We start from the raw sequence: 144,179 nt of genomic DNA, 5'->3' as shown, positions 1-144,179 counted from the left end.
TGTAGTGAGTGAGTATGCAGTATGTGATGTCTAACAGCCCAACACTGTCTCAGCGAACTGGCGAGGAGCCAAGTGTTTCAACAATAACCACTAGTCCTCTTGACCCCTAACGAGCATGCAACCGGAATGGAGATTTACTGTTGGAGTGTTGTTGTGTTTTAATTGAGCAGTCTGTTTGGGGAGCAGTAGCAGGGCTGACACTGGACACACTGTAAACTCTGACTGAGTAATGCCTCCTGCCAAGGCTGCTGGCATGGGCTCAGGCTGAGTTTAATATGAGCTCATTGGCCATGCTGTTATCTGGCAGCGAGAGACGCCTTCTCCAGACACCTACAGTAGGCTGTGTCCAAAATGGCACCTTATTCCCTATATAGTGCGCTACCTTTGACCAAAGCCCTAAGGGCCCTGGTCAAAAGTAGTACACTATATAGAGAATAGGGTGCTATTTGGCACGCAGCAATAATTATCCTCCAAATGCTTCCTGAGGCAGCCTCCCCAGCGACCAGCGCGGCCCTACAGCGGCATGTACAGTGTCCCTTTTTTGAATGGACAAGCAACAGGGATGTCACATAATGACATAGTGTTGTGCCGCTGTCTCTATACCTTATAGCTGATGATACTCCGAGGCGGTTGGATTGGTCATATACAGTACATGCCAGATACTAGACACGTGGAGAGAGCAAGACCTAGCTGCACCTTCAAATACTCTGTTGCTTTCCAATGTAAATGTGGTGTTGTAGTACTGTAGTGCGCTAATCACTCTCTATATTGCCCAACAACAACAGAGCCCATAAAGACAGACTACAAAGGAAAACACCCAAACAGAATACTCAGCTCTTTCTGATGATACCCTGCTTGGCTTGCCTTTCCACACCTCCTCACACCCTTACTTAATCACTATGTCTACGTTGCAACTGGCACCTTATTCCCTACATAGTGCACTACTTTCGACCAGAGGCCTATGGGCTATATAGGGAATATGTTGCCATTTCTGATGCAGCCTATAGCTCCTGGTTCTCTGGTGGTGACAGTGACATATTAACAGCCTGATGAAAGATCTCTGCAGACCGAGGACACTGGTTCATCCCGTTCCTCATCCTCAGCCCCTCTGTGATCATTTGACTTCCCCTGTTGAGCATCCTGTCAGACCTCCCTGGGCATCAGGAAGAGCATCCTGTCAGACCTCCCTGGTCATCAGGAAGGCCTGGTGGGCCTGCCAAGAACACAAGCAGCGTGACTCGCTGTAAACTCTGGCACAACCCCCTCTCAGAGCAGAGGAAAGAATGGAGGAAAGAAAGACGTGTGGTGAAAAAATGCCCATACTGTATGTTAACAATTTTGGGTGAAGTGCTGAGGTTGCTTGTTAAGCTCTGTTTTAAATGAGCCCAGGGATGTGTATGTGCCATTACTGAGGGTTATAAACAGATGTACAGATGTACAATCTTAATTTGATCACTCTTTTGTTGCAGAGAATTTTCCTGCGCTGCAGGAAATGCTGATGAGCTTCGTGATATATATAAATTAACTGAAAAACTAAAACACGGTTATATTAACAGTATTGCACTTTTCGTGTAGCCTACTTCTATCCAGCTAATAGCCTAACCACCAATCAAGCAACACTATGGACTAAACGTTAAAATCCTGTTGCGGCAGGATTATTTTTGCTACAACAATACTGGTCAAATGAAGATCCGACATCTGTAGAATAGGAAGTAGAATAAAAGTACTAACCCTAACCTTAATCTTGGCATAACTCTAACCCTTACATTCAACTCTGGCTTAACCCTTACCCTAACCCCTGGTTATAATAAAGTACTTTGTGAGACTGTTATTGCAGTGTGGTGAGGTAAGTGTACTAATGTACTCTGTGTGGGCTACTATAGTGCACGTGCACGCACGCACGCACGCACACACACAGCCCAGACAGTACTGTAATCTACAAAGTGTTCCATGCTGTTGGATAATGAAGTAACCCTATCTGTGGGCTTTGATGGAACCAGTGCTTTATTCATGAGGAGATGACAACCCTCACCAGTGTTTTATTCATGAGGAGATGACAACCCTCACTAGTGTTTTATTCATGAGATGACAACCCTCACCAGTGTTTTATTTATGAGATGACAACCCTCACCAGTGTTTTATTCATGAGAAGATGACAACCCTCACTAGTGTTTTATTCATGAGGAGATGACAACCCTCACTAGTGTTTTATTCATGAGATGACAACCCTCACCAGTGTTTTATTCATGAGATGACAACCCTCACCAGTGTTTTATTCATGAGAAGATGACAATCCTCACCAGTGTTTTATGCCTGCCTGCGTCTGTGTATCAGTTCAAATGGAAGCTGTCTCCTTCTTGTACAAAACATGCCCCTTTAAATTATTAACAAACACTGCTAACTGATGACATTAGTATAGGAAAAGCATTTTGGAGAAAAAAATGCTGATGCCATGGCCTCCCATAGTTATGAGGCAGTTTGTTACGGATTGTAGTTTACCACTGTTGCATGACGGTTTGTAAAAACTTTCTCTCCTGTTTGTGGCTGGTTTTATTCCATAAAACCAGCCCAAAACTTTGCCCAATTGCATGTGAAGTGGTGCCCCATACGGTGAGGCAGTCGGTCATCCCAGAGTCCCCCTAATACCAACAGAGAGATGATCAAAGTACTCTCTTTCAGTCCATGAATCACTGATCATTCATTTAGACTGTAAGTCATTCAAAGAGTGCTGTGGGACCTGTTAGACAATGACTATATGGGTCAGAATGGGGGCTTAAAGACCAAACATACTGTGTCAACGAACAGTTTAAAGCTGCTGGTGGCCGTCCCTTCGCCTCTGACTAGAACATCGGCCATCATTTTCTGTTAATTTCCCGACGATTCTACATGTTGAATGGCCACCGTTCGTCGACACCCAGCAGGTGATCTCTAACACACCCTGGCGCTGTCACGTACGTTAAGAAACGGGTCGGACCAAGGTGCAGCGTGAAAGGCGTACATGTTTATTAACTAATAAACACACGACACAGTAAACAAAATAACAAACTTAACCGTGACGGTCCAAAGGGCTAACACACAAGCCTAAACAGGAACACAACAAAATCCCACAACACAGGCAGGAAATCTGGCTGCCTAAGTATGATCCCCAATCAGAGACAACAAGCGACAGCTGCCTCTGATTGGGAACCACACCCGGCCAAACATAGAAATACAAACCTAGAATATTCACACCCTGACCAAACTAGCTAGAGTTCTATAGGCCAGGGCGTGACAGGCGCACTGCTTAGTCCTTTATTGGCACGGTGTGTTTTGTCCTTTATTGGAAGCCTTATAGAGAAACCTGTTCAGTAGTTTTCCCAGAATTATTTGCGTGTATGAACCTGCTTTGTACAGCAGAGCCTCGATTACTGAGATCCCAGTGCATTCATTACAGGTGGGGATTAGATTATGATTCACAGTGGCATTATCTGCCTTCCCCATCCCATCCTCACAATGACAATGTTCAACATTTCACCTGCAGATTACAGGGACCCATTAGACATCATCCACTTGGATTTATTCATCAACATGCCGGGGCCAGAGGGGGTCAACTCACCCCTGTGACCATGGCTGCATCCCAAATGACACCCTATTCCCTATATAGTGCACTGCTTTTGGCCCCTGGTGACATTTGGGATGCAAGCCCATCGTTCTGCCATTACATAAATCTAATTCAACATCTGACAGATGTCGTAAATCTCTCAGAATAATCAATACTGTGTCCAGCCAGGCAGGTTCTGTGGGTGGGCGGGGGTTCAGCAACTTGCGACGAGCTGACGGCAGACGAAGACCGGTATTTCCTGTGTGATCTGGACACTTTGAAGACAGATGGCCGTTCTCCCAGTGTTCCTCATGTTGTCCAAACAGCAGTGGCAGTAGCAGGGGGAAGTGGGGGGAGAGTGGGTCGGGGGCAGGAGAGCATCCCAGGATGGAGGCGTCCTGCTGGGGTGAAAGGTTAGGGCACTGTCTGCCTGGTGGGAGGAAAGGGGTCTGTGTTGACGGAGAACTCTGTCCATCTGCAGGTTGAACTCAATCTGCCAACAGGCTGCAGGGCTGTATAGGGAGCTCACTTTACAGATGAGGGATGCATCCCAAATGGCACCCTTTTCCTTTTATAGTGCACTACTTTTGACCGAGGCCCATAGTGCACTATATAGGAAAAAGGGTGCCACTTGAAGCGCAGACAAGCTCCTCCTCTCCGGCTCCTGCAGTTCAAACATGGCCGCTTGTTTACTGTGCAAGCTTTGTGGGTGGTGAGAGAGAGGCCCTGTTTTTACAACGCTTTCCGCTCTGTCCCAGTTTACTGTGCAAGCTTTGTGGGTGGTGAGAGAGAGGCCCTGTTTATTCAACACTTTCTGCTCTGTCCCAGTTTACTGTGCAAGCTTTGTGGGTGGTGAGAGAGAGGCCCTGTTTATACAAAGCTTTCTGCTCTGTCCCAGTTTACTGTGCAAGCTTTGTGGGTGGTGAGAGAGAGGCCCTGTTTATACAAAGCTTTCTGCTCTGTCCCAGTTTACTGTGCAAGCTTTGTGGGTGGTGAGAGAGAGGCCCTGTTTATACAAAGCTTTCCGCTCTGTCCCAGTTTACTGTTTGTTGTTTTTGTCCAGTGGGGCTAAGACACAGAGAGATGTTGTAAAACTAGTGAAGGCCCTGTTGATACCTCTCCGATTGTATCTGTATGGGGGAGTAGTACCTGTCCTATTGTATCTGTGTGGGGGGAGTAGTACCTATCCTATTGTAGCTGTGTGGGGGAGTAGTACCTGTCCTATTGTATCTGTGTGGGGGGAGTAGTACCTGTCCTATTGTATCTGTGTGGGGGAGTAGTACCTGTCCTATTGTATCTGTGTGGGGGGAGTAGTACCTGTCCTATTGTATCTGTGTGGGGGAGTAGTACCTGTCCTATTGTATCTGTATGGGGGAGTAGTACCTGTCCTATTGTATCTGTGTGGGGGGAGTAGTACCTGTCCTATTGTATCTGTGTGGGGGAGTAGTACCTGTCCTATTGTATCTGTGTGGGGGGAGTAGTACCTGTCCTATTGTATCTGTGTGGGGGGAGTAGTACCTGTCCTATTGTATCTGTATGGGGGAGTAGTACCTATCCTATTGTATCTGTATGGGGGAGTAGTACATGTCCTATTGTATCTGTGTGGGGGAGTAGTACCTGTCCTATTGTATCTGTGTGGGGGAGTAGTACCTGTCCTATTGTATCTGTGTGGGGGGAGTAGTACCTGTCCTATTGTATCTGTGTGGGGGAGTAGTACCTGTCCTATTGTATCTGTGTGGGGGAGTAGTACCTATCCTATTGTATATGTGTGGGGGGAGTAGTACCTGTCCTATTGTATCTGTGTGGGGGAGTAGTACCTGTCCTATTGTATCTGTGTGGGGGAGTAGTACCTGTCCTATTGTATCTGTGTGGGGGAGTAGTGCCTGTCCTATTGTATCTGTGTGGGGGAGTACTACCTGTCCTATTGTATCTGAGTGGGGGGAGTAGTACCTGTCCTATTGTATCTGTGTGGGGGGAGTAGTACCTGTCCTATTGTAGCTGTGTGGGGGGAGTAGTACCTGTCCTATTGTATCTGAGTGGGGGGAGTAGTACCTGTCCTATTGTATCTGAGTGGGGGGAGTAGTACCTGTCCTATTGTATCTGAGTGGGGGGAGTAGTACCTGTCCTATTGTAGCTGTGTGGGGGGAGTAGTAGGGCCGCTGACAGAGCAGAGGATGGATAGGGGGAGGGGCAGAGGACGGAGCCACCTCCTTTAGCCTTCATCCATCTTTATTCCAGTTGTCACCAGCAGGTTCATAAAGACAGGTCACAACCTCCCCACCCCAGCTCCTTCATCCTCAGCTGTCTACAGAAGGCCTCGCTGCCTCAGATTTATGCCCACTCAAGGTCATTACACCTTTATTGCCCAATCTCTCACTGCCTCTTGACATATTACTTATTGAGTCGATCACCCAGCAGTAACTGAGCACATGGGGGCACTTCTTTCGAGGTTCCCTCTCTCTAACCTTGTTTGGAGATTCTCATTCTCCTTGTTTGACCACACAAGTCTATTTCCGCAACCAGCCACTTTCTCTCTCTCTTCTCTCTCTCTGTCTGTCTCTTTCTCTCTCGCTCTCACAAACTTCAGAACTTTGTCTCATCATCATGGAACTGCTTTAATCTGCAACGCCCCTGTCTGAGAGATTGGTGTATTTACATTCAACATTTTAGTCATTTAGCAGACGTTCTTATCTAGAGCGACTTACAGGAGCACATCGACAGATTTTTCACCTAGTTGGCTCAGTAACTGGCCCAACGCTCTTAACCACTAGGCTAACTGTATCATGATTACAGTGAGAACCGAGATTATCTCTGTGTGAAAAGAGACCGAGCAGGAAGTTGACATGAGAGAGAGAAAACACACTGAGAAATGAAAGGTCAAGGTATTGCATTTCCTCCCAGAGTAATAGGACAGGTACTACTCACCCACAAACATACAATAGGACAGGTACTACTCCCCCCTCACAGTTCTGGGTGACTTTAACCTCCCTACGTCTACCTTTGACTAATTTCTCTCTGCCTCCTTCTTTCCACTCCTCTTCTCTTTTGACCTCACCCTCTCACCGTCCCCCCCTACTCACAAGGCAGGCAATACGCTTGACCTCATCTTTACTAGATGCTGTTCTTCTACTAATCTCACTGCAACTCCCCTCCAAGTCTCCGACCACTACTTTGTATCCTTTTCTCTCTCGCTCTCCTCCAAAACTACTCACTCTGCCCCTACTCAGATGGTAATGCGCCGTCGCAACCTTGGCTCTCTCTCTCCCGCTACTCTCTCCACTTCCATCCTATCATCTCTTCCCTCTGCTCAATCCTTCTCCCTCCAATCTCCTGATTCTGCCTCCTCAACCCACCTCTCCTCCCTTTCTGCATCCTTTGACTCTCTATGTCCCCTATCCTCCCAGCCGGCTCGGTCCTCCCCTCCTGCTCCGTGGCTTGACGACTCATTGCGAGCTCACAGAACAGGGCTCCGGGCAGCCAAGCGGAAATGGAGGAAAACTAGACTCCCTGCGGACCTGGCATCTTTTCACTCCCTCCTCTCTACATTTTCTTCCTCTGTTTCTGCTGCTAAAGCCACTTTCTACCACTCTAAATACCAAGCATCTGCCTCTAACCCTAGGAATCTCTTTGCCACCTTCTCCTCCCTGCTGAACCCCCCCCCCCCCCTCCTCCTCCCTCTCTGTAGATGACTTCGTCAACCATTTTGAAAGAAGGTTGACGACATCCGATCCTCGTTTGTTAAGTCAAATGACACTGCTGGTCCTGCTCACACTGCCCTACCCTATGCTTTGACTTATTTCTCCCCTCTCTCTCCAGATGAAATCTTGCGACTTGTGACGGCCGGCCGCCCAACAACCTGCCCGCTTGACCCTATTCCCTCCTCTCTTCTCCAGACCATTTCCGGAGACCTTCTACCTTACCTCACCTCGCTCATCAACTCATCATTGACCGCTGGCTTCCGTCTTCAAGAGAGCGAGAGTTGCACCCCTTCTCAAAAAACCAACACTCGATCCCTCTGATGTCAACAACTACAGACCAGTATCCCTTCTTTCTTTTCTCTCCAAAACTATTGAGCGTGCAGTCTTTAGCCAACTCTCTTGCTATCTCTCTCAGAATGACCTTCTTGATCCAAACCAGTCAGGTTTCAAGACTGGTCATTCAACTGAGACTGCTCTTCTCTGTGTCACGGAGGCTCTCCGCACTGCTAAAGCTAACTCTCTCTCCTCTGCTCTTATCCTTCTAGACCTGTCTGCTGCCTTTGATACTGTGAACCATCAGATCCTCCTCTCCACCCTCTCCGAGTTGGGCATCTCCGGTGCGGCTCACTCTTGGATTGCGTCCTACCTGACAGGTCGCTCCTACGAAGTGGCGTGGCGAGAATCTGTCTCCGCACCACGTGCTCTCACCACTGGTGTCCCCCAGGGCTCAGTTCTAGGCCCTCTCCTATTCTCGCTATACACCAAGTCACTTGGCTCTGTCATATCCTCACATGGCCTCTCCTATCATTGCTACGCAGACAACACACAACTAATCTTCTCCTTTCCCCCTTCTGATAACCAGGTGGCGAATTGCATCTCTGCATGTCTGGCAGACATATCAGTGTGGATGACGGATCACCACCTCAAGCTGAACCTCGGCAAGACGGAGCTGCTCTTCCTCCCGGGGAAGGACTGCCTGTTCCATGATCTCGCCATCACGGTTGACAACTCCGTTGTGTCCTCCTCCCAGAGTGCAAAGAGCCTTGGCGTGACCCTGGACAACACCCTGTCGTTCTCCGCTAACATCAAGGCGGTGACCCGATCCTGTAGGTTCATGCTCTACAACATTCGGAGAGTACGACCCTGCCTTACACAGGAAGCGGCACAGGTCCTAATCCAGGCACTTGTCATCTCCCGTCTGGATTACTGCAACTCGCTGTTGGCTGGGCTCCCTGCCTGTGCCATTAAACCCCTACAACTCATCCAGAATGCCGCGGCCCGTCTGGTTTTCAACCTTCCCAAGTTCTCTCACGTCACCCCGCTCCTCCGCACACTCCACTGGCTTCCAGTTGAAGCTCGCATCTGCTACAAGACCATGGTGCTTGCCTATGGAGCTGTGAGGGAAACGGCACCTCCGTACCTTCAGGCTCTGATCAGTCCCTACACCCAAACGAGGGCATTGCGTTCATCCACCTCTGGCCTGCTGACCCCCATACCTCTGCGGAAGCACAGTTCCCGCTCAGCCCAGTCAAAACTGTTCGCTGCTCTGGCACCCCAATGGTGGAACAAGCTCCCTCACGACGGCAGGACAGCAGAGTCACTCACCACCTTCCGGAGACACTTGAAACCCCACCTCTTTAAGGAATACCTGGGATAGGATAACGTAATCCTTCTACCCCCCCTTACCCCCCCCCCCCCCCCCCACAAAAAAATATAAAAAAACATATTGTAAAGTGGTTATCCCACTGGCTATAAGGTGAATGCACCAATTTGTAAGTCTCTCTGGATAAGAGCGTCTGCTAAATGACGTAAATGTAAATGTAAATGTAATTGAAGCTTCCACAATAATAACGATCCTCCCTGACAGTTTATCCAGCCTTTTTATGAATTAATAAAAATGCAAATTAATTCAGCTGTGGGTTTGGTAGTAGGCAAAGCTGTAGCTATATTGAAAAGGGCTCAGAGACTGCAGCTGTTAATATAGCAGTACTTAACATGTTCCCTTCCTCTTTCTCTCATTCCCTCTCTACTTACACCAACCTTTTCTATTGAAATGCATATAAATGCATTGTCTGTTGTATGTTGATTGCTGAAATAGCACAGTTTCCAGACAATACTGCTTGTCAAATTGGCTTTGTGAATATGAATGTCTGAGTGAGGAATACAATTTAACTGTGGGACCTTTAAAATATACAGTGGCTTGCGAAAGTATTCAACCCCCTTGGCATTTTTCCTATTTTGTTGCCTTACAACCTGGAATTAGTCCCCATATCTCACATGGCAAACAAAAGTCCCACACAGACTTATTGTTGCAGAATAAAGTGTTAGAGAATGAGGAGAGATAGAAAATATGATGACCTCACCCACAGCTCTGCGTGTCAGACTAAAGAAAACATTGTCTGCGTCATTCAAGTCCTGATGTCCCACGCCAATCTTATTAGCTCTGTCCTCTTCCACACATACACTCCTTCACTATGACATAGGAGGAGACATTGTTAGGAGAAGGAAAGACCTAAAAAGGCAGCCTTACGAAACAGAACATGCGCACAATGATAGCCAGTCAGCCAGCCAGCGATGGGCGAAACCAACTGCAGCCTTCCTCTCCTCTCCTCACCCACGTTCCCCATAGGCACTGGCATCATTATGTATATTGTTGCTGAGGTGCCCATCACGACAGAGATTACACATCATTATCTATTTTGAGCGGGCTCTGCATAAGCAACCCTATGATTATGCATTTACAGCGGAGATGCGGAGGAGAGGAGAGAGGCAGGCAGGCAGGAGACGGAGAGAGAGACAGGGATCTGTCTAGGCGGGTGGAGGAAATGTCTCAGAGACACAGCTCTCTACTCCAGGGGGCAGAATAGCAGAAGTCTGCTCAGGTGAGATCAGATCACCACACTGTCTTCCTCTACCATGACAATGATTACAGCCAGGCAGGCAGCTAAACAGGAACAGTCTGACACTGACAGGTGCAGGATACTGATATAATTGCAGTACTTTATATCAGTCCCCCTTCTTCCACTTATGAATTCTGCCCTCCTCTCCTTTCTGTTAATGACAGCATGGCTTCATGGTGCTTTTTACACATTACTGGAGTAAAACTCTTTACAGCATTCATAAGATCGCTTCCTCCCTCCAATTAACTCCCAAGGCAGAGACGGGTTGTGTTCAGCTGCACACTGATTACAGCATGAAATTGGACACCTAGCGTTACACTGCAGGATTTGGGTTGGAACACAATGGCCTCTCTCTCTCACAGTCACATCCCTCCACCCCTACCCTCTCTCACTGCTGTAGACCAGGGGAACAGGTGCTACCTCCTGTCTCAACCACTTCATAATGCATTGCTAAAGTGAAAGGGCACCCTGCTGCTTTTTCAGCTACAGGTACAAGCTGATTTCCAAATGCCACCATATTCCCAATATAGTACACTACTTTTGACCAGAGCCAAGAATAGTGAGGTACCTGGGGTTCATGCCAAGCATTTGAATACAGAGGGAGAGGGCCACTGATGTTATGATGTGAGATAATAGGTGTGCATCAAGGTCAGGGTGACTGACAAGAGCAGAATAGTCCCTGATTTGCCCTGTTAAGTTGAACATGGTTTAATGTTTAACTGTTCTCCTGCTGATGAAGTGTGAGTCTATGCAGATGGAATGTGTGAATCAAGGTGAGTGTATACAACGAAGGACAGTGAAGTCATTAGCTAAAGAGGGAGAATGTTGGGAACAATCCAAGCTGATGGATGGATACACCTTCATACTTTTCCCTCCACTAATAAAAGCCTAAATCAATAAATGAGTAATGTACAGAGTAATTGAGTAGTGGACCACATGTTACAGCGCTTTACTCTCCTCCCTTGGCTTACTGATTGTGGCGACGGCAGCTTATTCAGGAAAAGGGGGAGGACATTGGAGAGTTATTCAATTACATTAGAGTCAAGGGATTCATCCCGAAAGTCACCCTATTCACTATATAGTGCACTACATGGAGCCAAGGAGAAGGAGCCTCAGTGCCTGTTGATACAATGAGATGAACATGGCTGTTATGCGACAGGAATCAGATGGGAAAACTGACAAGATAATGCAACCAGGGGTTTTGAGCTCTTCCCTTTTGTCCACAGCTGTGGTTTTGGTTGTGTTTTGACGTTTGGTGAGCCAAATGAACTGACCTCAGAATATCCATAACAACTGTACTCAATTAGAGATGTTTACTCCAAACGAAACAGTTTACCATCATTAACAAGTGTCTCCACATTCCAGTAACATTCCTCAACCTGTTAATTGATTTTTACAACACAGGTTTGAGCGGTAGTAAACCTGCCCTGTCCTGCAACAACAAGTGTTAAATCTACTCTGTGTTTGTAGAGAAAACAGAGAGGGACATCCTCACACACAGGGGGTTGTCAGACCAGGCGCTGGGAGGCCCAGGCTCAGGGCTCAGGGAGGGCAGGGTGTGTGTGGTGGACGCCCTGTTAGCAGCACACAGATAATGCACTCCATGTGCTTGAAACCTGACACACACAGACACGGAGGGAGGGAGGGAGGGAGCGCTGAGGCACAACAGGATGGGGAGCCATGTTAGTGATGGAGGGCTCCCTGGTGTCCCATCAGCCCTGAGAACCGCTGGCCGCTGCTTAACCGCCCTGTCCATGTATCTCACCCAGCCTGGTCTGATCCAGCCTCCAGAACGCACTACGCTACACTGGACTCATAACCACAGGGGTTGCTTCCCAAATGACACCTATTCCCTATATAGTGCACTACTATATAGTGAATAGGGTGCCATTTGGGACTTAGAAGGGGACTAGGTAGGGGGACAGCAGAGAGCCCAGATTCAGAGCCGTCTGTCTGGGCTGCACCACAGCCAAATTAACTGTCAAATGGGCTGTAAAAGACCAGACTCTTGGCTGGGGGGATAGAGGGCTGTGCATTCTCCCTCCTTGTGGCTTTCTCTTGTGTCTCCTCAATGTTCTTCCATTGGGACACTGACTGTCAGGGAGTGGGAGGGCTGGGAAACATGATTTGTGGTTCTGTAGAGGCTTTTGGGACACAGAGACACATCTCTCTGGCAGTTTTGTTGTTTCGTAGCACAGCATGCAATCTTCCCTCCTCTTTAGTTTCTAATGGCCTTCCAAATGAAATGCTGACAAACAAAGGCACAGACTGACATGGACACTAACATTTCAACTGACAAATATGTTTAATTTCCAAATGGCGTTGAGGATTACGGGAGGTGTCAGATTGAAAGCCATGAGCTGCAAGTGCCATAAAAAAGTACTATCAACTTCCAATGTATTCTCTTCAAAAGTGAAAATTCAGTCCATCTTTCCACAGGGCTAATTACAGAGTGATCTTCACCATGTATTATTTCTGTACAGCGAATTAACAGTAATCACAGCTCTGTGGAAAGGATGGAGGATTCAGTCAGTCAGTCCACCAGCACAATGGTGTTGGATCCCACAAGCCAAAGACTCTCCCACACCATATTCCCTACAGGCCATGGTCAAAAGTAGTGCAGTATAGGGAATAGGGTGCCATTTGGGATGCAGATCCTGTATCTACTACACCAGAGACACGTGGCTGCATCTTAATCTAAAACAGACATGTGGAACAGGAATGGTTTATAAAAGCTGTGAACAATTAACATGCATGTTGGTCTGTCTGGCCTAAAAGACATAGGAATAGTACTTCTCTTTATGTTTACATTGGCTTGTTTAGCTGAGGTTCATTTTAATCAGAGAAGCTTTTAGGGGTACTTCAGTGTATGTTTATGTGAAGCAAGTGAGTAAGTCAGTGCTTTATTGCCTTTTCAAGCCAAATGAAAACGGGTCCTCCTTGTGTGACCAAAAATAGAGTTCCAGACTGCTTTTTTCATGCATTATGAATAAAGTGGTGAATATAAAACCAAGAATCAATGGCTGTGTCCCAAATGGTACCATATACTGTATATCCCTGTATTCCCTACAAAAGTAGTGCACTACATGAGGAATAGGGTGCCATTTGGGACGCAATAATGTTTTGGATGGTAACCCAACCAGTGTCACCGCCATGTAGCATCAGTTACTTGTGGGTCGTGTGACTTGTGTATGGGCGTGCGTATGTATGTGGTGCTGGCTCCAAGCAGCGCTGAAAGGAGAAGGAGAATGGGAAAAATGAGGGAGGAGGAAGAGAGAGAGAGGTTGAACTCCTATGGGGAATTCATGGAGAGCTGTGACCTCTTGCTCCCCATGGTCCTCCACTCTCTCACTCTCTCCACCCAGTGTGACATATTACTCAGACATGTGAGCCAGTAAAACCTGGGAAGTTTGGATTAGCTCACTAAATCTTTCAAAATGGAGCCCATAATATCATCATGCTCCTTGAACATGTGGCGATGTATGTGGCAATCAGATCAAGTCCAACACAGATGATACCTGGAACTGGATAGGGCTCAGCCTGTCTCTCACACTAAACGCCAGTGAAAGGAAAGCTTCCCAGTCCTGCTTTACATGGATTAGAGTAGCCTGTCTATAGGACATTCATTTTCCCCCCTCGTTTAGGCCAAATGTTACTGATTTACATATGCAATTAGCACTTGTGAGGGGGCAGGTTTCAGCCTACCGATTGTTGTCACGGCCCAACAGAGTAATGCAACTAAAGCCCATTGTTTAAGTGTGCCCGCTCAATTCAATTACTCATGCGCAGCTGACAATTACCGTCGGACTATTTGAGATGCACAAATCAGGATGCACTGCCACCTCGTGTTAGATTAGGGTCGTTAGCTGATATATTCATTACAATAAAACTGCTCATTATCAGGAGGTCAATTACATGTAAGATAGTGTAATGTAGTTGGGTGTTGCCGTGTGTACTGAGGATCGTTATCAGAGAGAGAGAGAGAGAGCTCCCTTTGTTGTTGGTTGGCTTTGATGCTCTTTCTGCTAATGTCAGCTAGCATCGTGCTGTAATGAGAATGTGACATGGTTGTGGATTTGAACAGTGCTACAGTACAGCTACGGACGTTTGCACCCAGAAGTAAGCTACGTACAATAAACTCTCTCTAGAGTTTCTCACCACAAGAAGGAGATCAAAGTATTTTTCATTCACCTTTAATCTTTTTTGGGTGAGACAGCGAGGAATTTGTAGAAGCAAAACTGAAAAATGCTGATGGATACCAAGCTCAGAGAGGAACGTGCTAACTGTATTGTTTTTCACCTGCTTTGTACAAGTCACAATGTCACAGTGTACTGCAATTGGATTCACTCACTGACTAGATTAAGGGCTCTATTCAATCTGTATCGCTCTATTCAATCTGTATCGTGTTAGAAATGTAAAGGTAATTTCCGATTGAGCTGACATATGCATTATTTACCGTGAATGAAGTGTCCGCTAACGTGGGAACATTGCCTTTACATTTCAATCAGGCTGTAACGCTGAACTTCCGCGATATGGATTGAATAGAGCCCTAAGAAAAGTCCTGTGACTTCAAAAAGCAGAAAATCAAAGAGGGGGATATTGTTATCTAATTCTGTTTTAGACATGGAGAGAGAGGGGTCTGTCTGCGAAGTGGCTCTGATACAATTAAATATTTAAATAGAGCCAATCCACCTCTCCAAACCACAGCACACTTTGAGGTTGAAGGAGCTCCAGCTACATCCTTTTCACAAGCCCAATACTCAATTAGAATTTGATCAGGCTCTTGTTAAATCAGTAATAATATCCACAATCTCCTCTTTCTACTAACATTGGCTGCTGGCTGCTGGGAGGTTGTGAATGGTGCCCAGTCCAGTGTTGCGCTCTTGGGGTGTGTCCCAAATGGCACAAATTAACAATGTTAAGAGTTAAAAGATCATGTTGGTTCTAAGAAGATGACACAGGTAACTGTGCAGTTTCTGTGGAGAAAAGGTTGTCTGCTTCTCACAGAGTTAACTAATGAGCTGAATGACCAGTGTTGTTTTTGAAGTGTCACCTTTTCAAACCTGAATGCCAGCCCTGTTGCCAAGAAAAGTCAGCTTTGTGTCGGGACAGCTTGGCCCGGCAACAAAACATCAATTGTTTTCAATTGGCAGGATTTCTTTCCCTCAGTGGCATCTTTGGCCTATCAGAGGCCAACTTAGTGGAACAGAATATGCTCACCCTGGCAACCACTCACTCCACTCTACCTTTTCCCAGCTGATGTGTTCTCTTCTCACACAGTCAGTCAGTCCACTCCCTCTGTCAGATGGTCAAAATCAACACCCACCGGCCAACCGAAACTGGTCATTCCTCAGGTAAACCCACCTGACTTTCCCCCTGAAGGCAGAGCTGGCAGGGGAGGGAGCATGAGACTGATTCATATAGCATAGCGACCGGGCAGGTTATGTGGCAGAGTGTGTGTGTGTGTGTGTGTGTGGGGGGGTATTTTAACACATGGCAGTATACAGTATTTACCATTGAATTAACCCTTTTATAAAAACTGGCTTTTTTAAATTTTCACATTGTATGACTGTATATTTAAAGTTAAGATGGATATTTTTATAAAGATGGATATTTTTATATGTCATCCACCGGAAAACTACGTTATACATAACCCAGACTATTATTTTTGCTTTACTTTGTTTTTGGCTTCAGACTGATACTCTGGGATAGCGTGAGATTTGAGGCAGATTTAAACTGGGCTGGGTGGGTTCAGTGCCTGTAGCAGATGCTCGTGGGTGAAGATGTGACATTTGAGCCTCAGCACAGATGTAGGAAAACTGTTTAAGATAAGTATGGGTGGTGCTGCATGTTTCAATACATCAAAACATAAAATCACTATTTTCTGATGTACCACCTCCCTTACCATACACAAGCGCCCGCACGTACATACACACAACGATCTAAGCACTCCCACACATACGCCCGCACGTACATCCCACACATGGTTCCAAGCACACACACAGACAAACAAACATAACATGCACTGTGCCATCTCTTCATTGTTGGCAATGGTGGACTGGGCTGTTCCTCTACTGTATATCAACATAGTATTGCCTGTTCCTCTACTGATTACTCTAAATCAGGGATGGGCAACTGCCCCCCCTTTTGAAGGCGCTTGGAAAAAAACTCAGTCGGGGTCACAACGTACTGTTGCGAGTTAGAATAGTAGAATACACAAGGTGCAATTTAGAAATGTGGATATGGGTACGTAGACCCGTGAGAAACTGTGAGTTCAGATGTTTTGTGGCCCCCACCCCCATCAAAGTTGCCCATCCCTGCTCTAAATGACAGTATTCCCATTAGGGGCTCAGAGAGCCAGGCAGGCCATGTTCAGTGGATAATCTTCCTCTGACCATCTGCTCAAGATTTATTTTCTCGTATTTCTGGTTTCCTCCCTTTTTCCTAAATGAAAATAAAATGTTCCTTTTGTAATCACTGACAGCAATTTGAAACTATTTCAAGTGTCAGCGGAGATTGACCTCTTCTTTCTATCATTGCAGGAGAACAACTACAACATTTGGGACAAGTTAAATTGAAAGTGTAATTGAGGCAGGCAGGGTGGGAGAACAGGTTGGATAGCTCTCAGATCCACTGGTGGCATACTAAACATGTCACACCACTGGCTGGCTTGATTCCTGGCTTAAGGCGGAGAGTCCCAGACGTATACAGTACTATGATTTCATATCATATTAGTGTTTTAGGTTAGTTACAGATAGCTCCTCTCTAATATGTCACACAGAAAAGTGTTTGTGTGTGTGTGGTTTGGTTTTACTATCCTTGTGGGGACCAGAAGTCCATACAAGGATAGTAAAATAAGTTGGACAAGTTTGGACATTTCACCAGTCCCCACAAGGAAAAAGGCTTATTTAGGCTTAGGGTTTAGGGTTAGTGGGGAGAGTGCAGTGGGGAGAGACAGGGAAATCTACTGTAGATGTTATGGTTATGATGAAAGTGGCTGTAATAGTATTAACTTCCTCTTGACAGCAGGAGTGTAATAAATGTACTACAGCGCATCACTCAAAGAGCATGAACACTGGTAATTAGCATAGAACAGGCAAAACACTACATACCATGGATTGGCAGGGTTCTAGCCAATGTTTGTGTGCGTACGTGTGTGCGTGTGTGAGGTGTGCGTGCACATGAGTGTATGTCTGTGTGTGTCTGTGTGTATCTTGGTGATGGGTTGAACTCAATACCCCAAAAATAGCAAAATACAATTTCCCTGGAAAAGCAGTTATTATTGCTGCTGGCTATAAGTGAAACTTGGTTATATTGAGAACACAGACACCTGTGGAGCATTGACACTACTCCTATTTGTCTACTTGACCTGAATTCACTAATGAGACTAAAGCCTCTGTCTCCAGGATAAGAGGCTCAGGATTATATGAGAGAGAGAGAGAGAAAGTATGCTAGCTGTCATCGGTGGGGCAGAGTGCGCTGCACGCCCGTCCTCCCGTCAGGACGGATCTGACTCCACCTATCAGGATCCATAACTGTCAAGAAATGTCCAATAAGAAGCACATTTTTGTTTTCCATTGCAAAAAGGTTTTGCTACATGTGAACTAATGAATACGACCCAGCTCTCATCACTCAGAACAATAGGAATTGTCTTCCATTTGCCCTTCACATGTAATATGTAACTTTTTAGGTGACCTGACCAAATTCACAAAGAAATGTGAGTTATAGATCTGTCATTTTTATTGAACGCAATTTTTATGCTTCCCGTTCTTAAGTTTAATTTTTGCATCTTTTACTTTTGGTTTTGTACACCCGCTTCAAACAGCTTTTATTTTTTGGTTATTGAAAATATATTTCACAGCAGTTTAGATGGTACAATTATTTTTTTATCACATAAAGTTGAATTTTAGCAACCAGGAAATGGCGGAGCGATTTCTGTATATTGCACCTTTAACAAATAGGGCCTAAATAATGAATCCTTTAATTTTAGGCTTTTTGAAGGAGAACAATGAGACAAAACATTATCAGGAATAGAGACAGCTACAATAGAGGCCTTAGAACATCTCATAGAATGCATCCCAAATGGCACCACATTTCCCTATATAGCGCACTACTTTTGACCAGAGCACTATGGTCAAAAGTAATGCACTACGTAGGATATAGGGTGCCATTTGGGAAGTAGTTCTGTTTTGTCTGGAGTGAACACTATGCATCAATATTATGCTACTGCTAGCTGCTGTTTATCTTGAGTTGTAAAATATCTGCTGTGTGTCTTTGTTCTCTGTGGCCACATGCTGCTCTGTCTTCCCCAAAACGCCAGATTATGAGTTGTGAGGTCAGAACAGGGTGGTTCCAGGCATAAGCGGTAACTTAGGGCCCCCGACCCTCCCCCCCAAAAAAAGTTGAGACCCTGACTGAGTTTTTTAGGAACACAGTCAGGGTCTCAACTTACTATTGAGAGTATGAATAGTAGAAGACACCAGGTGCAATTTTGAAATTTGGTTGTGCATCAGCCGTTTTCCTCTTATTATGTCAGTCACTGACAGTCACTCAATTAGCAATTTTTTTGATTGATACTTAGTCAAGCCAGCTATCTAAACTTGTATTAATCATGGCTGAATACCGACCGGGCACGCAGGGCGTGTGTCCAGGGGCCCTGACCTCCAGAGGGCCACCATTGATCTTGTTAGTCATTTATTTTGCTCTTTTGCACCCCAGTATCTCTATTTGCACATAATCTCTTGCACATCTAGCATTCCAGTGTTAATACTATTGTAATTATTCTGCACTATAGCCTATTTATTGCCTTACCTCCATAACTTGCTACATTTGCACACACTGTATATATATTTTCTGTTGTATTTCTGACTTTATGTTTTTTACCCCATATGTAACTCTGTGTTGTTTTTATTGCACTACTTTGCTTTATCTTGGCCAGGTCGCAGTTGTAAATGAGAACCTGTTCTCAACTGGCTTACCTGGTTAAATAAAGGTGAAATAAAAAAATAAAATAAAAAATTCTCACTCAGATATCATATTAACATGGCATAAGTCATTACAAAATGTGTAGAATTGCAGGAAATTAACTTTTAAACTGCACATTTGTTCTCGCTGCCCCATTGCAAAATCAGTAGAATTGCATGAAATGTGTCATACAATTGCAACGTTTCCTCTCCACCCCATGGCAAAATGTGTAGAATTGCAGAAAACGTGCTTTAAAACTGAAACATTTTCTCTACACCCCATGGCAAAATGTGTAGAATTGCAGGAAATGAACTTTAAAACGTACATTTTCTCTCCACTGTCAAGAGGAGGGCCACTAAAAAATGTTGTCGCGATGTGGGGAGCCCCTTAACCAAATCTAGCTTAGAGCCGGCCCTGGGTCAGAACTACAGAGCAGTCACTTAAAGGCTAAAGGTCAGAGTCAAGATTAACCGACTCTAGAACGACTGACTTCCACCCAAAGAGATGTATCCTACACAGCAGGAACAACACTGCTGTTGTGGATTCTAGCGTAACAATGGTTAAACCCAAACACACAGATTACAGACACAAGAGCTAATGCGGGATGAGAAGCATTTCAAGGGTATCCCATGCAGTCATGCTGTAGCAGACCATATAGATAGATAGACAGTACAGTATTGAGTGTACAGTGGAGAATAATGTTACTGTCGTCAGTCATGACCTCAAAAACATAGGATTCTCACAGCCTATGCCTGTGTCCAAAAATGGTATCTTATTCCCTATACAGTGCACTACTTTTGACCAGAGCCATATGGGCCCTGGTCAAAAGTAGTGCACTCTATAGGGAATAGGGTGCCAATTGGGATGCTACCTATATCTCCATCAACCAACCCAGGTTTATTACAGAGTAACAGTTTAGTGTTAATGGTTAATGCTAGTGTTAATGGCATTACAGCCTATTTAAAGTGGTCCTCTGTAGCTCAGCTGGTAGAGCACAGCGCTTGTAATGCCAAGGTAGTGGGTTCGATCCCCGGGACCACCCATACACAAAAATGTATGCACGCATGACTGTAAGTCGCTTTGGATAAAAGCGTCTGCTAAATGGCATATTATATTATTATTAAACAAACAAAATATTCATTGCTGTTTCTGCCTTTCTTAGTAGAGTGAACAGAACAGGGACACAGTGGGAGGCATATCACTTTCAGACTACTTCACCTCAGGCACTGTCTCACGCTGTGAATTGATGTGTGCAGTCGAGTGGGGAATAGACATAACATTACTGAGTCATGTTATGATGCTGCTTGTACTGTACAACCATCAACTCCACCCTCCCCTTCTTCTCCCATCTCCCTGTCAAACAATAATGTATGAATCCTCATGGTGCACTGCACTGAAGGTCATTTCCCCCCTTTGACCTCACCTGTGTCCCAAATGGCACTCTATTCCATACATAGTGCACTACTTTTGACCTGGCCGCATGGACTTGGTCAAAAGTAGTGTACTATAGTGCCTTCAGAAAGTATTCCTACCCCTTAACTTATTCCACATTTTGTTGTGTTACAGCACGAATTCAAAATGGATTAAATATTTTTTTTCTTTCTCACCCATCTACACACAATACCCCATAATGACAAAGTGATTTTATTTTTTATGTATTGAAAATGAAATATCTAATTTACATAAGTATTCACACCCCGGAGTCAATACATGTTAGAATCACCTTTTGCAGCGATTACAGCTGTGAGTCTTTCTGGGTAAGTCTCTAAGAGCTTTGGACACCTGATTGTACAATATTTGCACATTATTATTTTCAAAATTCTTCAATCCTTCAAGTTGGTTGTTGATCATTGCTAGACAGCCATAGATTTTCAAGCCGATTTAAGTCAAAACTGTAATTAGGCCAATTAGGAATGTTCAATGTGGTCTTGGTAAGCAACTCCAGTGTATATTTTGCCTTGTGTTTAAGGTTATTGTTCTGCTGAAATGTGAATATGTCTCCCAGTGTCTGTTGGAAAGCAGACTGAACCAGGTTTTCCTTTAGGATTTTGCCTGTGCTTAGCTCTACTCCATTAATTTTTATCCCAAAAAGAACTCCCTAGTCCTTGCCGATGACAAGCATACCCATAACATGATGCAGCCACCACCATGCTTGAAAATATGAAAAGTGGTACTCAGTGATGTGTTGTGTTGGATTTGCCCCAAACATAATGTTTTATATTCAGGACATAAAGTACATTTCTTTGCCACATTTTTTTCTGTTTTACTTAAGTGCCTTATTGCAAACAGGATGCATGTTTTGGAGTATTTTTTATTCTGTACAGGCTTCCTTCTTTTCACTCTGTTGTTTAGGTTAGTATTGTGGAGTAACTCCAATGTTGATCCATCCTCAGTTTTCTCCTACCACAGCCAGTAAATTGTTTTAAAGTCACCATTGGCCTCATGGTGAAATCCCTGAGCGGTTTCCTTCCTCTCCGGCAACTGAGTTAGGAAGGACGCCTATATCTTTATAGTGACCGGGTGTATTGATACACCATCCAAAGTGTAATTAATAACTTCACCATGCTCAAAGGGATATTCAATTATTATTTTTTACTCAACTACCAATAGGTGCCCTTCTTTGCGAGGCATTGGAAAACCTCCCTGGTCTTTGTGGTTGAATGTGTGTTTGAAATTCACTGCTTGACTCAGGAACCTTGCAGATAATCGTATGTGTGGGGTACAGAGATGAGGTAGTCATTCAAAACTCATGTTAAACACTATCATTGCACACTGAGTCCATGCAACTTATTATGTGACTTGTTAAGCACATTTTTACACCTGAATTGATTTAGGCTTGCCATAACAAAGGAGTTGAATACTTAATGACTCAATACATTTCAGCAATTTAATTTTGTATTCATTTGTAAAAATGTCTAAAAACATAATTATGGAGTATTGTGTGTAGGCCAGTGACACAAAATCTCAATTTTATGAACGTTATATTCAGGCTGTAACACAACAAGGGGTGTGAATACTTTCTGAAGGCACTAGGGAATAGGGTGCCATTTGGGTCATACCCCTCATGTAGTCCCTGACCAAACATTTCCTGTCTCAGGAGGAATAGTTTTCTGTTTAACACGGAGAAAACATTAATCACCATGCTAGCCAGGTAGCACAGAGGCCCTGAGAGATTATATTCACCAGCTCCATTAGTTCCATCATACAGTGCACTTGGGGTGGGGGGATGGAACACACACACACACACACACACCACGAACCTTGCCAATCCATGGAGTAACAAGAAATTAAACTGGAATACAATCCAACAACAATCTAATAACCAACCAGGTTTTCCTATCTACTGTAAGTTCAAGATGCATACAAGTCTATGTTATATGTCCTGAAGCAATCCAACCTCCCGAGTGGCGCAGTGGTCTAAGGCACTGCATTGCAGTGCTAGCTGTGCCACTAGAGATCCTGGTTCGAATCCAGGCTCTGTCGTAGCCGGCCGTGACCGGGAGACCCATGGGGCGGCGCACAATTGGCCCAGGGTAGGGGAGGGAATGGCCGGCAGGGATGTAGCTCAGTTGGTAGAGCATGGTGTTTGCAACGCCAGGGTTGTGGGTTCGATTCCCACAGGCGGACAGTATAAAAAAAATTAAAATAATGTATGTACTCACTAACTGTAAGTCGCTCTGGATAAGAGCGTCTGCTAAAATTTAAATTATTCTGAGACGCATTTGGGAAAAACCTGTTCTGTTCTGCACTGTTAGACCACTGCGCCACTCGGGAGGTTGGATTGCTTCAGGACATATAACATAGACTTGTATGCATCTTGAACTTACAGTAGATAGGAAAACCTGGTTGGTTATTGGTTGGTTTCTCTCCTTTCAGTAGCTTCAGGGTGGAGCTTCATGGAGCTCCTGGTATGGTGGTCATGACAGGGAATGTTCTAACTGTATGCACTCATGCAGCTGCCTCTCTCTCAAGCTACTGTATATCCTCTGTGCCTGACACTAGTGCTGTTCTGTTCTGACCAGGCCCTGGTCAAAAGTAGTGCACTATACAGTATAGGGAATAGTGTGCCATTTGGGAAACAACCCCTCTCTGCTGATGAAGTGTTCTCTCTATGGAGTACAATGCAGTCAGTCCTCTCTGACTATGACAGCACAGGCCCTCTCCTCTGAAAGGGACACACACTCCCTCTGTAAGGATCTCTCAGAGCCTGCCTGTCATCTCTGCACACACGCACACCAGCCCCTCCGATTCACAGCCTTATGGTCTTCCACAGAGCGGTCCTTAATCACAACATTGTCAGTTTTGTATGTCTTTATGGGTCTTAGCTTCTGTGTTAATTACTGTGAGAGAATGTGCAGAGAATGTACTGTATGTAACTGTTCATTGTTTATGGTGTGAATAAAACATTATTCCCCAATAAACTAAACGGTATGAAATATGTAAGTAGCATGGATCTTGATGCAGCTGTAGTAGCATGTATCTTGATGCAGCTGTTGTAGCATGGATCTTGATGCAGCTGTAGTAGCATGGATCTTGATGCAGCTGTTGTAGCATGGATCTTGATGCAGCTGTAGTAGCATGGATCTTGATGAGAGAATGTGCAGAGAATGTACTGTATGTAACTGTTCATTGTTTATGGTGTGAATAAAACATTATTCCCCAATAAACTAAACGGTATGAAATATGTAAGTAGCATGGATCTTGATGCAGCTGTTGTAGCATGGATCTTGATGCAGCTGTAGTAGCATGGATCTTGATGCAGCTGTAGTAGCATGGATCTTGATGCAGCTGTAGTAGCATGGATCTTGATGCAGCTGTAGTAGCATGGATCTTGATGTATACCCAGTTGTTTTTCTGTTTGTTTTTTGTTATGCAATTATTTTGTTCCCTCACTCAAAGAGGCTCACTGTTAAATATGCATATCCAAAAACATTACGGATTAAATTGTTTAACTAACCAACAGGGCGTTATGGGGATATTACATAGTTTCCTAATGTATTCCCAGCCATATGCAGCATATATTTATCCACCCTGCTCTCTCCAGTCCTGTCTGTCTCTAAACATGATGGGCTGTATGGCTTTTCTCCAGTCAGACACCTCACTGCTTGTTTGCATCTGAGCCGTTGGGGAATCCTCATAGAGGTGTTAGATACGGGTTCTTCTGACCCCCATACAGGAGACAGAGAGCGAGCGCCTCTCACAGCCTTCAATCCACCAGACTGTCAGTGAGGCCTGGGAGGGAAGGCCTGAGCTGCGCGTCCTTTATCCTTAGTGTTTGCCATTGACCACCCAGTAGCCTGAGCAGACTAGGAGCAGGTGACCTAGGTCCTGACCTCTGTATGTATGCGTTGTCTTTGTACATTGTTTGTATAGAGGGCAAGTGAGAGGAGAGACACTTTAGTAATCTGTTTTAGTGTTTCCAACTGAGGTGAGAACAGAAGTTTCAAGTTTTAACAGTTTTGTGTGAGGTCGGGAGGACAAGTAACCCAGCGTTGCCCCTCACATCTTTTCCCTATGGCTGTTAATGCAGATATTTGCAAAATACAAGGGGAATTAGAATGAGCACAAAAAACATGTTCCACCCATGAATGAAGAATATCATTCACCGCTTTATGCACATAAAAACACAAACAAATGACAATGCTTTTTAAAATCATAACCACACACTGCACCCACCATGCATATTTATTTTCACAAATCCCTCGCCTAACCTGTCATGCAGACCCAAACCTCAGAACACAATTTGTAGTGTATTGATTGAGATCAGGAGGGAGTTTGAGGGAGGGAGTTGGAGGCCTCAGACCTCTCCCCTCCCTCTCACAGCCTCCTCTCCCAGCCCCATCTCCCAATGGGTAAAGCAGGTCAGTCATTGATCCAGGCAGGCATTGCTGAGAGGAGAGGCCGTCAGGGAGGCCCTGGGCTACGTCTCAAATGGCACCCTATTCCCTATTTAGTGCACTACTTTTGACAAAAGGATGCCATTTGGGATGCACACGTGGCCTCTGGTTCCAGGTCACTGCCTCTGGTCCTGCTCCGCTGGCTGTTGAGAGGTAGAAAACAGCAGGTCAACTACTCATTGGCTGGATGCATCACAATCTGCCTAGGGAGATCAATACATCAGATGTTACAGGCTACCGTTCCCAACTCCCACGTTCAGACAGAGGGCTTTAAACGATTTACCATCTACAGGCAGACTCCCATCTCCAGGCAACTACCCCCAAGCCAAACCTCAATGCACAGCGTCCTCGCGCACATGCACACGCACACACATACACACACAGACATACGTCATAGAAACACAGCTAGGAAAGTCTTCTGGAGAGTGGTGAGTTTCAGGTTTTAATGTCACGTGCACAAGTACACTGAAACACCTTTCTTGCTAAACCCAACAATGCAGTGATCAATATCAAAATGTCATCCTAAAATAACATAAGGTAGAGCAAAAACATGAGAAATAAAAACAAGAAATAAGAATAACACGAGAAAGTAAATAAGCATACTATATACAGGGTCAGTAAGTTCCAGTACCATATTTACAATGTGCAGGGATACTAGAGTAGTAGAGGTAGATATGTATAGGGGTAAGGTGACTAGGCATCAGGATATTTGATAAACAGAGTAGCAGCAGCATATATGATGATTGTCCTGTGAGTGGGCATAGAGACAGTGCAAAAATATAAAAAATGAAATACAAGGGTCAACTCAGATAGTCCATGTAGCAATCTTGTTAGCTATTTAGTTAGCTATTTAGCAGTCTTATGGCTTGGGGATCGAAGCTGTTCAGGAGCCTGTTATTGTCAGACGTGATGCAGTGGTACTGCTTGCCGTGCGGAAGCAGAGAGAACAGTCTATGGCTTGGATGGCTGGAGTCTTTAACGATTTTCCGGGCCTTCCTTTCACACTGCCTGATATAGAGGCCCCAGTTATGTACTGGGCTGTCCGCACAACCCTCTGTAGCGTCATGCGATCGAGGGCAGTGCTGTTGCCATACCTAGCAGTGATGCAGCCAGTCAAGATGCTCTCAATGGTGCAGCTGTATAACTTTTTGAGGATTTGAGGGCCCATGCCAAACCTTTTCAACCTACTGAGGGGGAAGAAGCGCTGTCATGCCTTCTTCACGACTGTGCGCGTGGACCATTTTAAGTCCTTACTGATTTGGACACCGAGGAATTTGAAGCTCTCTACCTGCTCCACTGCAGCCCCGTCGATGTGGATGGGGGCGTCCACGATCAGCTCCTTGGTCTTACTGACGTTGACAGAGAGGTTGTTGTCCCAGCACCACACTGCCAGGTCACTGACCTCCTCCCTATAGACTGTCTTGTCGTCGCTGGTGATCAGGCCTACCACCATCGGGTCATCAGCAAATTTGATGATGGTGTTGGAGTCATGCGTAGCCACACAGTGATGGGTGAACAGAGAGTACAGGAGGGGACTAAGCACACAACCCTGTGGGGCACCCGTGTTGAGGGCTAGCGTGGCAGAGGTGATGTTGCCTACCCTTACCACCTGGGGTTGGCTCGTCAGGAAGTCCAGGATCCAGTTGCAGAGGGAGGTGTTCAGTCCCAGGTTACTAAGCTTGGTGACAAGCTTGAAGGGGACAATGGTGTTGAACGCTGAGCTGTAGTCATCGGAAGTTTACATACACTTAGGTTGGAGTCATTAAAACTTGTTTTTCAACCACTCCACTAATTTCTTGTTAACAAACTATAATTTTGGCAAGTCGGTTAGCACATCTACTTTGTGCATGACACAAGTAATCTTTCCAACAATTGTTTACAGACAGATTATTTCACTTATAATTCACTGTATCACAATTCCAGTGGGTCAGAAGTTTACATACACTAAGTTGACGGTGCCTTTAAACAGCTTGGAAAATTCCAGAAAATGATGTCATGGCTTTAGAAGCTTCTGATAGGCTAATTGACATAATTTGACATGTATTTCAAGGCCTACCTTCAAACTCAGTGCCTCTTTGCTTGACATCATGGGAAAATCAAAAGAAATCAGCCAAGACCTCAGAAAAAGAATTGTAGACCTCAACAAGTCTGGTTCATCCTTGGGAGCAATTTCCAAACGCCTGAAGGTACCACGTTCATCTGTACAAACAATAGTACGCAAGTATAAACACCATAGGGACCACGCAGTCGTAATACCGCTCAGGAAGGAGACGCGTTCTGTCTCCTACAGATGAACGTACTTTGGTGCGAAAAGTGCAAAGCAATCCCAGAACAACAGCAAAGGACCTTGTGAAGATGCTGGAGGAAACGGGTACATAAGTATCTATATCCACAGTAAAACGAGTCCTATATCAACATAACCTGAAAGGCCGATCAGGAGGGAATAAGCCACTGCTCCAAAACCGCCATAAAAAAGCAAGAGTACGGTTTGCAACTGCACATGGGGACAAAGATCGTACTTTTTGGAGAAATGTCCTCTGGTCTGATGAAACAAAAATATAACTGTTTGGCCATAATGACCATCATTATGTTTGGAGGAAAAAGGGGGTAGCTTGCAAGCCCAAGAACACCATCCCAACCATGAAGCACGGGGGTGGCAGCATCATGCTGTGGGGGTGCTTTGCTGCAGGAGGGACTGGTGCACTTCACAAAATAGATGGCATCATGAGGAAGGACAATTATGTGGATATATTGAAGCAACATCTCAAGACATCAGTCAGGAAGTTAAAGCTTGGTCGCAAATGTGTCTTCCAAATGGACAATGACCCCAAGTATACTTCCAAAGTTGTGGCAAAATGGCTTAAGGACAACAAAGTCAAGATATTGGAGTGGCCATCACAAAGCCCTGACCTCAATCCTATAGAAGATTTGTGGGCAGAACTGAAAAAGCGGCCTACAAACCTGACTCAGTTACACCAGCTCTGTCAGGAATGGGCCAAAATTCACCCAACTTACTGTGGGAAGCTTGTGGAAGGGTACCCAAAACATTTGACCCAAGCTAAACAATTTAAAGGCAATGCTACCAAATACTAATTGAGTGTATGTAAACTTCTGACCCACTGGGAATGTGATGAAATAAATAAAAGCTGAAATAAATCATTCTCTCTACTATTATTCTGACATTTCACATTCTTAAAAGAAAGTGGTGATCCTAACTGACCTAAAACAGGGAATTCTTACTAGGATTAAATGTTAGGAGTTGTGAAAAACTGAGTTTAAATGTATTTGGCTAAGGTGTACAGTGAGGGAAAAAAGTATTTGATCCCCTGCTGATTTTGTACGTTTGCCCAATGACAAAGAAATTATCAGTCTATAATTTTAATGGTAGGTTTATTTGAACAGTGAGAGACAGAATAACAACAAAAAAATCCAGAAAAACGCATGTCAAAAATGTTATAAATTGATTTTGCATTTTAATGAGGCAAATAAGTATTTGACCCCCTCTCAATCAGAAAGATTTCTGGCTCCCAGGTGTCTTTCATACAGGTAACGAGCTGAGATTAGGAGCACACTCTTAAAGTGAGTGCTCCTTATCTCAGCTTGTTACCTGTATAAAAGACACCTGTCCACAGAAGCAATCAATCAATCAGATTCCAAACTCTCCACCATGGCCAAGACCAAAGAGCTCTCCAAGGATGTCAGGGACAAGATTGTAGACCTACACAAGGCTGGAATGTGCTACAAGACCATCGCCAAGCAGCTTGGTGAGAAGGTGACAACAGTTGGTGCGATTATTCGCAAATGGAAGAAACATAAAATAACTGTCAATCTCCCTCGGCCTGGGGCTCCATGCAAGATCTCACCTCGTGGAGTTGCAATGATCATGAGAACGGTGAGGAATCAGCCCAGAACTACACGGGAGGATCTTGTCAATGATCTCAAGGCAGCTGGGACCATAGTAACCAAGAAAACAATTGGTAACACACTACGCTGTGAAGGACTGAAATCCTGCAGTGCCCGCAAGGTCCCCCTGCTCAAGAAAGCACATATACAGGCCCGTCTGAAGTTTGCCAATGAACATCTGAATGATTCAGAGGAGAACTGGGTGAAAGTGTTGTGGTCAGATGAGACCAAAATCGAGCTCTTTGGCATCAACTCAACTCGCCGTGTTTGGAGGAGGAATGCTGCCTATGACCCCGAGAACACCATCCCCACCGTCAAACATGGAGGTGGAAACATTATGCTTTGGGGGTGTTTTTCTGCTATGGGGACAGGAGAACTTCACCGCATCAAAGGGACGATGGACGGGGTCATGTACCGTCAAATCTTGGGTGAGAACTTCCTTCCCTCAGCCAGGGCATTGAAAATGGGTTGTGGATGGGTATTCCAGCATGACAATGACCCAAAACACATGGCCAAGGCAACAAAGGAGTGGCTCAAGAAGAAGCACATTAAGGTCCTGGAGTGGCCTAGCCAGTCTCCAGACCTTAATCCCATAGAAAATCTGTGGAGGGAGCTGAAGGTTCGAGTTGCCAAACGTCAGCCTCGAAACCTTAATGACTTGGAGAAGATCTGCAAAGAGGAGTGGGACAAAATCCCTCCTGAGATGTGTGCAAACCTGGTGGCCAACTACAAGAAACGTCTGACCTCTGTGATTGCCAACAAGGGTTTTGCCACCAAGTACTAAGTCATGTTTTGCAGAGGGGTCAAATACTTATTTCCCTCATTAAAATGCAAATCAATTTATAACATTTTTGACATGCGTTTTTCTGGATTTTTTTGTTGTTATTCTGTCTCTCACTGTTCAAATAAACTTACCATTAAAATTATAGACTGATCATGTCTTTGTCAGTGGGCAAATGTACAAAATCAGCAGGGGATCAAATACTTTTTTCCCTCACTGTATGTGAACTTCCGACATAAACTGTATGTATTCCTCTTATCTAGGTGGGTGAGTGAAGTGTGGCTTGCACTTCATGATTACAGATACAGGGCGGTAGTCATTGTGGGATGAAGCCTTACAGTTCTTGGGAACAGAAATGATGGTGGTCATCTTAAAACACGTGGGGATTACAGATAAGGTGGAAAATTACTGTGAATATGCCTCCCAGCTGTTCTGTGCATGCTCTGAGGAATACCGTCAGGCCCTGCGACCTTGCGAGTGACCTAATTAAAGACCTTACTCATATCTGCCTCAGAGAGCGAGATCACCCAGTCCTCTGGGTCGGTGGGGGCCCTTATTGTTGAAGCGTGCATAAAATGAGAGGCATCGTTGGGCAGATCATGGCTGGGTCTTCCATTGTAATCCGTAATGGACTGTAGCCCCTGCCACATGTGGTTGGTGTCGGAGCCTGTGTAATATTATTCTACCTTATTACTATTTTGTCCCTTTTCTCGTTTGATGACTCTGCAGAGGTCATAACGAGACTTCTTATACTTGTTCCTGTCTTCAGCCGTAGCCTCTGGGTTGTCTGCTATAGCTCTGTGTGCAGTAGCCCTCTCCTTTAGCGTAATGCCAACCTTGGTGTTAATTCAGGACTTTTGATTGGGTAAGCAGCGAACCTTCACTGTGGGGACAACGTTGCTGATGCATTTCCCAATGAAGCCGGTGACGAAGGTGGTTAGCTCGGCGATGTTATCGGCGGAGACTCGGAACCTATTCAAATCAGCACTGGCAAAGCAGTCCTGTAGCACAGGGTCTCCCAAACTCGGTCCTGGGGCCTCCCCTGGGTGCCCGTTTTGGTTTTTGCCTCTGGATGTAAGGTTTCCTGCCTGTTTATAGTCTCGTACAGTTCGTTGAGTGCCAGCTTGTTATTTTTATTTTCCTGAGGTGGGAGGGTCGGCATTTGAGCATCAGGTATTCCAAGACGGGTGAACAATGGGTTGAGACTTCCACTGAGCTCAAGTCAGCACACCATTTGTTGTTAATGAAGAGGCAAACCCCTAACTCCTGTCCTGTCCGCTCGGTGAATGGGGAATCCATCTAGTTGGATAGCCATGGGGGGTATCTTATCCGATAGCCATGTTTCAGAAAATCAGAGAATATTGCAATTACAATAGTCCCGTTGGTAGCAAATCCGCAAATGGAGATCATCCATCTTATTATCAATAGAATGGAGGGCAGAGGTGGCCAGGTTTCCCTTTGCCTTAATCTCACCAGGATCCCCCATCTCCTGCCTCTGTTACACTGGCGTTTCCTCTTGAATACCCCGAACATTTGAGTCGAAGTTGAAGCCGTAATTGGGGTAACTGACTATCTGATGTTCAAAAGTTATTGTCGGTTATAAGAAATTATAATGGATACGTTTCGTGAAAATAAAGTAAAGATAAACGCCAGAAGAATCACAAAATACCAAAGTTGGGTCAGAGCTCGCAAAATGGCGGCCATCCAGTACAGAGCCATCATGATGAGGCATGACCATTGACCATGGTTGTTGTCAGTGTGGTTTGTAGCCCTTTACCGTGTCCATTATAGATAAAGATCATGTTGTCCGGGTTGTTTGGGATCAAGGGCAACATTGAGTGAAAGCACCTGGGTGGAAATCAATCTCCCCCATCTCTCCTCATAGTTTCACTATTTCACATTGAAGTTAGGATAACAGCAACAATTGCAGTTGTCTTGGAGAAACAAAACAACTATGATTGAGCAACAACAGTAGCGCTGTATGAAATAAGAAGATTATGCAGTTTCAATTGAATGACTCCCTGAATCAAAGAAGTATCTATCCCGAGGTCTCTGATCTTGGGAGCTCTGCTCAGCTACAGTATGTAGAGAGGGAGAGGGCTGCTCTCTGTGCTCCTGGGGCAGTTATCTGATCTATCTGAAAGCTGCCACTGAAAAAGAGCCAGTGTGCTAATGAGGACAGTCAGCCACAACACTGAACATCACAGCTTTTACATGTTGGACAGAGGAGGAGAGAATCAACTTAGGTCAAAGTGAATTAATTACTGTATGCATATTTTGAGTTAAGTGGCATGATATCCACAATCATATTATTTTAAATTACCAGCACCAGCACTTGACATTGTGGGTATAGTACAGTCCTGTATAGAAAAACAGTTGGAAAACCTCTGTTGGATCAGCTAGCTCTTCAACCATATTGCCTGTAGCCAAGGAGCAAAGCATCTGTCAGTTCTGAGGAGACCACTGCTGCGCTGGGCTGTTTCCTTAGCCTCTCAGCTCAGATGTTGATCACTCAGGGGATGTGTTTTTTCACCGCTGAAGGACACAGCCGGGCCGAGCCACACACCACTCCACTTAACCTCCCTCCCGCTCCACACCAGTCACTGTTTATCTTCAACATGAGGGAGACGACAGCATGACACTGCTACACAAACCCACACCACAACTCTTTGATGTGTTCTATGGCAGAGGAATGCCTTATGGGCGGTCCTCCCTCTTTACTCAGCCTCTTTCACCCAACCTGCTCTCACACATGTTCCTCACGTTGACCTAAAACCGGGTGAGCTAACCTTTAGGGAACAACACTTTAGTGTGAGAGCTTTGGTGTAGGCTACCCGAGGGCTCATTTACCAGGCGAAGCGTCACATGAGAGAGAGAGAAGCCAAAGGGCAGTCCTGTATAGTACGTTGAGCATTGGCTGCATGACACGTGACTACTCTGCTCCACTACTCTCGGCATGGGAAACACGAAGCTAACATGTAATTAGCCGTTTCTATTTTAATGTTGCTGTACAGCCCCAGAGCAACACGAGCTAGGCTGTTGTTTGAACTCCCAGTGCCAGGAAAGTTTGAGACTGTCAGTATGGCTTTTGGTTATTATGCTTAACTTTATATAAGGCAGCTCAGAATGAAGTCACTCTCTCTGTGGAAAGCCATTAGTCTGGGGACAGACAGAGGGGATTGTCCTACCCAGAGAACCCCTTGTGCTGAAATTCATACCACTGAAAACATTACCCACAGCAGGGAAACAATTTTCCCATAATGATAAATGAGTAGCCATTTAAAGATAAATGTAAGTAGGACTATGCCCAAATATCCTGGAGAATTGACAGTGGAGTGTAAGTGCCATTCCACATCACTCTTTGTGTAACATCAAAAGTTTTACTTTTGGGGAAAAGAGTTCCCCAAACTATTCTAAAACAAGTGAAGAAAGACAGTCTCCTTCCTGAGGGAAATTTGAGTAACGGAGGTAAAAGCTCATTTTCCTGTTCCCTAAACTCCATATTCAACATAATTCAAGCTGAGAGCTACAGCAAACTCCTGGCACCACATCAAAGCAGGGCAAGCGTCTGCCTCGCTTCCTCTCTCTCTGCCCCCTTTCCTCTGTTCCCTCCATCTCTGGAGGTGTCGGAACAGAGAGGGAGGAAGGGAGCGAGGGAGGGAGGTGACCAGGAGGAGAGGGCTTTATGTGTTGTAATCATATGGGGCCTGCTCCTCAGACAACACTGTGAAAATATCAATTCAGACTAGATGCTTGGAGTGGGTGCTGAGTATGGAACTAACTAAAACAAGGGAAACACGGTGGGGCAAGATATTTCATTGAGAAACTTGAAGTGCTGAAAAAGGCAGGAATTTCTGAAAGAAATAGCAACCTTTTCATCAAGGAAGCAAGAGTTAAGGTAACATTTGTTGTAGTTTAAGACAAGTGAAGTTGTCTGCCTACGAGACAGCTGAGCCAGGCACTGAATCTAGTGTGGTCTACTGTATGTGCTACAAGACGAGCAGAATCATCAATGCGATCAGTAAAACCTTTTCTGGGGGGAAATGTAAATAATGAGAGGCCAAACTGCCTGAGAAAATGTGGATGAAAGCTGAGAACTCAGTAGGCAATGCAAACATTCAGTCATACTGTACAATGACATAAAGAGTAAATTAGCAGCATAGTGAAGCAATATGTAATAGATAGTATTTTATTTTAAAAGAGAAATTGAGAAGCCCTCATCAACATATTAAAACATTTTTGCCATCTAGTCAATCAAGCTTACGTGATGGCTCTTTAAAATAAATACTTTTAAAGACAAAATAATACAGACAGAATATGTGAGATCCAAACCAAACAAACCAAACAATTATTCAGAAGAGATTAACCTTTAAAAAAGTGTCCATAAAATTCCCATGCTCAACCCCAACAAAAAGTTGTATAAAACATTGAAGTACTTCGCAAAATACATAATTTTACAAAACGTTTTCTTTTTCTTTTTTAAAATCACAGTAAAATATTAGCTGGTATTATAGCAAGAAACCAGGAATTGTCATGTAGAATAAAAACGACAGAAGGTGCTTCTGCATTTTTTACATCAGTATTATTCACATATGTCATGAATGTATGATCAAGTCCTCCAACGCGGTGTTAATGGCCTGATGGAGCCTATGACGGGTGTATTGCACATGGCTGCTCCTCTTCAACCTCTCCTCATTGCCAGCTTACGTGCTGAGGTGAAGATGCACGCTGGTGGCCATGGTAACCAGCAGCACCACACTATTGAGATGCAGTCTGTCCCGAGGCACCCACACGTCATTCTCAGGAGGGGACCAAGGCATAAACCATCTTTCAATGCACTTCAGCTCACAGCCCTCCGTTAAGCTAATTCACTCCAATGTCTTTCTGTCTATGACACATTATCAACAAATGTTGCTCACATTTTGCAAATATAAAAATAATTTGGTTCCATTTAACAGTTCCTCCACTGCAAAAAAGCCCTCAGTATCGGGGGAGAAGATTTCAAGAATACAGGTTACAGTACAAAAATGTGGTCCACGTTGAATCGCATTGAAACATGCATGTTTTTCTGTTGATGTCTTGAGCTCATCTCTCCCCTACCTACCTACCAAGACCCAGACCTCATGGCTTTCCCTTCACACTTAAGTGCACATGTACCTTACCGTCTCTTGACAAGACCGAGTGGATTCGATTCAGTTATACACATTCAAAGACCGTCATAATTAGCACCTTTGACCAGCAAAGCACAGGAACCCATCTACTGTATCCATCTTCTCAGGACCCCACAGGAGATGCCTTTTAGAGGCTTATAAATCTGCCTGTGACAAATGATTGTTGTTTTTTGTCTAAAGATCATGATCCTCTCATTCTAAGCATTATAGAATGGGTGAAATGACAAATTGTAGACAGCGAGTGATGGAACAATGACGAGAAGAAACAAACTGAATTTACAGCTGTAATATTGTTTGCTGACAATAGGCTTAAACAGCTATCTCAAATTTGCTAACCAAGAGCTTTGCATTTGTTAAGGGATCAGTGGGAGACACTGTAAGAGCAGGTAAACAAAAGGCAGTTGGGCTTGAGAGTGTGATGAGCTCCTTCCACTAGCCTGAGGTTTGCCCTATTCTTTAGACCGCTCGTGATCAGATGGGATGGTTCAAACCAGAGCCAAACATTATTTCTAAGTGCAAAGGCTTAAGGACGCCTTCCACCCCCAGAACATCTCTCTATCCTTTCTTAATATTTACCTGTGCTGCAGAAAAACAACAAAATATAACTTAAAATAAACTCTCTAGGCACTGTTGATTTCCAAGGCTTTTTGTTGCAGATAGAGAAGAAAAATGTTAGAAAACAAACACTTACAAATAAGAATCAGAAAGTGGGGTCCTCCAGTCCAGTCCTCCAACACAACCCAACAGAGTAGCAGCTCTAAGTCCTGCAGTGGAGTGGCTGTATGGATATGGACAGTCAGTCAGTGTCTAAAGGATAAGTGTGGTGAAGTTCTCAAGGTAAGTGTCATATCAGTCTCAAGCCTGTCTTTCACCCTCCCTTCCCTTCTGATAAATCAAAAACCAGCTCTCCCTCAGGCCATGATTTTCTGGGGGATCTCTATGGAAGCCTTGAGGAAGATGGAGTTGTCTCTGACATAGTTCCTCTTCTTGATCTCTTCGTGGGAGATGAACTTGGGGTAGCCAAAGCCCAGGGTACTCTCGTCCAGCGAGTTGCGAGTGCTGCACGGCTTCTGGAAGTTCTTCCAGTTGGGGTCAGGGTTGAAGGTCTCTGTGATGTGTTGTGGCTTGGACAGCGACGGGTCGCTCTGGTCTATGATGGAAAAGGTCACCTTGTAGGAGAAGGGCCACTCGAGCAGGTTGTCGTACTCCCCCGGCAGCACCCGGATGTAGATGGAGAGGTGCGAGCCCTCCCCACTTCCATTACCGTTGAGAAACGCAGAAACCTGCAACTTGTAGCCATAGCGATGGGTGTAGAAGGGCGGGCTGAAGAACTCGTGATTGTTCCGGAGCTTGGCCTCCTGGAGTTTCCGGGAGTAGTCGCTGAGCTTCCAGATGAGCACTCCATCGTTGCTGACCGACAGCTCCTCCATCTCCCTCCGCAGCTCCAGGATCTCCTGCCGCTGGCGCCCCACCAGGCTGCACATCATGGTCAGGTGGGACTTGGTCGTGTCCTCCAGGTGACGCCCGATGGCCAGTTTTGGGCACTGCAAGGAGAGAGGAGAGACTGGTTAGGGAGAGGTCACTGTGTGTAGCAAGGAGGGTAAAACTCTGTATAGTACAAACTCTGTATAGAAATGTGTTGTGTTTAATAACGTGGTACAGTATGCACAGCACACTAGATTGTTTTGTCTGTTTGAGTTTCACATTCAAGCCTCCTACAGTAAGTGAATGTTGTGTCCGTCTGCTGATCAGCTGCTCTTTTGGGAGCCCTGCCATACACATTTGTGTTTGGTGTACTGAACATCTGCACTCTTGGTTGTACTCTCTCGCCTGATGCCTTTGTGGTCGGGGAGAGAGTCATTTATGCATTTGTCAGACCATCTGCATTGCTATGCACTGAGCTTTCCAAACTCGCTCCCATTTCAAACTGAAGGACAGAAGCTGACAACACAAAGCATGAAGCCTGTCTGCTCTGACTCCGGGAGCACTCCAAATTTTCTCAGATTGACGTCAGTTTCAAAAATAGACTAAAATACGCTGTCAGAGCGGAGGAGAAGTGTGACTCTCATTAAAATATAGCCTAGAGGCACGAACAGACAGACGGCAATGTATGCTGGAGACAATCATCGCTTTGGACATACGTTACTGGGTTTCAATGCAACCGGAGCATGAAGCATTATAATCCAAAAATAATTTTGGAAACATGCACAAAAAACAACCCGAGAGTGATAAAATGATAAAACTTGACGTCAATAAAGCAGTGGGCAGTAATGACAAAAAACGATGCCTCTTGCAAGAAGCTAGAATCAAGGTTTTTCTCTGAGGGTCTGAAGTAATAAAAAGCAGCTATATCGCAGCAGGTCAGCCTTACCCTGTGTTTGCAGCCAGCATCTTTGAAGGGGCAGAGGATGAGGGCACTGCCACAGTTCTCCTTCACGTGATTGGCCAAGTCCTCCCGGGCGATGTTGGGGGTGCCACACTGGTTTGGACACGCAACTGGAAACCGAGGGCAGTGGTACTGATGGTTCTGTAGGGTAGAAAAAAGTATTATTCATTTATTATTTCATTTATTACTTTTGACATAGATTTAGACAGCCAGCAAGGTAAAAAATATATTGGGATCAGAATTTTTTTATCATACAAAATGCGCTCTGTGTATCATGCATGCAAGATTAAGAGAATCGACAAGACAACATGAAGCACTTTGCACAGCAGAATCACTGTATGAGAGATTAACAACTTCTTTTTTTTTTTTTTTCTACATTGTAGAAGAATAATGAAGACATCAAAACTATGAAATGGAATCATGTAGTAACCAAAAATGTGTTAAACAAATCAAAATATATTTTATATTTGAGATTCTTCAAATAGCCACCCTTTGCCTTGATGACAGCATTGCACACTCTTGGCATTCCCTCAACCAGCTTCATGAGGTAGTCACCTGGAATGCATTTCAATTAACAGTTATATTGTGGAATTTCTTTCCTTCTTAATGCGTTTGAGCCAATCAGTTGTGTTGTGACAAGGTAGGGGGGTATACAGAAGATAGACCTATTTGGTAAAAGACCAAGTCCATATTATGGCAAGAAAAGCTCAAATAAGCAAAGAGAAACGACAGTCCATCATTACTTTAAGACATGAAGGTCAGTCAATACTGAACATTTCTAGAACTTTGAAAGTTTCTTTAAGTACAGTCGCAAAAACCATCAAGTGCTATAATGAAACTGGCTCTCATGAGGACCGCCACTGGAATGGAAGACCCGGAGTTACCTCTGCTGCAGAGGATAAATTCATTAGAGTTACCAGCCTCAGAAATTGCAACCCAAATAAATGCTTCACAGAGTTCAAGTAACAGGAGACTATGTGAATCAGGCCTTCATGGTCGAATTGCTGCAAAGACACCACTACTAAAAGGACACCAATAAGAAGAAAATACCTGCTTGAGCCAAGAAACACGAGCAATAGACATTAGACCGGTGGAAATGTGTCCTTTGGTCTGGAGTCCAAATTTGAGATTTTTGGTTCAAACCGCCGTGTCTTTGTGAGACGCGGTGTGGGTGAACGGATGATCTCCGCATGTGTAGTTCCCACCGTAAAGCATTGAGGAGGTGGTGTGATGGTGTGGGGGTGCTTTGCTGGTGACACTGTCTGTGATTTATTTAGAATTCAAGGCACACTTAACCAGCATGGCTACCACAGCATTCTGCAGCGATACGCCATCCCATCTGGTTTGGGCTTAGTGGAACTATCATTTGTTTTTCAACAGGACAATGTAACCTCCAGGCTGTGTAAGGGCTATTTTACCAAGAAGGATAGTGATGGAGTGCTGCATCAGATGACCTGGCCTCCACAATCCCCCGACCTCAACCCAATTGAGATGATTTGGGATGAGTCGGATGGCAGAGTGAAGGAAAAGCAGCCAATAAGTGCCCAGCATATGTGGGAACTCCTTCAAGACTGTTGGAAAAGCATTCCAGGTGAAGCTGGTTGAGAGAATACCAAGACTGTGCAAAGCTGTCATCAAGGCAAAGGGTGGCTACTTGAAAAATCTCAAATCTCAAATATATTTTGATTTGTTTAACACTTTTTTGGTTATTACATGATTCCATGTGTTATTTCATAGTGTTGAGGTCTTCATTATTATTCTACAATGTAAAAAATATTACAAATAGAGAAAAACCCTTGAAGGAGTAGGTGTGTCCAAACTTTTGACTGGTACTGTAGAACAAATGACTGTCTATTCAAAGGAATGGGATAAATTAGTTGCTTATGGAGCTGATCTTTGCATCATAAAGCATGTGCTCTGAGAGGGAGACATAATGAATAAACTGTGGCTATGAGAGGAGAGTGGGAGTGGCTGGCCGGCCGCTGGGCCTGAGGACAGGATGTGTGCAGAGACAGGTGCTGCCGGGGGTGGGCGCTGCCAGTACAAACAGCAGCAGGCACACACAGCGGGCTGGCACAGAGAAGTGGGCACCATGAAAGCCAGTGTTCATGCAGCCGTGGGCCCAGTGCCATTACGCTCTACAGGGACTGAGAACCCTCCTTCATCCACGACTGAGACTGCACTGTTCCTTTATCATACACAGTGAAATAAGGGAAGGGCTCATAACAACCCTCCAGAATAAACCTTCAAAACACTTCATTCTCACAGGTCTGAGTTTGGGCACTAATTTAGGTCTAGCCTTCCAAGTAGTAATACAAATACTACGTTGATGGGAAAGAAAATTTACCCATTAATAAAGTGATGACAAATGTGATTGTAAAACAATACATGCAGGAGTATGTAGGGAAGGAAGAAGTCCTAGAGCTTGTTCGGTCAGAGGAGGTGTGTTGGTGTTGTTGACTGACCTGGATGGTGTCGAAGACAAACTCCTTGCCACAGTACTTGCAGGGCTGCGTGCGTTTGGGACACTCAGCCAGACTGTGCTGGGACAGGAGCCGACGCATCATCCGCGCGCCACACTTATTCTCACAGTACACACTCTCCTGGGGACAGATACCCTGGTGGTTCTGGGAGAGAAGACAGGACACACAAACCGGTCACAACACAGCAGTGACATCATCACAACCAACTAAACTACCAGCAAAACTAGCAAGCTTTCAGCGCAGTTCATCATAATTGTTCAAGAAGCTAGGCGTATGTCGCACGTCACTACTTCACAGGAGGCATTTTAATGTTTTTATGAAAATGTGTTTTATTGGCAGAAATCCCTTCTGGAACATGTTAACTTTCATGTGCCCTAATAACAAACTTGTATGCCATCTGTAAATAAGAATACAATTGTTAAATTACGAGCCTAGTTGGTTTAGCCACGGAAAAAGACAGGAACCTTCCCGCTAGCCATGATTGGCTGAGATAATGGATGGGCTGGACATGCCGAGAGATGAGTTTGGATTGGTCTGCCACGTAGCATGTTTCTGTCTATAACATGAGCTGCTCAGTATGTGGCTTTTTCAAAAGATATCATGGAGAACTGCAAAAGTGTTGTTACTGCTCACAACATTGCTGCCCTGAATTTAACAGGCGCTATCGACAAAGATCAGTGGGAAGAGGTTGTGATGGACTACTTTCTGGAGGATGATCATGCCATGCTTACCCTCTCTGACGATGAAGAAATCCCTGATTTAGGTCAAAACATTTTCATTAAATCAGACATTATAGAGTCTTCTGATGACAGTGATGGAGAAGAAACGGTGATCAACAGTGTTGTCATGGAAGAAGTTGACAGAGTTTTGAAATCAGTGGAATGCCCGGTGGAAGCAGAGTACTGTTTGATTGCAAATGTGGAGGGAGTCGAAAAGAGAACACAGAAGGCTGTATAAAGGTAAGAGTCTAGCTAAATGTTCAGATATTATACATTTCTAATTTGGTCAGAAAGTCATTTTCATTGCAAGTTACAGCATACTGTTAGCTAGCTAGCTAACGTTAGCTGGCTGGCTTGCTAGCTAACGTTACGTGTATGATCTGTGTAGTAATATTATTTGTATCTCAGAAATTTGCTTTATTTGCATTGCTCGTTTTAGCCTAATGTTAGCTAGCTAGCTAACATTGAACCTAGTTGGTTAGCTTTAGCTACTTGCAGATTCATGCATGATGGCTAGCTATGACAATCAGTTTGTATTGCTAGTAGTATGGGTTGGGATTATGGTTCATTGTTTAGCTCACTCGGTTTAGCACATGGCCTCACATGTGAATCCTTAAAGAGATGGGTGGGGCTAAGGCTTAAGAGGGTGTGAACGATGCTGAATGGGTGTAGACAAAGAAGAGCTCTCCAGTAGGTGTACCAAAACATTCAAGGACCTTTTTCTAAAAAGTGGGGTTGCAAGTTTATCAACTTTCAAAGCAGAATTACTTTCCCATTGTTCCTCAACTGCAGTGTATGATATACCATTTTCTAGTTCAGAGTCTCTACTTTTATCCAATGTAAAAAACACAATTTCAAATTTTGCTACATATGACTCCCAAGTGGCGCAGTGGTCTAAGGCACTGCATCGCAGTGCTAGCTGTGCCACTAGAGATCCTGGTTCGAATCCATGCTCTGTCGTAGCCGGCCGCGAACGGGAGACCCATGGGGCGACGCACAATTGGCCCAGTGTCGTCCAGGGTAGGGGAGGGAATGGCCGGCAGGGATGTAGCTCAGTTGGTAGAGCATGACGTTTGCAACGCCAGGGTTGTGGGTTCGATTCCCACGGGGGGCCAGTATGAAAAATTTATAATAATGTATGCACTCACTAACTGTAAGTCGCTCTGGATAAGAGCGTCTGCTAAATGACTGTAAATGTAAATGTAAAATAGAGGTGGTGGGTCACAATTGGTCAGATAAAAAACTAGTTCTTGGTATGCACTAATTTTATGATCCCACTGCCACTGAAAATGAACAAATAATTATCCTATAAAAAGCTGGAGCCATATTAATAATTATGTTATGATGGAAAGGCCATATTGGGCCTGTATAAACAGAGGAAGGGCAGCCTGTAAACAGTAACAGAGGTGTTAGTGACAGGGAGAGAGGCTAACGTTAACCCTGAGGCACTACATCTCCTGGACGGAGAGAAAAACAGACTATGAAATGTGCACAGATCTACCTCTCTCCCCTCACGCCAACACTGCCACCTTCGAAAGCGGAGTAGACACTACAAAGATTGCTATTCACTCAGTGAAAAATGTGGCCTTAACCAGGTTGTTTACTTGCTAGTGCTACTCTGTAAAAATATAAAAAAATACAAAGTAGGTCTCTGCTTGTTGTTGTTGGTGTTTACCTCATAGGCCTCCCCGGTGAACTCGCTGCCGCAGAACTCGCACTTGACCTTGCGCTTGGGGCAGTCGTGCTGCAGGTGGTCGGGCAGGTCACGGCGCGTCAGCTTGATGGAGCAGCGGTTGGGGCAGGGGATCACATTGAAGGCACAGGTGGAAAAGTGGCCCTGAGGGAGACGGAGGGAGGGGGGAGAGAGGAATGTGTCAGCAGCCAGACACGCTTCCTCACCCTGCATTTAGCCAGGCTTCAGCTAGCAGATAACACAACATGACACACTGGAGGCAGGAGACACAGGGCTCTGGTCACAAAGAAGGTGGCTTAGACAGGATGAGTGAAGAAGTGAGGGAGTGAGTGAGTGAGTGAGTGAGTGAGTGAGTGAGTGAGAGAGAGAGAGAAAAAAAAAGGGTAATAAAGCCAGGCAGGCAGCTACTGACCTGGAGCTGCTTCATCTGTCCGGTCCAGCGACAGCCCTCCTCACTGTGGATGCAGCGGATGGGCAGAGCCAGGATCTGCTGCTCCAGCTCTGGGTCAGGGTAGATCTGTAGCCATGACACAACCATGAGGACATGATCAGCACGGGCTCACACTAGGATAGATACGCCTTGTCCAGCCTATCTCCTGTTTCTGTAGCATGAGGCAGGTTGATGTACAAGTACAGCCCCTGGACAGGAAGCTAGTCTGTCGCAGGGCCCCAATACATCTCCTTAATGCTGACTGCAAAGCAGAGGCATCGGGTCTCACTAGGATAACTGCAGTATAAACCCTGGATGGTGTGGTTATGCTATGGGGACAGAGTGGGGGAATAGTGGCCGCACCCAGGGCAACACCCAAACTAATATAGTGTGTGACTGAGTAAGACAAAGGGTGTATCCAGCAGTCTAGTAATCATTATCATGTTGATGCCTAACTAAGTGTATTACTAATAGAATGAAGCCTTGACAAAGACGGTCTGAGCGACCAGCAGCAAAACAGCAGAAGAGGAAGTTCAAAGTACTAGTCATGGACATGTGACATAAATGACGAATGAATCAGTCCCACAGGAAAATTAGGAATAACAATTAAACTTCTGTGAACACAAGAACACATACTGCAATGTTTATGGAACTATAGTTCATGAAATGTAGAAAACATCAGAGAAAGAATTAGAGTGAGGAGGGAGGGAGAGAGAGAACACCCCATAGTCACTGATCAAGAAGGATGAGGTCCTTCTCTATCCAATCAAGCCAAATCTGCTCCCTACAGGACAGTATCCTCTGGATTTACAGATTTAGGCCACACACACACACGCTCTCTGTGACAATCCATGTGAGGCAGCACTGCATGCATCTCTGTCCCTATGGTGCCCAGGCTGCCTCTGTCACACGAGCAGAAAAGGAACTTCCTCAAAATGTCAAAGCTGTCCCTAAAACAAATAACAGCTCAACTGTTAGCTCATAAGCCTTCATAGGAGAGGCGGTCTCTTTCTCTATAGACTATGAATCAAAACGTTGAGATACTATGGTTTTACCATAGCCTAAATGTTATTTATACATACATAAGTACACTGTAATTGTTTATGGTCTTGGCACCCTATTTGAACTGTAAAAGTCGGAATTGTAAAAGGTAAATGTGTAGTGGAATTAAAAAGGGTCCAGTGAATAATACATTATGAACAAAAGTAGATCTGAGGTAAAATGTTTCACTCTCCTGACTTGGCAGCATTTATTGGTCCATTAACTTACATGAACTGTTATGTCATCACAAATAAAAGCTGTGTGTTACAGTAGTTTAACTAGTGAAGATGAATTATATATATATATATATATATATATATATATATATATATATATATATATATATATATATATATATATATATATATATATATATATATATATATATATACAGTTGACGTCGGAAATTTACATACACTTAGGTTGGAGTCATTAAAACTTGTTTTTCAACCACTCCACAAATGTCTTGTTAACAAACTATAGTTTTGGCAAGTCGGTTAGGACATCTACTTTGTGCAAGTAATTTTTCCAACACTTGTTTACAGACAGATTATTTCACTGTATGACAATTCCAGTGTGTCAGAAGTTTAAAGAAATCAGCCAAGACCTCAGAAAAAGAATTGTAGACCTCAACAAGTCTGGTTCATCCTTGGGAGCAATTTCCAAATGCCTGAAGGTACCACGTTCATCTGTACAAACAATAGTACGCAAGTATAAACACCATGGGACCACGCAGCTGTCATACCACTCAGGAAGGAGACGCGTTCTGTCTCCTACAGATGAACGTACTTTGGTGCGAAAAGTGCAAATCAATCCCAGAACAACAGCAAAGGACCTTGTGAAGATGCTGGAGGAAACAGGTACAAAATTATCTATATCCACAGTAAAACGAGTCCTATATCGATATAACCTGAAAGGCCACTCAGCAAGGAAGAAGCCACTGCTCCAAAACCGCCATAAAAAAGCCAGACTACGGTTTGCAACTGCACATGGGGACAAAGATCGTACTTTTTGGAGAAATGTCCTCTGGTCTGATGAAACAAAAATAGAACTGTTTGGCCATAATGACCATTGTTATGTTTGGAGGAAAAATGGGGTGGCAGGCAAGCCTAAGAACACCATCCCAACCGTGAAGCACGGGGGTGGCAGCATCATGCTGTGGGGGTGCTTTGCTGCAGGAGGGACTGGTGCACTTCACAAAATAGATGGCATCATGAGGAAGGACAATTATGTGGATATATTGAAGCAACATCTCAAGACATCAGACAGGAAGTTAAAGCTTGGTCGCAAATGTGTCTTCCAAATGGACATTTCTTTTTTTTTTTTTACATTTAACATTTTAGTCATTTAGCAGACGCTCTTATCCAGAGCAACTTACAGTTAGTGAGTGCATACATTTTCATACTGGCCCCCCGTGGGAAACGAACCCACAACCCTGGCGTTACAAGCGCCATGCTCTACCAACTGAGCTACAGGGGACCCCAAGCATACTTCCAAAGTTGTGGCAAAATGGCTTAAGGACAACAAAGTCAAGGAATGGGAGTGGCCATCACAAAGCCCTGACCTCAATCCTATGTGAAACACTAAGTTTAAATGTATTTGGCTAAGGTGTATGTAAACTTCCGACTTCAACTGTATATATATCACATTAACCATGCTGTAATGAACACTGCCTTCAAATCACCAAAATATAAAGCCATCTGAAAAGAGCACAGTACTATGGCAGAGAATTGGTGCTGCTCGCAGCCTGTGATGTGTGTGTTGTGTCTCAGGTTGGGTACTATGACAGCAACAAATAAAGAATTGGCTATTTGTGCAAATGGACCAATAAAGCAAGTATTGTATTGTGCTACAGAACAGCACTGTCTCTTACAATGTCCTGCAGCATGTCCTGCAGCATAATAATGGTGAGTGATTGAAGCAGATAACCGCAATACTATTTCCTCCTGGAAATCACATGCGCTGAGCCAAGATGACAAAGAAACCAAATCCTTTAAAGTAAACCTTAACGCTCCCTCATTGTTCCAGCCTGGGAGTCTGCGGGGGACTGCAATAAAGACCTTTTAATAACATAGTCCCTGGCGGATCAGGGAACTAAAGCTTTTTGGAACTCAAACTTCGACTCGGTCTGTCTGTGTTTTGGAAGAGTCAGTCAGCTGCAGAACACATCCCTTTACATTAGTGACATTCTGCTTCCTCTCTTTGACAACAGGGACATATTTTAATGACATGTTGCACTGCCTGGGTGAAATGAGAGCATTATTTTAATGGAGCTGTGTTCAGGGAGGGCAAGGACAGGGACATAGTGTAATGAGCTGTACCCAGGGAGCTGGACCTTATTCCCTATATACTGCACTACTTTTGACCAGGGCTCACAGGGTTCTGGTCAATAGAAGTGCACTACATAGGGAATAGGGTGTCCATTGGGATGCACCCCTAGTCACCAGCAGGGGGTAATGTACAGGTGACTTGGAGGCTGTGAAGGCATCAGTAAATAACAGTGTCTGACAGGTGTGCAATGAGCACGTCCTCCCTGTGGGGACCAGTGCACTGCTTCTCTGTCGTGACTACAGTCTCCTTAAGTGCTTCGCTAGCAGTCACAGCTCGGCACCCACTGACCTCACACTCACCACCTCACTGGATTACTGCCTCTGAACTCCTACCACACTTTAGCATGCTAATGTTTTAGTATAGAGCATGATGGGCCTAATGTATGGGCAATTCATTAATTCATGGAAAGACTAGCCAGTGAGACTGTACAGTAACTGAGATGATGAATTAGTGGTCATTGGTGTTTTTATTCCTTTGTTAAGTGTTAAGCTTGGGGTCCTCTCATGCACAGAGAAGAATTATGTCCTTATCCTTTCGCTGCACACTGTGGCACAATGGGAAAATCAAGTTTGTAAGAGAGTGGTTCATTACGAATAGAGTCTGCGACCATCTTTTCCCCCCAGTAAAATCTGATTAAATGCTTAAAAGAAAAGACAGAGTAAGAAGCCAAAAGTTTAATTAAAAGAGATTTAGATGTGGTATTCTTTCTCTCGAGCCGAGATGAAGAGGTTTAGGAGAGCTACTGTTTTAGTGATTTGAAGGTTTTTGCTTTTCTCCAGCAATGCAATATGTGCTTTTACCACTCCCCAGCCTCTCTCCGGTTGTGTAATAATGTCTGCTCATTTGTTTTTCATGGGTACTGTATTAAACGCTAACAGTGGTGTGTGAGAGTGAACTGTTTTGTGCATTGAGAAACGGACCGCCATCAAACCTGACATTCCAAGGGGAATTGGTAGCCTGTGGTCCTTCATTAGCACAATTAGTGGGCCTATACTAGGATGGGTAGCTAGCTGCCTGAGCCCTCTCTCTGTCTGTTGGTCTATGGGTCTGGGACAAGGGACATGGTGACTCACGTACTTTTGGTCAAAAGTAGTGCACTATTTAGGGAATAGAGTGCCATTTGAGACATTACAAGGACATTCATAATCAGTGTGTTGTATGGGGAAGTTACTGGGTAGCCCGAAGACATCAGAAAGTGAGGGTGAATTCTGTTGATTGGGGCATGGTTGTAGGCTTAGCTATGGTTGTAGGCTCAAGTATTGCTTAACTGACACATATTCAAACTTGAATACGACATGTGAGAAAGTGGGTAAGTGGGTTTTAACCGTACCTTGGCATAGTCCAGGGGCAGCTGGTCCTCTGGGCACTTGAAGACCCCCTCACTGTAAGACACAAGAAGGAAAGGACACATTAATAATCATTGTACTCCCGAGTGGCGCAGTGGTCTAAGGCACTGCATCGCAGTGCTAGCTGTGCCACTAGAGATCCTGGTTCGAATCCAGGCTCTGTCGTAGCCGGCCGCGACCGGGAGACCCATGGGGCGGCGCACAATTGGCCCAGCGTCGTCCAGGATAGGGGAGGGAATGGCCGGCAGGGATGTAGCTCAGTAGAGCATGGTGTTTGCAACGCCAGGGTTGTGGGTTCGATTCCCACGGGGGGCCAGTATGAAAAATATAAAATAATGTATGCACTAACTGTAAGTCGCTCTGGATAAGAGCGTCTGCTAAATGACGTAAATGTAAAATTGTACATGATAGGGTACCACTGTCCTAAGAGGCCCACACACAGTGCCACACAATGTGCCACACACTGTGCCTCACACAGTGCCCTTGCCTCTCTTCCAGTTGCCTTCAAAAGCACCACCACCCCCATCTCTGCTCTCACACACCCATCCCAACCACACTGCACTGTACAATAAAGCCAGATTACTTTCTCTGAGCCATTGGCTTTTATGTAGTTGCCCTTTCAACTTCCCCCCCTCTAGGGATTTATTTCCACAAATTTTATTACTGGAGAGGAAAAGAGAACACATTGGGGCCTGAACTGTCTATCTAGAATACATTAAGGGCTTCTCTCGCTCGCCCCCACCCATACCCCCCCCCCTTTCTCTTGCACTCTCATGTCAAAGGTGTTCATTTTTACCTCTCTCTTTGAAGGCAGCGGGATGACAACCTGAGTGTGTGTGAAGAGGCTGAAGAGGGCAGTAAGCCTGGTCTTTGTACCCTCCCTCTCCCTCAGGAAATATTGATTGCTGATTTGCCAGTGAGGCTGGCGGGTCTGGGCGACTAGCTGTTGCCTCTCTTGGTTCCTCCCTCCCTCCCTCCCTTCTCTATTTTCTCCAGCGGCAATAAAATCCAAATTAAGATCTGAGATCTATGACTTTATCACACAGGCAGCGCTACAAAAAACGAATCGGCTGCCCTGATTAAGAGGCCTTTTCCCAAGGTGCCAGATGAGATGGGTGGCGGTGGCCCTCTGGCACATCCCCAGTCCTGATGTCACCATTAAATATTCACTCTGGTAAATAATGGAGATGACGTCACTGCAGTACTTTAGGCAGGCAGGCAAGCAGGCAGTGGGGGTGGGCTCACTGCGTACTGAGCCCATAGATCTACTGTACAGCAAAGCCAGTCAATCAGTGACACAAAGAGCAACTTTAAAAGGCCATCAGTGGCTGATCCCCTGAGATGCATTAGGGCTCGAACACACCAAGAGCATTTGCCTGCAGAGAGCACTTGCGAACCGAGTGCAAACAGATTTTACATGTAGAATCGCGTGAAAATGTCAGCAGACAGACGTCAACAGCGCGCTGAATGAACGGTAGACGAACGGGAAATCCATATTTGGTGCGATGTGTGCACCCCTTCAAGAGATGTGTCTGTAGTGTAGTGGAGGGCTGCTGCAGGCCCCCTGCTGAGCCATATGGGTGGCTGGGTCAGGGATCAGGGGGGTCAAGAGGGTCAGTCAATCAGTCAGTGATATGAGATGAGGATGTATTTCCCTTTCCTCGTGGCCCAGTGCACATACATGAGATCGCAATGTCATTATCATAGGCCGCAGCCAGACAGTCATCTTGTTGCAACAATGCCACATTGATAGAGGTACTGTAACACTAATGGTGAAATGCTCCTTTGCTTTGCATACTTTTCATTGCCCATGGGTGTGAGAGAGGGACTAAAATAACCTCAGGGTTAAAGCTACAAGGCCATGAAGCTCCATCGGTCCTACTGCCATGTACGAGGTAAACAAGAGAAAGACATATTTTAATGAACAGACTTCTCCTGACCTCTCCATTCTCTAAAGTACATTAATAGATTAAATGGGAAAACAAAGAGCCCGAAGGGGGCAGGGAGGGCAATGGACTCTGCTCCCAGGGTCCTACAATGGGTTCGTCCCAAATTGCACCCTATCCCCTATGTAGTGCACTCCTTTTGCACTATATAGGGAATAGGGTGCCATTTGGGATGCATACAATGTCCCTATTGACCAGGGCCCCCGTGGCCCTTGTTACCCTGTAATCTAGTTGGCCTCAATGTCACCTGACAGAGCCTGAGGCCCCAGGGAGTGGACCAGAGACCCAGGGCCATGTGATGTTGAGACACATGATCAGTGATCACCCTGCACTTTGCCCCGGCTGGAATGCCTGGCCTGCCTCCCCAGCTGCTGTGGAATCAGCTGCACACAGAACAACAGACCAGAGGGATAACGGGGAAGAGAGAGAGAAAGAAAAGAGAGAGAGAGAGAGAGAAAAGAGAGAGAGAGAGAAAAGAGAGAGAGAGAGAAAAGAGAGAGAGAGAGAGAGAGAGAGAGAGAGAGAGAGAGAGAGAGAGAGAGATTCATGCATTACAAGACAGCAGTAAAAAATATCTATTGATCACCAGGGGAAAGAGCCCAAGTCAGCAGAACATCTTATATGTACTGTGAAATAATTTACTCATCTCCGTCATTAGAGCCTCATCTATTTGATGTTGATGATGTGTTTTCGAGCCACAGGGCCTGACTGCATGACGCAGAGCTGTGAGCTACATCCCAAATGACACCCTACTCCCTATATAGTGCAGTATTTTTTTTACCAGGGCCCACAAAAGTAGTGCACTGTATAGGGAATAGGGGGCCATTTGGGACGTGGGGCTGTGTAGTGACTCTTCCCCCATATAGAGAAAGGAAATAGGAACAGACAGAAAGGGGCTCCTTGATGGACTAGACAGGAGAGATGTAAGCAGTGCAGGAAAGCAGGGTTTACAGCTAAAGGCCCTACCCAGCCTGCTCCTCTGCTCTGCCTGACACAGAGGCAGACAGGTGAAAAGAGCGTAGTCACAGGCTGTCAGGATGATTCCCTCCCCACTTCGCAGAGAAAGTCCTGCAGCCACGCATTCATCTGCTTGGTCCGCTGTTCATAATGCTACCCGACTCTCCAGCCCGCTTGTTTGTGGAGCTTGCTTTGTGACAGCACATTAGCAGAGAGAGGTGGGGGCATTGGAATAATAATAGCTTCTATACAAGTCTTCCCTTTCTCTTGACAAACAATTTCTATGACTACTTGAAGGCCTCCTTACAGTGGAGAGTAAGATTGCAATAATTACTGTTCAATGCCCTTGACTACTTCAATGCCCACCTCCAATCACTCAGCACTGTGCGGCTGTGAGAGGATATACAATATTGTAACACTGAAAAAAGGGAAAAGTCCTTTGCATACATACAGTACAGCCTGGCCACCAGCAGGGACCTTGCACCCTGTCCACTTGACTCACAAACCAATGGCACTACTGATACCAACAGCTTCACTGCAACTAGGCTACAGTTTCAATATATGCCTACTAGGATACACAGGGCAGAGATAACAGTGCCTGACTTGAACACAGCTCTCACAAGTCAAGTTAATGATTATACAGGGTGAGAGGCTGATAAACAACAAACTAACCAATCACTCATGTTGGGAAAGCACTGCAGACAGAACAGCTCAGTAACCACATACATGGAACTCTATTCCACATCAAGTAACTCATGCAAGCAGTACATTTGATAAAAAAAAAAAAATACACCTTATGGAACAGTGGGGACTGTGAAGCAACACATAGGCACAGACACATGCATACACACACATGATAACATACGCACTATACACACACGTACACTTGGATTTTGTGTTGTAGATATGTGGTAGTAGAGTAGGGGCCTGAGGGCACACACTTAGTGTGTTGTGAAATCTATTGTGAATATATTGTAATGTTTTAAAAATTGTATAACTGCCTTAATTTTGCTGGACCCCAGGAAGAGTAGCTGCTGCCTTGGTAGCAGCTAATGGGGATCCATAATAAATACAAATACAAATAGCGTGTTAAATTCAATCAGCACATTAAAATGTCAATGGGTTCCCATCCTTTCCCCGTCTCTCATACTGTGAGTATAGCCTAGGCTCCACAGCTGTTGTACTACAGCACAGGGAGGCCAACATCAGATCCAGCAGGCCCCTGGACCAAAACAGCAGAAGGCCAGATGAGTATGCCCCACAGCCAATTACATGTTCAAAATCACCCCACTTATCTGGTTAGACAACAGCCTTCTCCCCAGCTCTAATTAGGGGCATTTCCCATTTCCCCTCCATGGGTGAAAGTCACCCCCCCCCTCCAGCATCACCCTATTATTTCCCTGGACCATCCCCCATTCCCCAGCCCCTAATTGCACCCTCTCTCTTGCCCTCAAAACCTCTTGTAGGCCCTGAGAGAAGATTAAACAGCCATCCATTGAGCCCAGTGATAGCGATGATGACAGCAGTCACAACACTGTTTCGTCAACCTCCATAGGCCTCCTGACAAGCAGACGGCCACCGAGAAGAACAAGACAAATCCCCCAGGTTTGGTTGGCCTGCAGAAGACTGCAGACGGCCTGTCAGGGACAGTACAGTACAGCCACCACACACAGAGAAAGAGATGGCTCCTGATGGCTGCTACCTCACAGAATGAGGCCTAAGAATAACCCTGAAGCCTGATCTCTTGACTACCAGAGAGACCCCTGACCCTAACCATGTTTACAATAAGAGGGCATGGCTGTGGAGAGCTATACAAACGCCTCTTAGAGGAGTTTGAGAGTTCTGGAGAGCAGGACGTCTGTGACAAATTAACGTCCAAAAGAGAGTTTTACTATTACCATGAGAGGTTGAATGCGTCCCAAATGGTACCCTATTCCCTAAATAGTGCACTACTTTTGACCATGGCCCATAGGTCATTTGGCACTCAAAATAAGTATTTTCAAACTCAGAGATCTCATCAAGAAACTTGACTGGGTCGTCTGGCTAGTAACTGTATCAGGCCTGGCTTGCTGACCTTCTCTGGAAGCTTACCCTGAGGTTTTATGTGTGTGTGTTATAACTCACATGAAATTATCAGCCTCTAGTTTCCAACAGTAATGAGACTGTCATTATAACTGCCCTTTACAAGCCCGTTGACAGACTACTTGTACATCAAGCTGCCTCATGCTACAGAAACACAACCCTAAAGGCCATTCTGGCTCAGACAATATAATATATACACAATAAACCTATCCTATGCAATACTGAAGGGGATAAAATGTAAACACTCAGTTGAATTAAATGACCGGTCGTCAACTACAGTAGTAACCAACAACAGATTGGGAGATTGTGTGTTGATGTTAGTAGCAGTTGGAGCTAATTAGACTCTCATTCAAAGATAAAGAGCCTCCAACACATTCGACTAAATACCCTTTTATTTAGAGAAGAGGCAAAGGAGATTAGAGAATTGATCCGAAGTACACTCCATATCCACATGAGTGAAGAGGTCTGTAGGACAGTGGAGGGAGAGATGGAGGGAGAGTCATTAGGCAGTGACCGGGTGAAGGAATGCCCCCTAGCCAAAGAAGAGCCAGAATGTACTTCCCAAATGGCAACCTATTCCTTATAGTGCACTATTTTTGTCTAGAGACTTACAAACCCTGGTCAAAATAAGTGCACTATATAGGGCGCCATTTTTTTGACGCAATCAGAGGGATCCCTTGGATGAGGAAGGAGGTGGAGGACACGGGGTGAAGCAGGTGTTTCTACCTATGGAACCCGATACGATGGGAGGGTAGCGTTCCCTGCTCCCGCTGAATGCTGACTCAGTTTACAGCCTGGACAAAAGGCAGGTGCTGTCCCAAATGGCACCCTATACCCTACATAGTGCACTACTTTTGACCAGGACCCATTTGGGAATAGGGTGCCATTTGGGACACAGCGAGACTAACCTCAACCTTCTTCTTTGTACCTGGGAGGAGAAGGAACTACCCCCACTTTCTCTATGTATGAACGACATCCCCGCTACACACAGTGGTGGCGGGTTGGGTTAACTCCTCACTACCTGACTGGTTCAGAGAATTCCTGAGTTTAGTTTACTGTACCATGACGACTCGTGTGAAATTCCACACTTCTGAAATTTAATCTGAGATTAGTTAAACGTAGTTAATGAGGATTATGTTGTGCAGAAACCCATGACCTTTGATATGCCAATCATATCCTGAGGGTTTGTGGGATAAATCAAAACAACATACAGTTGGCTACAGTATTTCACGTGCAGCAAGGAAGCATGTTTGAATCAACATGCTGTGAAGTTTATTTTGGTTTCACTCTGTAAAAGCTCATTTAGTTGAGTACATACATCTTGTTATGTTTTGACTTTTTTTAGTTAGGGTTTGATTGACTGATGCATAGAGGACATGCTTGTACAGCAAATGTAATTTGTAAAATCATATCTGACTCACATCATTGGTGTTGGCAATGTCCATGTCCAGTCAGTGACAGCTTAATGTGAACTGACCATGTCTGACTATCTGAAGGTCACGGACATCAACAAGAGTTGATTCAGCCTTATCGGTATTAGGCCTAGTTCCTCAAGATCCAGTTTGGATCCAGACACTATGTATTCTGTATCTACTCTACAACAGACACTCTTAAGACATTTTCATGAGTCTTTCTACTGTTGTTCTTAGCCACAATAGCACAAATTAGGCAAGTGGAGGAAAGCTGACTAGGCCTCATACTACAACAACAAATGTGTGGGTAGTTGTCTGGCAGCGTTTCCATGGCTCACTCTCTTCTCCTGCTCTCCCTTCAACATACTGGATGCGTCCCAAATGGCACCCTATTCCCTATATAGTGCACAGAGCTCTATGGGCCCTGTGCACTATAAAGGGAATAGGGTACCACTTGGGACACATGCACTGTAAAAGGGAATAGGGTGCCATTTGGGACACAACCACTCTCCTCACTAGGATGAAAGGCATTGACTAAGGTAGAAGAAACCCATGTGGAAAACAACTGTGTGTAAATAGCCTACAGACAGACATAGCATTCAGACAGTGAGCATCCCCACCCAAGAGATGAGCTTCTTGATCAACACAAAATATAGGCCTATACAAAGGCCATCATATCAGTACCTTTTACCACACAAAAACGATTCAGAAATAGACAATACTTTGATTCATAAACAGTATTGGTAAGGATGCAATGTTGTGTTTAATGAGAGCTTCCCACAAGTCCAGTGGGGGGTCAGGTGGACCATAAAGACCCATTGGGTGCATTCAAAATAGCACCCTATTCCCTATGGTCCTCTGTAGCTCAATTGGTAGAGCATGGCGCTTGTAACGCCAGGGTAGTGGGTTCGATCCCTGGGACCACCCATACGTAAAAATGTATGCACACATGACTGTAAGTCGCTTTGGATAAAAGCGTCTGCTAAATGGCATATTATTATTATTATATACAGTGACAAAAAAAAAGTATGTGAACCCCTTGGAATTACCTGGATTTCTGCATAAATTGGTCATAAAATTTGATTTGATATTCATCTAAGTCACAACAATAGACAAACACAGTGTGCTTAAACTAATAACACACAATGTATTGTATTTTTCTTGTCTATATTGAATATATAACTTAAACATTCACAGTGTAGGTTGGAGTATGTGAACCCCGGGCTAATGACTTCTCCAAAAGCTAATTGGAGTCAGGAGTCAGCTAACCTGGAGTCCAATCAATGAGACGAGATTGGAGATGTTGGTTAGAGCTGCCCTGCCCTATAATAAAAAATTGCTATTTACAAGAAGCACTGCCTGATGTGAACCATGCCTCGAACAAAAGAGATCTCAAAAGACCTAAGATTAAGAATTGTTGACTTGCAAAAAGCTGGAAAGGGTTACAAAAGTATCTCTAAAAGCCTTGATGTTCATCAGTCCACGGTAAGACAAATTGTCTATAAATGGAGAAAGTTCAGCACTGTTGCTACTCTCCCTAGGAGTGGCCATCCTGCAAAGATGACTGCAAGAGCACAGCGCAGAATGCTCAATGAGGTTAAGAAGAATCCTAGAGTGTCAGCTAAAGACTTATAGAAATCTCTGGAACATGCTAACATCTCTGACGTAAAACACTAAACAAGAATGGTGTTCATGGGAGGACACCACGGAAGAAGCCACTGCTGTTCAAAAGAAACATTGCTGCACGTCTGAAGTTCGCAAAAGAGCAGCTGGATGTTCCACAGCACTACTGGCAAAATATTCTGTGGACAGATTAAACTAAAGTTGAGTTGTTTGGAAGGAACACAAAACATTATGTGTGGAGAAAAAAAGGCACAGCACACCAACATCAAAACCTCATCCCAACTGTAAAGTATGGTGGAGGGAGCATCATGGTTTGGGGCTTTGCTGCCTCAGGGCCTGGACAGCTTGCTATGAATTCCCAAGTTTATCAAGACATTTTGCTGGAGAATGTAAGGCTCAACAGAAGTTGGGTGATGCAACAGGACAACGACCCAAAACACATAAGTAAATCAACAACAGAATGGCTTCAACAGAAGAAAATACGCCTTTTGGAGTGGCCCAGTCAGAGTCCCGACCTCAACCCGATTGAGATGCTGTGGCATGACCTCAAGAGAGCGGTTCACACCAGACATCCAAAGGATACTGCTGAACTGAAACAGTTTTGTAAAGAGGAATGGTCCAAAATTCCTCCTGACCGTTGTGCAGGTCTGATCCGCAACTACAGAAAACGTTTGGTTGAGGTTATTGCTGCCAAAGGAGGGTCAACCAGTTATTAAATCCAAGGGTTCACATACTTTTCCCACCCTGCACTGTGAATGTTTACACGGTGTGTTCAATAAAGACATGAAAACATATTTTTTTTTGTGTTTTATTAGTTTAAGCAGACTGTGTTTGTCTATGGTTGTGACTTTTTTTTTTCTTTTTTTAGGGGGTAGATCAGCTTTAATATTGCAGATAGATTGTAACTTCCAATGTAATTGTCTGCATCACTTCCAATCCCCCATATGTTTTTTCTCTCTCGCATATATATATATATATATATATATATATATATATATATATATATATATATATATATATATATATGATATATATATGATATATATATATATATCCTTTAAAAATATATATTTCCCTTTATTATCCAGGTAATTCCAAAGGGTTCACATACTTTTTCTTGCCACTAGTGCACTACCACTGTGTGTGTCGGTGATGTCATTCATGCATAGAGAAAGTAGAGGTAGTTTCTTCTCCCAGGGACAAAGAAGAGGGCTGAGGTGAACCTGGCTGTGTCCGAAATGGCACCCTATTCCCATATAGAGCCCTACAGGCCCAGGTCAAAAGTAGAGCACTATATAGGGGAAAGGGTGCCATTACAGACGCAGCTATTGATAATGGGACAGCTCTGTAGAAAAATGCACAAAGATGGAAGTTGTTTAGATGCAAGTGACGGCACTAGTTCACGCCGCTTACGTAACAACATTCGTTTTTCTTTGCAGCTCTCCAAGCACTCAGTGTGCTGACATTTATGAGCACAAGCCATCTGTGAGCTAATTCACACAGTCCTGGCACGTTCAAAAGGTTAGCGAAATATCAATTCCGTTTTCAAATGCCATCTTTGTTTAGCAGCACTAACGCAGGCAGTTGTTCATGGGTAATAATGTGTTAAGTTAGATTATGACGATATTGCAATTCTAAAATATATATTTTGATGCTGCTGTGAATTTCATGCATGGCAGCAGCTCTCTTCCCCGAGTAGATCTTAGGGGAACAAGCTAGCACGTCAAAACCTGACAAAAAAAAAAAAAGGGCAAAGCTATGTTCGCTGACATCCTTGTAGGAAAAGGAACAGACGGATAGTTATTTGACTTTTATGATATCAGACGTCTGTTCTGAGCCACAGGCAGTTCCCCGAGAATACATCATGGAATAGGTTCTGCACACTGTTCAGAGTGGGATCTGAGGTGGTTGATCGGTTTGAATCCAGGAGCGTCTGCTCTACACCGTTAGGCTACATTGTGACTCATAGTGGCACAGCTCTTATGCAAGTCGACTGTGTTCCGGCATAACTGAGAACACTGACTCCCCAAAGGGTCCAGCCACCTGCCAGAGCACAGATGAGAGGGGGAACGGAAAGAGGGAGGGCGAGAAGGTGGGATGCAGCCATCTGCAAATTGGGCTCAAGTCTCTGAGACGCCATAATCCATGGTTAAGTGTGTGAGAGGAGGGGAGGCAGAGCTTACACTCCCTCACAATCCCTGTTGCCGTCTCCTTCCATCAATGTGACTGTGCTATAAACAGAGTTTTCATCAGGCGAACCAGGGCCTCAGAATCTTTACGTAGCCTACAAACTGCCAACCCAGCACTTCTCAGCAGACCTCGTGATATGAAACCCTTTCTTGTCGACTTTGTACATTTGTAATGATTCATTTTATGGTTCCTTGAACTCGCTTGAACTGGCTAACCTTGACTGGTGATCTATAGCTCAGCTGGCAGGGTTATGTGCTTCATTGGGTTTGTAATGAAACCTCTTCCAATGGGAAGGACTGCATACAAGGCTGGATTTAATTGTACTGTTTAGCCTACATGTACTTGGATGGTACTCAAATAGGATAAATAAATGAGCAAATGTAATGTATTCAGTGCTCTAAATTAAAAACAATTCATTGCAATCAACTTTAAAATGTTAGGAGCACCACATAAAATGTAGGAGCAGCAGAAAATAAGATTTTTTCACATTGATTGAGATACATTGATTGAGATGCAGGGCCTGTATGAATTCTAGCTACTTTTGAAGCACACATTGTGCCCTAGAAACGAATATGTAACACTGCAAACATTAGTTTCTTATGAAAACTAAAATGTTGATACGAATACCTGTCATTGAAATTACAAAGTCATTTGTATAGTCAATGTAAGACGGAGCTGCTCTTCCTCCTGGGGAAGGACTGCCCGTTCCATGATCTCGCCATCACGGTTGACAACTCCGTTGTGTCCTCCTCCCAGAGTGCGAAGAGCCTTGGCGTGACCCTGGACAACACCCTGTCGTTCTCCGCTAACATCAAGGCGGTGACCCGATCCTGTAGGTTCATGCTCTACAACATTCGGAGAGTACGACCCTGCCTTACACAGGAAGCGGCACAGGTCCTAATCCAGGCACTTGTCATCTCCCGTCTGGATTACTGCAACTCGCTGTTGGCTGGGCTCCCTGCCTGTGCCATTAAACCCCTACAACTCATCCAGAATGCCGCAGCCCGTCTGGTGTTCAACCTTCCCAGGTTCTCTCACGTCACCCCGCTCATCCACACACTCCACTGGCTTCCAGTTGAAGCTCGCATCTGCTACAAGACCATGGTGCTTGCCTACGGACCTGTGAGGGGAACGGCACCTCCGTACCTTCAGGCTCTGATCAGTACCTACACCCAAACGAGGGCATTGCGTTCATCCACCTTTGGCCTGCTGGCCCCCATACCTCTGCGGAAGCACAGTTCCCGCTCAGCCCAGTCAAAACTGTTCGCTGCTCTGGCACCCCAATGGTGGAACAAGCTCCCTCACGACGCCAGGACAGCGGAGTCACTCACCACCTTCCGGAGACACTTGAAACCCCACCTCTTTAAGGAATACCTGGGATAGGATAAAGTAATCCTTCTACCCCCCCCTTACCCCACCCCACAAAAAAATCATAAAAAATAGTAAAGTGGTTATCCCACTGGCTATAAGGTGAATGCACCAATTTGTAAGTCGCTCTGGATAAGAGCGTCTGCTAAATGACGTAAATGCAAATGTAAATGTAATTTGTGGAATATTAGATTTCTACATTGTGTAAAAGCACTATTTTCCTATTGAGATGCATTACATTGAAAATTGTACACTGTCTCTTTAAAAATGTCAGGTTTTTGATGATGACATGCAAGAGAACTGTCATTAATGTATTGCTATGATCAAAGATTATGGATATACTTACAAGATACATGTCTCTCCACCCTAACAATGGGAGTCGTTGTCCACAAAGCTGCACGGTGGTCTGTCTGTCTAGCTCCCGCCTATCCTTTCTTTGGATTGGTGGATACATCTCATTATTGTAATCCTTTTTTGAATATTCCATGAGGGTCATTGACGTGAACCTGTATTCAATGAAGAGAAATGCTATGCTACTAGCCTCATGCCATGAATATGCATAGCCATCTCGTAGTGCTGAGCGGTTAGTGTTTTTTGAGGTCGGTTTGATTATTTTAAAAATAAATCATGGTAACAACACAGAATAAAACAATTAAATAAAAGTCCCATGATGGTAGTGACTGCCCATCACTGCTTATAACGTATTAACCATAATTTATTCACATTACTTTAATAAAATATTTCAGTTGCTGAGTATATTCCATTTGTTTTATTTGATGACTATTATTTCATTCCAAGTCAACATCTCATCTCTATAGAGTTGCTGCCTATGCTGTCTGGCAAAATCCCTATTTTAGTAGTTCTTCAAAGTAAATAAGGCATACTTTTATGACTGCTGAATACCAACTATCAATCACTTAGATCATGTATTTTCTGGTAGAGATACCTCGCGAAGCAACAGCTGCTCTCTATATCCCCTCACGATCGTGCATTGTTCTGTGTTTTCCCTAGCAATCGTAAAAGAAACACAGGCCGGACAAGTAGATGCGCAACGGATTATTGTTATTGTAGTTAATTACCATGTTCTATGCGCTAAACTATGTAGTATATTGGCCTGTTGGAAACTACAACTCCCTACTACATCGCAAAGTTCAGGCTGGATCTGATTTATCTCTAGAGAAACGGTGCAATGTGCACATTAAGCGCACAGGAAAAACCCCGAACGAAATGGAATACAAATAATTGAACCGACGTCGGTCTACAAAAAATAACCGACATTTCGGTTAACCGCTCAGCACTACCAGAGACAACTACAATATAATGTTGTTGTTTTTCAAAGTTACCGGGATGTCACGTGTCCTACTTATATCAGTACACTCGTAACAACTTAAGCATTACGAAACTTCTATTAGAGCAAATAAAATTCACAAAAAGTGACGTTAGCTGATGAAGATTATCTCATAGAACAAAACGTATAAGATCTCCCAAGCCTGTGTTTATCACAGACCTGATCTTCGGCGTCTGTACAAAAACGCCTGTCATTTTTCACATAGGCTTTGTCCAACGAACCATGGCAGAGTTAGTGCATACAAAAATACGCTATTACCATTTCTCTCTTGATCTCCTACCCCTTTCTTTCTGTGCCCCCAAATGTTTTGGATATACTGGTAAAGTTACCAGGTTGTTGGCCAGCCAATGAGGTAACATGACTGAACAAAGTGTAAACAAATGGTTAACGACACGCAAGTAGTTATAGAATGGCCCACGACATGAGCTGTGTTCGAATACTCATACTAACCGCCCTAACCATACTATTTGTAACGTAAATTCAGTATGTAGTATGCCTAGTAGTCATAGTGTGGATATAGTTAGTATGCCAAAACTTCCCGGATGTCGTACTACATTCGCCAAAATACAAAGTACACAAGCAGCCTATAATGCAATGCTTCAGAAAATGGGGGTGGCTGCACAAAACATGCAGCCGAAGTCCGACGAGAGCGGATACAAATGTATTGCTTTAACTAATTATGACAAATGTTAAGGAAATGTTGAGCAATGTAATAAAGTAATGACTTTTCAAATAAGTTACGTTCCACGTTAATGTTGGCTAAGAATTTGTTAGCTACGCTATCCTTACGAACCGCATAGCTGATCATTACAGCAGTATGTGTACCGGTATTTTAGCTAGCTACCTAAAGTTAGTTGGCTACTAATACATCGAACTTGCCAGTATATTAACTATATGCCATCTAACAAACGTTTATTGACTTGATTATTCACGTCATTCTTAGCTAAGTGGTTTAGTCGTTATGCGTTCTCAATGGACATTGTTAACTGAGGGTGCGTTCATAACTTCGCTCTGGCTATCTACTCCGATTTCAGACCACTCGTCTGAGCGTGCCAGAGCGCAGAATAACTGATGAATTTACTAACGCTCAACACCCGTTGAATACGGACGGTGTCAGAAAACGTCGGCAAAAAAACGTAATTAAATTGTTGCCAGCAGCACAGTTACAGTCACCAACGCTCTCGATAACATGAAAACAGTTTAACCAGCGCTGCTAGGTCGCGTAAAAATGGTCAGAGTGAGGTGTTCTCTCATTTGCACTGGAAGTAGTTAGCCAACTTTAGCCAGTTAGCTTTGGTGCTTGACTGCCATTGTGAGGTCAGAACGCTTGGATCAACCCTACTTTTTATTTTATTTTATTTCACCTTTATTTAACCAGGTAAGCCAGTTGAGAACAAGTTCTCATTTACAACTGTGACCTGGCCAAGATAAATCAAAGTAGTGCGTTAAAAACAACAACAACAACAACAACACAGAGTTACATATGGGATAAACAAAACGTACAGTCAAAAACACAATAGAAAATCTATATACACAGTGTGTGCAAATGTAGTAAGTTATGGAGGTAAGGCAATAAATAGGCCATAGTGCAAAATAATTACAATTTAGTATTAACACTGGAGTGATAGATGTGCAGAAGATCGTGTGCAAATAGAGATATGTGGTCCTCTGTAGCTCAGCTGGTAGAGCACGGCGCTTGTAACGCCAAGGTAGTGGGTTCGATCCCCGGGACCACCCATACACAAAAATGTATGCACGCACGACTGTAAGTCGCTTTGGATAAAAGCGTCTGCTAAATGGCATATTATATTATATATATTATTATAGATACTGGGGTGCAAATGAGCAAAATAAATAACAATATGGGGATGAGGTAGTTGGGTGGGCTAATTACAGATGGGCTGTGTACAGGTGCAGTGATCAGTAAACTGCTCGGACAACTGATGCTTAAAGTTAGTGAGGGAGATAAGAGTCTCCAGCTTCAGAGATTTTTGCAGTTCGTTCCAGTCATTGGCAGCAGAGAACTGGAAGGAATGGCGGCCAAAGGAGGTGTTGGCTTTGAGGATGACCAGTGAGATATACCTGCTGGAGCGCATACTACGGATGGGTGTTGCTATGGTGACCAATGAACTAAAATAAGGCAGGGATTTGCCTAGCAGTGATTTATAGATGACCTGGAGCCAGTGGGTTTGGCGACGAAGATGTAGTGAGGGCCAGCCAACGAGAGTGTACAGGTCACAATGATGGGTAGTATATGGGGCTTTGGTGACAAAACGGATGGCACTGTGATAGACTACATCCAATTTGCTGAGTAGAGTGTTGGAGGCTATTTTGTAAATGACAACGCCGAAGCGTCCAGTGTGGCCTCTGAACTCTCCAAGAGCAAAACGATCTGAATTTACGAACGGACAATCTGACAACACTCTGAATTGACGAATGCCCAGAGCGCACTCTGGCACTCCAGATTGAATTTATGAACACACCCAAAGTCGTAAAATGTCTAGCTAGTAATTTGTTTCGCTAACAAGCTAGCAACAGCATCAACTTCTGGAAGACTGGCGTAGCGCTAGTACGCTCAACCGAAAGAACACTGTTCGTTTACAGTATACTAAAATGAACTAATAGTATGTAGTATATTCTCATTAAGTATGTAGTATACAGTATGTTAGTATGAGTATTCGAACAAAGCTATGGTTTATTAATGTAAAATTGTGTCCTGGTGAGCCGCTATAGCAGGGTTTCCCAAACTCGGTCCTGGGGCCCTCCCCCTGGGTGCACATTTAGGTTTTTGCCCTAGCACTACACAGCTGATTCAGATCTCTGGTGTAAATGGAGAAGGCACACACAACTCATCTAAATCAGCTGTGTAGTGTAGGACTGGACGATATATAGAATTAATTCGATTAATTCGAATTAATGTTTTTGCGTGATATTCCAAAATGCCTGTATCTCAAGAATCAAGGTTTTGTTATTTTTCATTTTTATGAGCGTTTATGTCCGCTTGTTCTCATGTTGTATTTTTGGTCTCGTCTCCTTCGCTCCTCTGTGCTGTGTGTGCCTTCCCCATTTACACCAAAGATCTGTATATAATGACGAGATGTACGTCTCCACCCTAACAATGGGAGTCGTCCCAAAGGCAGGTGACAAGCTTAGGTCGAAAATAAGGCCATAGAAACGCATTGGCCTTATTTTGGACAGATTTTAGCGAGAGTGCGTCGCCTCTTCCTCTATGGTTTACAAACACACCAAGCCCCTCCCCCTGCCTCTCACACCAACAAAGTTGAGAGATCACATCTTCCTCTCTGGCAAGCGGTTTCAACTCGCATTTGAGGTTTGGTCCAAAATAAAATCGGTAATATGGACACCGAAACACATTGAGACATTATTTTACTGTAATAGTGGAGAAGTTAACTTTTCAAACGATACCCTTTTTATGTCTCAACTACTCAAATTGTGCGCAGAGCAGACACTACTATGACCAGAATGTCAATTAACATTAATTGGTACCACGTACCGTTAGCAGCATTTTAGCCCAAGACTGTTATACTAGCCGTCTAGTCTGTTTAATAAATGTGCAATAAGCATAAAACACAATTATATAAGGAATTGGCAACTCGTTGACATTCTGAGAAATAAGGTAGGCCCCTTGATTTATACATCTGAACAAAGTGGACAGGCTAACATGCTTTTCAAACCGTTGGAGACGGACAGAAGGAGAAGGGTGTGTTCAAAACAATTCAACTGTTCAACCTTGTTGGCTAGCAAATAGATCCAAGTTGGCTAAACTTGAAATATAAAGATTAGCTGGCTAATCACTAGCACGTGGGCTTGAGAGGTTGTTGATGAGACCTGTGTTAATTTTCTATAGCCAAATGCCTGCCACAAGAAGTTAGTCATTATTAGTGAATGTGCATTATGCATGGTTGTAGTTAAAATTTGGAGAAAAAAAAATGGCTTTTTCATAGACAGACTTGAAAGCCAGATCAGTGATTATTGCATATACAGTGGGGAGAACAAGTATTTGATACACTGCCGATTTTGCAGGTTTTCCTACTTCCAAAGCATGTAGAGGTCTGTAATTTTTATCATAGGTACACTTCAACTGTGAGAGATGGAATCTAAAACAAAAATCCAGAAAATCACATTGTATGATTTTTAAGTAATTAATTAGCATTTTATTGCATGACATAAGTATTTGATACATCAGAAAAGCAGAACTTAATATTTGGTACAGAAACCTTTGTTTGCAATTACAGAGATCATACGTTTCCTGTAGGTCTTGACCAGGTTTGCACACACTGCAGCAGGGATTTTGGCCCACTCCTCCATACAGACCTTCTCCAGATCCTTCAGGTTTCGGGGCTGTCGCTGGGCAATACGGACTTTCAGCTCCCTCCAAAGATTTTCTATTGGGTTCAGGTCTGGAGACTGGCTAGGCCACTCCAGGACCTTGAGATGCTTCTTACGGAGCCACTCCTTAGTTGCCCTGGCTGTGTGTTTCAGGTCGTTGTCATGCTGGAAGACCCAGCCACGACCCATCTTCAATGCTCTTACTGAGGGAAGGAGGTTGTTGGCCAAGATCTCGCAATACATGGCCCCATCCATCCTCCCCTCAATACGGTGCAGTCGTCCTGTCCCCTTTGCAGAAAAGCATCCCCAAAGAATGATGTTTCCACTTCCATGCTTCACGGTTGGGATAGTGTTCTTGGGGTTGTACTCATCCTTCTTCTTCCTCCAAACACGGCGAGTGGAGTTTAGACCAAAAAGCTCTATTTTTGTCTCATCAGACCACATGACCTTCTCCCATTCCTCCTCTGGATCATCCAGATGGTCATTGGCAAACTTCAGACGGGCCTGGACATGCGCTGGCTTGAGCAGGGGGACCTTGCGTGCGCTGCAGGATTTTAATCCATGACGGCGTAGTGTGTTACTAATGGTTTTCTTTGAGACTGTGGTCCCAGCTCTCTTCAGGTCATTGACCAGGTCCTGACGTGTAGTTCTGGGCTGATCCCTCAACTTCCTCATGATCATTGATGCCCCACGAGGTGAGATCTTGCATGGAGCCCCAGACTGAGGGTGATTGACCGTCATCTTGAACTTCTTCCATTTTCTAATAATTGCACCAACAGTTGTTGCCTTCTCACCAAGCTGCTTGCCTATTGTCCTGTAGCCCATCCCAGCCTTGTGCAGGTCTACAATTTTATCCCTGATGTCCTTACACAGCTCTCTGGTCTTGGCCATTGTGGAGAGGTTGGAGTCTGTTTGATTGAGTGTGTGGACAGGTGTCTTTTATACAGGTAACGAGTTCAAACAGGTGCAGTTAATACAGGTAATGAGTGGAGAACAGGAGGGCTTCTTAAAGAAAAACTAACAGGTCTGTGAGAGCCGGAATTCTTACTGGTTGGTAGGTGATCAAATACTTATGTCATGCAATAAAATGCAAATTAATTACTTAAAAATCATACAATGTGATTTTCTGGATTTTTGTTTTAGATTCCATCTCTCACAGTTGAAGTGTACCTATGATAAAAATTACAGACCTCTACATGCTTTGGAAGTAGGAAAACCTGCAAAATCGGCAGTGTATCAAATACTTGTTCTCCCCACTGTATATATAGTGAACTTCTGGTCGCACAGCAAAATATTTTGTTGGATATGCGGCCAAATTGGTCACACTTTAGAGCCCTGAATGCCTTCCCAGATCATTTCCCCACCCGAATGTACATTTACATTTTAGTCATTTAGCAGACGCTCTTATCCAGAGCGACTTACAGTTAGTGAGTGCATACATTTTTCATACTGGCCCTCCGTGGGAATCGTACCCACAACCCTGCTGTTGCAAGCGCCATGCTCTACCAACTGAGCTACAGGAGGCCTTATTCTTCCCAGGATTATGTACCTCCTGCATGCAGGCAGCATAAGGAAATCAATTCAATTTCATTAACTCCTGCTGATCTGGATCCAGGGTGGGGGTTGAGATGGAGAGCGGTCCCATCAATCCTACTGGGAAATAGCTGGGCTCTGGCTGCACACCACGCATGACTGCAGCCACCCTCATACTCAACACACTCACAGCATAGATGAAGTATACACAGCCAAGAAGCCCCTCAGAGCCACTCACACACTGTACACACACACCACCATGCAGGACCAGCAGTATCACTGCTCTGAGCACTTCAGTTGAACCCATGAGAACCCATCTAAGAATGGGGGCTTGATGAGGGCATAAAAAGGAGATGGTTGTCTTTGATATTTAGTTTGAGTTGCATCCCAAATGGCACCCTATTCCCAATATAGTGCACTACATTTGACCAGAGCCCTATGGGCCCTATATAGTGAATAGGGTTACATTTGAGATGCACCCAGGGTGTAGAGGTAGTGGAGTGGGGTGGGCTGAGCTTCTCACAGGGCTGGGCTACCACCAGGGGCCAATGAAGATCCTGGGTTTGACATGGCACACATGTGAGAAGGAGCCACTAGCCTCTGAAGAAGTGCTAAGCGCTCCTGTCAAGGTATTAGAGGTGTTAAACACCACACTCTCGTCAGTACTGTCTGTTCCTACTCTCTTTACTACACGCACGCACGCACCCACACAATTCTGGTATACTGGGGCACTAGAAGAAAGAGCGGAAGCTTAATCTTTAGTTTACACATATTGGACTCAAATTAGGGTACACACACAGTAAATGAATTTCCTCACACATGCAAATTTGAGCCGTTTTAATGACAGATGGCAGATCTAATTTTAGCTTTGCTTTCAGGGGGCAGATGTCTGCTGTGGGGGTGATCTGCAACGAGCGACGCCTGCCGCCTTTGAAGAGCTGTGGTGCCGCCACAGTAATCCTGAAGAATGCCAACCAAAGCTGGGCAGAGGGGCTCAGAGACTGGTTTATGACTAGCCCGGGTGCTGACTGGCTTATTAAAAGAGGCACTTCGTCTTATCATACACACATAGCATAGGACTGAGAGACTGTCCTGCCATCACTCCTCAAACACTGAGGATGTGTCCCAATTGGCATTCTATTCCTTATGTAGTGCACTACTTTTGACCAGGGCCCAACCGGAGGCAGCTACTGGAGCCAGAAAGTAAAGCATACATCAACACAGTAAATCTGAGCGGTAAAGGTGACATCCTGCCCCACTCTCAAACTCACAAGAGGTATTCAGACTCCTCTTACAAACGCCTCACTAAATCTCAGGTATTCACCGGCAGGATATCCGGCAGATGAGAAGGTTTGGTGTTAATCCTGAGGGATGAGAGACACAGAAGAGTACTATTCCATCCCTGGAGGATAAATAACTGCTTCTTAAAGCACTGCCTGTGATTAGTTAAGATGCTGCTGGAGGTACAGTGAGGGAAAAAAGTATTTGATCCACTGCTGATTTTGTACGTTTGCCCACTGACAAAGAAATGATCAGTCTATAATTTTAATGGTAGGTTTATTTGAACAGTGAGAGACAGAATAACAAAAAAAAAATCCAGAAAAACACACGTCAAAAATGTTATAAATTGATTTGCATTTTAATGAGTGAAATAAGTATTTGACCCCTCTGCAAAACATGACTTAGTACTTGGTGGCAAAACCCTTGTTGGCAATCACAGAGGTCAGACGTTTCTTGTAGTTGGCCACCAGGTTTGCACACATCTCAGGAGGGATTTTGTCCCACTCCTCTTTGCAGATCTTCTCCAAGTCATTAAGGTTTCGAGGCTGACGTTTGGCAACTCAAACCTTCAGCTCCCTCCACAGATTTTGTATGGGATTAAGGTCTGGAGACTGGCTAGGCCACTCCAGGACCTTAATGTGCTTCTTCTTGAGCCACTCCTTTGTTGCCTTGGCCGTGTGTTTTGGGTCATTGTCATGCTGGAATACCCATCCACGACCCATTTTCAATGCCCTGGCTGAGGGAAGCAGGTTCTCACCCAAGATTTGACGGTACATGGCCCTGTCCATCGTCCCTTTGATGCGGTGAAGTTGTCCTGTCCCCTTAGCAGAAAAACACCCCCAAAGCATAATGTTTCCACCTCCATGTTTGACGGTGGGGATGGTGTTCTTGGGGTCATAGGCAGCATTCCTCCTCCTCCAAACACGGCGAGTTGAGTTGATGCCAAAGACCTCGATTTTGGTCTCATCTGACCACAACACTTTCACCCAGTTCTCCTCTGAATCATTCAGATGTTCATTGGCAAACTTCAGACGGGCATGTATATGTGCTTTCTTGAGCAGGGGGACCTTGCGGGCGCTGCAGGATTTCAGTCCTTCACGCCGTAGTGTGTTACCAATTGTTTTCTTGGTGACTATGGTCCCAGCTGCCTTGAGATCATTGACAAGATCCTCCCGTGTAGTTTTGAGCTGATTCCTCACCGTTCTCATGATCATTGCAACTCCACGAGGTGAGATCTTGCATGGAGCCCCAGGCCGAGGGAGATTGACAGTTCTTTTGTGTTTCTTCCATTTGCAAATAAATCGCACCAACTATTGTCACCTTCTCACCAAGCTGCTTGGCAATGGTCTTGTAGCCCATTCCAGCCTTGTGTAGGTCTACAATCTTGTCCCTGACATCCTTGGAGAGCTCTTTGGTCTTGGCCATGGTGGAGAGTTTGGAATCTGATTGATTGATTGCTTCTGTGGACAGGTGTCTTTTATACAGGTAACAAGCTGAGAGTAGGAGCACTCCCTTTAAAAGTGTGCTCCTAATCTCAGCTCGGCACCTGTATAAAAGACACCTGGGAGCCAGAAATCTTTCTGATTGAGAAGGGGTCAAATACTTATTTCCCTCATTAAAATGCAAATCAATGTATAACATTTTTGACATGCGTTTTTCTGGATTTATTTGTTGTTATTCTGTCTCTCACTGTTCAAATAAACCTACCATTAAAATTATAGACTGATAATTTCTTTGTCAGTGGGCAAACGTACAAAATCAGCAGGGGATCAAATACTTTTTTCCCTCACTGTATCAGCTCCTTAATGCGGAGGTGAGATGGTTCCTCGTTGGGAAATGAAGTCTATTTGAGACCTCATGGGACAGGCTACTTTAGGGATAAAGACTACAGTATCCCTGAGAGAGAGAGTAAGTAATTCCACTGCACATTCTAACAAAAACAAAAAGCTGTAAGACTGCCAGAAATGTCACTTTTTTACTACTTACCACAAAAGTTGCCTTGATACTTACGACCAAAACTGAAGTATGATGTAATCAGCAAACACATACAGTATCTTACCGTAGAGGTTTCTCCCAGAAGGCATCCCACCACCAAACAACACAGCCAGAGTACTGTGAGTAGAACCTCTAGAAATGAGTGTTTGGTGAAATACAATCTCGATAAACCAGGCCCAGTGATAATACACAAGGGAGTCCTGAGAGTGATGAATATGCCCATGGCTAGTTAGTTTCCTCCATCAGCATGTATCCACAAAGAGTAATCTTCCCCCTGAGTGATTGTGAAGAGTTTTAAAACCACATTGAGATCTGTTACTCCCAAGCCGAGACAAAAGGTTCTCTCCATAAAGTATTACTAGCGACTGGCCAACTACAGGTAATACAGTTGAAGTCGGAAGTTTACATACACCTTAGCCAAATACATTTCAACTCAGTTTTTCACAATTCCTGACATTTAATCCTAGTAAAAATTCCCTGTTTAGGTCAGTTAGGATCACCACTTTATTTTAAAAATGTGAAATGTCAGAATAATAGCAGAGAGAATTATTGATTTCAGCTTTTATTTCTTTCATCACATTCCCAGTGGGTCAGAAGTTTACATACACTCAATTAGTATTTGGTAGCATTGCCTTTAAAATTGTTTAACTTGGGTCAAACGTTTCGGGTAGCCTTCCGCAAGCTTCCCACAATAAGCTGGGTGAATTTTGGCCCATTCCTCCTGACAGAGCTGGTGTAACTGAGTCCTCCTTGCTCGCACATGCTTTTTCAGTTCTGCTCACACATTTTCTATAGGATTGAGGTCAGGGCTTTGTGATGGCCACTCCAATACCTTGACTTTGTTGTCCTTAAGCCATTTTGCCATACTTTGGAAGTATGCTTGGGGTCATTGTCCATTTGGAAGACCCATTTGCGACCAAGCTTTAACTTCCTGACTGATGTCTTGAGATGTTGCTTCAATATATCCACATCATTTTCCTTCCTCATGATGCCATCTATTTTGTGTAGTGCACCAGTCCCTCCTGCAGCAAAGCACCCCCACAGCATGATGCTGCCACCCCCGTGCTTCACGGTTGGGATGGTGTTCTTCAGCTTGCAAGCACCCCCTTTTTCCTTCAAACATAACGATGGTCATTATGGCCAAACAGTTCTATTTTTGTTTCATCAGACCAGAGGACATTTCTCCAAAAAGTACGATCTTTGTCCCCATGTGCAGTTGAAAACCATAGTCTGGCTTTTTTATGGCGGTTTTGGAGCAGTGGCTTCTTCCTTGCTGAGCAGCCTTTCAGGTTATGTCGATATAGGACTCGTTTTACTGTGGATATACAGTGGGGAGAACACGTATTTGATACACTGCCGATTTTGCAGGTTTTCCTACTTACAAAGCATGTAGAGGTCTGTAATTTTTTATCATAGGTACACTTCAACTGTGAGAGACGGAATCTAAAATCCAGAAAATCACATTGTATGATTTTTAAGTAATTAATTAGCATTTTATTGCATGACATAAGTATTTGATACATCAGAAAAGCAGAACTTAATATTTGGTACAGAAACCTTTGTTTGCAATTTCAGATATAATACGTTTCCTGTAGGTCTTGACCAGGTTTGCACACACTGCAGCAGGGATTTTGGCCCACTCCTCCATACAGACCTTCTCCAGATCCTTCAGGTTTCGGGGCTGTCGCTGGGCAATACGGACTTTCAGCTCCCTCCAAAGATTTTCTATTGGCTGGCTAGGCCACTCCAGGACCTTGAGATGCTTCTTACGGAGCCACTCCTTAGTTGCCCTGGCTGTGTGTTTCGGGTCGTTGTCATGCTGGAAGACCCAGCCACGACCCATCTTCAATGCTCTTACTGAGGGAAGGAGGTTGTTGGCAAAGATCTCGCGATACATGGCCCCATCCATCCTCCCCTCAATACGGTGCAGTCGTCCTGTCCCCTTTGCAGAAAAGCATCCCCAAAAAATGATGTTTCCACCTCCATGCTTCACGGTTGGGTTGATGTTCTTTTTTTTGGGGGGGGGGGGGTGGATCAGCTTAATATTGCAGATAGATTGTATCTTCTATCAATGTAATTGTCTGCATCACTTCCAATCCCCCATGTTTTTTTATATATATACTCCCCTTTATTACTTTTCAACCCCGCCATCCTTTCCCTAATTGGAGTTAATTAGTGAACAACAATGCCCAGGCCTCTACTTCCGGTCTATAATTACTATCTACACCTTATGGACACAGTTAATTTTACAATAATTCTATTATATATTTTTTATCTTTTATTTTTTTTGCTCCTGAACTTCTTCTACTCTCAACCTCTCCGATCATTTTCATGATGTCCATCCGGTTTGCTTCTATATGCCATATCTTTCTAACTGTGCTCTTTCCCAAAAGCTCCCAACATACAACCTATATGCTTATTATGGACACAGTATGCTTACATTATTAGTTATCTTGTTATTATTTGTTGTTATTTGTTATTAGTCCCATCCTTCAACTCTATTCAATACCTCCCATCTATCTCTTAACACCATCCATATAGGATTTCTATTTGCCATATATATTTCAACCGTACTGTGATGTTTTACAAAAGTTCTGAACCTTTCTATTCTCATTGCTTCTACAGATTGTGAATTAAAAATAAACATTTTTGCTAAAAGTATTATTATATTATTGATCGATTGACTATGACTTTTCAGATCACCCAGTAATGCTATCTGCAAGGTTAGCTCCAGGTAAATATTGCAATCCTTTAGCCATTCCTGGACCTGTGTCCAAAAACAAGCTACAAATGGACAGAACCAAAACAAATGATCTAATGATTCTGTCTCTTCACAGCAAAATCTGCAGAGCTGGGAAGATTGTATCCCCCATATAAATAACATTCTATTGGTAGCAAGAATTTTATATAATAATTTAAATTGAAACATTCTAAGTTTTGAATCCGGTGTCGTTTTGCGTGTCAGTTCATAAACACTATGCCATGGGATCGGTACGTCAAAAATCTCTTCCCAACTATTTTGCAATCTATATGGGACGGCTGTCAATCCTTTGGTCCTTAAGTGAAACTGATATACTTTTTTATTTATCACAGTTTTCCTTAACCAATTATGTTCTTTAATGCAAGGCCGACAGAAAAGTTCCTTACTTTCTCCCCCTTCCACTTTCCTCTTCCACTTTTCCGGTAAGGCTGCAATTATTTGGTTGTAATTTTGGGTAGAGCAGACATTTCCATATGTTTTTGTTAGCTGCATGTGCGACATAACTCCACCAGTCCTACCGATGATATCATTTACGAAGATTATACCTTTTTTAAACATTCTGTCAAAAAATAAAGTTTTTTTGTCAATTAGTATATTTGAATTTAACCACAATATTTGTTGCATTATTTGTTCTGTCGTTTCTGGAGGATTAAATTGAAATTGCAACCAACTTTCTATGGCTTGTTTTAGAAATAGTGATATTTGGGAGATGATTTCCTTTTCAAATAACTGCAAATGAGTTGTTGTAATCTGAATAAAGGGAAAAAGGCCTTTTTTGAACATTGGGTGAGACAATCTTACTAATTTGCTTGAGAACCAGTTCGGATTTAAGTATAACTTTTGTATGACTGAAGCTTTTAGTGATAGGTCTAATGCTTTAATATTTAATAATTTCTGTCCTCCGAATTCATATTCATTATATAAATATGCCCTTTTAATTTTGTCTGGCTTGCCGTTCCAAATAAAATTGAATATTTTTTTCTCATATAATTTACAAAACTGTTCGCTAGGCGTAGGCAAGACCATAAGCAAATAGGTAAACTGGGATAATACTAAAGAGTTAATCAGGGTGATTTTTCCACAAATTGACAGGTATTTTCCATTCCATGGTAGTAAGATCTTATCTATTTTTGCTAACTTTCTATTAAAATGTATTGAAGTGAGATCATTTATTTCCTTTGGGATATGTATTCCGAGTATATCCACATCACCATCAGACCATTTTATTGGTAAACTACATGGTAATGTAAAAATTGTATTTTTTAGTGATCCAATACGTAATATAGTACATTTGTCATAATTTGGTTGTAATCCAGAGGGGTTAGAAAATGTATCTAGATCCTCTATGAGGCTGTGGAGGGATTCTAGTTGTGGATTTAAAAGAAAACATGAATCATCAGCGTACAATGACACCTTTGTTTTTAAGCCCTGGATTTCTAATCCTCTGATATTATTATTGGATCTGATTTTAATAGCTAACATCTCGATGGCCACAATAAATAGATATGCCGATAGTGGACAACCTTGTTTCACTCCTCTTGACAGTTTAAAACTTTCTGAGAAATAGCCATTATTTACTATTTTACACCTAGGGTTACTATACATGATTTTGACCCATTTTATAAGAGATTCTCCAAAATTGAAATGCTCCAGGCATTTATATATAAACCCCAGTCGAACTTTATTAAATGCCTTTTCGAAGTCTGCTATGAATAGCAGGCCTGGTTTCCCAGATTTTCCATAGTGTTCTATTGTTTCCAATACTTGCCTTATATTATCTCCAATGTATCTTCCATGTAAAAAACCTGTATGATTAGAATGAATAATATCCGACAATACCTTTTTAATTCTATGCGCTATACATTTTGCATCACAACACTGAAGTGTAAGGGGCCTCCAATTTTGTAAATGGACTGGATCTTTATATTTTCCACTTGTATCCTGTTTCAGTAATAATGACCTTCTTCTTGAGTGTCAGATAATCTACCATTTACATAGGAGTGGTTAAAACATGCTAATAACGGTCCTCTTAGTATATCAAAAAAGGTTTGGTATACCTCGACTGGTATGCCATCCAACCCTGGAGTTTTCCCAGGCTTAATGTCTTTAATTGCATCCAGAAGTTCCTCCTCTGTAATTTCACCTTCACATGAGTCTTTCTGTGTGGCTGTTAATTTGACATTATCAATAGAAAAAAAATCTCTACAATTAGCTTCAGTTAGAGGAGATGGAGGCGACTGAAAAGAAAACATATGCTTAAAGTACTTTGTTTCTTCCTTCAAAATATCATTTGGTGAATTATGGGTGACTCCGTCAATTGTAACCAGTTTCATTAAGTTCTTTTTGGTAGCATTCCTATGTTGAAGATTACAAAATAATTTTGTGAATTTTTCCCCATATTCCATCCAGTTTGCTTAATTTTTTATAATATATTACACTTGGGATGGTGTTCTTGGGGTTATACTCATCCTTCTTCTTCCTCCAAACACGGCGAGTGGAGTTTAGACCAAAAAGCTATTTTTGTCTCATCAGACCACATGACCTTCTCCCATTCCTCCTCTGGATCATCCAGATGGTCATTGGCAAATTTCAGACGGGCCTGGACATACGCTGGCTTGAGCAGGGGGACCTTGCGTGCGCTGCAGGATTTTAATCGATGACGGCATAGTGTGTTACTAATGGTTTTCTTTGAGACTGTGGTCCCAGCTCTTCAGGTCATTGACCAGGTCCTGCCGTGTAGTTCTGGGCTGATCCCTCACCTTCCTCATGATCACTGATGCCCCACGAGGTGATATCTTGCATGGAGCCCCAGACCGAGGGTGATTGACCGTCATCTTGAACTTCTTCTATTTTCTAATAATTGCGCCAACAGTTGTTGCCTTCTCACCAAGCTGCTTGCCTATTGTCCTGTAGCCCATCCCAGCCTTGTGCAGGTCTACAATTTTATCCCTGATGTCCTTACACAGCTCTCTGGTCTTGGCCATTGTGGAGAGGTTGGAGTCTGTTTGATTGAGTGTGTGGACAGGTGTCTTTTATACAGGTAACAAGTTCAAACAGGTGCAGTTAATACAGGTAATGAGTGGAGAACAGGAGGGCTTCTTAAAGAAAAACTAACTGTGAGAGCCGGAATTCTAACTGGTTGGTAGGTGATCAAATACTTATGTCATGCAATAAAATGCAAATTAATTACTTAAAAATCATGCAATGTGATTTTCTGGATTTTTGTTTTAGATTCTGTCTCTCACAGTTGAAGTGTATCTATGATAAAAATTACAGACCTCTACATGCTTTGTAAGTAGGAAAACCTGCAAAATCGGCAGTGTATCAAATACTTGTTCTCCCCACTGTAGATACTTTTGTACCTGTTTCCTCCAGCATCTTCACAAGGTCCTTTGCTGTTGTTCTGGGATTGATTTTCACTTTTTGCACCAAAGTACGTTCATCTCTAGGAGACAGAACGCGTCTCCTTCCTGAGCGGTATGACGGCTGCGTGGTCCAATGGTGTTTATACTTGCGTACTATTGTTTGTACAGATGAACATGGTACCTTCAGGCATTTGGAAATTTCTCCCAAGGATGAACCAGACTTGTGGAGGTCTACAATTTTTTTTCTGAGGTCTTGGCTGATTTCTTTTGATTATCCCATGATGTCAAGCAAAGAGGCACTGAGTTTGAAGGTAGGTATTGAAATACATCCACAGGTACACCTCCAATTGACTCAAATTTTGTCAATTAGCCTATCAGAAGCTTCTAAAGCCATGACATCATTTTCTGGAATTTTCCAAGCTGTTTAAAAGGCACAGTCAACTTAGTGTACATAACCTTCTGACCCACTGGAATTGTGATAGTGAATTATAAGTGAAATAATCTGTCTGTAAACAATTGTTGGAAAAAGTACTTGTGTCATGCACAAAGTAGATGTCCTAACCGACTTGCCAAAACTATAGTTTGTTAACAGGAAATTTGTGGAGTGGTTGAAAAACAAGTTTTAATGACTCCAACCTAAGTGTATGTAAACTTCTGACTTCAGCTGTATATCTATCACAAGCCACTTAGCGATTTAGTTTCTAAATTAGGCATCCTTAAAATGTTCTTAGTCCAAGGTTCTACACTACAGTCAGTGCCACTTGTGACCAGTGACGGTTCATCGACCTTCCAGCCCAGTTCATCGTGATTTACCTGCTCCCTGACAGCACAGAGCACATTATACAGTCATTTAGTCATTCTGTTGTTTGAGCACACTCCTTAATGACCATTATTCTGTGCTCACTGAGGCATAAGGTGAGTCGGGCAGGCAGAGCCCCTTTGAATGCCTGGACAGCCAAGCCATCTACTCCATGGTGTAGTAGAAACCAGTGCTTCGTCCATCTCTGAAATAATGCACTCATAACAGAGTGAAGAGGAAGGCCCTATAAATTGTCAAAGACTCCAGCCACCCTAGACATAGACTGTTCTCTCTGCTACCGCACGGCAAGCGGAACCGGAGCGCCAAGTTTAGGTCCAAAAGGCTTCTCAACAGCTTCTACCCCCAAGCCATAAGACTCCTGAACAGCTAATCATGGCTACCTGGACTATTTGCACTGCACCCCCACCCCACCCCATCCCCCTATTTTACGCTGCTGCTACTCTGTTTATTATTCATGCATAGTCACTTTAACTCTACCCACATGTACATATTACCTCAATTACCTCTGTACCGGTACCCCCCTGTATATAGCCTCCCTACTGTTATTTCATTTTACTGCTGCTCTTTAGTTATTTGCTTTTTTATTTATTTAACTTTTTTTTTTTTTAACTGCATTGTTGGTTAAGGGCTTGTAAGTGAGCATTTCACTGTAATGTCTACACCTGTTGTATTCGGCACATGTGGCAAATAACATTTTATTTTATTTGTTCCTACTCCTCGTACAGAGCAAGGATGAGGCATAAACAAATGAAAAACATAAAACTGCAATTATCTTTTCTTTTCTTTTCTTACTAGCACTGACTTTGCTGATAAATACTTTGAGGAAAAATGTACTTACCACAACTGTGATATGTGGTTGTCTCACCTGGCTATCTTAAGATGAACAGACTAACTAAGTCACTCTGGATAAGAGCGTCTGCTAAATGACTAAAATGTAAATGTAACGAGGTCCTACAGAAAGCGAGACTATACAGAGGAAAGCAGAAAACATGATCTGAAGTGTCCTTCTCCTATAATCCTGCATGAACTTCTTTCGTCATACTGGTCCATGGAAAAGTTTAAGCGATGACAAAAAACTGACACAAATTAGAGAGAACAACAATGGCCTGCCTACAGGATCACACGGTGGCAGGCCCACATTAGCATTGTGCTAATCCAGGGAGCTGGTGGCTAAAGGCGGATTACCTCATCAACTCCATGCTGCTTCTCTCCAGCACACTGCCCCAGGGACAGCAGGTGGGCTGGACACATAATCCCTCCCTGCTACAAATAATGTATTATGGACTACAGATCTTTTGATTAGCCTGCATCTGCTCTCAAGCCTGCACAGAGACATGCAACATGTAGCAGTATACTAGCTAAAGATGGCACTGGTGAGACTTATTTTAGTATAACAACCTCTCATCAACACTCAGTGCTTTCAAAATATTCACCGCAATGAAAGGCTTTTGGGACAAAGCATGCAGTGAATTAATTAACATCAAGCTATTCATACCTTGCTTCAATGGCACATCAATAGATGAGGAGTTAGTTAGACAAATAAGATCAAATTGAGGACCGTTGAAAGTAATTTGTTTTCTGTGTCTAACCTATATGACCGGTGATTCACCACCATGCTCCTGTTTCATACTCAATGCCCACAACAACCATAAAGCCTTTCGCTGGCTGTAAAGACCAGAGTGGTTCATTGCAGGCTGTATTTGTGTTTGGAGGGAACAATGGAGAAAAGGAATGTCCTTTTTGTCACCTTTTAGGAGTTGCCTGAATGGGTGCACTGAATGGAGAACCTGTTCCCATTACATGTCTAGGTATGTTAAAAAACACAGCACTAAGGTCAAGTTCCAAGTTTCTCTCCTTTCTTCACCTTGATACGGTTTATATAGAATATAGGTGATCTTCTGTGCTTAGTAACTTTATCAATAGCTTAATGCTTTACCCATAGATATTGTTATGTTATTTATGGATTTACCAACAGTGAGGTCAGAGGGTTTGTTCTCTGTCCCTAGATCTCACTTTCTGAATGTACTGTAAGCCTATGTGTGTGAGTGAGATACTAGGATGTGTGTGTACACTACTTTCATCCATGCCGTGTGGTGTGTGGGAGGCTTAAATTAGCTAAATTCCAACGGAACATCTGTGGAAAAATTCTGCCACGCCTTTAATGTTGTTGAACCCATTCATTAGCAGGTTGTGTAAGAGAAGAAGAGATGTTTCAATCAGGAAAACAACAAAGTTTCCCCATGAGAAATAAATAAACAAAATTATAAACACCAATTGCTGAACCTTATGTCCTAATGTGCTTTGAAGGTATAACTTGTAGATAAATAAACAGCATATTATCAGTTCTGTTCAACTCCTCCACAGAAGTAAAGCTGTGAGGAACTTGTGTGAGGGCGTGGTGATCTGAGGAGGACTGCAAGGTGGAGAAGTTAATGATTGTGGATTCTCCCTGTGCCTGCCTGCCTGGCAGTGTGACCTGCCTCTGCATGAGTAACAGTCTGAGTCCCAAATGGCACCTTATTCCCTACATAGTGCACTACTTTCGACCAGAGCCCATAGGCCCTATGTCAAAAGTAGTGGCCTATGAAGGGAATAAGGTGCCATTTGGGATGCACACAGTCATCATTGCGGCGGATGGCACAGAACACAACCACGCGTCTTCTCTTCCCTCGTCTGCCATGAGTCACTCATCACAGGCTTCCTCCTCGCTCACAGCCACAAAACTGTCCAAACTTTCCTCCTCGCCTTCTTCAAACTCCCTCACTAAATGCTGCTCGCTTTCAAAAGGTGATCAAAAGGACACCTTACCCTGGCACTTTTCTACAGTGACACTTTAGAAAAAAAAAACAGTATTACATAATAATAATTGTTATTTCTGCTCTACCTGCATTTCCATTAATCTGACATTTAGGAAAAAGCCATTTTTCTTGTTTTGTCAATGTGTCAGCTGTGCACCTCACTGATGGTGACAGTTTGGGAGGGCCCTGTGCTGGCGGTGGCCATGGTAACAGTGAGGGAAGGTGAGGCTCTTTGTGTGAGAGTGAGCTCAGTAAGCAGACAGGGGGCTGCTGTCTGTGGTCTAGCCGGCGAACCACACACACACACACACACACACACACACACACACACACACAGCTGATAAGGCCAGTAGCTTGTCTCCAGACATGCTGTGGCTCCTGTTTCCCTTATCAGCCTGAATCTGAAGCCCACATACATTCAGACAGAGACAAACAACCTGCTAGAGAAATCCAATCCTCTCCTTCCCTCTGTCCCCTTCTCCTTGAGCCATACATGTTTGAAACCAGCATTCAGCTGCAGCTCAAGCTGCCGTCCACTCCTCTTTTCGAGGATGCATTTTTTTTGTTTAGCCAGGCGAGGCAGTGACGTCAAAAATACTACTTTGTGTCGAAACGCCTAGAAAGCAGTGCATGCATTCTTTAAGCTGCTCCTGTTGCCAGGAGTGACAACATTGAAGTAAATGCTTTTGGAATCAGAGAGAGAGAGAGTGTGACGAGGGAGAACAGTGGGGACGATTAGCCATGTGGATTTTATTAAACAAAAACACAATGGCCCAGTTTGGTGTGACACTATTTGTGTACATAAGTCTGTCCCTGCTTTCTATGACTGTAGAGAGGGACAGGGAGAGAGAGAGAGAGAGAGAGAGAGAGAGAGAGAGAGAGAGAGAGAGAGAGAGAGAGAGAGAGAGAGAGAGAGAGAGAGAGAGAGAGAGAGAGAGAGAGAGAGAGAGAGAGAGAGAGAGAGAGAGAGAGAGAGAGAGAGAGAGAGAGAGAGAGAGAGAGAGAGAGAGAGAGAGAGAGAGAGAGAGAGAGAGAGAGAGAGAGAGAGAGAGAGAGCTAAGGGTAGCAAGAGAGAGCAGGAGAGAATTCAGCAGGGTTCTCTTGTTCAGCGGTATTGATTTACGGGTCCGGATGACGACTGAAAGGAGCGACACGGAACAAAAGCCAAATTGAGAGAGGATGAAATGGTGAATTAATTAAGAAATGAATGAGACGAGAGGCTGCAACGAGACAAATGCTCTCTCATCCCAAACAGCGCGGTAGTGAATGATGCATCTGACTGCGCACGTGAGCTAGTCACTTCCTCCTCTCGGCTCTTTCATAGGATCAATAGCCCGTCTGTGCAGGGGGAGGAGAAGGGAGGATGGGAGGAGGCTGTGCATTGTGCCGTGTTGAAATATCTGAAATGAGCTTTGAGAGAGAAGAGAGGATGCCACACAGACAGAGAGTGGTGGTGGTGGATGGTCATTGAGCCTTTAGTTAGTTGACCAACACAGTAAGTACAGCTAGCTGATGTTAAGGGACAGCAGAGGTAGGGCAGGAAGGAAGGAAGGGAGCCATCATCACAACGGCCCTTTCATTGGCCAGGGGGAGGGGGCTGGACGGAAGGGCTTAGGGTTGAATGGCAATGACCTTAATATTGAAGGGGCCTCTCCCGAATAAATGACTATAATTCAGGATGTGTGTGTATGCTTTTAGTGAAAAGCTTAACTGCTCTGCCAACACCTGTTCTGCTCTACAGTGGAGCCTTTCACTGAGACAGGTGCCTCGCAAGACAGGTGCCTCGCAGGACAGGGCCACCCCCTTCCCCACGTACCAGTCCCCCTGGCCAGCTGCTCTCCTTTCAGAGCCCAGACACAGATTCCTCACATGCCTGGGCGTCCACTCGGCAACCAGAGCCAATGGTCAGTCAGTCAGCTGCCTGCTGCTAATGAGCCTCTCACAACATAAACAATCCCTCACAGACGCGCTTCTAATAGCTCTCAGGACTACTGGGTTTAATAGAAAGTAGCCAGTAGCCTCTCTTGGGGGAAGAAATTGAATACTGAATTTTATACATGAATTAATGCATTATACTAGCTTAATATATGTGGGAGTCTGAGCATGTGTGTGCACATGTTCATGTGCAGAGGGGCTGTCAGCTTTACAGCCAGTGCAGTGACTTCTGCACAACACAGACAGATTGGGGGAAGTCAATTAGCACAACAGGGAGCAGTGCGCTGATGTAGCCGAGCAGAGTATGCCGAGCAGCGGAATGGGTTTCGAACAGCTAAGCACAAGCTGTGCCATGGCCAAGCAGACCCTCCCCTGTCCGCTGTGTAACCTTGAATTGGTAATTAGAGTAATCTGCCTATCCATCCACCTCCTAACAGCCCTCATCGCTTCCCAGTTCCCACAATCCTTAATCCAGACTCTCTCCGCTGTACGTTGTCCATTAATCCTGATCTCAATTAAATGGTACAATCGTAAAAACTACTGGCCCAGAGAAGATGGCTCTCTCTGGATTTGCTGTTGTGTAGGCTAACCCATCCTGGGTTTGGTCTGCTCTGTCTGGTCTGAAGAGGCTCCAGCAGATTACACTATGCTGTGTGACAGACAGCGGCTACAGCGTAGTCTGAGGCGAGGGCTAGTATGTTTCACAAACACCTTACCTTAGCCCTTTCACATTACATGCATACCCATGCACATGTAGGCACTGGCCATGCTGGGGAGGGCTGCCAACTGCTCAGGCTCCAGCGTCAGGGCTGGGACTCTGGCAGCTTGGCCCCAGCATGCTCTCTGTGTGAGGGGCAAGGTGCTCCGCTGCATAACTGGAATGCCTACCACCTTTGTTGGGCCTGAAGAGCTGCCAGACTCCGAGCTGTTTGAATAAGACCTCCTATAGCCACGGACAAGTCTCAGCAAGTCCCAAACCTGCACTAGGGATGCTTCGTGCACACTTTGTATAAGACCAACAATGTTGATAAAGAGAACAGGGCCATAGGAGCATTGGCGCAGGAATGTGGTCAGCGCATTTGGAGAGGCTAGACAAGAATGTTAAGTGCTTTCCCTCTTTGAGAGGTGTGAAATGTAGTCCCGAAATAAGTACATAGATTTGCTCACATTTGCCTAGCTTAGACCAACAATTAGCACCACCAAGGCCTTACGCCAGTGACCAAGGCATAGAAAATGACTATTGCAGAACATTCAACCAAATGACCCCTAGTTCCCACTAAGGGAGTTTGACAATAGCAACTGGGCCATCCAGTCCATGTGGAGAGACTCTGTGTAAGGGAACTCTGCAACTTTGCAGCTGTGAGAAACTTTCTCTCAGCGATGTCATCATCACAGCTGGACCTCTAAATCCCCACAGCTTCCTCCCATGAGACTCCATACAATGACATCTCCTGCAATGTCCTGGCTCACATCCATATCACTCCTGTCATGGGAAAACACTTAGAGAACAGTAAGGCTTATGTTCTGCCAAGGAGCTGAATGAGAAAAGATGGTGCCCTTAAGTTAAATGGATGGGTGACTTCAGGTTTCAGCATGCACAGTATATCACACCATGAGAGTGACACACAAATGTTCAATGAGTATACAATACTCTCTCAACCACATACACTCACGCCCAGCTACACTCACACGTAAACACAAGCACACATCATTACGTTTGCAAGTGTAGACATTGTTTTACAGTTACACCCACAACAGAAACCTCTTATCAGGGCAATAGAAATATCCTGGTGGTGTAAGTTCCATTCCAGGTATTGTATTCCATAGAGGTTGACAAAATACAACCTTGTTGGTTTGTTGTTTTAGTGAGGTCATCCATTACGAACAACAAACAATAAAGGTTTAATGCATTCCCCAGGTTACCTGAGTTAGCCTAATTCTGAAAAACCTAAATGTAAATTTTTTTCTTGACCCATCAAATCAGTGTCCATGTACAGTAATGACTACTGTACCAGTTGATTTGGGTGAATGAGCACCATATAGGTCATGGAGTCATTCTGAAGGGCAGAGCTATAATTCATACTGTATGTTTGCAGAGCTCTATTTGTGATTCAGCAGGTGCTGTACACCTCTTAGCTCAGGTAGAGGGGAAGTGTAACTGACATGTTACACTTTAAAAGATCAATGGACTTTCACACAATGGATCGCTTCAAAGTCCATGCATGTGTGAGGAAGTACTAGTCTAGTTTCTCTCAATAGGGATAGCCTACATTGGGATATTTCCATGTTAGGGTCTGTCTACCCTGCCCCCCTTTTACTGTATATCAGGAACAGCCTCTATGTACTTGCTCTGGGGTGAACTTTCCCCTAGGTACAGATCTAATAAATCAGCTTCCCCTCCCTCAATCCTAACCTGAACCATTAGTGGGGGGAAATGCAAAACTGACCCAAGATCAGTGTCTAGGAACAACTTCACCCTACTCCTTTGTATGGGCTACTACTGCCTCAGTGTTTCTAGCTGTATTCTAGACTCCATCATTCCCAGTTCATCAGCTGGCCTGGCTGGAACAGCACTATTCAGCTTTGAGAGGTCTCCAACACCCACCAAGAGAACAGTGCAGAGTAGACCAGAGCATAGGCCTGGGGGCTTTCACTCAGCTAACTAAACTCCCTTTAGCGAACCACAGTGATCTACGTTGTGCTCAGCAGCATATGAAGCAAAAAACCCTTTCCTTCCACATCCCCATGTGCCATACATACATAAATGCCTTTGGACACCTGTGAGGGTCTATGAAGGCCTATGTGAAGAGACTAGAGGATGTGTGTGGGGCTGGGGACTAGAGATCCTCATTCATTGAGCCATTCATTATTAGTCCGGCTGAACCCACACACAAAACAAACAAACAAAAACACACACAAGCTTTTTCAAAGGCCCAGCTGCCAGAGCAGGCCTGGCTCACACAGAGCTGGGCACCAGTGCTCCGCAACCCCATTTAGTCCTTTAAGAGACACTAGCTAACTCCCTGGTCAAAAGTGCCTCTATTCTGCGTTCCCCTATCAATCCGCACACACAATGGACAGACGTCAATTCATCTGGCTTTAATGGAGACCAATGTTGCTCACTCAGATTCCCTTGGCTGATGAGAGCCCGAGCTCTATCTCTCCACTGTCTCAGACCAATCATCCCCTTCTTCCCTCCAAACTCTTTCCTCATTCGCAATAAGCCTTTTGTTTACTTGCTGCAAACTGGCTTTCCCAGACAGCGGAAGGGATGGAAGGAAGAAGAGGGATATGGGGAAGGAGAGAGGAAGGAGGAGGTTGCAGAGGCACTGATAATTCTGGTGATTAGGGCTGTCCCAGACTAAAATAAATCTTGGTCGATCGAGAGTCATCCTGTTCTTTCGACCAATCGATTGGTCAAAATGTTTAGAATTAATTTTCCATATATAGACAGACACACCCTATGTGTTTGAATAAAATCAACAACATATGCACTGAGCATGTCTGATGGTTTACAGTGAGGGAAAAAAGTATTTGATCCCCTGCTGATTTTGTACGTTTGCCCACTGACAAAGAAATGATCAGTCTATGATTTTAATGGTAGGTTTATTTGAACAGTGAGAGACAGAATAACAAAAAAATCCAGAAAAATGCATGTAAAAAATGTGATAAATTGATTTGCATTTTAATGAGGGAAATAAGTATTTGACCCCCTCTCAATCAGAAAGATTTCTGGCTCCCAGGTGTCTTTTATACGGGTAACGAGCTGAGATTAGGAGCACACTTTTAAAGGGAGTGCTCCTAATCTCAGTTTGTTACCTGTATAAAAGACACCTGTCCACAGAAGCAATCAATCAGATTCCAAACTCTCCACCATGGCCAAGACCAAAGAGCTCTCCAAGGATGTCAGGGACAAGATTGTAGACCTACACAAGGCTGGAATGGGCTACAATACCATCGCCAAGCAGCTTGGTGAGAAGGTGACAACAGTTGGTGTGATTATTCGCAAATGGAAGAAACAAAATAAATGTCAATCTCCCTCGGCCTGGGGCTCCATGCAAGATCTCACCTCGTGGAGTTGCAATGATCATGAGAACGGTGAGGAATCAGCCCAGAACTACACGGGAGGATCTTGTCAATGATCTCAAAGCAGCTGGGACCATAGTCACCAAGAAAACAATTTGCAACACACTACGCCGTGAAGGACTGAAATCCTGCAGCGCCCGCAAGGTCCCCCTGCTCAAGAAAGCACATATACATGCCCGTCTGAAGTTGGACAACTTCACCGCATCAAAGGGACGATGGACGGGCCATGTACCGTCAAATCTTGGGTGAGAACCTCCTTCCCTCAGCCAGGGCATTGAAAATGGGTCGTGGATGGATATTCCAGCATGACAATGACCCAAAACACACGGCCAAGGCAACAAAGGAGTGGCTCAAGAAGAAGCACATTAAGGTCCTGGAGTGGCCTAGCCAGTCCCCAGACCTTAATCCCATAGAAAATCTGTGGAGGGAGCTGAAGGTTCGAGTTGCCAAACGTCAGCCTCGAAACCTTAATGACTTGGAGAAGATCTGCAAAGAGGAGTGAGACAAAATCCCTCCTGAGATGTGTGCAAACCTGGTGGCCAACTAAAAGAAACGTCTGATCTCTGTGATTGCCAACAAGGGTTTTGCCACCAAGTACTAAGTCATGTTTTGCAGAGGGGTCAAATACTTATTACCCTCATTAAAATGAAAATCAATTTACAGTGGGGAAAAAAAGTATTTAGTCAGCCACCAATTGTGCATGTTCTCCCACTTAAAAAGATGAGAGAGGCCTGTAATTTTCATCATAGGTACACGTCAACTATGACAGACAAATTGAGAAAAAAAATTCCAGAAAATCACATTGTAGGATTTTTAATTAATTTATTTGCAAATTATGGTGGAAAATAAGTATTTGGTCACCTACAAACAAGCAAGATTTCTGGCTCTCACAGACCTGTAACTTCTTCTTTAAGAGGCTCCTCTGTCCTCCACTCGTTACCTGTATTAATGGCACCTGTTTGAACTTGTTATCAGTATAAAAGACACCTGTCCACAACCTCAAACAGTCACACTCCAAACTCCACTATGGCCAAGACCAAAGAGCTGTCAAAGGACACCAGAAACAAAAGTGTAGACCTGCACCAGGCTGGGAAGACTGACTCTGCAATAGGTAAGCAGCTTGGTTTGAAGAAATCAACTGTGGGAGCAATTATTAGGAAATGGAAGACATACAAGACCACTGATAATCTCCCTCGATCTGGGGCTCCACGCAAGATCTCACCCCGTGGGGTCAAAATGATCACAAGAACGGTGAGCAAAAATCCCAGAACCACACGGGGGGACCTAGTGAATGACCTGCAGAGAGCTGGGACCAAAGTAACAAAGCCTACCATCAGTAACACACTACGCCGCCAGGGACTCAAATCCTGCAGTGCCAGATGTGTCCCCCTGCTTAAGCCAGTACATGTCCAGGCCCGTCTGAAGTTTGCTAGAGTGCATTTGGATGATCCAGAAGAGGATTGGGAGAATGTCATATGGTCAGATGAAACCAAAATATAACTTTTTGTTAAAAACTCAACTCGTCGTGTTTGGAGGACAAAGAATGCTGAGTTGCATCCAAAGAACACCATACCTACTGTGAAGCATGGGGGTGGAAACATCATGCTTTGGGGCTGTTTTTCTGCAAAGGGACCAGGACGACTGATCCGTGTAAAGGAAAGAATGAATAGGGCCATGTATCGTGAGATTTTGAGTGAAAACCTCCTTCCATCAGCAAGGGCATTGAAGATGAAACGTGGCTGGGTCTTTCAGCATGACAATGATCCCAAACACACCGCCCGGGCAACGAAGGAGTGGCTTCGTAAGAAGCATTTCAAGGTCCTGGAGTGGCCTAGCCAGTCTCCAGATCTCAACCCCATAGAAAATCTTTGGAGGGAGTTGAAAGTCTGTGTTGTCCAGCGACAGCCCCAAAACATCACTGCTCTAGAGGAGATCTGCATGGAGGAATGGGCCAAAATACCAGCAACAGTGTGTGAAAACCTTGTGAAGACTTACAGAAAACGTTTGACCTGTGTCATTGCCAACAAAGGGTATATAACAAAGTATTGAGAAACTTTTGTTATTGACCAAATACTTATTTTCCACCATAAATTGCAAATAAATTCATTAAAAATCCTACAATGTGATTTTCTGGAAAAAAAATTCTCATTTTGTCTGTCATAGTTGACGTGTACCTATGATGAAAATTACAGGCCTCTCTCATCTTTTTAAGTGGGAGAACTTGCACAATTGGTGGCTGACTAAATACTTTTTTTCCCCACTGTATAAAATTTTTGACATGCGTTTTTCTTGATTTTTTTGTTGATATTCTGTCTCTCACTGTTCAAATAAACCTACCATTAAAATTATAGACTGATCATTTCTTTGTCAGTGGGCAAACGTACAAAATCAGCAGGGGATCAAATACCTTTTTCCCCCCTCACTGTAAGCACACTGTTTGATTAAATAATTAAGACACACAAATGACTCAAGAAAGAGCCCGATGGTCACACTGTTAAAAAAAATGACAGCTAGAGCCTGTGTGACTGCCGCATATTGTTTCGCTCTCCTCCCTACTGCAGTGAAAAGGCACCACAGCACAGCAAGTGTTTATTGTGCTGTCTGTGCTGAAGCTGCAACATCATTTCAGCCATTTAGTTTCTTACTTGTTTCTGACTGAAAAGTTCTGTTACCGAAATCCCTAATTTGTTTACGAAAAACATTGCCTATTCCCTCAACCCTTGCTCTCTTTACAGGAAACATGTAAGTGTCGCATGCATGTGACCAATAGGGCCTGACCTATAGCCTATCATAATCACATCAATAAATTGGTTATAACAAACTCCGAACACAATAAACTGACTAATGTTTACTGGTTGCTCAGGAGGGATAGGGGAAGTCAGATCTGTGGAAGACATTTGACTACTGGAGATCAGAAAAAGGAGGGTATAGGAGCAAGTGTTGCGAGAGTATTATGTGTGCCAAACAGTAGCTGTTAGATTACAATATTTTTCATTTTTCTGACCATTTGGAACAGTGTCAACAACACTAAATAAGTGTACCAGAGAGTCTGTTCTAACAACAACAAAAAATATATAAAGCCTTTATTACAGCAGAATAAAAACAGTTGCATGCATTCGTGAATTGCAGTTTATTTATTGTTTAGGCTAATTATTCAAAGCTCCCTATGTTATTTAAATAAAAAAACTAAAAAATGCTTGATTTCATTTCAAAGCATGAATGTCTCGTATGCTGTGTGATGGCATGAACGAATGAATTATTTATTGATTGATACAGTAGCCTATATATTGAAAGTAAGTTACGGTATTAAGACTAAACAGAACGCTCTCTTAGGCCTACAGGTCGATGGTGGTTATACAAAGCTACTATACAAAGCCTACTAATATAACAACATTACTTATTATTATAATGATGATCATAATAATAATTTTAATAATACAAATAAGGAGATCAAGAAAAAGGAGGGCATAGGAGCGAGAGCTGCATGCATGATACGAGTGACAAATGGGTGCTGTTAGATTACAATAAAAAAATTCTGCCTGTTTGAAACAGTATAAACACTAATTAAATAAGTAATACCAGTCTGTTCTAACAAAAAAAATTGTAAAGCCTTTATTACAGCATAGCAAAGATTAAAAACAGACGAATCTGTGAAAATGCTTTATCCGACATTTTGCCTTTGCGTGAGGCTTGGTGCTCACGGAATTAGCAGGCTAATAAACGAACACTCAAACAGGCAACAGAAGCAAGATCTGTCTTCTTTCTGTAGATATATATGGATAATTTATAAAGCCAGGCTATTGATTATAAACCAAATTAAATTGGGGTTTCCTCTCTCCTCAATTTTCTTAGACAATTAGGCTAAAGGCAAGGGCTGTTTCCTCGTCTCTGCTGCTGCTGCCTCCGCCGCATTGTTCTCAATCCCAATATGCTGGTTGACTTTGCTATTATGCACATAGCAACATACGGAAAGGCACCAATTCTACAGCGCACTGAAGATTATGTTTCAGAACCGCGGACAGCGACCGTAGCGCATTTGTTATAAAATAATATTTGATTTATTAGTGTTGCACCATTATTTTTACATAATACAATGCCTTCGGAAAGTATTCAGACCCCTTGACATTTTCCACATTTTGTTACATTACAGCCTTATTCTAAAATTGATTAAATTGTTTTTTTCCCCTCAATCTACACACAATACCCCATAATGACAAAGCAACAACTAATTTATTTAAATTAAAAATATATCAAATTTACATAAGTATTCAGACCTTTTACTCAGTACTTTGTTGAAGCACCTTTGGCAGCGATTACAGCCTCGAGTCTTCTTGGGTATGACGCTACAAGCTTGGCACACCTGTATTTGGGGAGGTTCTCCCATTCTTCTCTGCAGATCCTCTCAAGCCCTGTCAGGTTGGATGGGGAGCGTCGATGCACAGCTATTTTCAGGTCTCTCCAGAGACGTTCGATCGGGTTCAAGTCTGGGCTCTGGCTGGGCCACTCAAGGACATTCAGAGACTTGTCACGAAGCCACTCCTGCGTTGTCTTGGCTGTGTGCTTAGGGTCGTTATCCTGTTGGAAGGTGAACCTTCGCCCCAATCTGAGGTCCTTAGCGCTCTGGAGCAGGTTTTCATCAAGGATCTCTCTGTACTTTGCTCCGTTCATCTTTCCCTTTCCCAAAACAAAAACATCCCCACAGCATGATGCTGCCACCACCATGCAAACATTTCTAAAAACCTGTTTTTGTTTTGTCATTATGGGGTATTGAATGTAGATTGCGGAGGATTTTTATTTATTTAATCTATTTCAGAATAATGCTGTAACGTAACAAAATGTGGAAAAAGTCAAAGGGTCTGAGTACTTTCCGAAGGCACTGTATAACCATATAAAATGTCAGTATCACATGTCTTAGAGTGATGGACTGTGCCACCCCCGTAGCCTCTGCAATGGATTTGTCCACAGAGACGCGAATCAGACAGGGGTCTTGTGCACCATTACATTTTTGGGGGGCCGACTGCTCGACTAAAGAAATATCGGTAGACCAACAGCTTATCGACCAAACCAGTCGACTAAATGGGGTCAGCCCTATTGGTGATGCTGCATGAAAGGGACTTCAGTGTTATTACATGTGTGGGAGACTGGGAAGTCATACAGACAAGTCAGGGAGCAGAGAGAGGAGAGGAGTAGGCCTATAGCCTGCATCTGCAAAACAGCACAACACAATCACCACATCTCATGGACATTATGCTGCCAATGTTAAATTCATCATATTCCCTCTCATAACACTCCAACTCATACTTCCTGGGCCTGCGGGAATGAATAATCACCACATGGATAAACCCCATGGCAATGTCCCAAACGGCACCCTATTCCCTACATAGGGATCTCGTCAAAAGTAGCGCACTATAGGCCCTGGTCAAAAGTAGTGCACTTTAAAGGGAAAGGGGTGTCATTTGGGAGACACACCAATTAGACTGTAAGCTCCTCAGGACAGCAGAGGAAGTCCGAAGTTACAGTAGGCTACCATAGTGTTGGGGAGGCCCATCCAGGAATAAGTTACAGTAAGCTACCATAGTGTTGAGGAAACATATCCAAGAAGAAGTTATGGGGCAGAACAAACCAATTACTGCCCCTGTCAAGGCCAGGCCGGAGCACTGTATCATTCCCACAGAGACGGCACAGTAGCTTGAGTGTGACACTGCCTTGGTTCACACACACTAACCCAAGATAGAGGACTCCATGTACCACACCATGTATGGGATGGGTTCAGCATGATGTAAGGCCACTCTTGCCCTATATTATGGGGATAATATATATTTTTTGTATCGTTTGAGTGTTTATTCTCCTTTGCTAATGAGGTATTGAGCTAATTGCCCAGGCCTATGATAAGGGTTTTGCTGTCGCCAACCAGGGCTGCGTCCCAAATGGCACCCTATTCCCTATACAGTACACTACTTTTCACCAGAGCCTTATGGGCCCTGGTGAAAAGTAGGGAATAGGGTGCCATTTGGGACGCAAACTAAGACCAGCATACACGGCGGTACAGGCATGTGATTCACAGTTGATTGCAGAAGTGATAAGCCTCAGGTCTGTGCTTGTTCTACTACCCCATGACTCTACATCAGAGCTGGGCCAGGGAGCCTCCAGGGCTTCTGCCTGTTGGCCTGTTGTATTTAAACATTCCTCCCTTCCTCTCTCTCCCTGGGCGGAAACACAGCCCATTAGCATCACATGCTGACAGACTGACAGGCAAGCTAAACCTTTTCATCACAAAGGCATGATTTAGCAGAAAAAATATATTATTGTGTTAGTTCAAAAGTAGTGGGTCTGTCAGAGAAAAGGGAAAGGTTATTGTACAATAGCATATGAAAAGCATCAAACCTGAAGTGAGGGTGTGGAGGCCACTTGTTTCAAAGAATTCCATGAGGAAAAGTTTAAGATTAAACTTGGATAGAGGGAAAGGAGAGACATGCTGCGATGTAGCATTAGATCATTCATACTTATAAGTGTAAGTCTCAATTTGGTGATTCACGCTCTAAAGTAATACGCTGTTTTTAAAAGCTCATGTTCTATAATAGTTATGACTGAAAACACGATGTATAATGTATAAGTACTATCTATCCAGATGTAATGTATATCAAAATATCAAATTACTTTATTCTTGCTATGTAACTACTGTGAAAAAGAAAAAGTGCCATGTATGTAAAATGTGTGTAGAATGTGCATGTAACAACAAAAGAAAAAGCTGTAAAAACATTTAAAATAATAATACAAATAAAAATAAAGCTATTTTTATGGCCTGTTGCAAAAGAGTGGTGAATCCAGGTGGGTCCCAGGGATGCTGGCAGAACTGTCAGTGTCAAAGGGAAAGCAGGCTGGTAAGCCTGGACTGATCTCACGTACTGTACACTAAAGCTGGGACTCACTGGGAGGTAATGTATCAAAATTACCTCAGGGAGCTTTGGTATACTTGTGCTTGCTCCAGAATGATCCCAACTGTACTTTGTGCAATCCCTGCGTGTGCAACTGTCTGTGTCCTCGGTTTGCACAGTGTGCTAACAAAGCCAATGGAAACACAGAGTTCACATAGCAGTGAACTCTGCTACGTGTGGATTTGTACTGGGTTAATCAATTGACTAGATCAATTTGTGTGTGAGATCGATGGAGGGGTGAAGTGGCTGTCAAATAGCCTAAACCCCCTGTCAGCTGGACCAACAGGATCCTGACAGATGAAGAGAGAAGTAAAGTAGGACAGACCTTGAGGCATTAAAATGTTTAAGAAGATAAAATACCATTCAGAATAAGTGTGTTATGAAAACCGAGGCCCCAGTCTCTTGGCTATGTTTGGCACTACAGTTTAGCAAGCTTACCAAGTCAATAATGTCACTCATATTGTAAGTCACTGACATTGTATGCATACCAAATGCCACCCTATTCCCTATACAGTGCATTCGGAAAGTATTCAGACCCCTTTAATTTATCCACTTTGTTACATTACAGCTTTATTCTAAAATTGATCAAATTGCCTTTTTCCATCATCAATCTACACACAATACCCCATAATGACAAAGCGAAAACAGGTTTTTAGGAATTTTTGCAAATGTATTAAAAATAAAAAACAGAAATACCTTTTTTACATAAGTATTCAGACCCTTTGCTATGAAACTCGAAATTGAGCTCAGGTGCATCCTGTTTCTATTGATTATCCTTGAGATGTTTCTACAACTTGATTGGAGTCCACCTGTAGTAAATGCAATTGATTGGACATGATTTGGAAAGGCACACACCTGTCTATATAAAGGTCCCGAAGTTGACAGTGCATGTCAGAGCAAAAACCAAGCCATGAGGTCGAAGACAGGATTGTGTCAAGGCACAGATCTGGGGAAGGGTACCGAAAACATTTCTGCAGCATTGAAGGTCCCCAAGAACACAGTGGCCTCCATCATTCTTAAATGGAAGAAGTTTGGAACCACCAAGACTCTTCCTAGAGCTGGCCACCTGTCCAAACTGAGCAATCGGGGGAGAAGGGCCTTGGTCAGGGAGGTGACCAAGAACCCGATGGTCTCTCTGACAGAGCTCCAGAGTTCCTCTGTGGAGATGGGAGAACCTTCCAGAAGGACAACCATCTCTGCAGCACTCCACCATTCAGACCTTTATGGTAGAATGGCCAGACGGAAGCCACTCCTCAGTAAAAGGCACATGACAGCCCGCTTGGAGTTTGCCAAAAGGCACCTAAAGGACTCAGACCATGAGAAACAAGATTCTCTGGTCTGATGAAACCAAGATTGAACTCTTTGGCCTGAAAGCCAAGAGTCACGTCTGGTGGAAACCTGGCACCATCCCTACGGTGAAGCATGGTGGTGGCAGCATCATGCTGTGGGGATGTTTTTCAGCGGCAGGGACTGGGAGACTAGTCAGGATCGAGGGAAAGATGAACTGAGCAAAGTACAGAGAGATCCTTGATGAAAACCTGCTCCAGAGCGCTCAGGACCTCAGACTGGGGTGAAGGTTCACCTTCCAACAGGACAACGCAGGAGAGGCTTCGTGACAAGTCTCTGAATGTCCTTGAGTGGCCCAGCCAGAGCCCAGACTTGAACCCAATCTAACATCTCTGGAGAGACCTGAAAATAGCTGTGCATCGACGCTCCCCATCCAACCTGACAGAGCTTGACAGGATCTGCAGAGAAGAATGAGAGAAACTCTCCAAATACAGGTGTGCCAAGCTTGTAGCATCATACCCAAGAAGACTCGAGGCTGTAATCGCTGCCAAAGGTGCTTCAACAAAGTACTGAGTAAAGGGTCTGAATGCCTATGTAAATTTGATATCAGTGTTTTATTTTTAATACATTTGCAGAAATGTATAACCTGTTTTTGCCTTGTTATTATTATGGGGTATTGTGTGTAGATGAGGAAAAAAACAATTTAATCAATTTTAGAATAAGGCTGTAACGTAACAAAATTTGGAAAAGGGGTCTGAATACTTTACGAATGCACTGCATATGCACAACATTCGACCAGGGCCCATACCGCTATTGTCAAAGGTAGTGCACTATGTAGGGAATAGAGTGCCATTTGGGAAGCATCCTAGGTTACCAACATTGAAATGGAAATCAATAAAAATGTGGGCTGAACAACACAAATAGTGCAATCTAATATAACTGGTAGTAACATTAGTCACTCTACGAACCCACAAAATAGGTGCAGATGATTGCTCTCCCTGACGTTGTCTGGTTGTCACCTCTTTACAGTACGATGCAGCTGAAATTGACCGTTGAATCGTGCTCTCTTTGTCTGCTACTACGATCACGAGTCGCCACGACCTTACAAAAACACTGGCTTGGTCTTTTTTTGTCTTGACAAATCAATATTCTGTGTGTCTTTGTGTTTTAAAAAAGAGTCATTGAGTGGGATGCTGGGAGTAAAGGATTTGTATTCCCTCTTCACTACTAGGATAGAGAACAAACAGGCAGGCCTCTGAGGTAGACACAAAGCTGCAGGCAAAAGGCATTGATCACCAATGATCTCTCACTCTTCCTCTTTGACTGTCTCTCTCTTTTTATATATGAGCTTGTCAACTTGATATGGTATATTTGCAGAGCTTTGCCTTCAGAAATCTTATTAAAATAGGTTCCTATACAGTGCCTTCAGAAAGTATTCATACCCCTTGACTTATTCTACATTTTGTTGTGTTACAGCCTGAATTCAAAATTGATTAAATATATGTTTTTTCTCACCCATCTACACATAATAACAAAGTGAAAACATGTTTTTAGAAATGTTTGCACATTTATTGAAACTGAAATACAGAAAATTGAATTTACATAAGTATTCACACCCCTGAGTCAATTCTTTGTATAAGCACCTTTGGCAGTGATTACAGCTGAGAGTCTTTCTGGTAAAGTCTCTACGAGCTTTCCACACCTGATTGTGCAACATTTGCCCATTATTATTTTCAAAATTCTTCAAGCTCTGCCAAATTGGTTGTTGATCATTGCTAGACAACCATTTTCAGGTCTTGCCATAGATTTAAGTCAAAACTTTAACTAGGCCACTCAGGAACATTCACTGTCTTCTGGGTAAGAAACTCCAGTGTAGATTTGGCCTTGTGTTTTAGGTTATTGTCCTGCTGAAAGGTGAATTCATCTCCCAGTGTCTGGTGGAAAGCGGACTGAACCAGGTTTTCCCTCTAGGATTTTACCTGTACTTAGCTTCATTCCATTTCGTTTATTATCCTGAAAAACTCACCAGTCCTTAACGATTACAAGCATACCCATAACATGATGCCGCCACCACGATGCTTAAAAATATGGAGAGTGGTACTCAATAATGTGTTGTACTGGATTTGTCCCAACCATAACACATTGCATTCAGGACAAAAAGTGAATTACTTTTGCAGTATTACTTTAGTGCCTTGTTGCAAACAGGATGTATGTTTTAGAGTATTTTTATTCTGTACAGGCTGCCTTCTTTCCACTCTGTCAATTAGGTTAGTATTGTGGAGTAACTACAATGTTGTTGATCCATCCTCGGTTTTCTCCTATTACAGCCATTAAACCCTGTAACTGTTTTAAAGTCACCACTGGCCTCATGGTGAAATCCCTGAGCGGTTCCTTCCTCTCCGGCAACTGAGTTAGGAAGGACGCCTGTATCTTTGTAGGGACTGGGTGTATTGATACACCACCCAAAGTGTAATTAATAACTTCACCATGCTCAAAGGTATATTCAATGTCTGCTTTTTTGTTTTTATCCATCTACCAATAGGTGCCCTTCTTTGCGAGGCATTGGAAAACCTCCCTGGTCTTTGTGGTTGAATCTGTGTTTGAAATTTACTGCTCGACTGAGGGACCTTACAGATAATTGTATGTGTGGGGTACAGAGATGAGGTAGTCATTCAAAACTCATGTTAAACACTATCATTGCACACTGAATCCATGCAACTTATTATGTGACTTATTAATCAAATTTTTACTCTTGAACTTATTCAGGCTTGCCATAACAAAGGTGTTGAATAGTTATATACTCAAGACATTTCAGCTTTTCATTTTTAATTAATTTGTTTAAAACATTCCTCAACATAATTCCACTTTGACATTATTGTGTATTGTGTGTAGGCCAGTGACACAAAATCTAAATTTAATCCATTTTAAATTCAGGCTGTAACAACAAAATGTGGAAGAAGTCAAGGGATGTGAATACTTTCTGAAGGCACTGTATATGTTTAAATACTGGTGCCAGAAATGGTCAAATAATAGTGCAATAATGCCTTGATCTTTTTGTTTTTGGTGAATTTCCTTTTTTGACAAGACATGGCTCAAGTACCCACGCACCGCTATTGGAAAATCACTGGGGAAGCGACCAGAGGACAACAACATCATGAGATGCAACAATTCAAGTTGTTTCTGTTAATGACGTATGCTCTCAAAGCGATTTGATAGGAGAGACGCCAAATCCAAGCTGGCTTCCCACAGTTGAGCTTGCTCAGTTTAGCTCAAAGCTGATTGACAAATTGTTTCACTTTTTTTGTCAAGGGAGGCCAAATGCTCACTGGCTTTCCTTGCATTTAATGCTATGGGTGGCAACAATGTCATACTCGTTTGGACCAGACAGTATCAGATAGATGGCCTACACATATAGAGACAGAGGAGCGCTGTTTCGCTCGCTCGGATGCTTTCTCCTGTGAGATACATTCAGCCTCTTGCGAAATGAAGGAATATTATGAAACATAAAGAGACTAAAGACAATCGCGCACTAGCGACTCCTGTGGTGGGCCGGGCGCAGTGCACGCTGACACGGTCGCCAGGTGTATGGTGTTTCCTCCAACAGATTGGTGCGGCTGGCTTCCGGGTTAAGCGGGCATTGTGTCAAGAAGCAGTGTGGCTCGGTTGGGTTGTGTTTCGGAGGACGCACGGCTCTCGATCTTTGCCTCTCCCGTGTCCGTACAGGAGTTGCAGCGATGGGACAATTGGCTACCACGAAATTGGGGAGAAAAAGGGGTACAAAATAAAAATATGAAAAAATATAATACAACATTTAAAAAGATAAGCAGCCAATCTATTTTTGTTTTGCCGCAGGTCAAACTAGCTGCAAACCTGTCATTAAGACTAGGAGTCTTATTTGACTGACACAGCGCGATCATCAGTGTGCAGCTGGGAGGGAGGAAGACAAGTCAGTCCTAGCATGCATCCCAAATGGCACCATATTACCTACATAGTGCACTACTTTTGACCAGGGCCTGTATACAAGCAATAAACAACTGGAAGAGGGTTTAATTTAAATCAAATTAAATATACATAAAGTAGGACCCCCAAGTATTTCAGCCATCTTTCAATGGGTGGTGGGGGGATGTGGTAGGGGTGAAGGGGTATGAGGAAATCAAGTGGCTAAAAACTAAATCTAACATAGCTGCCAAAATTAACACTGTATGTGACCGAGCCAGAGGCTGTGTCCCAAATGGCACCCTATCCCCTATATACTGTAGTGCACTACTTTTGACCAGAGCCATATGGGCCCTGGTCAAATGTAGTGCACTATATAGGGGATAGGGTGCCATTTGGGAAGTAACCTCTCTCAGGCTCAGACATGGCTCATTGTACATTTATTTATTGTGTTATTATTTCTCTATTTTTCTCTCTGCATTGTTGGAAAAGGACCCGTAAGTAAGCATTTCACTGTTAGTCTACACCGGTTGTTTACGAAGCATGTGACAATTTGGATTTCATGACCTCAGAGTGAATGGTCCGACAGTCTCTCAGCACACTGGTGCCCTTATTCCAATAAAGGAATCTGTCTAATCCCCCTTCATCCAAGGCAGCGCCACTGCTGACTGCCCCGGCCCCAGCACTCCTATCACCCTGCACCCCCCTGACTCAAAACTCAGCCAGGCAGGCACACATCCTCAGGGCAATAAGACAGACAGACAGGATGGGAAGATAGGCCACGGTCCCCTATGCCTGCCCGGGTGAAAACACACACACATTAACACACATGGACAAATACACACAGACATATTTCCATGCAGGCTCACACACACAAACAGACAACCTCAAAAGTGCCTCTCCCCTCTCTCTGGCTGTCCCTGATCCTGAGGTCTTAACATGAGATAATTGTTTACATGTGTCATGGTAGGCGACTATAGCTAGAATGGCAGCAAAGTCTGCAAAACCAACAACCACTGAAACATTTCTTCTTCATCACAGCATTGAATCTTTGACTGTTTATTATTATCTGAAACCTATATGCACAATATTACAATTGGATTGGGTCAAATGATGATGCAAGCAAGCAATTGTTTTCTCTACTTTTTTATGGCCTTTTAGAGCTTGAGTTCACATTGGTGGCTCCCAGACTTCTGCCAGTTGGGCCAATTTGAATTCAGTTATGGAAAATAAAGAAACTGACTTCATGAGAGATTTGCATGTATAAAGAACACCCCCAATGGCTGTTGTGTAATCATACTGTATCATAATATACCACACATTTCTACCCGGAGGATATCAGATTCGGAAATATTCAATCATATTTGGATCAAAATAAATAATGTGGCTAATCTAGAGGAATAAAGTTGACATGAGTGAAACTTTCAAAGGAGTGAATGTTGAAATATGTTAAACATTTTCAATACCATAGGCTAGGTAGGTGAAATACCTTATGGTTTAAGGCAGTGGTATTCAAATATTTACAGCAGGGACCCCATTTCTTTCCCCATTTATACCCCATTTTTTTTTGCAATAATTTCTTGTGACCCCACCCCAAATATAATGACAACCTTAAAATCGGTACATTTTTATTTTTACATATTTAATTTTTTTATGAATTTAAGTTTCTCTAATCAAAATGAAAAAGGAACCAATAAATGCATTTACTCAATAGCATTTTATATTTCAAATGATCTTTCTCAAAAACGTTTGCATATTGTCCCATAGAATAATCTGTCCTCTTAATTTGTTATATATATATATATATATATATATATATATACATACATACACACACACTTTTTTGGGGGGACCCCACTGCAGTTCGACCCCAACTTTTTGAATACCACTGGTTTAAGGGTTTAAGTCACCACCACTTCCACCACTTCCTTTCACCTATAATTTTGCTTCACCTGTGCAAAGGCCTTACAAAGGAAGGACACGCCTACAGGATCTGTTCACATATTAACTTTCCAACCGAAACTTGACATTTATGGTTAGTTCCTATAGTGTCACCCATAGACAAGACACATGTAGCCTAAACACACACAAACAGAGAGAGCGAGAGATACAGAGAGAAGTCTGAAAACACGTTTTTTCCGTTTTCTTTAAGGCTTTGTGAATACAGAACAGATTACAATGTTAAATCATTATTGCAATCCAATAGGCTAATCGCGCTGTATCTTGAATGGCGCGCGCGCGCGCACACACACACACACACACACACACACAGGCACCAGCAGTTTACCTTAAGAATTCTTGTAGACATGTGTCACAAAATCGGTGGCCACACGTAGAAACTTGAACAGGCTCGCGCATGGCTTTACTGCATAAGGGACATTGAAAACGTCTCTTCGGTTTCTCCAGAAACTTGTAATCAAACCCCGGCATTGCTGCAGGATTAGTAGAAATACACTACAGACGAATGTCTCTCCGTTCGCCTCTGTGTCCTGTCCTCCTGCGCGATTTGGGGTTTGATGTCACCTATGTCTCTCTTCTGATGGCCGTCAGCAGAGAAATTCTCCGATATTCATGTCGCCTTCGCCAGCCAGCGACAGATCGGTTTGCGAGACGAGAGTATTGACCGATTCAGTTCCGCCGTCTCTCCAGCAACCGGGTGACCGAGTGCATGGAAACAAAGGGAATCCTCGACAGTACAAACGTTATTGCATAAAAACCTGGCGATGTCTTCTTCTGACAATCTTCCTCTGGGTCTAGAAATGCAGGAAAATATTCGGCATATGTCTCTCGGCAGAGGTTACACTGACAGATTGAAGACAATGCTCTCATCCCATCTGTTTAGGTACATAGCCCCGCCTACTATTTTTCTTGCGGGAGGAGTCGGATGTGAAATTAACATAGCCTATCTGCTTTTCTATGCTCTGGGTCAAAGATATCTCCTCCTCTGATTTGATTTATTTGTCAGCTATTTAATTCAAGTCTCTTTTTTATGAGATGAATGATATCAATCTAAAATTAATGGAAATAAGGTAGGCTTTCACCTGTAAATTATTTGGCTTGAATGAAATAGCTTGAATGGAGTATGTTCATTTAAAAAAGGGTACAGATGTCTAATGTTCAATCAAAAAGTTAAATATTTGTTTTACATATCCTAAAGCCTGCTCAGAAAACATAAGATGTATTGATTAATTGACCCTAAGTATACACATGAATCACTAATTAGGAAGAGCTGCCCTCTGGTGGTGAAACTGAAAAAGAAGAGCCTGATATTCATAGGGTTGCAGATCAAGATGATCATCGATATGAAACATTGACTTTGTTGAAAGTGGTTTCAAATGGCAGGACAATAACTTGTCTTTAAAATCTTTACAATTGTGTCCATTTACAATTATTCAATAGCCATAGGTTGTCATCATCAACCTTGTTGCTTCAGGATTACATCATCACACAGGCACAGTCACATGCGCTTTCTTCAAATAAGTGGCGAAAACCCGCCACAGCATTGTATTACTAAATCATAGACCCTGTCATCGATAGAGTACCACAGTATGAATCATAATACCCATAAAGCCTAACGGTCAAACAGGGAAATGGTTCCAATCGTTTTTCCACCATACATTTTTCCCATAGGGGATTTTAGAAACACTTAAAATAAGGGCTGTGTTTCGTGTAGACTTACCCTGGCCTGACGTTTTGATAACGGTGTAAATCTCTCTAGGACAAGGTGACTATATATTTTACCCCCTTTTTCGATCTTGTCTCTTCGCCCAACGGGCTCGGGAGGCGAAAGTCGAGTCATGCGTCCTCCGAAACATGACCCGCCTGCTTAACCCGGAAGCCAGCAGCACCAATGTTTCGGAGAAAACACTGTTCAACTGGCAACCGAGGTCAGCCTGCAGGCGCCCGACCCGCCACAAGGAGTCGCTAGAGCCCGATGAGCCAAGTAAAGCCCCCCTGGCCAAACCCTCCCCTAACCCTGACTATGCTGGGCCAATTGTGCGCTGCCCTATGGGACTCCTGATCGCGGCAGTTTGTGATACAGCCCGGGATCAAACCCGGGTCTGTAGTGACGCCTCTAGCACTGTGATGTAGTGCCTTATACTGCTGCACCACTCAGAATAATTTGCCTGTACTTACCCCCCGAAAATGAAATGCTAATTAGCTGCTAATGTGGCTATCATAAAGAACTACAAATGCCATGATGATCTGGACGAGACTGCCGACTCGAGCAAAGGTAAGAATCTCTGAATTAACTACCCAATGTTAGCTAAATGAAGTAATGAATAAATTGGCTACATTTCTTTAAATGCACAATTCTGTGAACTGTCTTGTGCAAATTTTAAATTGACACAATACCTTATAGCAAAGGTGTCAGCTAGAGATGACGTGCAGGAGCTTGCAGGGATATGTAGTTTTGCATGATGTCTACTTCAAATCTGAAAGTAAATAGAGCCGAATATATTGATAAAAGTCACCTTGTCCGAGAGAGATTTACATGATTATCAAAACATCATGCCAGGGTAAGCCTACATGAAACACAGCCCTTATTTTAAGTGTTTCTAAAATAGAAAAACAATTGGAACCATTTCCCTGTTTGACCGCAAGGTTTTATGACACCTCCACTGTGGGACTCTATATAAATTATATATCTATATATACACACAGTAGATCTATAGATATCATAAACAAACCAATACATGTTTCTACTTTCTCTAACCCCTGATTTATTGCTGGCTCAATTCATCATAAACTGTTTTCACAATCATTACAGATTATTTAACTCAGTTTTGACTAAAGTAATCTGACATGACAGCGACCCAAACAAAGAACATACATTTCAAATTTCTTTCCCTTATTAATTTCTCATTTGGTTGATATTACAGAAATGTGGGCATTGTATTATATACAATAGGCGTACTATCCAGTGTTTTTCAATTATCTGGTATGTACAATGAAATACAAGAAAATACCATTCCCTCTTATTTGACAGAATTTATAAAATGGCATAGTCATATACCAACAACAAAGGCAGTAACAATGTAATAACAGCGCAAATACACATGGTTATTTGTTACATAATGATTGGGAAATAAAACAGTTTTTTTCTCACAAAAAAGTTAGTGTCAGTGGTACCACACATAAGGTAAATTAATAGGATTGTTCTGACAAATTGTCAACACTGCAGGCAAAGCACTAACATGAATCATGTTCACATCTCTTCCAAAAATGGAAAACAAAAAATCTGCTTGGAAATCATCATCTTGGATACTAGACAGTGATTAACCTTTTTTTGCACTACAGTTTACCCACATTTTGGGGGAAAATGCATTGAAAGTATATGGAGCGTTACTTTTTTCACTGCGACCAGCGATCAGTTTACCCACCTATTTTATACCACTACATCACTGATACTAGAGTGGGTGACAGAGATATAGTAGGGAGCAGGCCAATAACATTGATTTCCTCTGTCTGGAGCACTTACCATCCCAGCCTGTTTGGAAGCTTTCCAGAGTAGATCAAGCCAGTACATACGTCCCAAATAGCACCCTTTTCCCTATATAGTGCACTATTTTTGACTAGGGCCCATATGGCTCTGTTCGAAAGTAGTGCACTATGTAGAGAATAGGGTGCCATTTGGGATGCGGCCAGTGTTCTAATTAAGCACATCATATCAAACTGACTCATGCCTAGGGCTGTGGCGTCACGAAATTTCATCAGCCAGTGATTGTCAAGCAAATAACTGTCAGTCTCACGGTAATTGACCGTTAATAAACATAAAACACATTTAGCATCTCCTGGCTTTACAAGCCATTTTAAAAAGTCTAATAAATCCATGTAATATAGCCTACACCTTCACAATAAATCCATTATTTATTTTAGACAGGTCTAAAGAAGTATGAAATGAAGAAAATGTAGTCTATTTCAGAAGAAAAGAATATCATACTCTGAGTTGTACTTATGTTAGGTCCTGATGTGGCTAAGCCAAATGGCTGTGGGCTACACTAATTCATTTAGCAGACAAGATTTGCTTATAATTCTGTGTCATTATTTTATATTATTTTATAGTATGAAGAATACAATTGAACAAAGCTGAATAAAATATAAATATTTTCTCCAAATGATTTGAGGGAGAGCGCACATGCGGCTATTCTGTGTTGAGCGATTAACAAAGAAATTGGTACTCCTATATGCTTAATTTAGAGTTATTAATGTAACTTTAGTTGTTCTACAAACGTTGGGCTATATGTTTGGATTTTTAATACATTGTAAGGCTGCATGATGAGACTCTAATGATGATTTGAAAAAAGTTGCTTGAAAGGCATGAGCTCTGCATTGTTTTTTGCACAGGCTGTACACACTCCAATAGTCTCTCATTCCCAATTTGACAAGCACTGCCTCGAATTTCATGGCGGCATCCCCTTTGTGGCCGTAATGCACCCAAAAAAAATCCATGCCTTTTGCGGCCCGGAGTGCTGCGTTGTGCCCTTCTCCCTGAGTGTGCTGCGCAATCCAAAGGGCCTCTCACTCACATGGCTCTCCGTCACGTGATCGGGTCTTTCTCACAGGCTACAAGTGAAGACAGACACATCAGGGACGCAACTGCGCGCGTCCTTATCTAATTCCGAGGTGCATATTGAAGATATTGGAAGAACTGTCCACATTTACTTTTCGTCAGCCAACAAGATGAGTAGGCCTAATGAACAGCAAAAGCTCTAGCCTATGTCAATCTACTATCCCCCATAGTACAAAAGTTGACCTATTCTATGTGAGAAATATATATTCCAAACATAGTCAGTTGTGGGATGCGATAGATCCCAAATTAATACAACATTTTTTTTAACGCAATGAGGCTGATGCAACAGATCAGAACGTTTAGCTTAAAATGTTGATAAACTATTAGGCTATTTCTTCACATTATAAGCGCAGCAATGCGCACATGGTAGTAAGCTATAAGCGCAAATGTTCCATTAGCAGAAAACACCATTATCAAAAGTGACAGCAAATGTGATTATGCATGTGATGCTTTTATTATAAAGGTGCATTTTTTTGGTGAGAATTATCTTCCCCAAACTTGAAACTCACGCGCTGCTTATATATACACCAGTTAGGCTCTATACCCCTTGTAAAGCTGATCAATGTGCTTAATTTTAAGAAGTTATTTGGCCACTTTAGTTGTGATACAAACCTTATTAAAACATATAGGCCTATGGGCTAGGCTACATGAGGTGTGCGACTATGATTAGAAAAAGTCACAAAAAAAGGCTTTGTTTCTTATGCTGGGCATCATTGAGGGTTGAAAGGTCTGTGTCTTGAATTGGATGTACTATAGAAGTGGCCTCCTTTAGTCAACAGTCTTAAAGAACATTTCACTGTTCATGTGTTGTGTAAAGGTACCTTACAATGACACTAAACAAACCATCTGTTATTGTGAATGAAAACAAAAGTTACTAATCCAATTGATGAGGACTAATCCTAAAAGCACAATGAGAGAACTGATAATGTGCTCAAGATTTAAAGTGCTGTAGTTGCTTGCTTTATTTCACTGACGAGTCAGTTAGTAGGCTCACACTGTAGTGGCAGTACTACACAAGCAGCCTTCCTTCTTCACACACATTGTTTTGCCTAACTCAATACTGGGTAAATAAAGCTACCAAACCAGTTAGACATCCTGGGACTGTGTGTTTTATCATGCTAACCTCGCTGGTGAGAGAGGACAAAACCAAGCTCCCCAATGACTTCCTCCTGCAATCTCACTCCAATACTTTTGGTAAAGCATTCTATTAGCTACCAGCTACACAAGCTTAGGAAGCTAAATAGCTTCTAAAATGAGAAGTTTGGAATTTTCTGCATTTGTTCCATAAATTGTGCCATTAATAAGGCACCACCATTTACATAATACTGTATGAAAAACATAATATAAAAAAAAGCACAAGTTCATTTAAACTGACTTGAGACATCTGTAAGATGTGCAGGAATCCTTCACCTTGTGCCACTGTTTCTCTCCTGACAGCTACTGAGGGGGTGGACGGTGGTGGGATGGTTTTCAGAGCTGTATCATCTGGGGACAGGCTCCTCAAGCAAAGCTGAGAAAGAGCAATCAGACAAGCCATCAACGTATCACTGACATTAGCACTAAAGACAGACAAGAATATACCATCTTACACAATGCATGCATGTGTACAGTTACATACTATAAGGGGCCTGAGTCTTGTAAAAGGTTTCAGGACAGGTATTGAATTATTTCAGTCTTGTATTTTAGATATAGATACACCCACATTTTTATCTTGACTACTTCACTTAGACACAATGCAGTAGGTATGGTGGCACAATAATGTTTCTAATGCCCACACACTGCCATTGTCTACCATGGATTTAGTCATACTGTATCTGGACTAATGTACTACTCATACATTGATAAAATAACAAACCTCATGGAAGTCAAATGTTGGTGAAATGACCTGTGTGAGGGCACTCTGGCTACTGTGTTGGCGTTTCAGGTCCCTACCACATGGTACACAATAATACTCAGCCAGGTCAGAGTTACACTGGAACAGGTCTTGGGTCTCTTCCAAAGATTAGAGACGTCTCTCTTACTTACTGACTAGATTTTATGTGCAATTTAATATTTCCTAAATCTGCATCTATTTTTAATATGAGGGTTGCTTTAGTTTATTTCATGCATCATTTTAATAGATATTGATTACGTCCCAATTGGCATCCTGTTCCCTATATAGTGCAGTACCCTATGGGCTCTGGTCAATAGTAGTGCACTACAAAGGGAATAGGGTGCCATTTGGGAAACCATCGAGTTTTAAAGCAGAGGAATTGCTAGCTTGTCCGCTATTCCTGATTAGAGGGACCATTCATCACAGGCTGGATAATATACAGTATTCTCTTATTGAGGTTGGGGAACTATTCACATTACATGAACATCCATAAACTGCATGCAAGCAACCTGAAATCAATGTGAAATGTGAGTAAATGATTACTGGTGTAAATGGATACAGACATACAACCTAACCAACCCTCTGCCTGGTTTTGTGGACATGGCACAGAGGACGCCTATTATCAGAGACACTGGTTTGTTACATTCAGGTTTATAGACAGAGCTAACCCCAGCTCATCTCCCCAATGGCTAACGAGCTAAGCATGATAGGGAGGCAGGCCCCTGTTGTTCTTTTTATTGCTTGTGGAGAGCAAGGCACAACTGATTGCCTCAACCACCGTTAATGAGCCTCTGTTACTACAGACCCTGAGGCTATGGAGACACAAAAAGCCAAACATGGGGCTTGGTGGTCACTTCCGAATTGACTGACTGGGAGAAAGCTACGGGAAAATCTGCATTGTGGGGTTAGCTAATTAGCAATCTATTAACAAATAGGCTCTTTCAGACCTTCTGTTCTACAAGGAAAAAACATGGATCTCTGTCAGTGTCATCTAAAAGGAGCTTGTCTCAAGTTTCTCTTTTCTTTCATCCCGGGATTGGTGATTGCTGTTTGATTTCACCACATACAGTATGTGCTACTGGCAATTTCACATAATTTTCTTTAACAAAAAGGTAATAGGTAAAATATTACGTTTCACTGCCAGCAGAGTGTTGCCATGACAACAGGCCACCGACTTCACCGTGAACGGGTGGCTCTCGTCGAGCTGCACTGCCTTCGGTATCCCAGAATCCTCCTCTTTCCTTCCGAGGCGGCCACGGGCCCCCTTTCCCCAGGTATACACCTCCCCTTCTACACCAAGATAGAGAGAACAGAATAGTTACGTTCTTCAGCGCACCCCCAGGATTCATGAATCTGCACAATCCTCAACAGACAGCACTCTTCTCCTCTCTTCCCCTCCCCTCTCTTCTCTTATCCTCCCCTCTCTTCTCTTCTCCTCCCCTCTCTTCTCCTTTCCTCCCCTCTCCTCTCCTGCCAGCACAATGGCTCTATCTATCCCTGGGAGAGCAGAGCTGAACAAAGACAGCCCTGAACAATGAGGTGACTGTGCCTGCCATCTCCCTATGACACATTCTGACATGTATTGTGTCATTCTCCATAACTCTCTACCCTTTGGAAAATGTCTAATACACCTCTGTTACAACATATTAAGGACCTTAAAGCATTTGCTGAAAGCACATTTACATAGACATTACAGAAACAGATTGGTACAGTGTTCAATTAGCGCTTCTAATAAAGTGCATTATCTAACTTCCAAAGTTTACTGAGGACATCACGTTTCTCCAATATTTTATATAAACTGAAAATTTCAGCTTAAAGCATCTTCCCCTGATTGCCAATGCCCCCTAATCACCTGATCCAATGGCCAGAGTGAAGGCATCCCCACAGGCTGCCATGGTGATGCCCTGTAGGCCCGGCACCGTGTAGGGCACACGACTGGTTCGGCGGGAGCTACAGCCCAGCTGACCATGCTGGTTACTGCCAAACGTGAAACACTTACCCTTCTCTGGACACACGGAACAGGGGGATTAAATGTGTGAAGAAGATTGTTATTGTGCATTGTCACAGGACACATAGAAGCACAATCATCCTATAGTAGATAATGGTATTACAATACAGCTACATGTTTTACTGTGTAAGCATGACACGGGGATGTCACATCCTTGCAGCTTATAGGAACTTTGAGTTTCTAGTTACGATGGGTTCAGGAACTGCATGGTGACATATCAGGCATATGAGGCGAAGACAAAATATAATTTCACCTGTGACGGCAACAGAGTGGGCTGTTCCAATGTCAAAGTAAACAACCTTGTCCACGTTCAGCGGTGCTGATTGGACAGGACTAAACGAGTGGACTTCTTCAATCTGGTCACAGGGGGCTGGCTCCTCTGCAGCGTTGATCTTATCCAACCCCAGCTTGTTGAACCTAACCAAGCACATTTAGAGGAGATGCAATTGTTTTCATGGCAGCACATTTATAGGCTTAAATGTAATTTATAATGGGCTGCATTTACACAGGCAGCCCAATTCTGATCTTTTGCCCAATTATTAGCATGCAAAAGATCTGATCTGATTGGTCCAAACCCAATTATTGGAAAACTATCAGAAGTGGTCTGCCTGTGTAAACACAGCCATTTAAAGAAAATGTCAACCTACTATTCTGGCCATTTAATTAAAGAAAGTTTGAATCGTTTAAAAAGGGAAACATTGATATCTTAAAAGTAAACTAGATCCAGTTGACCTTATCAGCTGAAATGTGTTTTCTACAATATCACACTACAAAATTGTAAGGAGAAAAGTTAAGAAATGCTGTGTCATGTTCTGTAAGAATTAATTGAAGGGGAGTTTCTTGTTCTAAATATTCATTATGGAGTGGAGTGAGTAAGAGAGAGAGTTAGGGAGGGCAGGAAGTAGCTAACCACAGGTATCTGGGCAGTGCAGTCTCCACTCAGCACCACACTCTGCCCTGCTATAGCACTCAGACCTGGATTCAAATACTATTTGAAATCTTTCAAATACTATGAGCGTTTGCAGATAGGCAAGGATTGCAGTTTTGAGAATATTATATTGGTCCATTAAACCAAGCAAACTCAAACAAGCTCAGATTAAGTATTTGAAATGATTTCAAATAGTATTTGAACCCAGGTCCTAACCCTCGCTGTAATAGAACCCTGCTTCCTGCCTACGAGGATTTCTGGTAGATGGGTTAACTATCAGAGAGTGTTTGTCACTGTAAGAGAATGCTGCCTCACTGGATATTGTCCCAGAAGATAATGCCACACACCACCTCTATAAATCCAAGCATGTCAATTAAGAGTTATAGTATGTCAGTGCTTAAGCAAGCAGGGTGTTGGTGCAGTGGAAATCTAGGGCATGTTTCCCCTTTAATGTGTGCGCTGCTCTTTAGTGAGTTGTTAAAGAAAAGGATCACTCACATTAATAGTAACCTCTGTGGAATGCCTGTGCAATTTCACAGCACTTTCATGCAATGACTGAATATGTTAATTATGTTGTTACTACATTCCAAGGGAAGGTTTATCCTAATGCATTTAGGCTAGAAAACAAGCATCTGTTTAGAAGAGGAAATTGATTTGAAATGTGGACTAGTTTGTTACATGTACTGATGCTCATATCTTGATCCTATTAGAGGATGTTTGCTTCCTGGTTAATTGGAACTAAAATATTCTACTAAGTAGACTATAAGAGAAGGTAACTTTACCTGTTGCTGCCACAGGCCAGAATGCTGTTGTGGGTGCTGATAACCATGGAGCAATCCACTCCACACAGCACCCAGTGGGCCTCAAACTCCCCTGGTACACACACCTGCTGGGGAGAGTTGTGGGAGTCCAGGGTGCCCATCCCCAGGCGACCTGCCACAGAGGGGAACAGATAGGGAACATGAGGGAGCAGAAAGCAGAACATTCTGTTAGAATGCCAAGCTCTTCCACAGACACTGCTAACATAAACCAAGAAGACAGAGAGTGACTGACGACCCCAAAAATAAACTTGCTAATTTACCATTGTCTCCTCTTCCCCAGGAGAATACTTCTCTGTCATTGGTCACAGCAAGCACATGGGAAGCACCACATGACACCTGGACCAGCTCATATCCAAGTAAGGCCTCCACGATCTTGGGCTGGGCATAAATACATACAGAGAAATAATATCAAGCTTTTTCACCAGAACGACTGACCACAATAATGTTTATAACATACCTCAAAATCATAGACATTTACCTGTGTTACGTCATTAAAATTCCCATGTCCGAGACAGCCATTGCTTCCGCTTCCAAACGTCATAATAATACCTCGGTCTGCAAATTGAAAATAAATAGAGGAGATTACGATGAGTTGATGGGTGTGGTTATATCACAGTGTGAGTTTTAATCCCTAACAAGGGAATACTAACTTGCTCCACCACGGTGATAAATGGTGATGAGAAATATAGAGCTGGGGCTCAGAGAGGTTCTTTAATCCTGTGTCATCTGCTTTTGGTATTGGACTAATGACAGTTCCCTCAAGACTATGACTGTGACTAACGGTGTATCCCGGTTGGAGAAAGTGTACCTCCTAAACGCCAGGACAGCAGTGTGGAGATTACATTCTGTAGGGGAGGACAAACACTGATGAATGTTCTCTTGTCAGAAGTGCAGTAAAAGAGGTGATTACATCCACACGTTTAAATGCAGCTTCCATTCCAATGCTGCTCCAGTGCTTTATGATAGTACTATATACTGCAGTGTGTGTGTGTGTGTGTGTGTGTGTGTGTGTGTGTGTGTGTGTGGCAGCAAAAACACACAGTGAATAAATATTGATTTCCTATAGTGAAGCTCCCCTACTGAGGCTGATCTGACACGGATACTGTCGTCCCCAGCAGGAAACACAATGAGAGATGGTGTGCATCCCAAATGGCACCCTATTCCCAATATAGTGCACTATTTCTGACCAGAGCCCCATGGGCCCTAGTCAAAATTAGTGCACTATATATGGAATAGGGTGCCATTTGAGACGCTATTATGGCCTGTACCTGTCATACAGGTGGTAAAGAGATCCCCACAGGACACAGACTTGATGGTGACTCCAGACTGGCCCTCCAGGAAGCGAGAGATTAACTGCGGCTGCATCTGTTCCACTGCATCAGGCAGAGTGGGCTCACCTGATCCTACTGATGGAGCCTGGCACCGCACCATTAGGACGTGGTTAGGAAATGTGTGATAACACTCTCATATTGTTAAAAACAAATCCTTTATCTTATCAGCCTTTAACCATTCTAATGCATAATCTGAGGATATTAAAGGGACAGCTAGTAGCTTGTTGGTTAACGTCAATATTTATATATGAAGCCATAACTGAGGTTGACAAGCCTAATTCAAACAGAGAAGGGAAAAGGGGATCAAGAAACCCAATCTGACCTCCCAGGTGATGAGTCGGCCTGACTTGGTAACGCCCATCTTCTGTGTGCGTCCCAGGGCCACCTGCAGCACCTCTGTGTTGAGCATGGGTAGACGCAGGGGCGCAGAGATGCCACTGCCCCATGTGTACACTGATGACAGGGGGAGGGAGTGCAACTTTCCTGTTCCCATCCGTCCATCTAGTACAGGACATTATATTAAAGGTGTTAATTATTACAGAACTGGTTCAATCATGGATGTGGGTGGAATGTCACTGACCTCTGAATGACCTTGTGCCGGTAATTCGCCCTCCTGGTCTACCATGACCTCCTGACTGCACGGTGGACATTGGTTTCTCGATTCTGGACCAGAAATCAAAATGTATTTTGGTAATGTATGTATACATCAGATAAATGTTGTTTTCTTATGATGGGTCTGGTGACTAGAAGCTACAGGCTTTGGCTGCGTCCAAAATGGCACACTATTCCCTATATAGTGAAATGTATAGGGAATAGTGTGCCATTTGGGATACACCCTTTTGTGGCATTCATTACCTACGCATTTTGACATTGCCTATATCAGTGTAGAGGTTGAGCAGGGGTCTGATGCAAACAGGGTGGGCCATGATCTCATTGAGCTGTGGGCGTTTGGACGGGTCCAGATTGAGCATGTTCATGATGAGCTGCCTGAGTTCTGGACTGTACCGGTCTGAGATCGGGGCAAAGGTACCGCTCATGATCTTCAACACTAGGGCAGGTAGGTTCTGTAAGAGAAGGAAGAGTGACTTAGCCCAAGGAGAGGAGTTAAATATTCAAACTAGGTTAATGATTTCTTTATGGGTTTACTTTTGGACCAGTAAGCTTAAGGCATCATCCCACAAATGTAAATACATTTTACATGGAGATGGAAAGATAAACTCTTCAAAGACTCATGTGAGATATGATTAACTTCAATGCTATTTCTGGATCTATTGACACATAATTCCAAAGTGCAAGGACAGTTTATGAAATTGGAATGACAATGTATGAAGTGCATTTGAAAAGATTGTGTACAGCAGCCTCGAAAGCTCTCTTGAGGCTGGCGAGCTCATATAGAACACAGCCCAGGGCCCAGATATCACTCTTCTGGTTGTAGGGCTTCCCCTCACACAGCTCTGGAGAGATGTAGCATGGGGTCCCCACCACCTGAATGGAAATAAAACAAAAACAAAAGATAAACTCTACTGCCAGTGCTGCCTATGACTATGCTTATCATCAGAGTATGCATTTGGCCATTACTATGTAGGCAGGTGACCAATGCTACGTCATGTTCACTCACAGTGTAGGCTTTGCTCTTGCTGACTAGGATTTTGGAGATTCCAAAGTCACCTATTTTGACGATCATTTGATGCTTGTCAAGCAGAATGTTCTGGGTCTTCAGGTCGCGGTGTAGGATGAGCTTGTTGTGCACGTGGTACAGGGCCAGCAGGATCTGGACAAAGAAGTGCAGGATGGTGTCCTCATCCAGCAGGGAGTTACAGCGCTTCTGAATGTAGTCGGCTAGGGTTCCACCTACAGTAAGAAAGCAGGTAAAGAATACAGTTACAGTAGAATAGATCATGCTCTCAGGCCACCCAGAGTTTTGTAACATAATGCAGTGCCCTTTATTATATATCTCCTGAAGCGCTGCATCAGGGACTGACATCTGATGAGACTGAATAAGATCTCATGGGGAATGTCTGACAAGCAAAACATATTTGCATTGACCCCCCCCCCCCCCCGTATATAGCCTCGTTACTGTCATTTTATTGTTGCTCTTTAATAAAAAAATAGTTTTTCTTTTTTTCATTTTGATTTTATTTATTTATTGTTTACTTTAGTTTACTTAGTAAATACTTTAACACTTATTTTTTCTTAAAACTGCATTGTTGGTTACGGGCTTGTGAGTAAGCATTTCATTGTAAGGTCTACACCTGTTGTATTCGGCGCATGTGACAAATACAATTTGATTTGATTAGATATTTGACACCCTATGTTACAGTATAGGTGTCAGACTTTCATGAGAACAGTGAGCTACGTACCTTATGTGTTATGCAACAAACAATTGAGGGGGGGGGGGGGGGGCCTAATGTGATAGTACCTGGTGCATATTCCATAGCGATCATCAGAGCCTTGTCCTCCAGGAAGTTCTCATAGTACTCTATGATGTTGGGGTGGTTGAGCAGCTTCAGCACCTGGCACTCGTTCTGGGCAGCGAGGCGTTCATCACGGGACATCTGCTCTACTGGGATCTCCTTCAGGATCACAAAGGCCCCGTCACTGCGCCGGCGACACAGGTGCACTATCCTGTCACACATGACATGGGAAGGTGAAGAATGAGTAGTGTGGGGAAGAGTTGGGAAAGTGTGTTCTGGTGGCTATCCCCTTACAGTGGGCCTACTTGCTTGTACACTCTTGTACATTATTGCCACTGATATTGGTGCTATGTAATGCATGCATGTCTGTGGGCATTAGAAAAACATTCTAGAAACTAGAATTTTACAAATTTATATAATGGCCAAATAACATAACACATTACAGTTATGACTAAAAAGACAACACAGTAACTTTGCACTCATCATGTACTAGTATTGTCCTATATTGATTAGGGCGGCCATAGAAATAGAATGAGCGCTTAATTCTACTTATATCTTAATTGTACTTGTATGCGGGCGGCCTTTTAATAAAAGATGCGCGCGCCGTTCAGTACTCGACTGAACCAATTTACATGCATTCCGTGATTTGGCTGGCAAAGGAGACAATCGGCGACGTTTTTCACTTTAACTTAAGTTTGACATGAAGAGAAATAAAACATCACAAACAAAGTATGAATAAGACTACTGTTCAAAGTTCAAAGTTAATCACTTTTGGTTTACCCAAAAGCTCCTCTTCCGACCACTTTGATTTTCTCATACTTCTCCATCTCCTCTGCTCAAGGCTATAAAAAAACGAAAGTCGTCTCCAGGCAACACTTCCGCTGCTCCTACAGGGAACAACTAGGGACAAAAAGCACGCAGTCCTGAAAGCACGCTTCTTCTGTTTTCCTTGGGCTATTTGTGGTTACTTCATATAATTTTACTAAATTAGATTTTGTCATCAGGAATACTGGTGTGTGTGTGTGTGTGTGTGTGTGTGTGTGTGTGTGTGTGTGTGTGTGTGAGTGAGAGAGAGAGAGAGAGAGAGAGAGAGACAGAGAGAGAGACAGAGAGACAGAGAGAGAGAAAGCGTTAATTCCCACACAATATCTCTCCTGTCCTAGGTATGACTGCAGGTAACAGTGTCTAGACGGCATATAATTATGGAGCGCTTTCCCCTCGGCTGAGATAAGCAGGCAGCTGCCAAGCTTGGCTCCTGTCCTTTCTGCTTCCGTCTCTGCTTTAATGTGGGCCATAACAAACGCATTGTGTTCTCTCTGACAAGGCCTTGTCAGGTCTGTAATGCATTGGCTACACATCACAGCCCTCATCATTTGAAGCAGCAAATGTTCTGCTTATTCTCAGATACATCTTCCAACACCACATGCTGATCTAGACTATACATTACTGTACCTTGGCACTGGTGAAAATCATTGGAAACAGTGTCCGTTTACGTGCATGCGTGTATGTGTGTGTCACGGAATGGATGGGATGGTCAATGTCCAGGAATGCACTGTTTGAAGGTGTAGCGTAGGGTGCTCACCGAAACTACTGATGTTAAAGCGCTTAGTATGCACCTGAGTGGGAAGATAAGAACAGCTGAAACTGCTTGACTGGTTCTAAATCAATCTGTAGAGATCATCACATTTAAGAGATCTCATGAGATGAGACGCCTCCTAAAAGTGCCAGGAATCAATGGGTGGAAGTCAGAATCACATAAAAAATATGTTATTACCTCACCTCCACTTTTCACTGCAGATTGTTTACCAGATGTGGAAACTAGAGAGGGTGGTTACGTCCCAAATGCTACCCTATTCCCTATATAGTGTACTACTTTTGACCAGGGGCAATAGCAGGGTGCCATTTAGGACTCAGTCTGTGCCTGTCAAATCAAATGTTATTTGTCACATGCATCGAATACAATAGGTGTAGACCTTACCATGAAATGCTTACTTACAAGCCCTTACTTAAAAGCCCTCATTAGTGGTTCAGTTCTATAATGAGGTTGACTTACTGACCAAGACAATGTGTGGTTTATCTAGTTTATCTACATGATAGAGGTGCAGGGCTCTTGTCTGCTGTGTTCATGGTGGTGTGACTGTATTCACAGCAGTGAAGTGAGGCTCTATTGAGTTGATTTAGTTCTTAGGGCCATGTTGACACCTGCTGCTCCTTGACTCTGTGTGTGTGTGTGTGTGTGTGTGTGTGTGTGTGTGTGTGTGTGTGTGTGCGGGCGCGCGCGTTCAGGGAGTGATGGGTTTCTGTTGATTTCAGACAGTCAACAACATTGTTACAGCTTAAACACCGTTCTTTGTCAGTGTGTCAACAAAATAAACCGTCATTCATTAATAGGCAGAGGAATGTGTGTTACGTTTGTTTCCGTCATCTCACCTGTGACTTATGTACAACATAACAACCCTTTGTTCATTGGAACTCCATTTGGGCAATCAATTGACGTTCTCTGAATACCTTTTCTATGGCATTCATTGATTTTAATGCTATCGTTTACATTTCTTCATTATTTTTTTATGTAGGCCTTCTGTACATCAAATAAAGCTAAATATGCACACACTATAATATGCATAGACTACACAGGTTTTCCGTGGTAAATCTGTCAATGTGTAATCTAGTTCCCGCCAGCTGTGCATGCGAATATATCTTCCCCATCCTCCACTGAAACATGCTTATTTTTGTTTGGCTATTACAATGCACTCACGACTCTCAGAAATCAATGAACCCATAGATTTTCCCTTTATTGGCTGTTCAAAATCTCCACAGTACTTTTCCTTTGCACGCGTCCCAAATGACACGCTATTCTCTATAATAGTGCACTACTTTTGACCAGAACCCTATGGGTTAGTGCACTATATAGGGAATAGGGTGCCATTTGGGACAGACCCTAGAATCAATACAGCCCAAATGAGCACTGAACCAGGCACAAATATTCCATTCAGCCACACCACATCATATTGGGATTGGGACACCTACTTTGGACACAAAGAGATATTTCATCCATTAGCCTCTACAAGATTGCCAAGCACAACGCACATTTCCACTGAGGATTTACCCCAATGTTTTTACCCAAAGGCTCACGCTTCGAACACACCGACTGCGTCATGGTACACCAGAAGTACATTCATTTCCAATGGAACGCTGCGTTTGCCTTGCAGCATTGCGTTGCAGAGGCAGTTGCAGTGCGTTCTGTGTGGTGCATATGTTGGATTTATCGAACGTATGCGTCAAACTGTATGTGTAAAACGGGTTGACAGAAATAATAATATAATAATAATAATATGCCATTTAGCAGACGCTTTTATCCAAAGCGACTTACAGTCATGCGTGCATAAATGTTTGTGTATGGGTGGTCCTGGGGATCGAACCCACTACCTTGGCGTTACAAGCGCCGTGCTCTACCAGCTGAGCTACAAAGGAAATGGTAGCAGAAGGTGAATGTTGAACTTTTGTTGCACACATATATATAGATGATGCTGCATACTATTTTGCGCAATGACGCAGTCGGTGTGTTCAAAGCATCAGACTTTTGTGTTTCCATCTACACCGGCCAGCACCTGTGTCTCACTGGGCAATGGCTCCGGTGGGCCTGCTCTAATTTGAAGCCAAGGCAAGGCCCTGTGTACTTTTCAGCTTGCATTTACATAACAATGGCTAACTGTGACCTTTAACACCTTCTCACAAAGCAACAGTCTTGAACGATGCAGAGGTTGTTGATTCTGCTCGCCACAAGTATTTAGTGTCACACTCCTGATGGAAACACAACACTATAGCTTACACTACCGGTCAAAGGTTTTAGAACTACTCATTCAAAGGTTTTTCTTTAATTTTACTATCTTCTACATTGTAGAATAATAGTGAAGACATGAAAACTATGAAACAACACATGGAATCACGTAGTAACCAAAAAAGTGTTAAAAAAATCAAAATATATTTTATATTTGAGATTCTTCAAATAGCCACCCTTTGCCTTGATGACAGTTTTGCACACTCTTGGCGTTCTCTCAACCAGCTTCATGAGGTAGTCACCTGGAATTAATTTCAATTAACAGGTGTGCTTTCTTAAAAGTTAATTTGTGGAATTTCTTTCCTTCTTAATGCGTTTGAGCCAATCAGTGTCACGTTCGTTGTATAAAGGATTGGACCAAGGTGCAGCGTGGTATGCGTACATAGCAGTTTATTATAGAAACACCGACAAAACAACAAAAGCAACGTAACTTGAAGTTCTAACGGGCTACACATAAAACAAGCCAAACCAGAAACAAGATCCGTCTGTAGCCATGAAGTGCTTTGAAAGGCTGGTCATGGCTCACATCAACAGCATTATCCCAGAAACCCTAGACCCACTCCAATTTGCATACCGCTCCAACAGATCCACAGATGATGCAATCTCTATTGCACTCCACACTGCCCTTTCCCACCTGGACAAGAGGAACACCTACGTGAGAATGCTATTCATTGACTACAGCTCAGCATTCAACACCATAGTGCCCTCAAAGCTCATCACTAACATTTACATTACATTTACATTATTTAGCAGACGCTCTTATTCAGAGCGACTTACAGTTAGTGAATACATACTTTTTTATACTGGCCCCCCGTGGGAAACGAACCCACAACCCTGGCATTGCAAACGCCATGCTCTATCAACTGAGCTACATCCCTGAATGACGCTGGGCCAATTGTGCGCCGCCCATGAGTCTCCCGGTCGCGGCCGGCTGCGACAGAGCCTGGATTCGAACCAGGATCTCTAGTGGCACAGCTATCACTGCGATGCAGTGCCTTAGACCACTGCGCCACTCAGGACTCAGGACTAAGCTAAGGATCCTGGGACTAAACACCTCCTTCTGCAACTGGATCCTGGACTTCCTGACGGGCCGCCCCCAGGTGGTAAGGGTAGGTAACAACACATCTGCCACACTGATCCTCAACACGGGGGCCCCTCAGGGGTGCGTGCTCAGTCCCCTCCTGTACTCCCTGTTCACCCATGACTGCATGGCCAGGCACGACTCCAACACCATCATTAAGTTTGCCGACGACACAACAGTGGTAGGCCTGATCACCGACAACGATGAGACAGCCTATAGGAAGGAGGTCAGAGACCTGGCCGTGTGGTGCCAGGATAACAACCTGTCCCTCAATGTGACCAAGACAAAGGAGATGCTCTCTCAGAGTTATAAGTCTTATATTCTCAGCCCAAAAGAAATTTGGTCTATTTCAAAAATATTCAAAATAAGGATTACTTTGTAAGTATTGGTTGTCATGGTGCCGTGAGGAAGCCTAGGCAGAGAGCTCTGTTAATATGTGACCGACCGCCTTGATTCGGTCTTATGTAGCAACATTTGAAATTGTGTTTTTACATTGGATAAAAGTAGAGACTCAGAGCTAGAACATTGTATATCATACACTGCAGTTGAGGAACAATGGGGAAGTCATTGTGCTTTGAAAGTTGATAAACTTGTAACCCCAACTTCTGAGAAAATGGCCCTTGAATGTTTTGGTACACCTACTGGAGAGCTCTTCTTTGTCTACACCCATTCAGCATCGTTCACACCCTCTTAAGCCTTAGCCCCACCCATCTCTTTAAAGATTCACATGTGAGGCCATGTAGTAAACACATGCTATATCAAATAAAATCTAAGTTTATTTGTCACATGCACAGGTAACAGAAGGTGTAAACGGTACAGTGATAGTACTTGCATACTTGCATAGTAGCAATATCAAAAACAGAAAGTGTCCAGATACAATTATTTGATAAATATTTTGTCATTATTAGATGACGCTTACCCGACACACTTGTCTAAATTGATGGGTCATGTGAAGGAAATGCTATAACCACCCCTCATCCACATCTAGCTAAATTGATGGGTGACTATTGTCTAGACATGTACACAATCGATGGCCGTAATCACCCCCAGACACTACCCTGCTAATTTGATGGGTCATGTAATAATCCAGCCGAAGTAGAGTCTTTTGTTTAGACATGTAGCTAGCTAGCTAGCTAAACAATTAACCGGCATAACCCCAACTCATACTACTACCAATACAAACATTGTCATAGCTGTAGTATGAATCTGCAGGTAGCTAAAGCTAACACACTAGGTTCAATGTTAACTAGCTAATATTAGTCTGGAACTAGCAATGCAAATGGGTTTCAGATTCAAATAATACAGTGAGGGAAAAAAGTATTTGATCCCCTGCTGATTTTGTACGTTTGCCCACTGACAAAGAAATGATCAGTCTATAATTTTAATGGTAGGTTTATTTGAACAGTGAGAGACAGAATAACAACAAAAAAATCCAGAAAAGCACATGTCAAAAATGTTATAAATTGATTTGCATTTTAATGAGGGAAATACAGTGGGGGAAAAAGTATTTAGTCAGCCACCAATTGTGCAAGTTCTCCCACTTAAAAAGATGAGAGAGGCCTGTAATTTTCATCATAGGTACACGTCAACTATAACAGACAAATTGAGAAAAAAAAACCAAAAAATCAAAGACTGAATCTGCAATAGGTAAGCAGCTTGGTTTGAAGAAATCAACTGTGGGAGCAATTATTAGGAAATGGAAGACATACAAGACCACTGATAATCTCCCTCGATCTGGGGCTCCACGCAAGATCTCACCCCGTGGGGTCAAAATGATCACAAGAACGGTGAGCAAAAATCCCAGAACCACACGGGGGGACGTAGTGAATGACCTGCAGAGAGCTGGGACCAAAGTAACAAAGCCTACCATCAGTAACACACTACGCCGCCAGGGACTCAAATCCTGCAGTGCAAGACGTGTCCCCCTGCTTAAGCCAGTACATGTCCAGGCCCGTCTGAAGTTTGCTAGAGTGCATTTGGATGATCCAGAAGAGGATTGGGAGAATGTCATATGGTCAGATGAAACCAAAATAGAACTTTTTGGTAAAAACTCAACTCGTCGTGTTTGGAGGACAAAGAATGCTGAGTTGCATCCAAAGAACACCATACCTACTGTGAAGCATGGGGGTGGAAACATCATGCTTTGGGGCTGTTTTTTCTGCAAAGGGACCAGGACAACTGATCCGTGTAAAGGAAAGAATGAATGGGGCCATGTATCGTGAGATTTTGAGTGAAAACCTCCTTCCATCAGCAAGGGCATTGAAGATGAAACGTGGCTGGGTCTTTCAGCATGACAATGATCCCAAACACACCGCCCGGCAACGAAGGAGTGGCTTCGTGAGAAGCATTTCAAGGTCCTGGAGTGGCCTAGCCAGTCTCCAGATCTCAACCCCATAGAAAATCTTTGGAGGGAGTTGAAAGTCCGTGTTGCCCAGCGACATCCCCAAAACATCACTGCTCTAGAGGATATCTGCATGGAGGAATGGGCCAAAATACCAGCAACAGTGTGTGAAAACCTTGTGAAGACTTACAGAAAACGTTTGACCTGTGTCATTGCCAACAAAGGGTATATAACAAAGTATTGAGAAACTTTTTTTATTGACCAAATACTTATTTTCCACCATAATTTGCAAATAAATTCATTAAAAATCCTACAATGTGATTTTCTGGATTTTTTTTTCTCATTTCGTCAGTCATAGTTGACGTGTACCTATGATGAAAATTACAGGCCTCTCTCATCTTTTTAAGTGCGAGAACTTGCACAATTGGTGGCTGACTAAATACTTTTTTCCCCCACTGTATAAAATTTTTGACATGCGTTTTTCTTGATTTTTTTGTTGATATTCTGTCTCTCACTGTTCAAATAAACCTACCATTAAAATTATAGACTGATCATTTCTTTGTCAGTGGGCAAACGTACAAAATCAGCAGGGGATCAAATACCTTTTTTCCCCCTCACTGTAAGCACACTGTTTGATTAAATAATTAAGACACACAAATGACTCAAGAAAGAGCCCGATGGTCACACTGTTAAAAAAAATGACAGCTAGAGCCTGTGTGACTGCCGCATGTTGTTTCGCTCTCCTCCCTACTGCAGTGAAAAGGCACCACAGCACAGCAAGTGTTTATTGTGCTGTCTGTGCTGAAGCTGCAACATCATTTCAGCCATTTAGTTTCTTACTTGTTTCTGACTGAAAAGTTCTGTTACCGAAATCCCTAATTTGTTTACGAAAAACATTGCCTATTCCCTCAACCCTTGCTCTCTTTACAGGCAACATGTAAGTGTCGCATGCATGTGACCAATAGGGCCTGACCTATAACCTATCATAATCACATCAATAAATTGGTTATAACAAACTCCGAACACAATAAACTGACTAATGTTTACTGGTTGCTCAGGAGGGATAGGGGAAGTCAGATCTGTGGAAGACATTTGACTACTGGAGATCAGAAAAAGGAGGGTATAGGAGCAAGTGTTGCGAGAGTATTATGTGTGCCAAACAGTAGCTGTTAGATTACTGTAAGTATTTGACCCCCTCTCAATCAGAAAGATTTCTGGCTCCCAGGTGTCTTTTATACAGGCAACGAGCTGAGATTAGGAGCACACTCTTAAAGGGAGTGCTCCTAATCTCATCTTGTTACCTGTATAAAAGACACCTGTCCACAGAAGCAATCAATCAATCAGATTCCAAACTCTCCACCATGGCCAAGACCAAAGAGCTCTCCAAGGATGTCAGGGACAAGATTGTAGACCTACACAAGGCTGGAATGGGCTACAAGACCATCACCAAGCAGCTTGGTGAGAAGGTGACAACAGTTGGTGCGATTATTCGCAAATGGAAGAAACACAAAATAACTGTCAATCTCCCTCTGCCTGGGGCTCCATGTAAGATCTTACCTTGTGGAGTTGCAATGATCATGAGAACGGTGAAGAATCAGCCCAGAACTACACGGCAGGATCTTGTCAATGATCTCAAGGCAGCTGGGACCATAGTCACCAAGAAAACATTTGGTAACACACTACGCCGTGAAGGACTGAAATCCTGCAGTGCAGGAGAGGAGAGAGAGAAGAGGGGGCAGGAGAGTGGGCCAGAGAGGGATGGAGGAGAGGGGCCAGGAGAGTGGGCCAGAGAGGGATGGAGGAGAGGGAGCAGGAGAGTGGGCCAGAAAGAGATGGAGGAGTGGAAGCAGGAGAGGTGGCCAGATAGGTGTCCAGAGAGGGATGGATGAGAGGGGGCAGGAGAGTGGGCCAGAGAGGGATGGAGGAGAGGGGGCAGGAGAATAGGCCAGAGAGGGATGGAGGAGTGGGAGCAGGAGAGGTGGCCAGAGAGGGATGGAGGAGAGGGGCCAGGAGAGTGGGCCAGAGAGGGATGGAGGAGAGGGGGCAGGAGAGTGTGCCAGAGAGGGATGGAGGAGTGGGAGCAGGAGAGGTGGCCAGAGAGGTGTCCAGAGAGGGGTGGATGAGAGGGGGCAGGAGAGTGGGCCAGAGAGGGATGGAGGAGAGGGGGCAGGAGAATAGGCCAGAGAGGGATGGAGGAGAAGGATGGAGGAGTGGGAGCAGGAGAGGTGGCCAGAGAGGGATGGAGGAGAGGGGCCAGGAGAGTGGGCCAGAGAGGGATGGAGGAGAGGGGGCAGGAGAGTGTGCCAGAGAGGGATGGAGGAGTGGGAGCAGGAGAGGTGGCCAGAGACGGATGGAGGAGAGGGGGCAGGAGACAGCCACTGATGGGGGATGAGGGGGTAAGAGCAGTGTTGCTCATCGGAGGTGTGTACCACTGACACATACACACACACACCAGAGGAGGCTGGTAGGAGGAGCTATAGGAGGATGGAATATTGGAATGGCTGGAATGGAATAAATGGAACGGTATCAAACACATCAAACATATGGAAACTCTTCCATTTATTCCATTCCAGCCATTACAATGAGCCTGTCCTCCTATACCTCCTCCCACCAGCCTCCTCTGACACACACGTATACATAAACACACTAGGCATTCATGCACCTAAGGGTATTCTGTTGATGCCTCTCTCTCTCTCTCTCTCGTTGCATCCAATGGCAGTGTACGCGATAAGCTAATGCAAGGAGCTGCTTGTGGATTTGCCATCTCCAACGCAGTTCCACCTCCGATTTGATAGAATCTAGCCCTTCACATTGCATTATCCAGTAACCACATCAACCTTTAATCCACATCTTATACTTTTCTCATATTTTGTGTGTTCTTTCTTCCATATGGGAATGAATGCTGACAAATAAATGCTCATATTATTTTATTGATGAAGTATTCCACTAAATGAAAGAAGATAGAAATGAACTTTTGACCAATGCTAGCTGATAATATTTACTCTTCCATATGCGTTGTGTTCTTACATCTTCTTCAGTATGAGGTCTGGGATGTACACCATGTGATTTTCTTTGCCATATGCCTTTTTCAACAGCTTTTCTCTTTCTTTCTCCCTCTGTTTCTTTTCGTTATAGTTCCTTGCCACCTCGTCCAGGTGGGCTTTCACCCTCTCCTTATTCTTCCTCACTTCTTCCTTACTCTCTGCTTTTCTAGCTCTGAGCAGTTCTTTTACTTTGTTCTTCTCCAACAAGTCTCTTTCTTTCCTCTCCTTTTTCTCCTGCTTTGCCCTGACTCTCTGGGCGCGTTTAGTTTCCATCTGAAAGAGAAAGTCCATACATGTTGGTCAGTGATCTGAAATATTATTATTACTCCTTCTCTAGCATGCAGTCAACTTAATCTGTTGAATCTGATAGTATAACCATTAGGAGGTGACTTATGACCTCCCTGAACTGTGACTGGTTAAATGGAGTACTGTACCTGTGCCTGCTCTTGCTCTCTGAACCTCAGGACAGTCTGCATCTGGTACAGCTTTATGTACGCCTCCTTCATCCTCTCCACCACATCCCTCTTCTCTATTGCCCATCTCTCTTTCTCCCTTTGCATTTTCTCAATTTCACTACTCTTTCTCTCCCGCTCCTCTGTAATCTTCCAGTTCTCCTTCTCCATCTCTCTCTTTTCCATCTCCCATCCCTTCTTCTCTTGTCCATTCAGGCACAGAATCCTCATCTTTTCTCTTTCCAGAGCCTCTATCGCTCTCTCCTTCTCTCTCAGCTCAATTATCCACTCCTCTGCTGCCTGCGTGCTCCTCCTCTTAATCTCCTCCTTCTCCTTCATCCATCTTTACCCCCGTTGATCCAAGAGGCTTCGTAGGCCAGCCTTGGCCTTGGCCCATCTCCCCCTGTCCTCCTTCCAGGCTACTAGGGTCTGATTCCTCTCCTGGTCTGCTTTGGCCAAAGCTGTCTCCAAACCATTTCTTATGAGGTTCCATCCATTCCTCTCTCTCACCCTCTCCTTCCCCACCCTTTCATTCTCAGCTAACAGTCTCTTCTTGTTCTCCACTGTCACCTTCCATAACTTGGCCAAGGACATCTTCACCATTGTTTGTTTGTCGGTCGCTGCGCTTTCTCTCTGTTTGTCCATCACCTCTCGCTGCCTTTCATTCTCAGCTAACAGCCTCGTGTTCTCCACGGTCAACTTCCCTATCTTGGCCAAGTGCAGTATGTTCTGCACCTTCAGCTTTGCCATCTTGAGCTCCATCTTTTTTCTGTCTGACACTGCGCTTTCTCTCTGTTTGTCCGACACCTCTCTCACCCTTTCATTCTCAGCTGACAGCCTCGTGTTCTCCACGGTCAACTTCCCTATCTTGGCCAAGTGCAGTATGTTCTGCACCTTCAGCTTTGCCATCTTGAGCTCCATATTTTTTCTGTCTGACACTGCACTTTCTCTCTGTTTCTCAAACAACTCTCTCTCCAGCTTCCATTGGTAGCAGTTTACCTCAATATAAGCCTCAGTCTCCCTTATCTGTCTCAGCAACTCTTCAATTAGCCTTTCTCTTTCTTGCTCTGGTTCCACCCTCACCTTGTTGACTTCCTCCAACACCTCTCTCTGCAGCTTCCACCGGTAGTGGTCTACCTTGTTACAAGTCTCAATCTCCTTTCTCATTCTCAGCAGCCCCTCCATTTCTCTTTGTCTTTCTATCTCTCGTTCCCCCCTCATCTTGTTGCCTTTCTCCATCTCCTCACTTTCAGTCATCTCTTTCTCCATCTCAATGACTTCTCTCTGCATCAATATGTATGGAGAAACATGTATTCCTTATTTTGTTTATTTTGTGTGAATCTTTTCCATGTCATTTTCTTAAAACTGTCTGGCCATGCCAGTTTTCCAACTTCAGTTACCTTCAGGCTAACTGGTATAATTTATTAAATGGTAATAAGTAGGCCTACCTTCACTGATTTCCTTAGAAGTCAAACACTTTTACACATTATTATGTTCTAACTCACCTCTCCTCCGCGATTTCTGTCCACTTATGAAGATTTAAAAAGATATACACTTGAGTAGTTATGGTGTGGTGAATGGATATGCTGGTTGTTTTCTTTGGTTTGGAACTTGTTGTAGCCAAGTTCTAATTCCAAATTATATGGTCGTTGCCTAGCTTAATTGTTGAGTCATAATGAGATTGGAATGTTGGCTTGAATTCTGTATTATGGACAAAAATCTCAGAATTCTGAAGATTTTATAATTATATTTAAAAATTATTGTTTGTCATACATTCTATATACAACATTCTAGCCCTTGGATGCTCTCTCAGAGTTATAAGTCTTATATTCTCAGCCCAAAAGAAATTTGGTCTATTTCAAAAATATTCAAAATAAGGATTACTTTGTAAGTATTGGTTGTCATGGTGCCGTGAGGAAGCCTAGGCAGAGAGCTCTGTTAATATGTGACCGACCGCCTTGATTCGGTCTTATGTAGCAACATTTGAAATTGTGTTTTTACATTGGATAAAAGTAGAGACTCAGAGCTAGAACATTGTATATCATACACTGCAGTTGAGGAACAATGGGGAAGTCATTGTGCTTTGAAAGTTGATAAACTTGTAACCCCAACTTCTGAGAAAATGGCCCTTGAATGTTTTGGTACACCTACTGGAGAGCTCTTCTTTGTCTACACCCATTCAGCATCGTTCACACCCTCTTAAGCCTTAGCCCCACCCATCTCTTTAAAGATTCACATGTGAGGCCATGTAGTAAACACATGCTATATCAAATAAAATCTAAGTTTATTTGTCACATGCACAGGTAACAGAAGGTGTAAACGGTACAGTGATAGTACTTGCATACTTGCATAGTAGCAATATCAAAAACAGAAAGTGTCCAGATACAATTATTTGATAAATATTTTGTCATTATTAGATGACGCTTACCCGACACACTTGTCTAAATTGATGGATCATGTGAAGGAAATGCTATAACCACCCCTCATCCACATCTAGCTAAATTGATGGGTGACTATTGTCTTGACATGTACACAATCGATGGCCGTAATCACCCCCAGACACTACCCTGCTAATTTGATGGGTCATGTAATAATCCAGCCGAAGTAGAGTCTTTTGTTTAGACATGTAGCTAGCTAGCTAGCTAAACAATTAACCGGCATAACCCCAACTCATACTACTACCAATACAAACATTGTCATAGCTGTAGTATGAATCTGCAGGTAGCTAAAGCTAACACACTAGGTTCAATGTTAACTAGCTAATATTAGGCTGGAACTAGCAATGCAAATGGATTTCAGATTCAAATAATACAGTGAGGGAAAAAAGTATTTGATCCCCTGCTGATTTTGTACGTTTGCCCACTGACAAAGAAATGATCAGTCTATAATTTTAATGGTAGGTTTATTTGAACAGTGAGAGACAGAATAACAACAAAAAAATCCAGAAAATCACATGTCAAAAATGTTATAAATTGATTTGCATTTTAATGAGGGAAATAAGTATTTGACCCCCTCTCAATCAGAAAGATTTCTGGCTCCCAGGTGTCTTTTATACAGGTAACGAGCTGAGATTAGGAGCACACTCTTAAAGGGAGTGCTCCTAATCTCAGCTTGTTACCTGTATAAAAGACACCTGTCCACAGAAGCAATCAATCAATCAGATTCCAAACTCTCCACCATGGCCAAGACCAAAGAGCTCTCCAAGGATGTCAGGGACAAGATTGTAGACCTACACAAGGCTGGAATGGGCTACAAGACCATCGCCAAGCAGCTTGGTGAGAAGGTGACAACAGTTGGTGTGATTATTCGCAAATGGAAGAAACACAAAATAACTGTCAATCTCCCTCTGCCTGGGGCTCCATGTAAGATCTTACCTCGTGGAGTTGCAATGATCATGAGAACGGTGAGGAATCAGCCCAGAACTACACGGCAGGATCTTGTCAATGATCTCAAGGCAGCTGGGACCATAGTCACCAAGAAAACATTTGGTAACACACTACGCCGTGAAGGACTGAAATCCTGCAGTGCAGGAGAGGAGAGAGAGAAGAGGGGGCAGGAGAGTGGGCCAGAGAGGGATGGAGGAGAGGGGCCAGGAGAGTGGGCCAGAGAGGGATGGAGGAGAGGGAGCAGGAGAGTGGGCCAGAAAGAGATGGAGGAGTGGGAGCAGGAGAGGTGGCCAGAGAGGTGTCCAGAGAGGGATGGATGAGAGGGGGCAGGAGAGTGGGCCAGAGAGGGATGGAGGAGAGGGGGCAGGAGAATAGGCCAGAGAGGGATGGAGGAGAGGGATGGAGGAGTGGGAGCAGGAGAGGTGGCCAGAGAGGGATGGAGGAGAGGGGCCAGGAGAGTGGGCCAGAGAGGGATGGAGGAGAGGGGACAGGAGAGTGTGCCAGAGAGGGATGGAGGAGTGGGAGCAGGAGAGGTGGCCAGCGAGGTGGCCAGAGACGGATGGAGGAGAGGGGGCAGGAGACAGCCACTGATGGGGGATGAGGGGGTAAGAGCAGTGTTGCTCATCGGAGGCGTGTACCACTGACACATACACACCAGAGGAGGCTGGTAGGAGGAGCTATAGGAGGATGGGCATATTGGAATGGCTGGAATGGAATAAATGGAACGGTATCAAACACATCAAACATATGGAAACTCTTCCATTTATTCCATTCCAGCCATTACAATGAGCCTGTCCTCCTATACCTCCTCCCACCAGCCTCCTCTGACACACACGTATACATAAACACACTAGGCATTCATGCACCTAAGGGTATTCTGTTGATGCCTCTCTCTCTCTCTCATTGCATCCAATGGCAGTGTACGCGATAAGCTAATGCAAGGAGCTGCTTGTGGATTTGCCATCTCCAACGCAGTTCCACCTCCGATTTGATAGAATCTAGCCCTTCACATTGCATTATCCAGTAACCACATCAACCTTTAATCCACATCTTATACTTTTCTCATATTTTGTGTGTTCTTTCTTCCATATGGGAATGAATGCTGACAAATAAATGCTCATATTATTTTATTGATGAAGTATTCCACTAAATGAAAGAAGATAGAAATGAACTTTTGACCAATGCTAGCTGATAATATTTACTCTTCCATATGCGTTGTGTTCTTACATCTTCTTCAGTATGAGGTCTGGGATGTACACCATGTGATTTTCTTTGCCATATGCCTTTTTCAACAGCTTTTCTCTTTCTTTCTCCCTCTGTTTCTTTTCGTTATAGTTCCTTGCCACCTCGTCCAGGTGGGCTTTCACCCTCTCCTTATTCTTCCTCACTTCTTCCTTACTCTCTGCTTTTCTAGCTCTGAGCAGTTCTTTTACTTTGTTCTTCTCCAACAAGTCTCTTTCTTTCCTCTCCTTTTTCTCCTGCTTTGCCCTGACTCTCTGGGCGCGTTTAGTTTCCATCTGAAAGAGAAAGTCCATACATGTTGGTCAGTGATCTGAAATATTATTATTACTCCTTCTCTAGCATGCAGTCAACTTAATCTGTTGAATCTGATAGTATAACCATTAGGAGGTGACTTATGACCTCCCTGACCTGTGACTGGTTAAATGGAGTACTGTACCTGTGCCTGCTCTTGCTCTTGCTCTCTGAACCTCAGGACAGTCTGCATCTGGTACAGCTTTATGTACGCCTCCTTCATCCTCTCCACCACATCCCTCTTCTCTATTGCCCATCTCTCTTTCTCCCTTTGCATTTTCTCAATTTCACTACTCTTTCTCTCCCGCTCCTCTGTAATCTTCCAGTTCTCCTTCTCCATCTCTCTCTTTTCCATCTCCCATCCCTTCTTCTCTTGTCCATTCAGGCACAGAATCCTCATCTTTTCTCTTTCCAGAGCCTCTATCGCTCTCTCCTTCTCTCTCAGCTCAATTATCCACTCCTCTGCTGCCTGCGTGCTCCTCCTCTTAATCTCCTCCTTCTCCTTCATCCATCTTTCCCCCCGTTGATCCAAGAGGCTTCGTAGGCCAGCCTTGGCCTTGGCCCATCTCCCCCTGTCCTCCTTCCAGGCTACTAGGGTCTGATTCCTCTCCTGGTCTGCTTTGGCCAAAGCTGTCTCCAAACCATTTCTTATGAGGTTCCATCCATTCCTCTCTCTCACCCTCTCCTTCCCCACCCTTTCATTCTCAGCTAACAGTCTCTTCTTGTTCTCCACTGTCACCTTCCATAACTTGGCCAAGGACATCTTCACCATTGTTTGTTTGTCGGTCGCTGCGCTTTCTCTCTGTTTGTCCGACACCTCTCTCACCCTTTCATTCTCAGCTGACAGCCTCGTGTTCTCCACGGTCAACTTCCCTATTTTGGCCAAGTGCAGTATGTTAATCAGCTTTGCCATCTTGAGCTCCATATTTTTTCTGTCTGACACTGCACTTTCTCTCTGTTTCTCAAACAACTCTCTCTCCAGCTTCCATTGGTAGCAGTTTACCTCAATAGAAGCCTCAGTCTCCCTTATCTGTCTCAGCAACTCTTCAATTAGCCTTTCTCTTTCTTGCTCTGGTTCCACCCTCACCTTGTTGACTTCCTCCAACACCTCTCTCTGCAGCTTCCACCGGTAGTGGTCTACCTTGTTACAAGTCTCAATCTCCTTTCTCATTCTCAGCAGCCCCTCCATTTCTCTTTGTCTTTCTATCTCTCGTTCCCCCCTCATCTTGTTGCCTTTCTCCATCTCCTCACTTTCAGTCATCTCTTTCTCCATCTCAATGACTTCTCTCTGCATCAATATGTATGGAGAAACATGTATTCCTTATTTTGTTTATTTTGTGTGAATCTTTTCCATGTCATTTTCTTAAAACTGTCTGGCCATGCCAGTTTTCCAACTTCAGTTACCTTCAGGCTAACTGGTATAATTTATTAAATGGTAATAAGTAGGCCTACCTTCACTGATTTCCTTAGAAGTCAAACACTTTTACACATTATTATGTTCTAACTCACCTCTCCTCCGCGATTTCTGTCCACTTATGAAGATTTAAAAAGATATACACTTGAGTAGTTATGGTGTGGTGAATGGATATGCTGGTTGTTTTCTTTGGTTTGGAACTTGTTGTAGCCAAGTTCTAATTCCAAATTATATGGTCGTTGCCTAGCTTAATTGTTGAGTCATAATGAGATTGGAATGTTGGCTTGAATTCTGTATTATGGACAAAAATCTCAGAATTCTGAAGATTTTATAATTATATTAAAAAAAGTATTGTTTGTCATACATTCTATATACAACATTCTAGCCCTTGGATGCTCTCTCAGAGTTATAAGTCTTATATTCTCAACCCAAAAGAAATTTGGTCTATTTCAAAAATATTCAAAATAAGGATTACTTTGTAAGTATTGGTTGTCATGGTGCCGTGAGGAAGCCTAGGCAGAGAGCTCTGTTAATATGTGACCGACCGCCTTGATTCGGTCTTATGTAGCAACATTTGAAATTGTGTTTTTACATTGGATAAAAGTAGAGACTCAGAGCTAGAACATTGTATATCATACACTGCAGTTGAGGAACAATGGGGAAGTCATTGTGCTTTGAAAGTTGATAAACTTGTAACCCCAACTTCTGAGAAAATGGCCCTTGAATGTTTTGGTACACCTACTGGAGAGCTCTTCTTTGTCTACACCCATTCAGCATCGTTCACACCCTCTTAAGCCTTAGCCCCACCCATCTCTTTAAAGATTCACATGTGAGGCCATGTAGTAAACACATGCTATATCAAATAAAATCTAAGTTTATTTGTCACATGCACAGGTAACAGAAGGTGTAAACGGTACAGTGATAGTACTTGCATACTTGCATAGTAGCAATATCAAAAACAGAAAGTGTCCAGATACAATTATTTGATAAATATTTTGTCATTATTAGATGACGCTTACCCGACACACTTGTCTAAATTGATGGGTCATGTGAAGGAAATGCTATAACCACCCCTCATCCACATCTAGCTAAATTGATGGGTGACTATTGTCTTGACATGTACACAATCGATGGCCGTAATCACCCCCAGACACTACCCTGCTAATTTGATGGGTCATGTAATAATCCAGCCGAAGTAGAGTCTTTTGTTTAGACATGTAGCTAGCTAGCTAGCTAAACAATTAACCGGCATAACCCCAACTCATACTACTACCAATACAAACATTGTCATAGCTGTAGTATGAATCTGCAGGTAGCTAAAGCTAACACACTAGGTTCAATGTTAACTAGCTAATATTAGGCTGGAACTAGCAATGCAAATGGATTTCAGATTCAAATAATACAGTGAGGGAAAAAAGTATTTGATCCCCTGCTGATTTTGTACGTTTGCCCACTGACAAAGAAATGATCAGTCTATAATTTTAATGGTAGGTTTATTTGAACAGTGAGAGACAGAATAACAACAAAAAAATCCAGAAAAGCACATGTCAAAAATGTTATAAATTGATTTGCATTTTAATGAGGGAAATAAGTATTTGACCCCCTCTCAATCAGAAAGATTTCTGGCTCCCAGGTGTCTTTTATACAGGTAACGAGCTGAGATTAGGAGCACACTCTTAAAGGGAGTGCTCCTAATCTCAGCTTGTTACCTGTATAAAAGACACCTGTCCACAGAAGCAATCAATCAATCAGATTCCAAACTCTCCACCATGGCCAAGACCAAAGAGCTCTCCAAGGATGTCAGGGACAAGATTGTAGACCTACACAAGGCTGGAATGGGCTACAAGACCATCGCCAAGCAGCTTGGTGAGAAGGTGACAACAGTTGGTGTGATTATTCGCAAATGGAAGAAACACAAAATAACTGTCAATCTCCCTCTGCCTGGGGCTCCATGTAAGATCTTACCTCGTGGAGTTGCAATGATCATGAGAACGGTGAGGAATCAGCCCAGAACTACACGGCAGGATCTTGTCAATGATCTCAAGGCAGCTGGGACCATAGTCACCAAGAAAACATTTGGTAACACACTACGCCGTGAAGGACTGAAATCCTGCAGTGCAGGAGAGGAGAGAGAGAAGAGGGGGCAGGAGAGTGGGCCAGAGAGGGATGGAGGAGAGGGGCCAGGAGAGTGGGCCAGAGAGGGATGGAGGAGAGGGAGCAGGAGAGTGGGCCAGAAAGAGATGGAGGAGTGGGAGCAGGAGAGGTGGCCAGAGAGGTGTCCAGAGAGGGATGGATGAGAGGGGGCAGGAGAGTGGGCCAGAGAGGGATGGAGGAGAGGGGGCAGGAGAATAGGCCAGAGAGGGATGGAGGAGAGGGATGGAGGAGTGGGAGCAGGAGAGGTGGCCAGAGAGGGATGGAGGAGAGGGGCCAGGAGAGTGGGCCAGAGAGGGATGGAGGAGAGGGGGCAGGAGAGTGTGCCAGAGAGGGATGGAGGAGTGGGAGCAGGAGAGGTGGCCAGCGAGGTGGCCAGAGACGGATGGAGGAGAGGGGGCAGGAGACAGCCACTGATGGGGGATGAGGGGGTAAGAGCAGTGTTGCTCATCGGAGGCGTGTACCACTGACACATACACACACACACCAGAGGAGGCTGGTAGGAGGAGCTATAGGAGGATGGGCATATTGGAATGGCTGGAATGGAATAAATGGAACGGTATCAAACACATCAAACATATGGAAACTCTTCCATTTATTCCATTCCAGCCATTACAATGAGCCTGTCCTCCTATACCTCCTCCCACCAGCCTCCTCTGACACACACGTATACATAAACACACTAGGCATTCATGCACCTAAGGGTATTCTGTTGATGCCTCTCTCTCTCTCTCTCGTTGCATCCAATGGCAGTGTACGCGATAAGCTAATGCAAGGAGCTGCTTGTGGATTTGCCATCTCCAACGCAGTTCCACCTCCGATTTGATAGAATCTAGCCCTTCACATTGCATTATCCAGTAACCACATCAACCTTTAATCCACATCTTATACTTTTCTCATATTTTGTGTGTTCTTTCTTCCATATGGGAATGAATGCTGACAAATAAATGCTCATATTATTTTATTGATGAAGTATTCCACTAAATGAAAGAAGATAGAAATGAACTTTTGACCAATGCTAGCTGATAATATTTACTCTTCCATATGCGTTGTGTTCTTACATCTTCTTCAGTATGAGGTCTGGGATGTACACCATGTGATTTTCTTTGCCATATGCCTTTTTCAACAGCTTTTCTCTTTCTTTCTCCCTCTGTTTCTTTTCGTTATAGTTCCTTGCCACCTCGTCCAGGTGGGCTTTCACCCTCTCCTTATTCTTCCTCACTTCTTCCTTACTCTCTGCTTTTCTAGCTCTGAGCAGTTCTTTTACTTTGTTCTTCTCCAACAAGTCTCTTTCTTTCCTCTCCTTTTTCTCCTGCTTTGCCCTGACTCTCTGGGCGCGTTTAGTTTCCATCTGAAAGAGAAAGTCCATACATGTTGGTCAGTGATCTGAAATATTATTATTACTCCTTCTCTAGCATGCAGTCAACTTAATCTGTTGAATCTGATAGTATAACCATTAGGAGGTGACTTATGACCTCCCTGAACTGTGACTGGTTAAATGGAGTACTGTACCTGTGCCTGCTCTTGCTCTTGCTCTCTGAACCTCAGGACAGTCTGCATCTGGTACAGCTTTATGTACGCCTCCTTCATCCTCTCCACCACATCCCTCTTCTCTATTGCCCATCTCTCTTTCTCCCTTTGCATTTTCTCAATTTCACTACTCTTTCTCTCCCGCTCCTCTGTAATCTTCCAGTTCTCCTTCTCCATCTCTCTCTTTTCCATCTCCCATCCCTTCTTCTCTTGTCCATTCAGGCACAGAATCCTCATCTTTTCTCTTTCCAGAGCCTCTATCGCTCTCTCCTTCTCTCTCAGCTCAATTATCCACTCCTCTGCTGCCTGCGTGCTCCTCCTCTTAATCTCCTCCTTCTCCTTCATCCATCTTTCCCCCCGTTGATCCAAGAGGCTTCGTAGGCCAGCCTTGGCCTTGGCCCATCTCCCCCTGTCCTCCTTCCAGGCTACTAGGGTCTGATTCCTCTCCTGGTCTGCTTTGGCCAAAGCTGTCTCCAAACCATTTCTTATGAGGTTCCATCCATTCCTCTCTCTCACCCTCTCCTTCCCCACCCTTTCATTCTCAGCTAACAGTCTCTTCTTGTTCTCCACTGTCACCTTCCATAACTTGGCCAAGGACATCTTCACCATTGTTTGTTTGTCGGTCGCTGCGCTTTCTCTCTGTTTGTCCGACACCTCTCTCACCCTTTCATTCTCAGCTGACAGCCTCGTGTTCTCCACGGTCAACTTCCCTATCTTGGCCAAGTGCAGTATGTTAATCAGCTTTGCCATCTTGAGCTCCATATTTTTTCTGTCTGACACTGCACTTTCTCTCTGTTTCTCAAACAACTCTCTCTCCAGCTTCCATTGGTAGCAGTTTACCTCAATAGAAGCCTCAGTCTCCCTTATCTGTCTCAGCAACTCTTCAATTAGCCTTTCTCTTTCTTGCTCTGGTTCCACCCTCACCTTGTTGACTTCCTCCAACACCTCTCTCTGCAGCTTCCACCGGTAGTGGTCTACCTTGTTACAAGTCTCAATCTCCTTTCTCATTCTCAGCAGCCCCTCCATTTCTCTTTGTCTTTCTATCTCTCGTTCCCCCCTCATCTTGTTGCCTTTCTCCATCTCCTCACTTTCAGTCATCTCTTTCTCCATCTCAATGACTTCTCTCTGCATCAATATGTATGGAGAAACATGTATTCCTTATTTTGTTTATTTTGTGTGAATCTTTTCCATGTCATTTTCTTAAAACTGTCTGGCCATGCCAGTTTTCCAACTTCAGTTACCTTCAGGCTAACTGGTATAATTTATTAAATGGTAATAAGTAGGCCTACCTTCACTGATTTCCTTAGAAGTCAAACACTTTTACACATTATTATGTTCTAACTCACCTCTCCTCCGCGATTTCTGTCCACTTATGAAGATTTAAAAAGATATACACTTGAGTAGTTATGGTGTGGTGAATGGATATGCTGGTTGTTTTCTTTGGTTTGGAACTTGTTGTAGCCAAGTTCTAATTCCAAATTATATGGTCGTTGCCTAGCTTAATTGTTGAGTCATAATGAGATTGGAATGTTGGCTTGAATTCTGTATTATGGACAAAAATCTCAGAATTCTGAAGATTTTATAATTATATTTAAAAAAGTATTGTTTGTCATACATTCTATATACAACATTCTAGCCCTTGGATGCTCTCTCAGAGTTATAAGTCTTATATTCTCAACCCAAAAGAAATTTGGTCTATTTCAAAAATATTCAAAATAAGGATTACTTTGTAAGTATTGGTTGTCATGGTGCCGTGAGGAAGCCTAGGCAGAGAGCTCTGTTAATATGTGACCGACCGCCTTGATTCGGTCTTATGTAGCAACATTTGAAATTGTGTTTTTACATTGGATAAAAGTAGAGACTCAGAGCTAGAACATTGTATATCATACACTGCAGTTGAGGAACAATGGGGAAGTCATTGTGCTTTGAAAGTTGATAAACTTGTAACCCCAACTTCTGAGAAAATGGCCCTTGAATGTTTTGGTACACCTACTGGAGAGCTCTTCTTTGTCTACACCCATTCAGCATCGTTCACACCCTCTTAAGCCTTAGCCCCACCCATCTCTTTAAAGATTCACATGTGAGGCCATGTAGTAAACACATGCTATATCAAATAAAATCTAAGTTTATTTGTCACATGCACAGGTAACAGAAGGTGTAAACGGTACAGTGATAGTACTTGCATACTTGCATAGTAGCAATATCAAAAACAGAAAGTGTCCAGATACAATTATTTGATAAATATTTTGTCATTATTAGATGACGCTTACCCGACACACTTGTCTAAATTGATGGGTCATGTGAAGGAAATGCTATAACCACCCCTCATCCACATCTAGCTAAATTGATGGGTGACTATTGTCTTGACATGTACACAATCGATGGCCGTAATCACCCCCAGACACTACCCTGCTAATTTGATGGGTCATGTAATAATCCAGCTGAAGTAGAGTCTTTTGTTTAGACATGTAGCTAGCTAGCTAGCTAAACAATTAACCGGCATAACCCCAACTCATACTACTACCAATACAAACATTGTCATAGCTGTAGTATGAATCTGCAGGTAGCTAAAGCTAACACACTAGGTTCAATGTTAACTAGCTAATATTAGGCTGGAACTAGCAATGCAAATGGATTTCAGATTCAAATAATACAGTGAGGGAAAAAAGTATTTGATCCCCTGCTGATTTTGTACGTTTGCCCACTGACAAAGAAATGATCAGTCTATAATTTTAATGGTAGGTTTATTTGAACAGTGAGAGACAGAATAACAACAAAAAAATCCAGAAAAGCACATGTCAAAAATGTTATAAATTGATTTGCATTTTAATGAGGGAAATAAGTATTTGACCCCCTCTCAATCAGAAAGATTTCTGGCTCCCAGGTGTCTTTTATACAGGTAACGAGCTGAGATTAGGAGCACACTCTTAAAAGGAGTGCTCCTAATCTCAGCTTGTTACCTGTATAAAAGACACCTGTCCACAGAAGCAATCAATCAATCAGATTCCAAACTCTCCACCATGGCCAAGACCAAAGAGCTCTCCAAGGATGTCAGGGACAAGATTGTAGACCTACACAAGGCTGGAATGGGCTACAAGACCATCGCCAAGCAGCTTGGTGTGAAGGTGACAACAGTTGGTGTGATTATTCGCAAATGGAAGAAACACAAAATAACTGTCAATCTCCCTCTGCCTGGGGCTCCATGTAAGATCTTACCTCGTGGAGTTGCAATGATCATGAGAACGGTGAGGAATCAGCCCAGAACTACACGGCAGGATCTTGTCAATGATCTCAAGGCAGCTGGGACCATAGTCACCAAGAAAACATTTGGTAACACACTACGCCGTGAAGGACTGAAATCCTGCAGTGCAGGAGAGGAGAGAGAGAAGAGGGGGCAGGAGAGTGGGCCAGAGAGGGATGGAGGAGAGGGGCCAGGAGAGTGGGCCAGAGAGGGATGGAGGAGAGGGAGCAGGAGAGTGGGCCAGAAAGAGATGGAGGAGTGGGAGCAGGAGAGGTGGCCAGAGAGGTGTCCAGAGAGGGATGGATGAGAGGGGGCAGGAGAGTGGGCCAGAGAGGGATGGAGGAGAGGGGGCAGGAGAATAGGCCAGAGAGGGATGGAGGAGAGGGATGGAGGAGTGGGAGCAGGAGAGGTGGCCAGAGAGGGATGGAGGAGAGGGGCCAGGAGAGTGGGCCAGAGAGGGATGGAGGAGAGGGGGCAGGAGAGTGTGCCAGAGAGGGATGGAGGAGTGGGAGCAGGAGAGGTGGCCAGCGAGGTGGCCAGAGACGGATGGAGGAGAGGGGGCAGGAGACAGCCACTGATGGGGGATGAGGGGGTAAGAGCAGTGTTGCTCATCGGAGGCGTGTACCACTGACACATACACACACACACCAGAGGAGGCTGGTAGGAGGAGCTATAGGAGGATGGGCATATTGGAATGGCTGGAATGGAATAAATGGAACGGTATCAAACACATCAAACATATGGAAACTCTTCCATTTATTCCATTCCAGCCATTACAATGAGCCTGTCCTCCTATACCTCCTCCCACCAGCCTCCTCTGACACACACGTATACATAAACACACTAGGCATTCATGCACCTAAGGGTATTCTGTTGATGCCTCTCTCTCTCTCTCTCGTTGCATCCAATGGCAGTGTACGCGATAAGCTAATGCAAGGAGCTGCTTGTGGATTTGCCATCTCCAACGCAGTTCCACCTCCGATTTGATAGAATCTAGCCCTTCACATTGCATTATCCAGTAACCACATCAACCTTTAATCCACATCTTATACTTTTCTCATATTTTGTGTGTTCTTTCTTCCATATGGGAATGAATGCTGACAAATAAATGCTCATATTATTTTATTGATGAAGTATTCCACTAAATGAAAGAAGATAGAAATGAACTTTTGACCAATGCTAGCTGATAATATTTACTCTTCCATATGCGTTGTGTTCTTACATCTTCTTCAGTATGAGGTCTGGGATGTACACCATGTGATTTTCTTTGCCATATGCCTTTTTCAACAGCTTTTCTCTTTCTTTCTCCCTCTGTTTCTTTTCGTTATAGTTCCTTGCCACCTCGTCCAGGTGGGCTTTCACCCTCTCCTTATTCTTCCTCACTTCTTCCTTACTCTCTGCTTTTCTAGCTCTGAGCAGTTCTTTTACTTTGTTCTTCTCCAACAAGTCTCTTTCTTTCCTCTCCTTTTTCTCCTGCTTTGCCCTGACTCTCTGGGCGCGTTTAGTTTCCATCTGAAAGAGAAAGTCCATACATGTTGGTCAGTGATCTGAAATATTATTATTACTCCTTCTCTAGCATGCAGTCAACTTAATCTGTTGAATCTGATAGTATAACCATTAGGAGGTGACTTATGACCTCCCTGAACTGTGAATGGTTAAATGGAGTACTGTACCTGTGCCTGCTCTTGCTCTCTGAACCTCAGGACAGTCTGCATCTGGTACAGCTTTATGTACGCCTCCTTCATCCTCTCCACCACATCCCTCTTCTCTATTGCCCATCTCTCTTTCTCCCTTTGCATTTTCTCAATTTCACTACTCTTTCTCTCCCGCTCCTCTGTAATCTTCCAGTTCTCCTTCTCCATCTCTCTCTTTTCCATCTCCCATCCCTTCTTCTCTTGTCCATTCAGGCACAGAATCCTCATCTTTTCTCTTTCCAGAGCCTCTATCGCTCTCTCCTTCTCTCTCAGCTCAATTATCCACTCCTCTGCTGCCTGCGTGCTCCTCCTCTTAATCTCCTCCTTCTCCTTCATCCATCTTTCCCCCCGTTGATCCAAGAGGCTTCGTAGGCCAGCCTTGGCCTTGGCCCATCTCCCCCTGTCCTCCTTCCAGGCTACTAGGGTCTGATTCCTCTCCTGGTCTGCTTTGGCCAAAGCTGTCTCCAAACCATTTCTTATGAGGTTCCATCCATTCCTCTCTCTCACCCTCTCCTTCCCCACCCTTTCATTCTCAGCTAACAGTCTCTTCTTGTTCTCCACTGTCACCTTCCATAACTTGGCCAAGGACATCTTCACCATTGTTTGTTTGTCGGTCGCTGCGCTTTCTCTCTGTTTGTCCGACACCTCTCTCACCCTTTCATTCTCAGCTGACAGCCTCGTGTTCTCCACGGTCAACTTCCCTATCTTGGCCAAGTGCAGTATGTTAATCAGCTTTGCCATCTTGAGCTCCATATTTTTTCTGTCTGACACTGCACTTTCTCTCTGTTTCTCAAACAACTCTCTCTCCAGCTTCCATTGGTAGCAGTTTACCTCAATAGAAGCCTCAGTCTCCCTTATCTGTCTCAGCAACTCTTCAATTAGCCTTTCTCTTTCTTGCTCTGGTTCCACCCTCACCTTGTTGACTTCCTCCAACACCTCTCTCTGCAGCTTCCACCGGTAGTGGTCTACCTTGTTACAAGTCTCAATCTCCTTTCTCATTCTCAGCAGCCCCTCCATTTCTCTTTGTCTTTCTATCTCTCGTTCCCCCCTCATCTTGTTGCCTTTCTCCATCTCCTCACTTTCAGTCATCTCTTTCTCCATCTCAATGACTTCTCTCTGCATCAATATGTATGGAGAAACATGTATTCCTTATTTTGTTTATTTTGTGTGAATCTTTTCCATGTCATTTTCTTAAAACTGTCTGGCCATGCCAATTTTCCAACTTCAGTTACCTTCAGGCTAACTGGTATAATTTATTAAATGGTAATAAGTAGGCCTACCTTCACTGATTTCCTGAGAAGTCAAACACTTTTACACATTATTATGTTCTAACTCACCTCTCCTCCGCGATTTCTGTCCACTTATGAAGATTTAAAAAGATATACACTTGAGTAGTTATGGTGTGGTGAATGGATATGCTGGTTGTTTTCTTTGGTTTGGAACTTGTTGTAGCCAAGTTCTAATTCCAAATTATATGGTCGTTGCCTAGCTTAATTGTTGAGTCATAATGAGATTGGAATGTTGGCTTGAATTCTGTATTATGGACAAAAATCTCAGAATTCTGAAGATTTTATAATTATATTTAAAAATTATTGTTTGTCATACATTCTATATACAACATTCTAGCCCTTGGATGCTCTCTCAGAGTTATAAGTCTTATATTCTCAACCCAAAAGAAATTTGGTCTATTTCAAAAATATTCAAAATAAGGATTACTTTGTAAGTATTGGTTGTCATGGTGCCGTGAGGAAGCCTAGGCAGAGAGCTCTGTTAATATGTGACCGACCGCCTTGATTCGGTGTTATGTAGCAACATTTGAAATTGTGTTTTTACATTGGATAAAAGTAGAGACTCAGAGCTAGAACATTGTATATCATACACTGCAGTTGAGGAACAATGGGGAAGTCATTGTGCTTTGAAAGTTGATAAACTTGTAACCCCAACTTATGAGAAAATGGCCCTTGAATGTTTTGGTACACCTACTGGAGAGCTCTTCTTTGTCTACACCCATTCAGCATCGTTCACACCCTCTTAAGCCTTAGCCCCACCCATCTCTTTAAAGATTCACATGTGAGGCCATGTAGTAAACACATGCTATATCAAATAAAATCTAAGTTTATTTGTCACATGCACAGGTAACAGAAGGTGTAAACGGTACAGTGATAGTACTTGCATACTTGCATAGTAGCAATATCAAAAACAGAAAGTGTCCAGATACAATTATTTGATAAATATTTTGTCATTATTAGATGACGCTTACCCGACACACTTGTCTAAATTGATGGGTCATGTGAAGGAAATGCTATAACCACCCCTCATCCACATCTAGCTAAATTGATGGGTGACTATTGTCTTGACATGTACACAATCGATGGCCGTAATCACCCCCAGACACTACCCTGCTAATTTGATGGGTCATGTAATAATCCAGCCGAAGTAGAGTCTTTTGTTTAGACATGTAGCTAGCTAGCTAGCTAAACAATTAACCGGCATAACCCCAACTCATACTACTACCAATACAAACATTGTCATAGCTGTAGTATGAATCTGCAGGTAGCTAAAGCTAACACACTAGGTTCAATGTTAACTAGCTAATATTAGGCTGGAACTAGCAATGCAAATGGATTTCAGATTCAAATAATACAGTGAGGGAAAAAAGTATTTGATCCCCTGCTGATTTTGTACGTTTGCCCACTGACAAAGAAATGATCAGTCTATAATTTTAATGGTAGGTTTATTTGAACAGTGAGAGACAGAATAACAACAAAAAAATCCAGAAAAGCACATGTCAAAAATGTTATAAATTGATTTGCATTTTAATGAGGGAAATAAGTATTTGACCCCCTCTCAATCAGAAAGATTTCTGGCTCCCAGGTGTCTTTTATACAGGTAACGAGCTGAGATTAGGAGCACACTCTTAAAGGGAGTGCTCCTAATCTCAGCTTGTTACCTGTATAAAAGACACCTGTCCACAGAAGCAATCAATCAATCAGATTCCAAACTCTCCACCATGGCCAAGACCAAAGAGCTCTCCAAGGATGTCAGGGACAAGATTGTAGACCTACACAAGGCTGGAATGGGCTACAAGACCATCGCCAAGCAGCTTGGTGAGAAGGTGACAACAGTTGGTGCGATTATTCGCAAATGGAAGAAACACAAAATAACTGTCAATCTCCCTCTGCCTGGGGCTCCATGTAAGATCTTACCTCGTGGAGTTGCAATGATCATGAGAACGGTGAGGAATCAGCCAAGAACTACACGGCAGGATCTTGTCAATGATCTCAAGGCAGCTGGGACCATAGTCACCAAGAAAACATTTGGTAACACACCACGCCGTGAAGGACTGAAATCTGGCAGTGCAGGAGAGGAGAGAGAGAAGAGGGGGCAGGAGAGTGGGCCAGAGAGGGATGGAGGAGAGGGGCCAGAAGAGTGGGCCAGAGAGGGATGGAGGAGAGGGAGCAGGAGAGTGGGCCAGAAAGAGATGGAGGAGTGGGAGCAGGAGAGGTGGCCAGAGAGGTGTCCAGAGAGGGATGGATGAGAGGGGGCAGGAGAGTGGGCCAGAGAGGGATGGAGGAGAGGGGGCAGGAGAATAGGCCAGAGAGGGATGGAGGAGAGGGATGGAGGAGTGGGAGCAGGAGAGGTGGCCAGAGAGGGATGGAGGAGAGGGGCCAGGAGAGTGGGCCAGAGAGGGTTGGAGGAGAGGGGGCAGGAGAGTGTGCCAGAGAGGGATGGAGGAGTGGGAGCAGGAGAGGTGGCCAGAGAGGTGGCCAGAGACGGATGGAGGAGAGGGGGCAGGAGACAGCCACTGATGGGGGATGAGGGGGTAAGAGCAGTGTTGCTCATCGGAGGCGTGTACCACTGACACATACACACACACACCAGAGGAGGCTGGTAGGAGGAGCTATAGGAGGATGGGCATATTGGAATGGCTGGAATGGAATAAATGGAACGGTATCAAACACATCAAACATATGGAAACTCTTCCATTTATTCATTCCAGCCATTACAATGAGCCTGTCCTCCTATACCTCCTCCCACCAGCCTCCTCTGACACACACGTATACATAAACACACTAGGCATTCATGCACCTAAGGGTATTCTGTTGATGCCTCTCTCTCTCTCTCTCTCTCGTTGCATCCAATGGCAGTGTACGCGATAAGCTAATGCAAGGAGCTGCTTGTGGATTTGCCATCTCCAATGCAGTTCCACCTCCGATTTGATAGAATCTAGCCCTTCACATTGCATTATCCAGTAACCACATCAACCTTTAATCCACATCTTATACTTTTCTCATATTTTGTGTGTTCTTTCTTCCATATGGGAATGAATGCTGACAAATAAATGCTCATATTATTTTATTGATGAAGTATTCCACTAAATGAAAGAAGATAGAAATGAACTTTTGACCAATGCTAGCTGATAATATTTACTCTTCCATATGCGTTGTGTTCTTACATCTTCTTCAGTATGAGGTCTGGGATGTACACCATGTGATTTTCTTTGCCATATGCCTTTTTCAACAGCTTTTCTCTTTCTTTCTCCCTCTGTTTCTGTCATGGGCCTCTCACTCCACCGGGTTACCACCTTAATTTTCTTCCACTCTGCTCACCACTCTCTCTACTCAGCCTAACTAGCTCCACCTGTCCCTGCTCTGCTCTGCTCTAATTACTCTGCCAGCTGCGCTGCATTACCCACTACCTCTCCCAGTATTTAAGGCCCTGTCTTTCAGCTCTCCGGTGTCAGATCGTCTGCAAAGCTCACACCCGGAACCTGTTTGCTCGCGCTTCTGGCTCACCCTGGTTTTGTGACCCCGGACCTGCCTGTTTTTTGGATACTCTTCTGCCTCAGGAGATCCAGACCTGCTTCTGCCATTACGACTCCTGACTACTCTTCAATCCCGGTAACTCTGACCAGCCTTCTGCCTTGCTACTACGTATTTTGGATTTCCCTTGAACTGTACTGCTGCCTGGTTTCATTCCGCCCTGTTGTGTCTGTGTCTCCCCCCCCCAGGACTTCTGGACCACCCACCACCGGCTTCATAGGACGCATCGCTGCCACTGGGGGGGGCACAGACCCAGCGCATTGGACGGGATCCCTGTTACCCCTGGAGCCTTCATTCACTCCCTACTTCCCTTTTCCCTTAAGTTTAATAAACTTTCTGGTGTGACGCAATTGTGGTCCTCTGGTCGTCTG

At 43.7% G+C, this 144,179-nt stretch overlaps 1 protein-coding gene and 1 pseudogene across 2 annotated transcripts; both read right to left on the bottom strand.

The window, feature by feature from the left end:
- Positions 1–33,903: 33,903 nt before the first annotated feature.
- LOC311101339 (TNF receptor-associated factor 4-like) lies at positions 33,904–100,141 on the bottom strand. Its single transcript, XM_084142474.1, has 7 exons — positions 99,619–100,141; positions 47,308–47,359; positions 42,588–42,692; positions 42,158–42,319; positions 39,746–39,907; positions 37,266–37,421; positions 33,904–36,438 (listed from the first exon to the last, which is right to left on the bottom strand). The coding sequence occupies exons 1-7, from the start codon at positions 99,759–99,761 to the stop codon at positions 35,806–35,808; spliced, it is 1,413 nt and encodes a 470-aa protein (XP_083998600.1). The 5' UTR covers positions 99,762–100,141; the 3' UTR covers positions 33,904–35,805.
- A 5,194-nt stretch (positions 100,142–105,335) lies between these two features.
- Positions 105,336–114,107, bottom strand: LOC311101675 (serine/threonine-protein kinase Nek8-like; annotated as a pseudogene). Its single transcript has 15 exons — positions 114,061–114,107; positions 113,286–113,491; positions 112,485–112,717; positions 112,220–112,351; positions 111,722–111,930; positions 111,443–111,529; positions 111,189–111,367; positions 110,804–110,951; positions 110,014–110,090; positions 109,796–109,913; positions 109,497–109,647; positions 108,040–108,203; positions 107,631–107,783; positions 106,910–107,068; positions 105,336–105,415 (listed from the first exon to the last, which is right to left on the bottom strand). The product of its transcript is annotated as a serine/threonine-protein kinase Nek8-like (transcript).
- Between the last annotated feature and the right edge of the window lie 30,072 nt (positions 114,108–144,179).

The sequence above is a fragment of the Coregonus lavaretus genome, assembly GCF_964263955.1.
Source record: "Coregonus lavaretus genome assembly, chromosome: 26".
NCBI classification, from domain to species: domain Eukaryota; kingdom Metazoa; phylum Chordata; class Actinopteri; order Salmoniformes; family Salmonidae; genus Coregonus; species Coregonus lavaretus.
This window is presented reverse-complemented; position numbering and strand designations above follow the sequence as displayed.

Excerpts from the sequence above, each read along its gene's own strand:
- LOC311101339 (XM_084142474.1), bottom strand. The coding sequence starts at position 99,761 with ATGCCGGGGTTTGATTACAAGTTTCTGGAGAAACCGAAGAGACGTTTT. Across the intron at positions 37,422-39,745 it reads TTGTCTTCGACACCATCCAG|AACCATCAGTACCACTGCCC; the intron begins GTCAGTCAACAA and ends TCTACCCTACAG. Across the intron at positions 36,439-37,265 it reads ATGCTGGCTGCAAACACAGG|TGCCCAAAACTGGCCATCGG; the intron begins GTAAGGCTGACC and ends CTCTCCTTGCAG.